We start from the raw sequence: 119,150 nt of genomic DNA, 5'->3' as shown, positions 1-119,150 counted from the left end.
GCTGGAGGCTTTGGGTCCCCCTAAGGGGTGACAGGCAGCACCTCGCCTCATCCTGCGCTGCTGCCATGCAGGTGGCTGTGGGATGCCCCGTGGGGCACTGGCCACTGTCCTGCCACCCCTTGGGCCACACTGTGGTTGCAGCTGGGACAAATGAGGACCACCAGCCATAGGACAGCCTGTGTGCAGGTAAACCTCATGAATAAACCATCCATCCATCCTTCCCACTGCCCAGAAACACCCGCACGCCCCATAGGTGCCCTGGTTTCATAGGGGACCCCACCACTCGGCACCCGTGCCACCCTGCAGCCTGGCTCTGCTCTCCAGGGCAAAACCGGACCCTGGCACAGCCCACATCCATACCTGGACAGGATTTTTGGTGCCTGGTGGGCAGGTGAGCCTCCTCATGGCAAGCGCGTCAGGGTGCCCTGTGGTGGGGCAGGGGAGCGGTGCAGCCCCGGCTGCCGCTGCGCTGCGCCCGCCGCTGTGCCAGAGCTCAGCCCTGCGCTTGGGGCCGAGCACGGGGTGCTGGACCATCCCACCGAGGGTAAGTAATCACTTCCCTCCGTCACACCCGGCATCTCAGCGCCGGCGGAGGCACTGGTGTGGGGTTGGCGCTGGTGCGGGGGAGTTCAGAGCCCCCCTGAGCCAAGGACGCCTGCCAGCTGTGACGGAGGAGCGCGCCCCGGGATGCTTGCTGAAGGCGCCTATCGCTGCATCAGTGGGTCGTGACCGAAGGCCAAACTCACGGGGGAGTTTATGTCTACCCTAACAGAGCTCAGCACAAGTTTCAGCACTTAATGCCCTGCCTGGGTCGGGCAACCTGGACCGCAGGTGGAGGGGAGGGCTTTTGGTGGCCTTATGATCAGTCCCAGCCTGTCTCTGGGGAGGGGGTGGCAGCTCGCCAGGTCAAGCTTCACCCCACGCGAGCACCGCAGCACTCCTCTGCAGCACTCCTCCCCGGGCCGGGCTGCGTGGAGGTGCCAGAGATGCTCTGAGAACGGGCAGCCATGAGTAGGCGGTGTGGCCTGGGCTACGGGCGAGCCGGGGGCCGGGGGGTGAGAGGAGCACATCCCGGTGTACGCGCGTGCCGAGGGGGACGTGCACTGTCAGGGTGAGCGCAGCGGAGGGCAGACAGCGCTTCTGCTGCCAGTCCTGCCCTGGGCACCCTCCTGCTTTCGGGAGCTGTGCTGGACGGTGCTGGAGCAGCCTTCAGCACCAAGTGGAGCACTTAACCCCATCTCACCCAGTTCTGCCAAGGTGGTGGCTGCTTCCCAAGACGCCGGAGCCAGCTCCGGAGGAGCAGCATGGACGGAAGGACATGGCAGACATATTTTCCTTGCACAGGAGATGCGGAGACGGCAGAGACCTGCAGGTTTTCTCCAAGCACTCTGCCAATGGGATCCCCTACGCACCCAGGAACTCAGCTTCCCGCAGAGCCGTCCCTGCCCGTCCTGCATCCCCCAGGCTGCTGCTCCTGCAGCGCCCTGTTAGCCCCTGCCTTCCCGGCCCTCGGGTGGGTGCTCCCAGGAGCATCTGCCAAGGGCCAGGGAAGGCAAAGGGCGTTGGAGAGGAGGCATCAGAGGCTGTTGGTAGAGAGGAAGAGCTGGGACCAGCAGAGACAAGCATGCAAGGGATGCGGATGCCTACATAAGCTGCAATAACCAACGTAGGGGTGAGCCAGGAGGGGTTTCAGCTAAGACTGATTAACTTCAAATTCCCCAGGGAAGGCTTGGCTGCCGCTTTGTAAAGTGCTTTCCCAGCGTGGCGCCAGTCTCACAGGGCACGGGGTGCTTGGCTTGGAGCAAACAAGCTATTGGAGCCCTGAATTTCAGTGGTACCAACTTAAATTGAACTTGAAAATATTCAAATGCTGTGGTTTGTTCAAGTGGTTCTAGAAAGAGGCAGAGTCAGTGAACCTGCCAAGTCATTAGAAAATAAATGATGCTTCAAAGATTTTGTGGTTCGAGGCACTTTCTGTTTCAGTGCTTTGATTTGCCTCTGGGTAGGCTTATGCATTGCTGCAAAGGCTGAAACTAGCCAAAAAAATCACTGAAATTTTCTGTGCAAAGCATATAGTTGAAGCCGATGCCATCTGTTGTGGGTGGCCAGTTTCTGAGAATTTCTCAGACATTGATGGGGTGTTGGTCCCATTTTAGGGGAGGACAATAAAGGGCAACAACATTCAGCTCAAAAGTCCAGCTCCTCTCCTTGGAGGGAGGCATGGAGGAGGACTGATGCTGTGCTGAATGTACCAGGCACATCTCTGGCGTGTGGCCTCAGCAGAAGCAGGGGCAGGTGAGGGGTTGCTGGTCCCGGGGAGGCACTGGGAACATTACACGACTGCTGTGTCCCGGCTGCCGGTGCTGAGCGGGGGAGGCCACGCCAGGCACTCTCCACTCTTGCAACACGGCTTGCCCAATCATGCCGGGAGGCAAACGAGAAGGGAAAGGGTAGGATGTGCCGAGCAGCCGTGCAGCACACACCATCCTGAAATGGCCCTGGCATGGCTTGTGAAAACATCTACCCACAGAAACCATTATGGGCTAAAATCAGCACTGACTGGGGGGAGAAAGTGCCCAGTGCCGGGGGCTCCTGGTGCAGCTGGACCGAGAGGAGGGCAGGGAGGGACCCGGTCCTGGGTGACAGCCAGGGAGAACAGAGGACTTTGGATCGGCAGTGTGGGGCAGGAACAGGGTTGCTGGGGGTTATCCTCTCACCAAACAACAGGGGAAGAGCACAGACCCGGGGCTCTAAGGGACATCTGAGCTGGGATACCAGGCACATCCACCTGCAGCACAGGGCAGCAAAGGACAGGGCCATGGGGGGGAGCTGCCCCACCATCAAACAGGGTGAGCAGAGAACCCTTACTTGCTCCTGCAACAGTGGGAGGTTTTTGTACCACTTCCCCATTGCTCCGCATCACTGTGGCAGCAGTACTGCTGCTGTCGTAGCTACCACAGTAATAGACAGCCTCGTCCTCGGCTTGGACCCCAGTGATGGTTAACGTGGCCGTGGAGCCAGACTTGGATCCGGAAAATCGCGGAGGGATGCCCGAGGGTCTGTTGTTGCTACCATAGATCACAGTGACAGGGGCAGTGCCAGGAACCTTCTGCTGGAACCAGCCATAGTTGTAGCTGCTCCCGGAGCAGGTGATCTGGACGGTTTCTCCTGCATTTCTCGACACCGAGGGCGGCTGAGTCAGCGCTGCCTGGACCAGGGAACCTGCAGAGGGAGAGGAGAGAGCAGAGAAGACCCAGGTCAGCCAGTGCCCCACGAGCACAGCCCTCCCCGGCCAGTGGGACGGGGCCCCTGTGCCCAAAGGCCCCGTCCGGTTGCAGCGAGTCCGGCCAGAGCACCTGAGCCATGGGCGAGCACCGCGAGGAGGAGAGGGACCCAGGCCATGGCGCGATCCCACCAGCTACGTGTCCCCACGCCGATGGAGCTGTCTCACTGACCCTGACTCCCTTTTAAACCCCTGCCCGCCCGGAGCACGGCCCCTCCATGCAAATCTGAGCCCGCGCTCAGGGTCAGATCCTGCCCACACCTCCCTCCCCACCCAGCCCCACCACCCCAGATGCAGTGGGGCTTGTCCCTGGGGACAGAGCGGAGACAGAGAGACGTGTCCCAGCGCAGAGCCCGAAACGTGCCAGCACAGCCCCCCCCCCCCCCACCCCGCACCATCCCTAGCCCGGTCCAAGCAGCTGCAGGGCCAAAGGATGCGGGAGAGCTAAGTGCTGGGGCAGGGGATGGAAGGCAGCACCTGCAGCTCCCAGTGATGGGGCTGGGATGATGCCAACCCCCAGCACCCCCACCCCACTTTCAGCATCTTCCCCTCCTATGGGTGCCCCGTGCCCCACACAGACCTTGGCCGTTCCTGCCCTTCCCGACATACCTGGGGCTCTGCAGCACTGCCCTTGCCCCTTCTCTTGCAACAGCCATGCAGCGCCCTACCCCTGCGCGGGGACAACCCCTGCCCGGGCACACTGGGGCTGAGCTGCTGGAAGTTCTGTGGCAGAAAAGGCCCCGAGGGGCTGGGGGGACACCAAGTTGCACTGGGGCCAGCAAAGCATCCATGAGTTGCGTTAGCAGGACCGTTGCCAGCAGCCACGGAGAGGATCCTTCCCCTGGGCTCAGCACCCTGAGGCACAGCCCAGCACTGTGTCAGCTCTGGGGACTCCAGCCGAGGACCGGGACAGATGGGAGCGAGGCCACGGAAGGGCCCTGAGCATGATGAAGGGCTCAAAGCGCCCCTTATATGGAGAGAGAACGCACAAGCTGGGATGGTGGAGCTGAAGGCGGATAGCCTCAGGGGGCATCTTACCAACATTATAAATATCTCCCATGGGCAGGAAAGAAGATGGAGCCAGGCTCCGCTCAGAGGTGTCCACTGACGACGCGAGAGGCAAGGGGCACAGGCTGAAACACAGGAAAATCTGCCTAAACCTAGCAAAACCTTTTTTCTGCTGCAAGGACGGTCAAACGCTGGAACGGGTTTTGCAGAGGGCTGTGAAGTCTCCACCCTGGGAAATATTCAAAACCCGCCTGGACAGGCTGTGGCCAACCTGCAGCAGCCAACCCAGCTCTGAGCAGGGGGTGGGACAAGATGATCTCCAGAGGTGCCTCCAGCCCCAGCGATTCTGGGGCTTTCCCCAGCACCTGCAGTACCCTCTTGCTTTGCTGCTTTTCTGCCCTGGCTCTTCACCTGCCAGCCCAGGCCTAGTCTCCCAAGACCTTTGCTCTTCCCAGTTCTCCACTCCCCAGCACAACGGGAGCTGCCCAGTACTAAGCCCCAGGGCTCCAGCAATGCCTCTCCATGAGCTGATCAAGAGCCCAATGGGCTGGCACTGGGCAAACTCTGCCGGAGCCGGGGCAGCCCAGGAGCTCTGCTCGTGACTATCAGGGCAGACCCCAGCCAGCCCTGCTCTGGCACAGGGATGGTGGCCACCTTCGGCGGCCTCATGCCCAGCCCTAGAGCAGTTGAACCCATGGGAAATGCCCACACCGTCACAACCCCTCCCGATCCCCAACTGTGCCCTCCCCAGGGTGCTCAGGCCACAGAGGCACAACGGGCATGGGCAGGGCTGCAGGGCGACTGTCTCCCTGCGGGCAGCACAGAGGGGACCTGCTGGAGCAGTCCCATGGCAGGAGCCACCTCACAGGCACGCGTGCTGCTCCACCACCATGTGGACACGTAGGAGCAGTAGTAGGAGCAGGAGCAGTTGGCACCCGAGGGGCCCTGGGGCAACAGGTTGAGGGAGGTCATCCTTCCCCTCTACTCTACCCTGGTGAGGCTGCATCTGGAGTACTGTGTCCAGTTCTGGTCTCCCCGGTTCAAGAAGGACAGGGAACTGCTGGAGAGGGTCCAGCAAAGGGCTACAACAATGATTAGGGGACAGGAGCATCTTTCTTACAAGGAAAGGCTGGGGGATTTGGGTCTTTTTAATCTAGAGAAAAGAAGACTGAGGGGGGATCTTATAAATACTTAAAGGGATGGTGCCCGGTAGATGGGAACAGTCTTTTTTCAGTGGTGCCCAGTGATAGAACAAGAGGTAACGGGCACAAACTTGAACATAGGAAGTTTCATCTAAACATGAGGAAGAACTTCCTTCCTTTGAGGGTGGCAGAGCACTAGAACAGGCTGCCCACAGAGGTTGTAGAGTCTTCCACACTAGGGACATTCAAAACCAGCCTGGACGCTGTCCTGTGCAACCTGCTGTAGGTGACGCTGCTCTGGCAGGGGGGTTGGACTAGATGATCTCCAGAGGTCCCTTCTAACCCTGACCAGTCTGTGATTCTGTGTCTCATTGCCCCACTGCTGGGAGTCACCATGACCCTCATCAGCACCGGTGTCCCAGCAAGCACAGTAAAAGACAGCTTCTGCCTCATCTTGGACCTCAGGGATGGCTAAAATTACCATGGAGAACGGCGTGCTGCCAAGTGCTGTACACACATGACAGGGGACGAGCACAGACCTGGGGCTCTAAGGGACATCTGAGCCGGGACACCAGGCACAGCCACATGCAGCACTGGTCAGCAAGGACAGAGCCATGGTGGCAAGCTGCCCCACCATCAAACGGGGACAGCAGAGACTCGTAACTTGCCCCTGCAATGGCGGGGTTTTTTGTATCACTTCCCCATTGCTCCATGTCACCGTGGGATCAGTGCTGCTGTCGTAACCACCACAGTAATAGACAGCCTCATCCTCGGCTTGGACCCCAGTGATGGTTAACGTGGCCGTGGAGCCAGACATAGCACCAGAGAATCACGAAGGAATGTCCGAGGGTCTCTGGTTGTCCTTGTAGATCACGGTGACAGGGGCAGTGCCAGGAACCTTCTGCTGGTACCAGCCAGCATAATTGTTGCTGTCAAGCCCAGAGCAGGTGATCTGGACAGTTTCTCCTGCATTTTTCGACACTGAGGGCAGCTGAGTCACAGCTGCCTGGACCAGGGAACCTGCAGAGGGAGAGGAAAGAGGGAAGAAGACAGATGCAGTGGGGCTGGTCCCTGGGGACAGAGCGGAGACACAGAGACATGTCCCATCTCAGAGCCTGAAACATGCCAGCACATTCCCCTCCCCATCCCGGTCCAAGTGGCTGCAGGGCCAAAGGACGTGGGAGAGCCGAGCGCTGGGGCAAGGGGATGGTAGGAGGAGGTAGGCAGCATCTGCAGCTCCAACATCCCCACCATGGGTTGAGGGGAGCAGATGAGATAGTGTCTGTGCTGGGCACACAAGGACAATCCCTTGCCCAGACTATTGCCGCTGGGGTGGATTTTTGGGCTCTAGATGGGCCCAACTAGGTTGTCTCACGGGAAAAGTGCCAGGAAAAGTCAGGAGCAAAGTCTCCTTTCCATCCATCCAATCTCCTCAGCTGAATGTCACCTGCAACCGATAAGCCCCTGGGACCTTAACGTGGAGCAGGTGAGTGGAGCGGGGCTCATCAGAGAGTGCAGAGTGGCCTTTGCCCTTGAGCACCGCAGGGTGCTCAGTGCCGCCCTGCCCGTGCACTCCTGGCCCCAGCCCACGGTGCTTCACCCTCCCCCAAACACCACAGTCCCTGGCACAGAGCTGCTGGACGAGGCCACCTGGCACCCTGCTGCCCACATGGCAGCTCCTGACACCACAAACGCAGCCCCCATGGGACCAGTACCCCTGCCCACAGCCTGGCCCTACCGCACACCCTCACCACCAGCCCATGTCACCTGCCCTGTCGCATTTGTGGGGATGCAGGAAACATCAAAGCTGCGCCCCATGACACAGCACCCCATGACACGGAGGAGCTGGCACCTTTGTCCCCAGCAGTAGCCCATCCCAGGGTCCCGCAGCAGGACAGGGATGGGGTCAGGGTGCAGGGCAGCCCCTTGCAGTTGTGGGGCCGTGGTGGGACATTGTCCAGGGCCAGGGGTGTCCCAGGGATCAGACATGTTCGGGGGCTCCTGAATAGGCTGAGCATAAGCCCGAAGGGCTGGCACAGGGCAAACACAGCCACTCTGGAGAAGCCCAAGGGCTCCTCTTGCAGCACACCAGAGCAGCTCCTGGCCAGCCCTGCTCTGCCCCAACAGCATCACGCACAGCCCTGGAGCTGCTGCACCCACCAGAAATGTCCCTTCCCAGGGCTTGAAGGCAAAGCTTTTGCCCAGCTCCCCAGCCCTGAGCACGTCCCCCCTCTTGGCCCTGGAGCCACGGTTTCAGCAGAGCTGTACCCCCCAGGGGTGATGCACCGGGGGCTCCTGGTGCTGCTGGGCTGGGAGGAGGGCACAGGGGGATACCAGGTAGGGCCCTGGGTGCCAGCTGGAAAATGCAGGAGACCTCGGCCCTGCAGCATGGGACAGGGAAAGGGCTGCTGGGGGTCAGCCAGCATTTCTTTACCGAGAGGGTGGTCAAATGCTGGAATAGGCTTCCTAGAGAGGTGTTCCATGCCCCAAGCCTGTCAGTGTTAATGAGGCATTTGGACAACACCATTAATAAGAGACTTTAACTTTTGATCAGCCCTGACGTCGTCAGGCAGTTCGACTAGATCACTGTTGGAGGTTCCTTCGCACAAAAATATCCTATCCTGTCCTATTCTGTCCCATCCCATCCCATCCCATCCCATCCCATCTCGTCCTCAAATGACAGGCGACAGTCACAGAACTGGGGCTCTAAGGGACATCTGAGCTGGGACATTGGGCACAGCCACATGCAGCACTGGTCAGCAAGGACAGAGCCATCATGGGGAGCTGCCCCACCATCAAACAGGGTCAGTAGAGACTCCTAACTCCCTGAAATGGTGGAATTTTTTTATATCACTTCCCCATTGCTCTGTGTCACTGTGGGATTACTGCTGCCGTCGTAACCACCACAGTAATAGACAGCCTCGTCCTCGGCTTGGACCCCAGTGATGATTAACGTGGCCGTGGAGCCAGATGCGGATCCGGAGAATCGCGGAGGGATGCCCGAGGGTCTGTTGCTGTTATCGTAGATCACAGTGACAGGGCCAGTGCCAGGAACCTTCTGCTGGTACCAGCCAACTTCATTGCTGCTGCTGCTGCTCAACCCAGAGCAGGTGATCTGGATGGTTTGGCCCATGTTCACTGACACCGAAGATGGCAGCACTGCCTGGACGAGGGAACCTGGAGAGAGAAGGAGAGAGAGGGGACAAGGTGGAGATCAGCCAGTGCCCCAAACGACAGGCCTCCCCGGGCATCGTGATGGGGAATGCCAGAGTCTGAGGACAAATCCAGCCACAGTTACAGGCAAATTTGAGTGACTCAGTCCAGCCCAACCTATCCCAGCTCAGAAGCAGCTCTGGCATCAGCAGGAGGACATCATCATGAGTAGCAAGATACAGTGGGGTGGCAGACAAGGCAAAACTGTGAATTTTGTAGGGACAGGGACAATGGTTCCCGGTCACGGAGTCACCTTCAGTGCTCTGGGACATGAAAGGGAGGACATTCACAGTGATCGTTGTGCAGAGGGGACAGGAATGTGCCTCAGCCCCACAGCCACAACTGTGCTCAGCCAAGAGGGAGAAGGGCTGAAAACCTTCCTCTGATTTTCGCGCCAGTGTCTCACTTCCTATTTCTCATTGTCTCCAGATACCATAGCTGCTGCCGCCATCATCACTACCACAGTAATAGACAGCCTCGTCCTCGGTTTGGACCCCAGTGGTGGTTAACGTGCCTGTAGAGCTGAACAAGGATCTGAAGAATCGTGAAGGCATGTCTGAGGCTCTCTGGCAGCTCTTGTAGATTACAGTGACAGGGGCACTGCCAAGTTCCTTTTGCTGGAACCAGCTGACAGCATAGCTGCTGTTGCTGTAAAGCCTGGAGCAGGTGATCTGGACGGTCATTGATGGCCCTATATTCACGTGACAGGAGAATGTATTGATCCCAACAGGGATCACTGGTGCCTGTGGCCCCTGGTACACCACCACCTGCAAAACCACACCTGTAATCTGCACTGCCCCAACCTTACTCATCCCTCAACAACAGCATCCCACAGCCACCAACTGCCACCCTGCAGGGTACATCAACCCTGACCAGCACTGCTGTCCCAGTTACCACAGTAATAGACAGCCTCGTCCTCGGCTTGGACCCCAGTGATGGTTAACGTGGCTGTGGAGCCAGATGTGGAGCCAGAGAATCGTGAAGGGATGCCCGAGGGTGTCTGGTTGCTCTTGTAGATCACAGTGACAGGGCCAGTGCCAGGAACCTTCTGCTGGTACCAGCCAACAGCATTGCTGCTGTTGCTAAGCCTAGAGCAGGTGATCTGGATGGTTTCTCCCAGGTTTTTTGACGCTGAGGGCAGCTGAGTCAGCACTGCCTGGGTCAGGGAACCTGGAGAGGGAGAGGAGAGAGGGGAGAAGATGGGGGTCAGCCAGTGCCCCATGAGCACAGTCTTCCCTAGGCAGTGGGACAAAGAGGGTCTGATGCCACAGAGGAGGGACACACAGCCCCACAGGCAGAGCTGAAGACTCGAGACCCAAGGCCCTGCAAGAAGAGCTGGCAGCAGCAGGGAAATGGAACACCATCCTCTGAGGGAAAGGGACCTGGTCATGGCTACAGAAACTTTGGGGGAGCAGACCCCAGCATGGCCCAGAGCAACCCAGCAGAGGCAGGAGCAGCAGCAGCAGCAGGACGGGGCTGCCAGCAGCAAAATGCAGCAGGGCTGGGAATGAGGCAATGCCATTCCTATTTTGGGCACAGGGAAAAGGAAACCCCAGCCCCAGGGTCACCTCCTGTGCCTCTGGGCATGGAAGTGAGGACATTCCCATTCATGTCCTTGGACACAGGACAGGAATTTGCCACAGCTACAACTCTACTTGGCCATGAGGGAAAAGGGCAGAAAACCTTCCTCTTCAACGCTGAGGTCTTTGTCTCACTTCCCCATTACTCAGTGCCTCCATACCCCGGTCAGCACTGCTGCCGTCGTAGCTACCACAGTAATAGACAGCCTCGTCCTCGGCTTGGACCCCAGTAATGGTTAACGTGGCTGTGGAGCCAGATTTGGATCCGGAAAATCGCGAAGGGATGTCCGAGGGTCTCTTGTCGTTGTAGTAGATCACAGTGACAGGGGCAGTGCCAGGAACCTTCTGCTGGTACCAGCCATAGCTGCCGCTAGCACCGGAGCAGGTGATCTGGACAGTTTCTCCTGCGTTTTTCGACACCGAGGGCGGCTGAGTCAGTGCTGCCTGGACCAGGGAACCTGCAGAGGGAGAGGAGAGAGGGGAGAAGACAGGGGTCAGCCAGTGCCCCAGAAGCACAGCCCTCCCTGGGCAGCACAATGAGACCCATGAGCCCAGAGTCCCCAGATGGGCGCGTCGTGTCTGGCCAGGGCTGCTGAGATGTGAGCGAGCACTGCAAGGAGGAGAGGGGCCCAGGCCACGGCACCATCCCACCAGCTCTGCTTCCCCACGCTGATGGGCCTGTGACATGGACACAAGTCCATCTTTAAGACCCTGCCTGCTCAGGCACTGTCCCTCCACGAACATACTGCTCCCAGTGTTCACCGGTACCTCCTGTCCCAGTGCTCCCCTGCCCACTGCAGGCACAGCTCTGGCTCGCAAAAGCTGCCAAGATCATCTGGGCTGCCTGCTCCCCGGGTACCTGCTCCTTCCCAGCACGGATGCTGAGCTCTCAGCTCAGCCAGGACCCACCAGGTGCCAGTCCCTGCCCAGGAGGACCGTGGCCTCGCTGCACCAGGAACTCCCGTGCCCAGGGCCCCCAACCCCGCTTGGCGCTTGCTGGTCCCTGGGCGGCTGTGCTAGCCACACTCCGCTCAGCAGCACTGGCAGAGGAGCTGGCAAAACCAGGTCCTGCTTCAAACGAGGGGGCCACAGCTGAGCCTCTGTCAAGTGCCCCAAGAGAACTGCAGAGCAGAGAACTGGGCTCTGGAAGGGGACTGGAAGCACACGGCCACCGGGAGCTTCGAGGCTGCCCAACAGGAAGGAGACAAAAGCCCCCAGTTCCTGCAACTACAGGGTGAGCTGGGGGCCTCCAGCGGCCTCACGGCAACCACGCATGGACTCGGGCTGGAGTTGGTACCAATCAACCGCACGTTCCATCAGCCCACACTTGCCCGGCCAGGGGCAGCCCCTCTTCCTCCCGCCGACAGCGCGGCCACAGCAGCCTCCCAAGGGTTGTGCTGGGACTGCCCCGCACCGGCGTGTTCCAGGCTGCACCCGCCTCCCCCCGGGCCCGGTGCCTCCGGGCTGCCCCATGAACCTCCGCACTGCGGTGCGGGGCCACACTGACACCGTGTGGGGACGAGAAGGACCTCAGGGAGAGCGCCCGAGGAACTGAGAGCAGAGCCCGGCACAGGACTCTGCCCACGCTGCCCCCAAGACCTACCACAGATAACACCAAGTCAAGAGACACCTCCAGCCCCTGCCACAACCTTCATGGTATCTGCATGGGACCCTACACAGGGCACCCCGAGCACACCTGGGACAGCCTCTCGCATGGACACGGGGCCCTTTGGCACTGTTACTGTCACTGGAGGAGGGTGGGCACCAGCCGTGAACTGGCAGGGAGCCCAGAGTGGGACACACAGACATGATGATGGGATTTCTCCCAGCTTCTCTGGGCCAGAGGACCAGCCACAGGATGAGACATTTTGAGGGCAGGAACATCCAGCCATACCACAGATCCGCATTACCTGAGCTGTGTCATTTCCACTCTGCTGAGCCAAGAGGGAGAAGGGCTGAAAACCTTCCTCTGACTTTCCAGTGTGTGTCTGTTACTCCTTGTCACCAGACACCATAGGTGCCGCTGCTGCTGTCCCAGCCACCACAGTAATAGACAGCCTCGTCCTCGGCTTGGACCCCAGTGATGGTTAACGTAGCCGTGGAGCCTGACAAGGATCCAGAAAATTGCAAAGGGTGTTCTGAGGGTCTGTTGGTGTTAGTATGGATCACAGTGACGGGGCAGTGCCAAGTACCTTCTGCTGGAACCAGCCATAGTAGTTGTTAATCCTGGAGCAGGAGGTCCAGGTTTTTACTCTTGGGGACACATACATTGAGGGTGGCAGAGAAGGCCGTGCTTGGAGACACAGAGAGGGAAAGGTGAGAGGGGAGAAGATGGGGCTCAGCAAGTGCCCCAGGAGAATGTTCCTCCTGGGGCAGCAGGACGGTGAAGGGACTCCTCTGCCCTCAGGCACATGGATGGGACACCCTGGGTGCAGCCCCAGGCCCAGGCACTCCCTGAGGAGTGGCTGTAGCCACAGCCTGGACCCTCTCCCTGCCCGCTGCCCCTCAGGGCACACCTCATCCCTGTCCCTGACACTGGGCAGCCCAGGGGCATGGCCTGCTGTGGGCACCCAGCATTTGTGGCAGTCTGGAGACATCCCTGCACATGCCCAAAATGGGCCCAGGTCCAGTCCAGCAGCCAGGGTCTGCAGGGCAGGGGGTCCCCAGTCACTGAGAAGCTGCGTGGGGAGACAATGTGTGACAGAGGGGATGGGGGCAGCTCCAGCACAGCATGGGCACCGGAAGGAAGGTGGCATCAGGAGAGATCTGCAGAAAACAACGCTGCAAAGGCAGAGAGCCAGAACAGGCAGAAGTGAAAAAGGGAACCATCTGCCTACCCTGTGCATCTCTTCTCCACACAGGGGAAGGTGTAGCAAAGAATAGGAGGGAAAAAAACTAATCTCAGCATCACCATGACCCGGAACCAGCATTGCTGCTGTCGTCGTCGCTACCACAGTAATAGACAGCCTCGTCCTCGGCTTGGACCCCAGTGATGGTTAACGTGGCCGTGGAGCCAGATGTGGATCCGGAGAATCGCGGAGGGATGCCCGAGGGTCTGTTGTTGTTGTTGTAGATCACAGTGACAGGGCCAGTGCCAGGAACCTTCTGCTGGTACCAGCCAGTATAAGCATAGCCGCTGCTACTCCCGGAGCAGGTGATCTGGACGGTTTCTCCCAAGTTTTTCGACACTGAGGGTGGCTGAGTCAGCGCTGCCTGGACCAGGGAACCTGCAGAGGCAGAGGAGAGAGGGGAGAAGAGGGGGGTCAGCCAGTGCCCCATGAGCACAGCCCTCCCCTGATAGGCAATGGTGAGACAGCAGAGACTCCTACCTGGTCCCTGTGATAGCAGGAGGTTTCTGTATTGCTACCCCATAGCTCTGTGTCACCGTCAGATATAACTGCTGTTGCTCTCCCAGGCACCACAGTAATAGACAGCCTCGTCCTCGGCTTGGACCCCAGTGATGGTTAACATGCCCGTGGAGCCAGATGTGGATCCGGAGAATCGTGAAGGGACGTCTTAGGGTCTCATGCTGTTCTCATAGATCACAGGGTCACTGCCAGGTGTGTCCTGCTGGAACCAGCCATAAGCACGGTTGGTCCTCGCCCAGCAGATCAGGGTGGTTTGCCCCACGGACACGGACACTGAGGGCAGCTCAGCCAGACAGTGTGAGTGCAGGGGGCTGAGGCAGAAGCTCTCCCTGCCCACCTGCAGTGCCACAGGCTCCTGTGGGGTGGCAAACGCCCACGCACCCAGCCCCGCACACCCAGCCCCGCACACCCAGCCCCGCACACCCACGGGGCTGCAACGCCACGGGGCCCCGGGCAACACTCAGCTTAGGGAGCAGAAGCATGGCAAAGCTTTTCCCAGACAGCTCCACAGGATCCAGCTCCTAACACTGCCTCAGGCTCCTCTGCCCCTCACAGGATATTGGGCAGCGGGGACAAGCCCAGCTCACGACTCTCCAGCACCAGGGCTGCATCACTGGGACACAGTCACAGCCCTGAGATATGGGGCACGTGGGGAAGGGCACCGGGAGGGAAACAGGAAAACCCCAAAGCTGGTGAGAGGGTCCTGCCGGGCTGAGAAAGAAAACTGACCCCTGTGACACTCAAGATCTCACTTGCCTGTGGCTCGGTGTCACCATGAGATCAGCACTGCTGCTCTCCACACTGCCACAGTAATAGACAGCCTCGGCCTCGGCTTGGACCCCAGTGATGGTTAACGTGGCTGTGGTGCCAGATGCAGATCCAGAGAATCGCGAAGGGATGTCCGAGGGTCTTTTGTTGTTTAAGTAGATCACAGTGACAGGGCCAGTGCCAGGAACCTTCTGCTGGTACCAGCCTACACCATAGCCGCTGCTAATCCCGGAGCAGGTGATCTGGACGGTTTCTCCTGTGTTTTTTGACACTGAGGGTGGCTGTGTCACTGCTGCCTGGACGAGGGAAGCTGGAGAGGGAGAGGAGAGAGGGGAGAAGACGGGGGTCAGCCAGTGCCCCACGAGCATAGCCCTCCACAGGCAGCGTGATAGGGACAGGGCCCCTGTTCCATTAGGACCTAATGCCACACAGGGACCCAAAGTAACACACACCAAGCACTGGAGCCCTGCGAGGAGAGCTGGCCAAAGCAGGGACAAGGAAGGCCAGTGTTGAAGTGCCCCACTTGGGGTATGGGCACGTTATGGGGGAACAGAGCCCTTCCCAGGCCAGAGCATCCCAGCACAGAGGCAGCTCCCACAGCAAGAGGAGGATGGGGCTGCCAGGAGCAAGAGGCGGTGGGGCTGGTGACAAGGCAACACCATGTCTTCTGTAGGGACAGACACAAAACGTGCCCAGCCCCAGTGTCACCTCCCAAATGGCATGGTACAGTTGGGATACCAATAACAGTCACATCCTTGGACAGGAATAGGAGCTTGCCTCAGCCCCCCAGCCCTGGTCAGCCATGAGAGAGAAGGGCAGAAACCCCTGTTTTTAACTCCTCTGTACCTCACTTCCACATCTCTGTATCACTACAGCAGCATCGCTGCTGCTGTCTCTCTTACGAAAAGCCTCACCCTTGGTGTGAACCCCAGTGATGGTTAACGTGCTCGTGGAGCCGGATGCAGAACCAGAGAATTGTAAAGGGATGTTCGAGGGTCTCCTGCTGCTCTCATAGATCACAGTGACAGGGCTTGTGACAGGTTTCGGCTAGTACCAACCAACATAACCATAGCCGCTGCTGCTAAGCCCAGAGCAGGTGATCTGGACGGTTTCTCCTGGCTTTTTCGACACCGAGTACGGCTGAGTCAGCGCTGCCTGGACCAGGGAACCTGCAGAGGGAGAGGAGAGAGCAGAGAAGACCCAGGTCAGCCAGTGCCCCACGAGCACAGCCCTCCCCGGGCAGTGGGATGGGGCCCCTGTGCCCAAAGGCCCCGTCCAGTTGCAGCGAGTCTGGCCAGAGCACCTGAGCCATGGGCGAGCACCGCGAGGAGGAGAGGGACCCAGGCCATGGCGCGATCCCACCAGCTATGTGTCCCCACGCTTCAAGCACTGTGCTGTGGACCCCAACTACCTCTTAAACCCCCATCCACCTGCGGATGCCTCCCCCATGGAAACATGCCCCACATTGGTCACTGGCTGCTCCTGTCCCAGTGCCCCCGTCTCAGTGCCCCCAGGTCTCATGGCGGGCACATCTCTGGCCCACCAAAGGCACCAAGAGCACTCTGGGCTGCCTGCTCCTTGTGCCACTCAGCTGGGAAACACTGATCCTGCTTCACACCAGGGCACCGCCACCGGGTTTCTCTCAGGAGCCACAAGGCTGTGACCAGCGGGGTCGAGGTGTTCAGGCAAACACTCCTCTACTCCGGTTTTGGTAGATACGAGCTTAGCCGAGACACCTGCAAAGGGTGGCAGGAGCGCTTTTCTACCCTGCCTGGCTGAAGCACCCTCTGCCAACCTCTGGAGCATCCCTCTGCGGCAGCACAGCTCCTCCAGCCACAGTCCCCTTCCCCTCCGGCCCGGGTGCTTCTCCACAGGGCTCTGCACCCGCAGCTGGTCTGGCACAACCTGCCACGCTTTGCCCGCACTCCCCACAGGCTGCTGCCCCCAGACCGCCCAGGCCAGGGCTGTGGCAGCATAGATGCTCCCACTTCTCAGCACCGCTGCGGGGACAAGGAGGAGCGCCCCGGCCACTGCCTTACACCCTGGCTGTGCACCAAGACTAACCCTTCGGCTGATTTTAAGGCTACTACACTTTGTCACCGAGGGCTGCAGCGACCCGTGAAACTCTGCGATTTGCAGGCACTGACAGGAGCGTCTCTGGCAGAGCTGCACTTGGCCTAGAACAGCCCTCCAGGCTTCTCAACAGCCTCAGTCGGGTCAGGCTCAGACACTGAGGCTGGCAGCACCTCCAGAAGTCTGATTGCCTAGAAAATACTTGCAGGCAGCTTCTGGGAAGACACCGGAAAGCAAAATGGAAAAGCTCTCTCCGGAAGGCAGCGAGCTGGTCTTCTGGCCTGAAGGTGGCCCAACAGTAAATAAACACAGAGACCAGCACCACATTTAAGGGCAGGAGCATCCAGCTACCCCACAGGTCTGCATTACCGGCAGCTGTGTCACTTCCACATCTTCCAGCAGCACTGTCAGGATTGCTGCCTCCAGGGAACAGCAGACAGCAATGGTCAACCGATAGCACCCACCCATGGCCACACTGTGGGGCTGATCAGCACTGCCGTCCCAGGCACCACAGTAATAGACAGCCTCGTCCTCGGCTTGGACCCCAGTGATGGTTAACGTGCCCGTGGAGCCAGAGGAGGATCCGGAGAATCGTGGAGGGATGCCCGAGGGTCTCTGGTTGCTACCATAGATCACAGTGACAGGGGCAGTGCCAGGAACCTTCTGCTGGAACCAGGCATAGCTGCTGCTACCCCCAGAGCAGGTGATCTGGATGGTTTCTCCCAGGTTTTTCGACACTGAGGGCAGCTGAGTCAGCGCTGCGTGGACCAGGGAACCTGCAGAGGAGAGAGGGGAGAAGATGGGGGTCAGTCAGTGCCCCACAAGCACAGCCCTCCACGAGCTGCAGGACAGGGCCCCTGTACCCAAAGGTCATGATACCACCAAGAAGACCCGTACACAGAGTCCAAGGCCAGAGCCCTGGGGCCCTGCAAGGAGAACGGGCAGCACCAGCAGGATGAAGCTGCCAGGAGCAAGAGGCAGTGGGGCTGGGGACAAAGCAATGTGATGCCTTCTGTAGGGACAGCACAAGGTGCGCTCTTCCCCGGCACCATGAGGCACAATTGGGTGGACATTTACAGCCAGGGACAGAGAGAGGGGACACAAATGTGCACAAGCCCCACAGCCCTGTTCAGCCATGAAGGAGGACAGAGCCCCTCCTCCCCCCCTTTTTAACTCCTCTGTAGCTCACTTCCACGTGTCTCTGTATCTCTACAACAGCATCACCACTGCTGTCAAAGCTACCACAGTAATAGACAGCCTCATCCTCGGCTTGGACCCCAGTGATGGTTAACATGCCCGTGGAGCCAGACCTGGATCCAGAGAATCGCGGAGGGATGCCCGAGGGTCTGTTGTTGTTGTTGTAGATCACAGTGACAGGGGCAGTGCCAGGAACCTTCTGCTGGATCCAGCCATACTGGTTGCTACTCCCAAAGCATGTAATTCATATGTTTCGTGCCACACTCGCTGACACCGAGGGCAGCTGTGTCACTGCTGCCTGGGCCAGGGAACCTGGAGAGGGAGAGGAGAGAGGGGAGAAGACGGGGGTCAGCCAGTGCTGCAGGAACTCAGCCCTCCCCGGGCAGTGGGACGGGGACCCTGAGACATGGGCGAGCACCGCAAGGAGGAGAGGGACCCAGGCCGTGGCGCGATCCCACCAGCTACATGTCCCCACACTGATGGGAGTCTCTCGCTGGATCCTGCCTGGACCACCCAGAGCCCAGAGGGGCCGGGGCGGCACCAGCTGCAGACAGCTCTGGGCACGTGGCACAGGGCAGCAGCAACGCCTTTCTGCCCCCAGCCCCAGACATTGGGTCACATCCCCCCATTCCCACCCTCCTTCCATCAGGTCCAGCTGCAGCCTTTCCCCCTACCCAGCCCTCCTCCTGCCTGGCCTGCCTTGGGCAAGCAGAGGAGCCGCTGCCCAGCCCCACACCTTCAAGCTCTGCCCCACAGCCCAGCGCTCTGCGGAAGGGCTCAGGCCTCTCACGGGCGACCCCCAGGGCACATCGCAGTGCCTGTGGGGCAGCCCTTGTGGACAGGGTCCCTTGGGCATGGAGCCACAAGCTCCCCTGGCCTGCAGCCCTTGGTAGACTGTCATCTGCCCGGGCTTCCCACCAACAGGGCTTTGCTCCCCCAAAGGCCTCAGCCCAGGGTTTGAAGGTGAAGCTCTGTCCTGGCCCCACAGCTGGCAGCACGGTCCTGCCTCTGCGTGATGGGGCTGAGGTTTCAGGAGGCTGAAGAGCCCCACGGTGATGCCCAGGAGCAGGGCACAGACCCTACTGCAGGCAGGTCCTGCCCGAGCACAGCCATGTGCCTCTCACCTGCAGCCCCCCATCCTGCGCCCAGCCACACCGGCCACCCCGCACCCATGGCACCACCTGTGGCTCTTCAGCCCGCACCTGCCCCGACCCTGAACATGCCGCAGCACTGGGGGCTCTGCAACAGCCCAGCGGTGCCACACTGCCTCCCCGCTGCACGGCTCCAGCCAGAGCCCGTTGGCTGCAGCAGCCGTCGGGCATTGCCGTGCCGCTGTGGTGCTCGCACAGAGCCGAGCCAGTAGGACGCCTCCCGGGCAGGGAGAAGCCCTCCAGCAGCGAAATCGCCTCACAGCAGCTCCAGGGGGAGGTGAGAAGATGGGGGGAGCTGGTGCCAGTGGTGAGGGGGGTTCTGGGACAGTGAGGGACAAGGGCAGCAGCAGGGCTGCTGGGGGTCATTCCCTCTCCAAATGACAGGGGATGTGCACAGACCTGGGCTTGGGACACCAGGCACAGCCACCGGCAGCACAGGCAGCAAGGGCAGAGCCATGGCAGGGAACAGAGCCACCATCAAACAGGGACGGCAGAGACTCCTAATTGGCTCCTGCACTAGCAGAATGTTTTTGTATCACTTCCCCTTTGCTCCATGTCACCATTATAGCTGCCGTCGTCGCTACCACAGTAATAGACAGCCTCATCCTTGGCTTGGACCCCAGTTAAGGTGCCCGTGGTGCCAGACAAGGATCCGGAGAATCGCGAAGGGATGCCCGAGGGTCTCTTGTCATTCCAGTAGATCACAGTGACAGGGCCAGTGCCAGGAACCTTCTGCTGGAACCAGCCATAGTGGCTGCCACTACTACCGGAGCAGGTGATCTGGACGGTTTTTCCAAGGTTTTCGACACTGAGGGCGGCTGAGTCAGCGCTGCCTGGACCAGGGAACCTGCAGAGGCAGAGGAGAGAGGGGAGAAGAGGGGGTCAGCCAGTGCCCCATGAGCACAGCCCTCCCCGAGCAGCGGGATGGGGAGCAGACCCCTGTGCCCAAAGGACCCAGCCGAGTGCAGGAACTCTGCCCAGGGCGCCCGAGCCATGGGCGAGCACCGCGAGAAGGGTCCAGCCCAGGCCTCAATCCCACCAGCACCGTGTCCCCAAGCCGATGGGCCTGTGACATGGACCTAACTTTGGGCCAGCTCCCCAGCCCAAGGCACGTCCCCACCTCTTGGCTCTGGGGCTGCAGTTTCAGCAGAGCTGTACCCCCGGGGATGATGTGTCAGGGTCTCCTGGCACTGCTGGACTGGGAGGAGGGCAGGGAGACACCCGGCAGGGCCCTGGGTGCCAGCCAGGGAGCGCAGGGGACCTTGGTCCTGCAGCACAGGACAGGGACAGGGCTGCTGGGGGTCATCATGGCATTTACTTTTACTTAGAGGGTGGACAAGCACTGTAATAGGGTTTCTAGTGAGGTGGTGGTTGTCCCAAGCCTGTCAGTGTTAATGAGGGATTTGGACAATGCCATTAATAAGAGGCTTTAACTTTTGATCAGCCCTGAAGTGGTCAGGCAGTTTGACCTGATCACTCTTGGAGGTCCCTTCACACACAAATATCCTATCCTGTCCTGTCCTATCCTATCGTGTTCTGGCATCCCATCCCATCCCTTCTCCTCCTCAAATGACAGGCAATGGGCACAGAACTGGGGCATGAAGGCACAGCTGAGCCGGGACACCAGGCACAACCACCTGCAGCAAAGGCAGGGCCATGGCAGGGACCTGGCCCGCTATCAGACAGGGGCAGCAGAGACTCCTAACCAGCCCCTACACTGGTGGGAGGCTTTTGTATCACTTTCCCATTACTCCACGTCACTGTGGAACCAACATAGCTGCTGCTGTCGTAGCTACCACAGTAATAGACAGCCTCGTCCTCGGCTTGGACCCCAGTGATGGTTAACGTGCCCGTGGAGCCAGACTTGGATCCGGAAAAGCGCGGAGGGATGCCCGAGGGTCTGTTGCTGTTATCGTAGATCACAGTGACAGGGGCAGTGCCAGGAACCTTCTGCTGGAACCAGCCATAGTTGCTACCACTCCCGGAGCAGGTGATCTGGACAGTTTCTCCTGCGTTTTTCGACACCGAGGGCGGCTGAGTCAGCGCTGCCTGGACCAGGGAACCTGGAGAGGGAGAAGAGAGAGGGCAGACGACCCGGGTCAGCCAGTGCCCCACGAGCACAGCCCTCCCCGAGCAGCGTGATAGGAATGTCACGGTCAGAGGAAAACAGACATTGACATGGTGATAGGTAAATCTGGGGAGCAGAGCCCAGCCCAACGCACTCCACCATGGAGGCAGCTCTGGCAGCAGCAGAAGCACATGGTCATCAGTAGCAAGACATAGAGGGGTGCGTGATAAGGCCACACGCTGAATTTTTTAGGAACAGGGACAACAGTGCAAAGCCACAAAGCCAGATTCAGTTCTCTGGGACACGAGAGGGAGAACATGTGCGGGGCCACACTGACACCGTGTGGGGACAAGAAGGACCTCAGGGAGAGCGCCCGAGGAACTGAGAGCAGAGCCCGGCACAGGACTCTGCCCACGCTGCCCCCAAGACCTACCACAGGTAACACCAAGTCAAGAGACACCTCCAGCCCCTGCCACAACCTTTATGGTATCTGCATGGGACCCTACACAGGGCACCCCGTGCACACCTGGGACAGCCTCTCGCACGGACACGGGGCCCTTTGGCACTGTTACTGTCACTGGAGGAGGGTGGGCACCAGCCGTGAACTGGCAGGGAGCCCAGAGTAGGACACGCAGATGTGATGACGGGGTTTCTCCCAGATTCTCTGGGCCAGAGGACCAGCCACAGGATGAGACATTTTGAGGGCAGGAACATCCAGCCATACCACAGATCTGCATTACTGGCAGCTGTGTCATTTCCACATCCTCCAGCAGCACTGTCAGGATTGCTGCCATCACGGAACAGCAGACAGTAACAGTCAACCCAGAGCACCCACCCATGGCCACACTGTGGGGCTCCTGGATGCTGATCAGCGCTGCCATCCTGGGCACCACAGTAATAGACAGCCTTGTCCTCAGCTTGGACCCCAGTGATGGTTAAGGTACCCATGGAGCCAGAGGAGGATCCAGAGAATAGCGGAGGGATGCCCGAGGGTCTCTTGGTGTTCTCATAGATCACAGTGACAGGGGCAGTGCCAGGAACCTTCTGCTGGTACCAGCCATAGCCATAGCTGCTGCTACCCCCAGAGCAGGTGATCTGGACGGTTTCTCCTACATTTTTCGACACCGAGGGTGGCTGAGTCAGCGCTGCCTGGACCAGGGAACCTGCAGAGGGAGAGGAGAGAGGGAAGAAGACCCGGTCAGCCAGGTCTCTACGAGCACAGCCCTCCCCGGGCAGTGGGATGGGGAAGGCCACAGTTGGAAGAGAACTGACCTGAAATGGTGATAGGGAAATCCGGGGAGCAGACCCCAGACCTACACATCACAGCACAGAGACACATCTGGCATCAGCAGGAGGACATAGTCAGCAGTTTTACGAGGCAGTGAGGTAGCAGACAAGGCCACACTGTGAATATTGTATGGAAAGGACAATGGCCACCAGCCACGGAGTCACCTGCAGTGATCTACAACACAAAAGGGAGGACATACACAGACATGGCTGTGAATAGGGAAGACTAATCTCCCTGGACCAGGGAACCTGGAGAAGGAGAGGAGAGAGGGGAGAAGACGGGGGTCAGCCAGTGCCCCAGAAGCACAGCCCTCCCTGGGCAGCAGAATGGGGACGGGGCCCCTGTTCCATAAGGTCCCAATGCCATACAGTGACCCAGAGCAACACACACCGAGCACAGGGCCAGAGCATTGGCGTCCCACGTGGGCCAGACCATCCCCACACTGAAGCAAAGGCAGCAGCAAGAGCAGGATGAGGCTACCAGGAGCAAGGCATGGTACAGTCAGAATAACATTCACCGCCACATTCTTGGACAGGAACAGGAGCATGCCCCAGCCCCCACAGACCTGCTCAGCCATGAGTCAAAAGGGCAGAACACCTCTGTATTCCTCTCCACTGTTCCTCACTTCCATATTTCTCTGTATCACCACACCAGCATCACTGCTGCTGTCCTGGCTACCACAGTAATAGACAGCCTCGTCCTCGGCTTGGACCCCAGTGATGGTTAACGTGCCCGTGGAGCCAGACTTGGATCCGGAGAATCGCGAAGGGATGCCCGAGGGTCTCTTGTTGTTCTGGTAGATCACAGTGACGGGGCCAGTGCCAGAAACTACTGGTACCAGCCATAGTTGCTGCTGCTACCCCCAGAGCAGGTGATCTGGACGGTTTCTCCTGCATTGGCTGTGAATAGGGAAGACTAATCCCAGCAGGAAGAACCGGGGGGAAATCAGAGAAATCTCAGGGGAGAAACTCATCTCAGCATCACCAAGACCCTGACCACCACTGCTGCTGTCCAAGCTACACCATTAATAGACAGCCTCGTCCTTGGCTTGGACCCCAGGGATGGTTAACATGCCGTGGAGCTGGACCAGGATACAGGGAATCACAAAGGGGTGTCCAAGGGTCTCTGATTGCTGCTATAGCCATACCAGCTGCTGCTACCACTGGAAGCAGGTGACCTGGATGGTTTCTTCCATGTTCACTGACATGGAGGGCGGCTGAGTCATGGCTGCCTGGACCAGGGAACCTGGAGAGGGAGAGGAGAGAGGGCAGAAGACCCAGGTCAGCCAGTGCCCCACGAGCACAGCCCTCCCCGGGCAGCAGGATGGTGATCGGGCCCCTCTGTCCAAAGTCCCCAGCTGGGCGCAGCGTGTCTGGCTAGGGCACCTGAGCTTGGGTGAGCACCACGAGGAGGAGAGGGACAAGGCCAGACGGGCACCAGCTGCCCAGATGGCAGCTCCCGACACAGGACAGGGACAAGGTCAGGGTGCAGGGCAGCCCCTTGCTGTTGTGGGACCGTGGTGGGACATTGCCCAGGGCCAGGGGCTTCCCAGGGGGCAGAGCAGCTCAGTGTTTCCCACACCGGCTGAGCACGAGCCCTGTGTGGTGGCACTGGGCAAACATGGCCAATAATGAAGTATCCCACAGGGCTCCTCTTGCAGCACAAGAGAGCAGCTCCAGGTCAGCCCTGCTCTCCTCCAGCAGCCTTACACACAGACAGCCCTGGAGCTGCTATGCCCACGAGAAACGTCCCTTCCCAGGGCTTGAAAGCAAAGCTTTTTCCCGGCTCCCCAACCCTTGGCACGTCCCCACCCCTTGGCTCTGGGGCTGCAGTTTCAGCAGAGCTGTACCCCTGGGGGTGATGCGCTGGGAGCTCCTGGTGCTGCTGGGCTGGGAGGGGAGCAGGGAGACACCCAGCAGGGCCCTGGGTGCCAGACAGGCAGCGCAGGAGACCTTGGTCCTGCAGCACAGGACAGGGACAGGGTGCTGGGCATCATTCCCTCCCCAAATGAGAGGGCACACGCACAGACCTGGAGCTGTAAGTAGGGCTGAGCTGGGACACCAGGCACAGCCACCAGCAGCACAGGCAGCAAAGGCAGGGCCATGGCAGGGACCTGCCCTGCTATCAGACAGGGGCAGCAGAGACTCCTAACCGGCCCCTACACTGGTGCGAGGCTTTTGTATCACTTTCCCATTACTCCATGTCACCGTGGAACCAACATTGCTGCTGCTGTCGTAGCTACCACAGTAATAGACAGCCTCGTCCTCGGCTTGGACCCCAGTGATGGTTAACGTGCCCGTGGAGCCAGACTTGGATCCGGAGAATCGCGGAGGGATGCCCGAGGGTCTCTTGTCATTAGCATAGATCACAGTGACAGGGCCAGTGCCAGGAACCTTCTGCTGGAACCAGGCATAGCCATAGCTGCTACCACTCCCGGAGCATATGATCTGGACGGTTTCTCCCAGGTTTTTCGATACTGAGGGCGGCTGAGTCAGCGCTGCCTGGATCAGGGAACCTGAAGAGGGAGAGGAGAAAAGGGAGAAGATGGGGGTCAGCCAGAGCCCCACGAGCACAGCCCTCCCCGAGCAGCGTGATAGGAATGTCACGGTCAGAGGAAATCAGACATTGACATGGTGATAGGCAAATCTGGGAAGCAGAGCCCAGCCCAACGCACTCCACCATGGAGGCAGCTCTGGCAGCAGCAGAAGCACATGGTCATCAGTAGCAAGATGTAGAGGGGTGCGTGATAAGGCCACACGCTGAATTTTTTAGGAACAGGGACAACAGTGCAAAGCCACAAAGCCAGATTCAGTTCTCTGGGACATGAGACGGAGGACATTCATAACCATGGTTGTACAGAGGGGACAGAAACCTGCCCAAGCTCCACATCCACACCTCTGCTTGGCCACGAGGGAGAAGGACAGAAAACATCTGCTGTTAACTCCTCTGTACCTCACTTCCAAGACTCTTTGTGTCACTACACCAGCACTACTGCTGCTGTCCCAGCTACCACAGTAATAGACAGCCTCGTCCTCGGCTTGGACCCCAGTGATGGTTAACGTGCCCGTGGAGCCAGACTTGGATCCGGAGAATCGCGGAGGGATGCCCGAGGGTCTCTTGTCATTAGCATAGATCACAGTGACAGGGCCAGTGCCAGGAACCTTCTGCTGGAACCAGGCATAGCCATAGCTGCTACCACTCCCGGAGCATATGATCTGGACGGTTTCTCCCAGGTTTTTCGATACTGAGGGCGGCTGAGTCAGCGCTGCCTGGATCAGGGAACCTGAAGAGGGAGAGGAGAAAAGGGAGAAGATGGGGGTCAGCCAGAGCCCCACGAGCACAGCCCTCCCCGAGCAGCGTGATAGGAATGTCACGGTCAGAGGAAATCAGACATTGACATGGTGATAGGCAAATCTGGGAAGCAGAGCCCAGCCCAACGCACTCCACCATGGAGGCAGCTCTGGCAGCAGCAGAAGCACATGGTCATCAGTAGCAAGATGTAGAGGGGTGCGTGATAAGGCCACACGCTGAATTTTTTAGGAACAGGGACAACAGTGCAAAGCCACAAAGCCAGATTCAGTTCTCTGGGACATGAGACGGAGGACATTCATAACCATGGTTGTACAGAGGGGACAGAAACCTGCCCAAGCTCCACATCCACACCTCTGCTTGGCCACGAGGGAGAAGGACAGAAAACATCTGCTGTTAACTCCTCTGTACCTCACTTCCAAGACTCTTTGTGTCACTACACCAGCACTACTGCTGCTGTCCCAGCTACCACAGTAATAGACAGCCTCGTCCTCGGCTTGGACCCCAGTGATGGTTAACGTGCCCGTGGAGCCAGACTTGGATCCGGAGAATCGCGGAGGGATGCCCGAGGGTCTCTTGTCATTAGCATAGATCACAGTGACAGGGGCAGTGCCAGGAACCTTCTGCTGGAACCAGCCATAGCTGTTGCTACTCCCGGAGCAGGTGATCTGGACAGTTTCTCCTGTGTTTTTCAATACGAGGGCGGCTGAGTCAGCGCTGCCTGGACCAGGGAACCTGGAGAAGGAGAGGAGAGAGGGGAGAAGACAGGGGTCAGCCAGTGCCCCAGAAGCACAGCCCTCCCTGGGCAGCAGAATGGGGACGGGGCCCCTGTTCCATAAGGTCCCAATGCCATACAGTGACCCAGAGCAACACACACCGAGCACAGGGCCAGAGCATTGGCGTCCCACGTGGGCCAGACCATCCCCACACTGAAGCAAAGGCAGCAGCAAGAGCAGGATGAGGCTACCAGGAGCAAGGCATGGTACAGTCAGAATAACATTCACCGCCACATTCTTGGACAGGAACAGGAGCATGCCCCAGCCCCCACAGACCTGCTCAGCCATGAGTCAAAAGGGCAGAACACCTCTGTATTCCTCTCCACTGTTCCTCACTTCCATATTTCTCTGTATCACCACACCAGCATCACTGCTGCTGTCCCGGCTACCACAGTAATAGACAGCCTCGTCCTCGGCTTGGACCCCAGTGATGGTTAACGTGCCCGTGGAGCCAGACTTGGATCCGGAGAATCGCGAAGGGATGCCCGAGGGTCTCTTGTTGTTCTGGTAGATCACAGTGACGGGGCCAGTGCCAGAAACTACTGGTACCAGCCATAGTTGCTGCTGCTACCCCCAGAGCAGGTGATCTGGACGGTTTCTCCTGCATTGGCTGTGAATAGGGAAGACTAATCCCAGCAGGAAGAACTGGGGGGAAATCAGAGAAATCTCAGGGGAGAAACTCATCTCAGCATCACCAAGACCCTGACCACCACTGCTGCTGTCCAAGCTACCCCATTAATAGACAGCCTCGTCCTTGGCTTGGACCCCAGGGATGGTTAACATGCCGTGGAGCTGGACCAGGATACAGGGAATCACAAAGGGGTGTCCAAGGGTCTCTGATTGCTGCTATAGATCACAGTGACAGGAGCAGTGCCAGGAGCCTTCTGCTGGTACCAGCCATACCAGCTGCTGCTACCACTGGAAGCAGGTGACCTGGATGGTTTCTTCCATGTTCACTGACATGGAGGGCGGCTGAGTCATGGCTGCCTGGACCAGGGAACCTGGAGAGGGAGAGGAGAGAGGGCAGAAGACCCAGGTCAGCCAGTGCCCCATGAGCACAGCCCTCCCCGGGCAGCAGGATGGTGATCGGGCCCCTCTGTCCAAAGTCCCCAGCTGGGTGCAGCGTGTCTGGCTAGGGCACCTGAGCTTGGGTGAGCACCACGAGGAGGAGAGGGACAAGGCCAGACGGGCACCAGCTGCCCAGATGGCAGCTCCCGACACAGGACAGGGACAAGGTCAGGGTGCAGGGCAGCCCCTTGCTGTTGTGGGACCGTGGTGGGACATTGCCCAGGGCCAGGGGCTTCCCAGGGGGCAGAGCAGCTCAGTGTTTCCCACACCAGCTGAGCACGAGCCCTGTGTGGTGGCACTGGGCAAACATGGCCAATAATGAAGTATCCCACAGGGCTCCTCTTGCAGCACAAGAGAGCAGCTCCAGGTCAGCCCTGCTCTCCTCCAGCAGCCTTACACACAGACAGCCCTGGAGCTGCTATGCCCACGAGAAACGTCCCTTCCCAGGGCTTGAAAGCAAAGCTTTTTCCCAGCTCCCCAACCCTTGGCACGTCCCCACCCCTTGGCTCTGGGGCTGCAGTTTCAGCAGAGCTGTACCCCTGGGGGTGATGCGCTGGGAGCTCCTGGTGCTGCTGGGCTGGGAGGGGAGCAGGGAGACACCCAGCAGGGCCCTGGGTGCCAGACAGGCAGCGCAGGAGACCTTGGTCCTGCAGCACAGGACAGGGACAGGGTGCTGGGCATCATTCCCTCCCCAAATGAGAGGGCACACGCACAGACCTGGAGCTGTAAGTAGGGCTGAGCTGGGACACCAGGCACAGCCACCAGCAGCACAGGCAGCAAAGGCAGGGCCATGGCAGGGAACAGAGGCACCATCAAACAGGGACAGCAGAGACTGTGAACTGGGCCCTGCTCTGGCTGGGGTTTTTTGTACCACTTCCCCATTGCTCCGTGTCACTGTGGCTGCACTACTGCTGCTGTCGTAGCTACCACAGTAATAGACAGCCTCGTCCTCGGCTTGGACCCCAGTGATGGTTAACGTGCCCGTGGAGCCAGAGGAGGATCCGGAGAATCGCGGAGGGATGCCCGAGGGTCTCTTGTTGCTACCATAGATCACAGTGACAGGGGCAGTGCCAGGAACCTTCTGCTGGTACCAGCCATAGTAGCTGCCACCACCAGAGCAGGTGATCTGGACGGTTTCTCCTGCATTTTTCGACACCGAGGGCGGCTGAGTCAGCGCTGCCTGGACCAGGGAACCTGCAGAGGGAGAGGAGAAAAGGGAGAAGACCCAGGTCAGCCAGTGCCCCACGAGCACAGACCTCCCCGGGCAGCAGAAGGATGGGGAATGCCACAGTGAAAGGCAAACAGACCCGGCCACTGTCAAAGGCAAATTTGGGGGGTCTGACCCCAGCCCAACCCATCCCAGCACAAAGGCAGTTCTGGCAGCAGCAGGAGGACATGGTCATCAGTACCGAGAGACAGTGGGGTGGGCAAGAAGGACAAGCTGTGCATTTGGTAGGGACAAGGATAATGGTCCCCAACCACAGAGTCACCTTCAGCGCTCCGGGACATGAAAGGGAGGACATTCAGAGAAATGGTTATGCAGACGGGACAGGAACATGACGCACCCCCACAGCCACAACTCTGCTGGGCCAGGAGGGAGGAAGGCTGGAAACCACCCTCTGACTGTCGAGCATGTGTCTCACTTCCTATTATTTATCCTCTCCAGACACCATAGCTGTTGCTGCTGTCGGAGCCACCACAGTAATAGACAGCCTCGTCCTCGGCTTGGACCCCAGTGATGGTTAACGTGGCTGTGGAGCCAGATGCGGATCCGGAGAATCGCGGAGGGATGCCCGAGGGTCTGTTGCTGTCAGCATAGATCACAGTGACAGGGGCAGAGCCAGGAACTTTCTGCTGGAACCAGCCAGCATAAGCATAGCTGCTGTCAACCCCAGAGCAGGTGATCTGGACGGTTTCTCCCAGGTTTTTCGACACCGAGGGCGGCTGAGTCAGCGCTGCCTGGACCAGGGAACCTGCAGAGGGAGAGGAGAGAGCAGAGAAGACCCAGGTCAGCCAGTGCCCCACGAGCACAGCCCTCCCCAGCCAGTGGGACAGGGCCCCTGTGCCCAAAGGCCCCATCCGGTTGCAGCAAGTCCGGCCAGAGCACCTGAGCCATGGGCGAGCACCGCGAGGAGGAGAGGGACCCAGGCCATGGCGCGATCCCACCAGCTACGTGTCCCCACGCCGATGGAGCTGTCTCACTGACCCCGACTCCTTTTAAGCCCCCGCTTGCCCGGAGCACGGCCCCTCCATGCAAATCGGACTTGGAGCCAGAGAATTGTGAAGGGATGCCCGAGGGTCTCTTGTTGTCATTGTAGATCACAGTGACAGGGGCAGTGCCAGGTTCCTTCTGCTGGTACCAGCCAGCATATTTGCTGCTGTCAAGCCCAGAGCAGGTGATCTGGATGGTTTCTCCCAGGTTTTTCGACACCGAGGGCAGCTGAGTCACGGCTGCCTGGACCAGGTAACCTGGAGAGGGAGAGGAGAGAGGGGAGAAGACCCAGGTCAGCCAGTGCCCCACTGCCTGGGGAGGGCTGTGCTCGTGGGATGGGGAATGCCACAGCTGGAGGAGAATGGAAGCAACCACAGTCACAGGTGAATTTGGGGAGCGGAGCCCAGCACAACAGGTCTCAGCACAGAGACAGCTCTAGCAGCAGCACAAGAACATGGTCATTAATAGCAAGAGGCAGGAGGATGTGTGAAAAGGCCAAACTGGGAATTTTGTAAGGACAGGAACAATGGTCACCATCCTCAAAGTCGCATCTATTGCTTTAGGACACAAATGGAGGACATTCACAGCCATGGCCATGCAGAAGGCACAGGAACCTGCCTCATCCCCACAGCCACAAATCTGCTCAGCAAAGAGGGAGAAGGGCTAAAAACCTTCCTCTGATTTTCCAGTCTGTGTCTCACTTCCTATTGCTTATTGTCACCAGACACCACATGTGCCGCTGCTGCTGTCCCAGACACCACAGTAATAGACGGCTGCGTCCTCAGCTCGGACCCCAGTGAGGGTTAACGTGCCTGTAGATCTGGACAAGGATCTGGAGAACCACAAAGGGATGTCCAAGGGTCTCTTGTTGTTTCAATATATCACCATGCAGGGGCACTGACAGGTACCTTCTGCTGGAATCAGCCATAGTAGTTGTTAATCCTGGAGCAGGAGGTCCAGGTTTTTACTCTTGGGGACACATACTTTGAGGGCTGCTGAGTAGGCCCTTCCTGGAGATACCAAGAGGGAGAGGAGAGAGGGGAGAAGATGGGGTTCAGCAAGTGCCCTAGGAGAATGTTCCTCCCGGGGCAGCGGGATGGTGAAGTGACTCCTCTGCCCTCAGGCACATGGATGGGACACCCTGGGTGCAGCCCCAGGCCCAGGCACTCCCTGAGGAGTGGCTGTAGCCACAGCCTGGACCCTCTCCCTGCCCGCTGCCCCTCAGGGCACACCTCATCCCTGTCCCTGACACTGGGCAGCCCAGGGGCATGGCCTGCTGTGGGCACCCAGCATTTGTGGCAGTCTGGAGACATCCCTGCACATGCCCAAAATGGGCCCAGGTCCAGTCCAGCAGCCAGGGTCTGCAGGGCAGGGGGTCCCCAGTCAGTGAGAAGCTGTGTGGGGAGACAATGTCACTACCACAGAGACCAGAGACAGGAGGCTGTCTGGGCAAGGGGCATGAGATCCACTGGGGCCTTTCCAAGATCAAATGTTCCCCAGGGAACAGCTTCTCCCCATACACCCTCTGCCCCCATGGCAGCATGAAGCACCCAGGGCACCTGGGCTCTAGCTCCTGGGCTCCTCTGCACCCCTTGGGTTGATTTAGGAACATCCTCAAATGCAGCCAAGGCCCAGAGTGCTCGCAAGTGAATAGAAAGATAGGACGTAGTGCCTGGCAGCTTACAGCATAGCCCCAAAACGGACAGCCCTTCCCAGAGCCAATGGGTCCCTACCCAGCCCAGGGATCCCCCCAAACCCCACCTCTGCTCATCTCCATGGAAAGGCTCTCAGACACAAGAAGGACAGAAACTCCCCATGCAGCAGCACGGTGCTACTTCCCCACAGAAGCCATCACTTGCAGGCCCCTTGTGGCAAAGGAGGAGAGTCTCAGCACCACACACCAACACCGCAGTGGCAGTACCAGAAGGGAGGTGGCATCAGGACAGAGATGCAGACAAAACACTGCAAAAGTAGAGCCGCAAAAGGACACCAACTATCCACCCTCCCCAACTCTTCCCCACACAGGGAAAAGCATAATACCAAACAGGAGAGAAAGAACTAATCTCAGTATCACAATCAGCCTGACCAGCACTGCTGCCGTCGTCGCTACCACAGTAATAGACAGCCTCGTCCTCGGCTTAGACCCCAGTGATGGTTAACGTGGCTGTGGTGCCAGAGTTGGATCCAGAATCACGAAGGGATGCCCGAGGGCCTCCTGTCAGTGTAGTAGATCACAGTGACAGGGGCAATGCCAGGAACCTTCTGCTGGAACCAGCCAGCATAAGCATAGCTGCTGTCAACCCCAGAGCAGGTGATCTGGACGGTTTCTCCCAGGTTTTTCGACACCGAGGGCGGCTGAGTCAGCGCTGCCTGGACCAGGGAACCTGCAGAGGGAGAGGAGAGAGGGGAGAAGACCCAGGTCAGCCAGTGCCCCACAAGCACAGCCCTCCCCAGCCAGTGGGACAGGGTCCCTGTGCCCAAAGGCCACGTCCAGTTGCAGTGAGTCTGGCCAGAGCACCTGAGCCATGGGCGAGCACCACGAGGAAGAGAGGGACCCAGGCCATGGCGCGATCCCACCAACTACGTGTCCCCACGCTTCAGGCACTGTGCTGTGGACCCCAACTACCTCTTAAACCCCCATCCACCTGCAGATGCCTCCCCCATGGAAACATGCCCCACATTGGTCACTGGCTGCTCCTGTCCCAGTGCCCTCAGCTCCCGTGGCAGGCACATCTCTGGCCCACCAAAAGCACCAAGAGCACTCGGGCTGCCTGCTCCCTGCACCACTCAGCTGGGAAACACTGATCCTGCTTCACACCAGGGCACCGCCACCGGGTTTCTCTCAGGAGCCACAAGGCTGTGACCAGCGGGGTTGAGGTGTTCGGGCAAACGCTCCTCTACTCCGGTTTTGGTAGATACGAGCTTAGCTGAGACACCTGCAAAGGGTGGCAGGAGCGCTTTTCTACCCTGCCTGGCTGAAGCACCCTCTGCCACCACCACAGCCCGGCCTGTGACTCTCAGAGCATCCCTCTGCAGCAGCACAGCTCTTCCAGCCACACTCCCCTTCCGCTCCACCCTGGGTGCTTCTCCACGGGGCTCCACACCCACAGATAGTACAGCACAACCCACCATGCCATGCCCTCACCCCCACTGTGGGCTGCTGCCCTCAGACTACCCAAGCTGAGGCCAGGGCCCAGGGCAGCACAGACACTTCCCACTTCTCAGCGCTGCCACAGGGATGAGAAGCACCCTGGCATCTGCTCACTCTGGCTCATGAGGGCAAGCTCCCAGCCTGCCCAGTTCCACCACACTGCCCTTACCAGACCTGCCTCCACATCTCCATGCTGCCCTTAAGTAAGAGGTGGGATGAGTCCGCTCAAGCTGAGTCATTGGGCATCTCTGACAGAGAAAGGTTTCAAACCTGCTCCAAACAGCAGCTTCCTTTCAGCCCTCAGAGCCGCCTCACACCAAGTTTTAGCACCCCTTCACCTTTAAGAAGCATAATAAATAGGACCTGGACACATGAAGACAGGGATTTATTATTTTGTGTTCATTCTACAGAAGAGCTCCAATGCTGAGCTACCACCACGCTTTGTGACTCCCTTAGGCCAGGAACACAACAGCTCCTCCTTAGACACAGGATATTTTCCATAGGCCTCTTTCTGTTAATCAGCAGTTTCTTCCACTTCAAGTTCTGGTTGGGAACCAAGACTAACTTTTTTTTTTTTTTTTTTTTATTACAAGTTCACAAGCAGTAAAGCGTTGTGGCCACTTTACAGTTGCACAGCACAGGAGCAGCACCCCCCCGTGGCCTTTCTCCACTTCGACTGAACTGGAAAGAGCAGGAACGAAAGGCGGCGAGAAGTCAAGAGGCAGGTTTGAACGTGATTCAGTACTTCTTGAACTCGATTCTTTCTACTTTCACATCATCCTCAATTAGTTGGTATACATAAGTCACAACTGTGGAAGCCTGGATATCCATCAGTACAAATGAAGGGATGACATTCCTGGAAAGAAAACACACTTTGTTGGTCTTCCCAATCAGTTTACACTCCTTGCTGTTAACATACCTTATGCTTATGTATTCTAATACGCTCAGTTGCCAGGGGCTGCAGTGATCTGGGAAACTGCAGTTTGCAGGCACTGACAGGAGCATCTCTGGCAGAGCTGCACTTAGCCTAGAACAGCCCTCCAGGCTTCTCAACAGCCTCAGTCGCACTGGCAGCGCCTCCAGAAGTCTGATTGCCTAGAAAATACTTGCAGGCACCTTCTGGGAAGACACCAGAAAGCAAAACAATTTCAAGGAGCTGATGCAACTCCCCACCTCTCAGGGCGCTGGAAGCAGCCCCAGGCACACCAGTCCTGGGCTGTCATGCCCAACACATGGGCCAAGTAAAACCCTGGTAGCAGGGGAGCCCCACTGCATTCCCCAGAAAGAAGAGAGCTGGTCTCCTGCTCCTCACAGCACCTCACCAGTGCTCTGCAGCACAGTGGCCAGACACTCACAGGTGAACAGACATTTCAGGTAACACCTATGGGCTCTGCTGCACTGGGCAGCTCAGGGCCCCCCTCACTCACGTTTCCAAAGCACTGTAGGCTCCTGTAGCTGATCCCGGGTTGATGTAGAATTTTTTTTCATGTTCAAATGCTTCAAATCTGTGTGTGTGTCCCGAGATGAGAATGTCCACATCCAGTTGCCTCTGCAGCAGTGCCAGGCTGGCCACATCACCCCAGGGAATAACTTGATGGCCATGAATCAACCCAATTCTGAACTGCCCGACAGTTACAACCTTCTCCTCAGGATAATTCATGCTCTGAGGAGAAAGGCACAACATATAAATCAGCTGAAGACCCCTCACCCATGCAGTGCAGGTTCCTACATTCCAAGACACGAACCCTCTTTTCGCTATTCAAGTGTACAAGGTCACTTTCAATGTGCAGACCCTGGATGCCTGTTCCACACCCCAGCAAGAGCAACTGCAGAGCAAACAGTGGGGAATTTGCAGAGAAGTCAGGCTACCCAACAGTAAATAAGCACACAAACAAGCCCCCAATTCCTGCAACTACGCAGCCAGCTGGAGAATTCCAGCAGCCTCACAGCAATCACAGAGAGACTTGTGCCAGAGTTCATATCAATCAAGTGCACCTCACACCCACTAGCCCCTGCCACAACTGCAACAAGAAGAGTCTAGAAAATAATTTTGTTTTCAGTCTTACTCATCCCTACTTTCTATTGCTGGTGAATTACAGTTCAGGAATTGCTAGTGCTGAAGCACTCCCCAGGTTTCATTGAGACAACCACCGCACGCAGGCAGAGGAATTAGCAGCAGCAAGAACATTACCTCAGAGTCCCCCCTAACAACATGGATGTCCCCAGCTAGAGTCCTGAGGTAGTCATAGCTCTCCTTGGTGCAGAGGTTTCCTGTACATAAGATGTGCTGAATCTTTCCTGGAACCAGCAGCTTCTTGAACTTCACCGGTAGACCACTGGACCGGTGTGGGATGTGAAGGTCCCCTAATACTAACACCAACTTTGCACACAGCAGGACGAAAGAGAGAGTTTTAACTCAGGTTACTTAACAGAACAGCACAAAACCTTTTTGCCACTCCAGGGCGTTTGCAGAGCCTGGCAAGCCACACCAGGCCCAGCAGGGATTTCTTTCCGATTCCGCTCTGAGGAAACAATCCCTCCGCATGCCCGAGCTGCCCCGCGCAGACAGCCCAGCCAGCTCCCACCCGGGGAGCGCCAGGCGCTCTCACTCCCGCACGTAGCCAGAGGTGAGGGAATGCGCTGCCCGGGGCGGACCAAGGCGCCGGGCCGGGCCGGGGCGGGCCAAGTAGCTACCCCGCGCTGAGCCCGCGGGCCGGGCGGCGAGGCGGTGCAGGGAAGCGGCCCCGGGCCCCCTCGGCCGCTGCTCACCATCCCGCTCCTCCGCACAGCTCCAGCCACCCCGTTACTCTGACGCGCACTGAGGTAACCAGGAAGTGACGCAACTCCTTTTCCGCCTTCCTCGAACCAATGGCAGCGCCAGCATCTCCCCACGTGACGTCGGTGCCTGTGGAAGGGCCCTAACGCCCGCCCCCGTGGGTGCCCGCAATGCTGAGCATGCGCAGTGCGGCGGCGCGGCCGTTGCTGGTGCTGGGGCGGGGAAACGCCTTGGCCCGATAGACCCACTCCCCGGTGTTTTTAGTGACATCTGTGTGGTTTTTGTGGAAAAATGCATTCGCTTTCTGTGTGAAAATGTTCACAGAAAGTGCCCACAAGCGCCCGTATGCTGAAATGCGCCCTCCTCCCCTCGGATGCTGCGGGGGGCGCTGGGGCTGTGCGGGCTGTGGGCGAGGGGAGATGGCGGCGAGGGGAGGCGGGGGCCGAAGGGAGGCGTTGGGGGCCGAAGGGAGGCGTTAGGGGTGCTGTGTAAGGCAGAGGACGGAGCTCCCCGCAGGCAGGGTGCCGCAGGTTGGGATCTCCGGGGATGGTGGGCTGGGCCAGGGGTGGGTGACCCAGCTCCATCCCGGCCCAACTGGCCGCCAGAGTGCCGTAGGCTCACCCTCCAAACTGTGGTGCCCCGGGGCATGGCGCCATCCCCGCATGGGGACACCCAAGGGGCTCCCCTGGACACCACAGACATGACAAGCCGCATAGCAAAGGATTAACCTTTATTGTCAGGTGAGCCAAACCACGCAGAAGCCCAAGCTGGGATCAAGCCCGTGTCGTGCCAAGTGCTGGAAGAGCCCGGCACAGCCTGGCCTCGGCAGAGCCCTCTGTCCTCCCACCACAGCAGCAGGTCTCCGGTGTGTTCCTGGGCTGTGCCCTGGCTGGTCTCGCTGCGTGTCGGGCTGTCTGATGCTCCATGGGGGACGTTGGGGGCAGAAGAGGAGGTTGCTGCACCTCACAGCACAACACAGCGCCGCTGGGCTCGCTCAAGTGTGCAAGAGGGGCTTTTTCCATTCCTCCTCGGGCTGCCCATCTCCCTGTTGAGGGCTCTGCGTCAGGGTTGCAAGGGAAAATGCAGAGAGCTTTTGTTCCCCGTTTCTAAAACCAGTTGAAGGCACGTAACAGAGAGCAGTAATAGTTGCCATTGTCTTCATGGCGGGCGGATGCGATGATGAGGATGCAGGCATTGCTGGCGAGGTCTTTGGTAGCAGAGAAGCGGTCGGGAATCTTGGCAGGCTTGTGCTTGTCTTGCTCGGAGTTGTAATAGAGCAGATACCTCAGGGAGTGCCCCGGGCGCTGCTGGTACCAAGAGATGCCGAACTCACTGATATTGTACTGGGGGCTCAGGGTGCAGGACAGCCGAGCAGTCTGCCCGGGCAGCACCGACACAGAGGATGGCTGGGTCAGCACGGGCTGAGCCCTGGAAGCTGCACACACCAAGGATGCAATTACTGATGGGCTGAGCCATGTCCCTCATCACCCTCAGCCCCAGAATGTCCCCCCGCTCCCTTGAGGCAACCCCGTTACCCAGCCTCCATCCTGCTCATCACACTACACACCCCTTCTCAGACTAACATCCCCCTTGTAGAGCCCAGTCCTGCCCACCACCCCGCACTGCCCCCTGCCAGACAGCAGCTAGCTCAGCTACACCACCCTTACCTGTCCCCACTGTCCCCACCAGGAGCAGGACCATGAAGCCCAGGGCCATGGCAGGAAGCAGAGAAAGGGAGGCTGTTTCGGAGAGGGTCTGCAGTGCTACATGAACCCGGGTTGCTGTGCCACTGGTGCTGGTGTGGTGTATGTAAATGACACAGGGGGTTTGGGGACTCCCGCTCCCCACGCTGCTCGCTTTGCTGCAGCTGGGCTTCAGGGAGCGGGCTCGAAGCAGTGGGGGGAGAGCTGAGCATTGTGACCCACCACCCACCTTCGCCCCAGGCTGGGCCATTTCCTCCAGCTGCACCAAAGCACACACAGCCCACCCCACCACCCTCTGCCCCAGGCACTGGGGTGCGGTGGGGAGGCATCACTGACCACCTCTCCTCTCTGATGGGGGGAGCAGAGAGGTTTCCCTGTGGTCTCACACTCACACCTTTTACCCTCTGTCACCAGGTGCGCAGGAGGCCAGGAGCTGGAGCTACACCATGCCAAGGATGACCTGCGGCAGCAGCAGGCTGGGGGCCGGCTGGCTCTGCTGTCACCAGGGAGAATGAAAGACAGGACACACCAGAGCCCCCGGCAGCTGTCTTGTTGCAGAAGCAATATAAGGAAAGTTACTGCTCCCTTCACTGTGCAACTCCATTGCTGTGACAAGAATGACTGCCCTGCAGCACGGGCTGGGAGCTCCCTATGGCACTGGGAATGCTGCCTCTTTGCCAGGGCCACCTCAGAAACAGCAGCCACAGGCAAATCTGCAGGGGTGGCTGCCGAAGTCACCTGCCAGAAGGCATTTCCCAAGGGAGCCGGTGCAGTGAGACATGGCTGCAGCACAGCTGGTGCCTTGTGTGGAAAGAGAACAGACCGTTGCAGTAAAAGGCTGCCAGACTCTCTGGGCGTAAAGCCCCTCCTGTCTGTAACCCATCACAGGGCCCAGAGACACCACATTACACAGCCAGACACAGTCAAGGGCTGGCCTCCCCCCAGCGTGTCTCTGCACCCTCCAGCCACCAGCCTGTGGCAGTCCTTCACAGCAGAGTGGTCTGCAGGCACTTCACAGTGTCCCATAACCAGTGGGTACCTCTTGCCCTCTGCAGGCAGGCTCAGCCCCCTCCCCTGATGCTACCGCATCACCATCCAGGGATGGCCCTTTCCCACCCCTCTGCAGCGCCTCGCCCTGCTCCCAAGGTGTCCCCAAGCCAAAGATGTTTGCAAGTGGTTTCTGATGTAACTGGGCCGTGTGTGCTCTGGGTTTGAGGGAAAACAGAGACCTGAGACAGAGCCCTGCCTCATTAGAACACCCCCACACCATGCCTATGACATAGGCAGATCCTGAAGAGGAAGCACCACCATCGTCCAAGGATGTGATGCAGCAAGCTGGACACTCGCTTTGTTGTGCCATGCTGCAGTGCTCTGAACAAGGGCTGGTGCACCCAACGGCTGGTGCGCCCAACGGCTTGTCTATTTTTTTCTGCATTCTCTATTAGTTGGTCTAAAAAAGGCAATTACCCACTCAACCTTGCCCAATTTACTGTGACACAGCCTCCCTTGGGAGCAGTGAGGGGAAAATGAGAGTGAAAGGCAATGACTGGGGCGATCAGAGCAGTGATAACACAGATGCCACGGAGCAGGGTCCGCACCTGCAGTGCCATGACATAGCAAGGTACCAGATAGACCTGATGGGACCATACACAGCTGGGCTGCAGGGGCTGCTGCAGCACAGGAGGGCAGCAACGGCTGTTGTACACCTGCCAGGGGAAGGTGGAACGTATAGATGCCACACAGCAGTCCCTGCACATGGGGTAGGGCCTGGCTGTGTCCCACCTGTGCAAACCTGCCTTATCAGACTTATTAGGGCCATCCCACAGCAGGCAGCAACAGCTGCATGAGGCCAGATCCAAAGCCCGTTCAAGGCTGGGGCTTTGACTTGATGTCTTCTGGCCTTGTGAAGTCCTACCACTGCAGCATATCAGCAGCTTGTGTTTTGTGCAGCCAGGCCCCCTACCCATGCAGGTATGAGAATGCTGCAGACACAGCTCCAGCTGTTGCCCACCAGCACTCCCCAAACTCTGAAAGATGGTGGCAGGGTAAACGTGAGTCACCCTGCACATGCATCTGTCATGGTTTAACCCCAGCCAACAACTAGGACCACTCAGCCACTTGCTCACCTACTCCCTGATGGGATGGGGGAGAGAATCAGAAGAATAAAAGTGAGAAAACTTGTGGGTTGAGATGAAGACAGTTTAATAAGTAAAGCAAAAGCCGCGCACGCAAGCAAAGCAAAACAAGGGATTCAATCACTGCTTCCCATCGGCAGGCAGGTGTTCAGCCATCTCCAGGAAAGCAGGGCTCCATCACACCTAATGGTTACTTGGGAAGACAAATGCCATAACTCTGAATGTTCTCCCCTTCCTTCTTTTTCCCCCAGATTTATACACTAAGCGTGACATCATATGGTATGGAATATCCCTTTGGTCAGTTGGGGCTGACCTGGCTGTGTCTCCTCCCAACTTCTTGTGCCATTGCTGGCGGGGCAGCGTGAGGAGCAGAAAAGGCCTTGAGTGCCTAGCAACAACCAAAAACATTAGTGCGCTATCAACAGTATTCCCATCCCAAAATGTAGCACTATACCAGCTGCTAGGAAGAAAGTCAGCTCCATCCCAGCTGAAATCATGACAGTGCCCTAGTTCCTTGCAGCACTGCCTGGGCTCAGCTAGGTGGGCAGATCTGGCACCATCGCAGCCCAGTCGAGCTGCAGGACAAACTGGGGGGCAGGAAACACCACGAGACTGCAAAAAGTGTGAAATTCAGAGCAGCTGGGCCCACACAGAGCAGGGAGCCTTCCCAACAGGCTGTCATTTAGCCCAGCCCCTGCTCTAACCCCCCTCTCCCAACTCTCCGGCTGCAGGAAGGCTGGAAATCTGCGGGGGCCATTCCCTGTTGCTGGGAAATCCGGCTACTGAAACCATGACAGCGTTGGCTGGAAACACAGCCCCTCCCCTGGGCTCTCCAGTAGCTAACACCATCGGGCATTTTGTCACCCCCGCTGCCTGCAGAACAGCACCCGGCACAAGCAGCCCCCAAATCACAGGCCTGGGCCCCCACCGGAGGAGAGCAGCTCTGGGAAGAAGCATACTAAGCACCATGTTCGTTACAGTGAGGTACGGAGGTATGTGGGGGAAGCACCAGCTTTGCCTCAGCTCTAGGGGACGGCTGGTCACCTAGACCATCTTCATCATGACCAGGTGGTGGCCCCATGAGGGGCAGGGAGGGATGTGACACCTTGATGCACAGCAATACCCAGTGATTAGGGAACAGGGCAGGACAGCTCTGCCAGGGCACATCAGCATCCTTTGCTTCATCTGTTTAAAAGGGAGACCTTTAACCCCTCCACCATGAATCACAGAGGAAGACCATCCCAGCAGAGCTACATTAATTGCAGGGAGGGAGGCCAGGGCCCAGGGCCCAGGATGAGTTCCCAGCCTTGCAGCCTGGGGAATCAGTCACTGGAGGCGATTCTGCTTATCTAGACACAACCAGAAGAGCGATGGGGAAGAAGTGACAGCTGCCAGCAGAGCTCCTCTGCTCCCAGCTGTGTGGGAAGGGTTCCCTGGCACAAATCCTGGCCATCAGCTTCAGAGAGCAGATATCTGCAGCTGGTGGCAGGGAACGAGCAGACCTTGTCCTGGCGCTGCCCAGTTGGCCAAGAGCCTTTGCCTGAATCCAGACACTGCTGAAGCTGCCAGATGCACGCGGTCCTAAGCCTTTGCTCCCTCTGCTATTTGAATTGGATCCCCAACTCCAACCGCTGACGTGTGTCAGCCCTGGGGATTTCTCAATCTTGACAAACTCGGTGAGAGTTCACAGCCAAGATGTCCCCTGGTGATTCAACCGCAGCCTCCAGCTCTTTCCCCTTGTGACCTGGACACGTTTATGGAAGGGGATTGGCAAGGGACAGGGCTTACTGTTTTTTCCTACTCATGTTTGATGAAACAAAGTTGAAGGACAGAGACGCTTCGTGAATCAGAACCATTTTCCCCAAATCAAAACATTCATCCCCACTCCTAACCTGGAGCATTCCCAGCACCAAACATCAGCAGACATGGCTGTAATACAGCAGCCCAAAGCCTTGCTGATGGCCACACGGGGATCCCACCTTTGCTAACTGCAACAGCAGGCAGGTTCTCAGCCCCCCACTGTACCTCCTGCTATGTCCATGGGGCCCCCAGATTCAGGGTGACCACACTCATCTCAGGTCTCATTCCCTGTCTGCAGCCAACTGCCAAGAAACAGTGAACCTGCAGTGCCGCATCCTGATCCTCACAGCTCACCTGAAGAGGAAGTGTCAGTGCAGGCCTGAAGGTATGAGCAGCAGTCACCAGAGGGACTGACACTCACCCGCAGGGAAGCGGCAGAGGGTAACAAACAGGTCACATGGGAGTCCCAGATCATCCCAAAACACGGGGAAAGGGGCAGCAAACCTCCTCCCCTCTAGACCTCAACAGATTATCTTCAAGGCATAACTTGTCAAGGAAAATACCTCTAAACCCCACAGACTCATGCTGGCCATACAGGGGCACACTGGACTTTCTGCACCACATCTCTCTCCCTCCAGACTGCATCGATCTTCTGGATGAAACGGGCACCCTGATGAACCTGAGCAAAGTGGAAAATCCTGCAACTGAATTCGCCAGTAAATACCTACAGGAAAGGAAGCGTTACATCCTCATCAGAGTCATCCGTAAGTTCCTCGGCAAGCGGGCACAGTTCAGCCTCTGCACCAAGAAGGGTCTGCTTTGGGGGGCTGGTGTCACACTCCATTTTGAGTAACTGTCCTGCACACCAGGAAAACCCTGTCAACTCTAGAAACACAGGTGCAGCTTTAGAGAGAGGGTCTATTTAGCAGTCACTTGGACATGGGACAGTAGCTCTGAGGAGGCAGCAGCCAGCTCAGATGAAGAGCTAGAGCTGAACTTTGTGTTTTAGGTGGCTGCTCTGGGGGAGGAGGAACTTTTACTGGGCAGAGGCACCTGCCCCAGTGAAAAGTCTTGACTTCAGTTTTCAGCCAGGAGAGAGATTAATCCATTTCTTCCTTTCTGCTGGCAGGAGGAGAAAGCTTTGAAGCCACCTGCTATGAATCCTTGCTAGAGAACCTGGGGAAACATTACCCTGACCTAGCAGGTAAGCTGGGGGTGCTGGCATGACTCCCCTCCCTGCCACTGCCCTTGTACAGCACCCGTGGGACTGTCCTCTGCATTCCACTGTGCCCCCCCGCAACACTGAGCTTGGCCTGGTTATGGCTGTGGGCAGCAAGAGAAGGGACAAGCAGAAGCCACAGCTCATTTGCAGAACCTCTCCTAGTTAGCATGACAGCAGGCACCTGCTGCCCTCCCACCCCACACCAGGTACAAGCTCCCCCATCTTGGAGGGGTCCAAAGCAAAGAGGGGACATTTTCTTGAGACAAACAGGGAGGAGAACAAGAGGGATCAGGAAACCCAGAAGTCCATCTCCCAGGCTGTAGTCTTATGAGTTGGCATAGCCCCCCTTAACACACGGAGGGGCAACTGACCAGAGAAGGAAAACACCTAACTACCAGGGGGATCACTCCACAGATCGGCTGCAGCAGCTCTCGGCAAACACCCAGATCAGAGACCAGTGGAGACGGGGCTCTTCGCAGCGGCGGGTTCAGCCCCTCACCAGCACCCCAGCCAGGCCCAGGCCCACCTCGCAGAGCAAGAAGAGCTCAGAGCTCAAGGGCACCCCTAGATGAGGAATAAACCTGATGGGAATGGGCCCTTTACTGGTCACAAATACAGCATGGCCACCACCAGGGCTCAACCACCATGCTGCACTGCCAGACCACTCACCCCCTGCTTAGCAAGAATCCTCCACTACTTAACTGCTCTTCCTGGGATCCTCCTGCTCCTCTGAGAGGTTCACACTACTGCATCCAAAGCCACACCTTGACAAGCCACACAAACATAGCACCACAGCCAGGCACAAGCAGCAGCCTCCCGCTTCAAGAGACATCCAGAGTCCTCAGCTCCAGAAGTAGCATTGCCAGCACATAGCCAAGATGGGTCAGAAGACAGCACACACCTACTGCAAGTGCTCCTGATGGTTCTCCTCAACAGCTTCTCCACCCTGACCAGCACACACCAACATCAGTCTAATATTTATTTCTTATAGGGAGTTAGTTAAAACTACTTCATTACAGTGGTTCCTCCCTGCTCGCTCTGGGGCAGCTCAGCACACAGAGCACTTGGGCTTTGAGTCTCTGGCATCTACTTTTTCCCTTGGCTGCCTCTCAGGAGAGCACAAGGCACCCCAGACAAGGCCAGGCACAGCTCAGGACATTATCTGCCACCAAGAATTTAGGTCTTGACATTTAGAAGGAGTAGGAGCTTTCAACACCAGCCTCTGGTATCTGCCACCAGCTTTCATCATCTAGACTTCCTCACAAATCCAGGTAAGGGGCTGGGAGCTTGCCCAATATTCAACAGCTAGAGGTCAGCAGTTAAGATTTATTCTGCCGTGAAAATTCAGCAGTTAAGCGTCTGAAAGTGTCACGGTTTCACTGTGTGCCACTAAAACACCAGCTGAAGCCTCAGAACTCTTTCACACCAACAGGAGCAGGGTCTCCTGCTGGAGGCAGCACTCATGAGACTGTGAGTGGAAAGCTTAATCTGATGCTGGTGACCTTGAGAACATCACATAACCTGCTAAGGCTTTTAAGATCAGCCGACTATATGCCAGTCACACAGCCAGACAGGTCATGTTTTCTTAGCTCCAGGGTCAGAACAGCTCTTCAGGAAGAAGATATCAATGGAAAGATAATTTGTTACCAAAAATACTGTAGGACACATCTCAGATGACCTCTCTCCAGCCCCTCCTGTGCCTGGAATGTGGCCAATCCAGCCTCAGCTCACCCCTGGATCTGCTTTTGCCAAGTCATGCAGGCACAGTCCTCGCTCAGCTGCGCCTCCTGTTTGCAGGAAACATGCAGTCGTGCCTCGTCCCTTAAGTAGCCGATACTGTTAACATTTTGGAAGCTTAATTTTAGCTTGGGGATCAAATAAAGAACATGCACAAGTGATAGGTCCAAATAAACTCCTTTATTTCTCTGTAATAAATACAGCACTATCTGGATTTCAGGTTCCCACAGGTCCACCCATTCTTTTCCTTCCCTCCTAGTACAGAAGTGAATTACCACTAGAAGACTCCTGTCTGGTCAGTCTGTTCCCTCCAGCTCATCCCCTGTCCATCCTTCGCTCCCTGCAGGCAGCAGGGCTCTACACCAGGCTCCTCTTCCCTACAAGGGGGCAGATGCTTCACAGGAGAGAAGAAACACCTACAGGGGAGAAAGCACAAGTTCAGCATTAGTTGCATGTTCCAGCAGCTGGAGATAATAAAAGCTCTCTTACATGAGGTGACAAGTTCAAGACATAACCACCAACATCTGCTTTGAACAGATGCAGCAGGAATTAGGGAATGAAGTAGAGAAAGCAGCAGGCTTCCCAGGGCAGCAACAGAGGAACCTCTAAGAGGGTACCTACAGCCCCCACACCTTCACAAGTATGGTCAGAACCATTTCTCCTGCCCTTTCCCGTTGCCCTTCTACATTCCAGGGCACAGGAAAGGCAGAACTGCTTCCTGTTTAAAGGCCTGAAGAGCACTATAACCTCAACAGATTGCTTCTGCAGCCTTTGAACCCTCCTCTCGGGTATTCTCTCAGCAGCAGTGCCCTCAGTGCCCCAGCCCTCCTGCGGGGATGGGACACAGACTCACCATTGCTGTACTTGCACTGCTTCAGAGCCTCGTTGAAGCCCTCGCACAGGGTCAGGTCTCTCTGGTTGGTAGCACATTCCAGGAACTGCTTCATCTCATAGTGGCAGGGTCCATAGGGCGACTGCTGGTACACGGGCTGCTGCCTGGGCTCCTGCCGGCGAGGACCAGGTTAGGGGAGGAGGTCTGGGGCAGAGCCGCCCCCTGCAGCGACCTCAGCGGCTCCTCGTCACCCCTCAGCGGGAACAGCGCTGTCACCTTGGGCTGCCCCGCGCCTGTCCTTCACCGCACGGCCCAGCGGCCCTCACCAGCGCCGACGGCACCCGGCTCCGCCCGCCCAGCCCCCGCCGCCCCCCCCGCCCCGGCCCGCCGGCCCCGGCCCCGCCGCGCAAGGGCAGGACAAGGACGCCGGTCCGGGGAGCCCCGCCGCCAGCCCGGCCCCGCTCGCACCTGGGCGGGAGCCGCCGCCTTGGCCGGTTCGGAGGATCCGCCGCTGAAGGCGCCGGTGATGGCGCTGCCCACGACGTGTCCCACGGCGGAGCCTACGGCCACGCCGGCCGCCGTGCTCGCCATCTGCGCCATCAGCCCGGGCTGCGCCGGCTGCGCCGCCGGCACCGGGGCCACTGGGGCCGGGCTGCGGAGAGGAGCGAGTCGAGTCAGAGCGGAGGGTGGGGGGGGCGGCGGGCAGAGACCGACCGACCGACCCCCACCCCCCCCCCCAGTACCTGGCCGGGGCCGGTGCCGCCGCCGGTCGCCCCACGCTCCTGCTGCCGCGCGCCATCGCCTCACCACTCCCCGACACGCCCCGCGCACCGCTTTAAGAGGCGGCGCCGCCGCCACGTGACATCGGGCGCATGCTCAGTTGTGGCGGCCGAAGCCGTCCGCCCCGCCCCTCTGAGAGCAGGCGGGGCCTTCCGCCCGGCGCGTGCGCGGAGGGTGGACCCCAGGCACCGCCCACCGCCCCCTCGCGCCGCGTCGGTGCCCCCGCCCTGCGCCTCCCGCCGCCGCCAGGGGGCGCGCCCGCCCCGGGGCCGGTGTCTGTCCGAAGCGGGACCGCGGCGCGGCGCCAGCGAGGCAGCCCCGCCCCCCCCGCCCGGCTTGCACGCTCTCGGTGCCCGGGCTCTCGCCCGCAGCGTCCCCCCGAAGGAACCGGCAGCGAGCGTCTTCTCCGGCCCGCGGAGGCGCCGACCGGGTGCCCCGGGAAGGGTCAGCGGGGGTCTGACCCGCCTGGCCCTGTGCGGCCAGGCCTGAGCCCCCGCCGGTGTTTGACGGCCCCGTTAGGAAAGGCCACTGGAGGGGCCGTTCACCCCCCCCAGGTAACGGGGGGGAATGAGTTATACCCGTCCGATGCCTTTCGCCTGCGCAGGAGACCCTGAGCACTGCTCTGCCCTCTCCACAGTCGGGTTTGGCTTTGCGCTCCGTGTCCCACGGCGCTGCGGTCCGGCCGGGACAACCGAGAGGCTTCGGCGAGTGAGCCGGCACCTCGCTGTGCCCAAGTTCAGCGCCGCCAGTGAAGCAACGCACCAACCCTGGAGTCACGGGCCCACACGTGGCTTGGCTCATTTTGGGGCTCCCACCACTGGGTGAGGACCGTGTTCTGCTGAGTGCTGTAGAGCCACAGAGCCCACGCGGAGGGAGGAAGCTCCGTGGAGTGCAGGCAGGAGTGAGGGGACAGCAGCTGGGCGCAGGCAGGGCAGGCAGCGGGAGGGCGCACGGAGCCACTGCCAGCAGGCAGCGGGCAGCGCCCGACAGCTCTGCTGTGAAGGCTTCTGCAGACGTCTCATGACAAAGAAGAGCTGTGAGGAGGGCGATGCGGTGGCTTCGCCAATGCTCAGAGGCTGCTTCTCCCAAGTGTAGAGCAGAGCAGGAGAGAGCATGAAGGGGCTTGTTGGAAATGGGCGATGGAGACGGCCTCTGTTGCACAGGAGATGAAGGGTGGAGGAGAGGTGGATAATGAAGGGCTGGGAGAGGGAAGACGAACAGTCCGCAATTGGGGCAGAGGAAAGAAGGTGCCAGGGAGGAGTGTGGGGAGGAATGATGTGGTCTAAGCCATTGGCCAGCACAACAATTTCTGCAGCAGCCCTCTGGATACAAACCAGCACATCAAGGAAACCTTTGCAAGGCGTGGACATTGTTGGGAAGTAGGAATCCATGGAGTGATGATGATGAGCCCTCAAATCACGAACAGACAGGCTGGACGACGCCAGTTTTACCTTCAAACCAATTTCTTGACAATCATCTACCTCTTCCCTGGCACCCCAGCTGGTCTCCAGGGCCCCTGTGGGTCCGTGTCTGCTTGATGTCTCCCTGGGATGGGCCTGGTTGCCCACTCCACCTTTGGATGCTCCTTATGCCCTGTGGAGTGAAAGAAATTTTCAAAATTGAGAAGGGTCCAGAAGTTGTTCAGGAAAAAAAAAAAAAAATCCCAGCTATGTTATGTCTCCAGGGCTGTGTTCATACATTCAGCAAGTTATGAAAACCAGCTCTTTGGGCTGGTTCATTGACTGGAAGGAATTAGAGAGCTAAGTCACTGCAGGGTTGGCAATTAGCTGCTGTGTAAGTGTTTTTGTAGAATCAAATTTCCAGCACAAGGGGAAGAGAAAAGCGTTTGTAAAGCAAGCCGCCCCCTCGGCGCAGGAGCTGGGCGGGCAGGGGGCGAGTGGCAGCTCCTGCGCTTCTGAGGACGGGAATTGTGCCTCAAACAAAAACAACTTTGGTCTCCCGAGGGGTAACACCCCCAAATCCTTCCTCCTGCAGTGCCAGGGAGCTCGCCTGCCCCGGGAGCTCTGCTGTGTAGTTCTGCTTATAGCTGGAGCAGCAGCATTTTACATTCAGCATTTGCCCATCTTTTGCCCACTAAAAAAGCGGAGAAGGGGACAAGGAGTTGTAAAACCAGAATAATGTAACTGGAAAGGCCCTGCATCAGCAGCACCTGCATTTTTTTCCTTTTCCCAGCCTTGTGTCCAGGGGGAGCAGCGTTCCCTTTCCCGTGCAGCTGGTCTGTCCCTCCCTGGCAGCCCCATCCTGCTGAGCTGAGCCATGAGCACCTGTGGGGAAACAGGTCTTAAAGATGTGAGGAGGAAAAAAGGCAGGCAGGAAGAAAAGGGTGACCTCAAGGAGCCCTTCACTGCAAGGAAACCCCCGGGGTGAGAGCTCAGCTCCTTGCCACCAGCATGTGGGCACAGTCAAGCCCATCAGCGCGTGGGGCTGGGGGTCCGCACTGTGGGCTCCTCTTCCCTCCTCAGTTGTCCCTGGCTGTGAGAAGAAGGTGGGCATGTGCCGGGGGGAGGAGAGGACAGAGTTGCAGGGGGTGTAGGGAAGGCCATACGTCCAGCCATAGAAAACTGAGGTTCATTAGTTCCACTAAGTGCAGAACAACTTGCTGAAGGAGCCTGGGTTTCAAGCTGAGAGCGTCCCTTTAAGCTGCGTCTGGGGGACCCTTTGATTTGGTTAATTAGACACAAAGTTTTTCTGTGCTGTGGGAGGCCCGGTATGTGCTGAGGAGCACAGCTACCCTGGGTTTACTAATGAGATAATTTATTGTGGCTGTCTGAGACGGCTGAGTGTACACAACTCCGCCCGCACACACACCACCCACTCCAAGCCCTCTGCTCCCAGCTGGAGTCCTCAGCACCGGAGGTGGAAGTACGGTGTCAGGTCTCCCTGCACAGAGCCCTGCCGAGGAGCCATCCTCCCCTCAGGGGACTTGTGCAGCACAGCCCTGTTTGCCCCTAAATATCCCCACAACAGTTTTCATTCCTTCCCTGGCCAAACTTCCTAATTCCCCTATTTTTCGGCCGAAATTTGATCTTTGATTCAATCGAGTAGCTTCGTCTCTGCCTGCTTCCCCTGCTCCAGATCCCCTCCTTACATAGTTCAAGTGTGAGGGCTTGCCTGCACTTGAAGGTTCATTCTGGATTAGGGGACTTATAAATCTGAAAGACAGTAGCTAATTCCTGAATAGTGCTGGAAAGATTTACTCAAAACCAGTCATTTCTGCATAACTCAGTGCACTGCCCAGCCTGTACGTTCCCTCCTGTTAGCAGCAGGATCAGCTAAGACAAGGTTTGTAAAAAGCAGGTCTGTTTCTTCCAACTGCTTTCTCCTTGTTGCTCTAAAAGCAGATAATAATCTCCCCCTTCAGAATTTGCCTCACTTAAATCCTCGTGCTGTCACAGCTGAAATGTGGCTACAAAGAGATCTAGGAATTCCCCAAGCGTTTGGATTGCAAGGGGTTATTTCACAGGTAAAGAATGCAATACCCGACCTCCCTGGGTCTCCTACCAGACTCTGCCCCTCCATTAGGTGACAGAGCGCCGGTCTGTCTTTACCAGGCTGCGGTTTCACAGGGTGTTTGCTAAGGGGAAAGGTGCCACCCGCAAGTGGCATGTTTCCACAGAAGCCTCCTCCATGCAGTCGTGCCACGCTGCGGTGCATCCCTGCCCTGTCCCTGCCATGGGCCACCGCCAGCAGGTAGCCATCTGGAGATGCTGACGGAGCCTGCTGCCTCCCGAGCTGCAGGTTTGTGCTTGGAGCACCCTAATTACTGCATGCAGGGGCAGATCTGGGCAGTGCTCTGGGTGTACCTGAATTTAAGTTATTTAGGTTAACAGCAAATTGCACAGGATGGTTGCTCGGGGATCTGGGCAAACTATTCAAAGCAGAAGAAAGTGTCTGATGAATTAGCCAATGTTTTTGTTTGTGGACAATCGCCCCCCCCTTCCCCCCCCCCCCCAAAAAAAGAAACAAAACCTCCATTTCTTACCAATGTGTTTGCTACTCAAAATTACTCCATGAATCATTTATGACTGAATGTATTGCAGTCAGTGGGTTTCTCATGTCCTGCTTTTATTTTCATCTTTGAGCTATAGCTAGTCCTAATTTTGCTTGTGCCAAGTGGCTGATTTCAGTCTCCCAAGTCCATACAGTGCTTTCAGGTCAGATAGAAATATGCAAGCACTACTTTTTTATCCTATAAAGTGTTTTGCAAGCAGAAGTTGCAACTGACAAATAATAACAAAACAAAAAAAAATACGCAAGTTGCTACCACTAAAAGGAATTCACAGATTTTTCATGAGCAAAGGGGCATGTTTCCCACAGTGCCGCCTCACCGCCGTTCCCCCAAGGGGTAACAAAGTGGTAGCGTCAGAGATAGGTGATACTCAATGGCATCACCACTGCAGGATGGCACATAGGCCTATCACAGACTGGATGCCACGGGCTTCAAGCACTCTCCCCACACAGACCTCTTGCTGTCTGCATCCTTCTTCAATCTCTTTTTAACCAAAATACGATGCTGTGAAATGAAGTGACTGTACTGCAAGAGTCAGAGATAAGAAAAGGGAGGAAGAACAAAACACGGCGTCTAACTGCAGGAGCTGCAGATGGCAAAACGTGACTGCAAGGGAAGGGAAGGGAAAGGAAGGGAAGGCAGCACTACAGAGTGCTGTTTCAGCTTTCAAGTCTTGTGCTCCCAGGATCTACATGCCATTTCTTGGATGTGGTTTGCCCTGAGGGCAATCTCAACAGCTGTGAAGTTTCAGCAGATGAACAATGTAGTTTTCAATAAATTTCACAAAGCAAACGAAAGGATTTTAACTCATTCATGCTAGCCCACTTCTGGTCTGAAGGCTCTTCCGGACCTGAATCCATTCACATCACGAGTATTTCCCATTTGAACTCCAGAGCCTGACTGCTGGAGCACACCTGAGCTAGACTGCTCTGCTCTGGGTTTCCAGAGAGCATCTTCCCCATCAGAAGAATCTTCTCTCAGCCGTGCCCTGGGTCCTGGGAGCTGTAGGTACATCTCTGCATTTACCTGTTCCACTTAAACCCACCCTGGTGAGGTGGAAGAAGTTATCAAATGTGGATGCCCTCATCCCCTGGTGGGGAAAGAGGAGGTGGTAGAAAGAGAAGTTCCCCAGATCTCCTCTTCCCCAGTGGCAGCTGCATCTCAGCGGTTCAATCACCATTGTATCCACACATACAAGAAGCAGGATTTGCACACTTGGAGGCATGTTCTGATCCCAGCTGAAGGCAGATGCCATTAGTTGTAACTTAAAAAAGGGCTTTTGTGTCCCAAAAAGCCCTTGTCGAGAAATTATCTCTTCCAAAACACCTCCGATGTACCCTCAGATCACGAGCACAAGAATTACTGTAAGCTCTGTGCATTCACCTGCTAAGTAATGGGCAAGATGGCAAACCTGAGCCTGGAGATTTTGCTTTGTTTTCTCCACATCCGCAGAGTGCCCCGTAGGCAGTGCAGCTAAAAAGCCAGCACAGGTTTATTCAGTGTGTGTCTGGAGGACCTGAGCAATGAGACAGTGCCTTTTGCTGCCTCTCCTCTGGCTGGAATCTTGCAGGCAGTTTCAGGGAACCCCAAGCAGCAAGCTCGCACCCCATGCAGGACAGAACAGTTCTGCATGGGCCCTGGAGGGATCCCCCACAGGCTCCCTGCTTTACCTGCGCTGTCCCAGTCGATGGGCTTGGAGCTTGGCATTTCCTCCTCACCTAAATGCCTACCCAGAGGCTGTGTCCCCCCACTCTTGCACAGCTGCTCCCTGGCTGGTCTGCTTTCCCCCCCTCTCTGGTGCAGACACACAGCAAACATCTCCAGAGGGCTGTGCTTGGTAGCTCCCCAAGCACAACTCTGGCAGGGGGGAGCTGATGTCTCAGAGGCATCTGTACTAAAACAACACGTGAGCAAATACGGAAGCAAGAATGGGGTCTGTGTGTAAGGCAGAGGCACCTGTGACCTTTTAGGGGCTTGTTAGCACCAACCCATGAACAGCTACTGCTTTGAACTAGATTATTACAGTAACTACGCCCCCATCTCCCCCTTCTCAGGCAAAGACATAGACCATAATAGCAGCCAAAGAGACCTTGTGTGATGCCACAGCCTTTACACACTTTACACAAACAGTTCACAGCCACCTGTGATGTGGGGTCCTCTGTCTCAGCTCTCCAAAACGCCTCATGAGTTTTAATCGCCGCATTGCTCTCCCTGCCTTACTGAGGCTGTCCAGACATCAGCTTCCATTGTCTCTTCTCAGCCAGAAACTAAATACCGAAGCCCATCTTTTCTTTCCTCTGTAGAAGCAGCCACTGGTATCTCCTCTTCCTTTTGCTTCCCCTGCAAATGTGCATGGAAGCCCGGTCGTGCAGTCTGGTTTGTCAAGTTTTCTGCTGAAATGCTCTTCTTTCAGCTGCAACCTCCACCATAGAGTGCTGAGCTCAACGCAGAGACCATCCACAGGTTCCTCCATAGGAACAGTGCAGTCTTTTTGTCTGGCCTTCGCAAAATCGGTGGCCTGAGCAAACACTGCAGCTCTCTGCAAAGGCTGGGCACTGTGTACGATCTGCTGGATTCATTCCCAGACATGTGCAAGCTCTCGTGGTGCTCCTTTTAGACTGTTCTGAGTCTTCAAGTTTGGTCTCTGGGTGCTTCCCTGGATCTGAGGCTTCTACACTGAGTTTGTGATAACTCAGTCTCAGAGTTCAGCAATTGCTGTCCAAGAGAAAGGGGAAAAACATCTTGGGAACCGAGCTCTGCCACAGCCTGGCAGACAATTTATTGCAGTGACATTTGTTAATGGTAACGCAGTGTGGGTCACAGACATGTCCTTCCCCATAGCATTTAGGGTAGCATGAGCTCCGAACTGCAGAGCACTGCACCACTGCTGCATAAACTAACAGCTGTAAGAGCATCCCAACAGGAGCCAAGAGAGGACTCAGCAACCAAACCCCACACCTATATGATCTCTCTTCCTGGTTATCTCCTCTGGACCAAGTTTACTTGCTCTCTTGTCATTTTTCCCTTCTGGCTCATATCCTTACTTCTTTCACATGGCTTCCTTCAGTCAGAGCCCACAGCACTGCCCTGCTGCTGGGCAGCCGCCCTGTGGATGCCTGGTTCTGCTCACCCAGCACCAACCAGCCCAGCTGCTTCCCTGCCACCCCTGGGTCCTACCGAGATGTGGGAGCACTCTCTCCTTGCTACTGCTGGCCCTGGCTTTCCTGCCATCCCAGCTGGCCTGCGCATCCCAGGGATGGACACTTTCCACTCTTCACAGGAAAAGCACACCCCGGGATGATGCCTGAGCAATGCAGAGGGGCAGGAGGGTCCCAGCAGAGAGGCTGAGCCGAGCGGGGCTGGGGGAGTGGTACCTGTTCCAGGGAGGTGCTGAGGAGGGGGGAGAGGGAGGGAGGTGAAGGGTTTGGCTGCTCTGAGCAGAAATGTGCGTGAAGAAAAGCCTCGACCCACACCCTGAATTCCACAGCTTGGCTCTGGGGACAGGGGGAGGGAGAGAGGACAGGACAGGACGTTTCCAGCAGACCCACGACTTGTTCATAAAAGCCTCATCTCACCAGCCCTGCCTGCCTCCTCCCCCATCGCCTCCACATCTCACGCTGCATTTTATTAACGCAGTCCCCCTTAGGCTAGAGGGAATCACATCCCAGGAGACATTCCAGTCTCAGCTCAGCTTCGGAGGGGATCAGAGGGAGCCAAGGGTGGGGGGCGTTTCACCAGGACGTTTCATTTGCACAGAGCTGGCAGGTCGGGAGTGCTGCAAGACAGCACTAGCAGCCTCCTTATCAGACACCAAGCAGCCGCAGGCTGGAGCTGAGTCTCTGCTCGGCTCTGTATCTCCCAGTCGTTGCTGCTTTGTCCAGGCTGCTGGCTGGAAGCTCTTACCCTGAGCTCTGACAGATGCTGCATGCACGGCCGGGCACAGGGAGTCTGGGCAGGGAGTCCTGCCCTTTTGCTCAGGTCATGAACACAACTGCTGGTGATGTGCAGCCAGGTCCAACGCTGCCGCAGGGACTCAGCCCCAGGGTCAGCACCCTTCCCCATGCACCAACAGGACCTCAACCACCAGCTCTTTGCAGCCGTCGCACTCTGCACTAGTCGGGGCTGACACTTCTTGCCAGGAATGGGAGCTGGCTCCCTGGCGTCTGGCTCTTCAGGTGAATTGTGGTGTGCCCTGAGCCTACGCCAGGAAAATGCCAGCAGACGAAACTCCATCTCAGGCCAAGAGACATGAAGATGGATGTGTTTTCCTTGCCTGGCTTATCTCGTAGGCAGTGCTTCTCACCGGAGCCTGGCAGTGTTTGTGCGCGCTCGGATCCTGGCACAGGGGCAGAAGATGATTAGACAACAAAAACTGTGGCATACCTCTGCCGGGGCTGCAGCCTGCCCCTGCCCTGCCGAGACCACAGCCCAGCAGGGAGTTGCTTCCCAGGCACGAATCCCAGGGCTGGCTGCAGCTGCACCAGGGCCGCAGGGGGACAAGAGGAAGGAAGAGCTGCACAACCCCACAGCTGCTCGGGCACCACGCGAGCTGCAGCGCGAGCTACACGGGGGATGGGTTTGCCTTAGCTGCTCCTCCAGGGACCCATTCCTGGACTGGACCCCTGCTGTGAAAGCCGTGTTGGCAGCGCAGAGTCAGTGCAGCTCTGTAAGGCGAGGGGCAGGACAGTCCCGCTACCATCTTCCTTGTACCTGGATTGGAGGAGGCAGCGGTGCCAGCCCAGCAGCCCTGCGGGGAGTCATGCACTCAGCCCAGGTGCTCTGCTCCACTTGTGCCCCTTGGTTTCGTAAGGGCAGTACACCAGCCAGATCCCAACCTCAGCAAACTCTGCACCTCTGGGTTCAACCCAGAATTAAGGTCAAGGAAGGGTGTTTTTTTTTTAAAGGCAAAACTAAATAAATGCAAAATAAGTAGTAGTGGATGAAGCAAAACTTTCTGGAAATTCATAGTGAGACTGTTGCATTGGCCTAGTTAAGCTGAAGTCTGGCAAAAATATCAAAGATCTTGGCATTTTCAAGGTGCACAGTTTGGATCCAGGACAGCCTGCACAATTCCAGCCATTTTCATTTAAAAGATATTGAAAAGCTAAAAAGAGCTTTGAAGCAAAGCATTTTGCTGACCAACAGAAACTGTATCTATTACTTTGCTTTGTATTTTACTTTACCTTTTCACTTGTGCGTCCAGGCCCAAGGGTCAAATTTCCCCTAACTCCACATCCTCTTCTTGCTCTGTCCCCATGCCCATGCTTTGGGCTGCCAGCTGAGGAGGAGAAACAGATAATTCAAGGCCTCTTCAAGAAATACTCCTGATCACTGCTGTTTGCAAGGGCAGTTCACTGCTCATGACCCCCAGACTTGTTTGCACCTACCACCACCTGTACAAACACCCACTTTGGCTGCCCAGGAGAAAAAAAAAGATGCCAGGGCCAAAGAAAAGGGGTATCCCAAAAGTGAGAGGATGAGAACAGAGACTTGCCTAATGGGGATGCGTCCTCATTTGTCATCCACCGAGCAGTGATGCTGGAGACATCAATTCATGAGGCTATCACCTACAGAGAGAAGATGAAGGACATTAGAGAAGAGAAATCAAAGGGGTTTCTCTGTCCTGGGGATTTGGCTCCTGCACCCTCTTCCAGCTCCTCAGGGAGATGCCCAGAAGGTGTAAAGCTCCATGCTGATTTTGCAGGGAACCTAAAACCAGGTCTTCAGCCACACAGAACACAGCTGTGAAAGTCACACCAGGGAGGTGGCAGGAAACAAAGGACTTTGGACAGACAGGCTTAATCCATTTAAATTCTTATTCTCTCCTTCTTCCCTCCCCTTTCCCCTTTGCTCTCATCAGAGACCTCTTCCCCCACCTCCTCTCAGTTCAAAGTGCCTTACAGCAGTTTCACACCCAAGTGGCCCATGGACTGAAAGAGTTATTCCACCTCTTTGTTGCTCACAACAGAGCAGAATTAGACCCGCTGTTCCCTTCCTCCCTCTTGCACAGTCTCTTTCCACCAAACACCTGCTGGGTAGGGGGCTGCTGAGAGAGGTTATCCCCAGTTGGTGGTTCCTGTTGAGACTCATGTTACAACGCCACTTCGCCTGCCCAGGCGTTCACAAGGTCCCTCCTTGCTGGAAAGCCTTAGGGGAGTGGGAGAAGAGCTAACACTTGTGGCTAGAAGAACTTGGAAAACCCATGACAGCTCTGCTGCTTGCTGGAAAGCACTGAAGCAGATGCTGAGCAAGAAGAGCTATGTGTGGGAATGCTGTAACAGCAACATCAGTGACTGTTGGTTCCTCCCAATCATGAAGGCTTCCACTGAGCTCCTGCAGCCATCATGAGATCCCTGAACCCCAAATTTGGCTCCAGCCTGGCAGGAGCTGCAGGAAAGCAAGCAGACAGTGCCTGCACTGAGAGATGTCAGGCTGTCGGCGCTCTGGGGCTGGGGTGGGAACCCTGTGCTCATCTGCCAGCAGCATCTGTACATTCAGCAAGCTGCAAACTGAGGTAGGGATGAGGGCTGCATGGACACACAGTGGCTGAGAGAGCTCCCAGAACAGGAGCTCCAGCAAAAAGGACTTCTGCAAGCTGCTCATAGGGCCCTCTGCAGAAGATGAGCACACAAGACCCCAAAACACCCAATGGGTCATTTTCCCGCTGCTAAACATCTACTAGCTTGACTGGGACATATTTGTAATCCCAAACACACTTTCTTTTGTGTTAAGAGCCTTGGCAGGAGCCAGCAGTTCTCACACACGGTCCCATCTCTGCAAGGACCGTGTTTCCCAGAACACCTCCTTCAAAAGTCTCCCTTTATTAAGAAGAGCCAAACTGCCTGTTGCTGCCTCACAAGCTGCTCCCACGCCTCTCCCCGCTTCCCCAGGGCACCAACAGGCTCCACTGCCATGGGCTGGAAAGCACTGATCTCCCAGAGACACCAGCATTCAAATAAAAGGCGCAAGAAAAGACAGACAAAGGCAGGAAAGCTTTTCTTGCTGGGACCCAGCTGTCTGGCTCAGAGCAAGGCAAGAAAGTAGGATCTGCTCTTCATTCCCAGGGCACAGCCAGATTAGCAGGAGAAGGGTATATTCCAAGTGTAAAGTCTGAGTGCCATCAACACCAGGTCCTTTCTTCTTCCCTATTGCTTTTTCCCTCCTTCCCTTTCCCCTCTTACAAGTAAGGCCTTGGGGATACACCAAACATTGCTCTGGTGCAGGGACATCCTGCTAACAGTCTGCTAGCTAAGCACAACAGCACCTTCCAAACACAGCCACGACCAGGCTCTTTCTTCTCGCATCTGCTTACCGTACCCAGTATTTACATCCTCGGTATGGTTCCCATAAAACAAAACATGAACAACTGATCACAGACAAATAAAGCAGTAATACAGCCCGGGATGTCAGGAAGCCTTACCCACTCCCTGCACACCAGCCCAGGCAGCTGGAGATCAAAGTTTTCTTATTTGACTACAGTTCTTGAAACAATTTGCAGCTAAACTCAGTCTACTGAGGGGATGCTGACACAGTCCAGGGCTTCTCCCATAGAAACAGGAACCAAGAAACCAGATCTGTGCAGTGCTGCCTCCATCTCCAGGTGGCTGAGCGGATGGAGGCTTTGGCATCTCCAAAATGAGGGGTGTTCCCTCCCTTCCCCTTCCTCAGCCTCCCGCACAAGGAAAGCTTTCTTGCAAACAGTAAGTGAAGGGCTAGGTGCACACAGACGGCTTCGGCAGAGCCCTGCTCAGGCAAAGCAGGAGTGCAGACACATTATGCGCATTAAACCCAGAGATGAATGGGGACTGAGATGTCTCGGCAGGCACTAAGAGGACTGTGGTACCCCTAGGCAGGAGAGCTGAAAGACACCTTTAAACCCACCCGTGTAAAGCCATCCCAGAAAACAGTTGCAGGACTGGAAGCCCCGTTTTGGGTCGTAGGGTAACTCCAGCCGCTGCTCCCTCGCCTGCGGATGCAAAAACCCGGCGGTGAGGCAGAGTATCATCCCCGGGGAGCAATTCACGGCCCCAGGGACCTCCACAGAGTGCTCCGGGATGCGGGGGGGGACCCTGTTGCATAGAGGCCAGGGACCGGGCAGGCGCGGAAGGGGGGTCCCCCCCGTCCCGCCCCGCTCCGCCCCACCGCCCCCGGCGGCGGGGCGGAGCGGGGCGGGGCGGGGGGGACCCCCCTCCCGCGATGCCGCCGGGCCGTGTCCCCCCGGCCCGTACAGCCGCTGCTCGGGGAGAACAAAAGGCAGGAGCGGGAGGAGGCGCGGGGAGGAGGGCAGGCGGCCACGGTGGGGGGGGGGATAAAAGGCTCAGCGGGGACCCCCCCCTCCTCCCCTCCGCCCCGTGTCCGAACCCGCTCCGCCGCCCGGCATGGTCCGTCCGCCGCTGCCCCCCCCCTCCGCCGCCGCCGCCGCCTTCTTGCTGGCTGCCGCCTTGCTGCACTGCGCGCCCGCCGCCCCCGCCCGCCGCCACAAGCCGGTGAGTCCGGTGATCCCTCTCTCAGCCGCCCCTCGCCCCGCGGCTCTCCGGTGCGGCGTCGAGGGGAGCATCTCCCCGGCAGACCCTCCGCTGAGCCGCCCCTCTCCCCCTTCTCCATCTCCCCCCGCCCCGAGCCGCCCTCGGGGTACCGGCACGGGCAGCGATGCGGTGCCGGGAGTTACCGGCTGCCCCCTGCCCGGGCACCCCCGCTCCGCGGGCTCCTCTTGGCACGTTCGGGGAGTTTTCACAGCCGTGCTGCCTTCTGCGGAGCGGGCAAAGGAAAAACAGGGAGCGGGACAAGGAGGGTTTACGAGAGGACACGGGATCCCCCCCTTCCTTTAAAGGCAGCGGAGCACTCGCTGCCTGCTAATAACACTCCCCCCCTCGCACGCTGTGCTGGCAATCCCGAGAAGTGTTAGGGGGAGACGGGACTAAAGGGGTGAATCAAAGGCGCAGGCAGGAGGGGAGCAGCAGGGCTCTTTCTTCCCGCACATGCCTGCCAGATCCCAGCACCTGGGATGGAACTGCGAGCAGCGGGGACGGCTGCTGCCAGAGAAGAGCTGCGGCGTGCGAGGGATTCGGGGGACGGGAGAAGACAGAGAGCTCCTTGTGCTGGGAATGTGTGCGTGCGTAATTGGGTTATTATATACATGCACTTCGCTGGTGTGCCATAAAATAATGACAGAGCAAATGCCCGGTAGCAGCCCAAGGGGATTAGTTCAGGTTCTGCCGATGGTTTTATTATCAGCTCTGTCATCTGAGTACTTTCTAACTTGGCTGCTAAATATGCTGTGGGCTGGGACTTGGCACAGAGCAGCCTTGGCCCCCAAAGTGCTTGTATTATTCCAAACAAAATGTCACAGCGCTTGGCTCTGTTCTGCCTCGGTGTCACAGCGCTTGGCTCCGCTCTGCCTCGGAGGAAGGTGAGGCCAAGCGCTCAGGCAGTGGCATCCTGTACACCAGTTGTGACACCACTCTGCAGATTTCATCCCCATCTGAATGCAGCAAGTGGTGAGCTGGGAGGGACCTGCCTAAAGCTGGAGATCGCTCGTTTCTGCGGGGACATTGGCTGGGCTGGTGGGTGCCTCACACTCTGCCGTGTGCAAGCTGAGAAGTTGCTGCTTCTGGAAGGACTTGGACAGCCTCTGGTCCTGGTCTTGCTGCTAGCAAGGACCTGTGCGGAATCCCCAGGGAAGGGAGAGCCAGCCTGGGTTTCACACCATCTGAACTTGGGTCTGGTCCAGCTGCGATGTGCACTGTTCCTCTCCTTTTGCCGGTGCTCCCAGCTGCTGACTGACTGCAGAGGTTGCTGGGGCTCATCTGCCTCGGCCAGTACCCCTTGAGCAGGGGGAATACACCAAACTGCTGGATACGCACGGAGTTAATGCAGGTGTCCAGGTCTGCTCAGGCTTCTGGTCCATCTAATCCACAATCAGACCCTTGAAGCAGGTCCCCCCAGTTACCAGTCTTCTGCCCAGAGTCGGTTTCTTCCTCATCCCAGCTTAATGCTCTGCATCGTGAGTGCTAATACTTTCCTCTTGGCTGGAGCAACGCCAGGTGATGCTCCTACAGCTATGTTTTGTTCAGGAACACCTTGGGCTTGCGTGTTTGACAAGCCACATGGAGCCACAGGGTTTCAGATCAATGTATTTCACTCAGTCTTTGCAGAGGCGGTGGCTGCATTGGTTTGGGGTTGTAAAGGGACAGGTGCTTCCCTATCCTTTGAAACAGCAGTTCTCTCATCCCAAATAGCTGCCCTTTGGGTACCTTATCTGGTGTCATGGCTTTTGAAGGTTATTGTACTGCCTCTCATGTAAAGCCAGCATCATGGTGGTTGCTCTCGCATACAACGTAAGTTGCAGCAGTGCACCCTATTCCTCTCCCGGCTGGGGTACGCATGTCAGTGCAGAATGACTGAAGTGGGATTGCTGGGCTGACAGTGGCCTGTGCATGCATTTCTACCCTCTGTTACTAGAGAGCTCTGCCACACCATTGCATGTTCACTTCTCTCGCTACTTCGAGTCTCTCCACACAAAGAGAAGTTTCCCTAAGTCTAACAGCAGCTAACTTCCTGCCGGGGCACCTTTTGCTGTCGGGTGATGGATGAGGACAGAGACACACTCCTACAAGACAAACGATGGTGACTTCCTCGAGATGTGCCAGTAGATGGGGTGGGCAAGGACTGTGCTAGGCGCCGCAGGATGCTGCACCATGACTGTTCAGTGCTCTAGTAACAAGTCACAACAGCAGTAACTGAGGGGGGAGGGAATCAAGGGCTTAGATTAATTTTAAAGCCAGGCTACACAGGGCAAGTCGCAGAAGGAGCTGTGTTCTTTTTAGCAAACCTTGTAGATCTCCTTCATTTTTATATTAGCACCTAAAGAAAGAAAGAGAAAACTGAGAGCAGAATACAGGCTGTGTCCGGTGTCCACTGTAAAACTTGAGAACAAAAGATCTGCAGTCCTCAGGGCAGTGCACACGCAGACACTGAATTCCTGCATTGCTTTCGGCTCCCCTGGGAAATCAAAGTCAGTCCATTTGCTGGGAAACTATCTGTCTATGGAGAAGTGGTGGGCACCCTCCCAGCTGCCAGTGTAATCCCTCGGGAGCCGTATCCTGCAGCTCTTGCCCCGAACTCAGCGGGTTCCCCCCTGGAAGCACGGTGCTGCTTTCCCTGCAGCCCAGGAGCCAGGGAGGCCGCCTGCCTCGCTTAGGGCTCAGGCAGCTCCCGCAGGAAGGGTTTGATTTGCACTGTTTTGTTTGGCTATTTAAATACTGCAATGAGTGTTGGGGTAATTTTAGACATGTTTATCCTCTGCTGTGAGAGACTCAAGACACATGTAAGCAGTTACTCTCCAGCATGTTTGTTGTGTTTGTGCTTTCACATGCAACACACATGCACACTCTGCAGTGTGGCAAGACTCGAGGTGTGCAGCTGGCAAAGCAGACCGGGGAGGGAGAAGAGAGCAGGGAGTGAAGCACTTTGGGGAGGATCCCCCCACTCCAGCTCACACTGCACTGTGCTTGCTTCTCCCATGTGTACCCTGCCCTGGCACCAACTCAGGGGGCTCAGCAGAGGCAGGGTGCACTGTGTAGGTCTTGTTTGAAAAAGGATCTTCCACAGAAAAATTGTACCGCAGAGACTTTTCACACTAGAGACTCTGTCAGCTCATTCCTACTAATCCCAAATATGCAGACAGGTAAATGAAGGGTTCCTGGATATTCTTACACGAGGGTCAGCTCAGCCTGTAACGTGAATGGAAGGACTGCTGAGTCTGCACACAGCTGTCCAGCAAAATGAAAACTGGAGCACTTCAGGGGTTCACTGAGGACCACAGCTGTGTTTTTAGAGGTTCGCTGAGATCCTGGTGCAGAGGAGACCCACAAGAAGAGACAGGTGACCAGACAGCCTCCTCTTAGTGGGATTTGGGCAGGAAAGAGGCATCACTATCTCACAAAAGTGGCTCTGTGAAAATTAGTGGAGGGGGAAATCCTCCAAGACACCTCCAGGAGATTGGGCAGGGGGACAGTGGTTGTCTTGGAGGTTTGGAGATCCCAGCTTGCACATCTGAGCAGCATGCACTCCCTGAGGGCAGAACATCCCCCCACAGCTCTGAAGAGGGCTGCACTGTGCCAGGTGGCCATACCCAGCAGGAGATGTCCTGGCTGGTGTCCTTGGGCTGGGCACCGATAACTCATTGCTCACCTTAACTTGGATGTAATTGCACAATGAACAATCTCAACCCCCTTCCTCTTTGGCCTGGAGTATGCTGCATCCTAGAGCAATTTCTTGGTTTCAAGGGGATTTCTAGGTCATCAGATTAAGGGCTCTTGAAACCTTTTGCTATCCTGGCATCCTGGGTCTTGTTTGCTTTGTGAGTACTCCTGTTTCTGGCAAACTGTTGCTTGGGTGACACCAGCAGCTTGGTTGCAGTGTTGTTGATGGACTAGACTCACAAACTGTCACATAATTAAAGTGTCAGATAATAAAAATAGTCCTGTAGTGTTTATTCATTTGCTTTCTCTTGTTACATCAGAGCCTGCATCTCCTCATTCTGTCTGTGGGCATAAACATTTGCAGTCCGTAATGTTTCGTGTTCCATGTTGCTTAGGAAAAATAAACATTTTCCTTTTTTTGTTGCCAACAACAACTACCACTAAATAATCCGGAAACAAACTGTCAGGCCCCAGGAGGTAGTGCTTGATGGTGCCACAGAGTATGGGAAGTGAGTGGAGAGGAACCTCCAACTGTGTATGCAGAGCCAGGCACTGTGGCACCTCCCGTTTGGCCAACGCTTGGCCTCAGACCTTGTGTTACCCCTGGATCTGTCTGCAGCAGGACCGGGCTGCAGCCCAGCATGAAGGAGCCAGTCCTGTAGCAGAAGTATTTTGTTTAAGCAAAGAATTTATAGTTAGAGAGGTTGAGAGACTCTGCCTTGTTCTGGGGGAGGTAGGATCAATAAACCTGGTGGCTTTGCTTAGGCATTGTTTCCACTGAGTTTCCGTTGTTTCCACTAACAGTACCTTGACCGAGAGCATGCTTAGCTCAGGGTCTGAGCAGACCACAAATCTAATCTGTTTCTGCCATGAATTTTTGACTGCAGCATTAGTACCTGCCAAGCCCAGTCGTCTTCTGGGACACAACCTGACCACAGTGGAGCTGGCTCCAGTTTTACCACTAACCATCAGCTGTAGCTGCACTTTCAAATCAAACCACTGCAAATCCATGCTGGGCAGAGGGGCAGGCTGGCCAAAAAGCTGTCTGTAGCCCTCTATACATCAGGACAACAGTGCTGATGTCAGGAAGGAATATTGCTGTGGCCTATTAAGGGGGTGCAGAGCCCCTGGGGGCCACAGCCACCCAACAGTGCACAGAAATGGGGTGAGAGAACTGTCTTACATGAGAACCGCAGGAGAAAGCATCTCTGCTCTCCTTCCCCATGTGTTGAACTAAGGCCAGGAGTGTTCTGAGATGCAGGCTCATAGGTGGGAGGAGGATAATGCTACTAGCCAAAGAGGCAGCAAACACCAGGGCCTCACCAAACACTCTGAGTAACAGAAGGAGAAAGCAGGGAGAAATGGAAAAGCAGCAGCAGAAGGGACAGGGAGGTGGGGAGAAAACCCATGAGCTTATCCCCTAGCAGAAGAGGAAACAGCCCCCAGTGACAGGGGAAGTATCCAAGACTGATGGGATTCATGTTGTAACTTGTCCAGTCACTCCTGTCTGACGGGGAGGGGGGTCCCTTTTCGTGTCCATGCTGCAGGAGCAGCAGGAGCCCAGGTAATTAGGTACATGACAGAGGAGACAAGTTTGAGTTCAGGGCAGGCAGCAGAAGATGTACCAGGCAGAGGACAGCACTGGGTTTGTTGGTACCAGGCACTGGCCTCACTCTTGAGGGTTTTTATACATAGCATTGCTGATACTCCACAGTAGCTGTGCTGCTCTGGCTGCTTCTCCTCCCAGGAGGCTCTGGAGGGTGAGTGCTGCCCAACACAATGAGGTTAAAGATGCTCTCGGCTCCTCAGGATGGCTGGGAAACTTCCTGGGAAGCCTGGCTGGCGTTCATCTGGCCCCAGCAGACCCAGAAGTGATGGCTGTTGTGTCGCAGCATTTAAGGGACGATAAATCTGTGAGGAACTGAGTAGGCAGTCTGTACCTCCGCTGTGGTTTCTGCTCTCCCATGGGATCTGTCCTTTCCTTCCTGTTCCCTCTCAGCCTTTTGGTCACAAGGCTGCTAGTGAGAGGCACTTTCTTTGTGAGGAGCTGTGGCCAGCCTGCAGCACAGCCCTCTGTGCATAGCTTTGCTCCTCTGCTGTCCTCACTTCCCTCGGCCCTTAGTTTCAGGTCTGGCAGCCTCTCTGTGCTCATGTTGTGCAGACGTTTTGCTGCTCACTCTCTATTGCAAAGCCCTGGACTCTTCCTGTGGCTAAAAGCTGTCTGTTCCCATGCACAGCAGACACCCCAACTGTGGGTTATACTGGGAAGGGCAGTGCAAGTGGCAAGCGGCGAGTGGCTGTGTGCAGCCGGAGGCTCAGATTTGGCTCTGGTCTGAACACCTGCCCTGCATTGCAGGGACTTTCCTTTGCTTTTGATCTTTGGTAATCTTTTCCCCGCTGGTGATAGGATGGGAGGAGTGGGGATACCTTGATAGTTACCCAGCAGCCAGTGCCCTCCCCATCCTCTCTTCACAGGTTTGCACTAGCTTCAGCAGCAGCAGAGCTCTAAGCAAACCCCTAAGCTTACACTTTGGGGCATTATGCCACTGCTCAGGAGAACAAAGCAGGATCTCCCCAAAAGAGGGTGGCTTCAGCGCTGGGTGGGAAGGATGCAACCTTAAGCAAGAGGACATGTTATTTAAGCCTTGGGAAGTGCTTGCAGTGAGGTGTGTCCAGCCAAGGAGACCAAAATCTCCAGCGTGACGCGTCTCCTGAGCATTGTTTGGCAAGTGGTTTCTGCCTGTCACATTTCCCCTTGCTGGCTGCGCCTGCAGTGGCATTTTCCAGCCCTTTCCTGCCATGATGCTAATGTCAGTGCAGTGACGGCAGGGAAAGGCTTGCTGTTTGTTTAGGGGCACAGCGAGCACACGAGGCAGCAGGGCAGGTCTCCCCTCCTGCCTCCACCCAGAGCCGTTTGAAGGGTCATTCTGTGTCCCTTCCCAGGGCCCAGTCACAGGAGAGGGCAGGCAGTCAGGAGCAGGGAAGATCCTGCCTAAGGCAAGGTGGGGTTTGGATGGCTGGAAGATGGGATTCATGCCAGTGGCCTTGAGCTAACCAAAGAGGAGAGAGAAAACCTAACTCTGGTCTGCCTCTGAACAAGGGATCCCTCAGGGTGAGAATGAAAAGTACCTCCTCTCTCTGCTCCTGCTTGGAGGACAGTGATAATCTTCAGGTTATGTCAATGTCCCCAGCCAGGAAGGAAATGACCAGCCTTCCTGGGAGACTGGGTGGAATGAGCTTAGCATAGCCAAGACAAAAAAAAAAGCAGTAGGCCCATCTGTGTCAGCCTCAGCCAGCTCACTTACCTGGGCAACTCCTGAGGGTTTCCCAGTGCTCCCAGTTCCACAGTGAGGGGTCTACCCAGGGTCCATCTCCACTCTCCCCGTGTGCCTTGAAGCAGCTGTCCTGCACCTCCTGGTCCTAGGAAACAAGACACATTCATCACCCCATGTCCTTGGGCAGCAGGACCTGCCTCTGGCAGCAGTGGGTGCTCGTGGGCACACTCAGGAGCAAGGAGCCAAGCTGCTCCCCCCAGGCTGGGCTTTGGTGACACAGATGTCATTATGTGCTTGGCAGAGGGTCTCATTGGGGCTGGGAGCAAGTCGTTGACCAGGACATGAACCTTATCAGCTCCCCCTGCCAGCTGTCCTTTGCAGGCACTAGCTGCCAGCCCAGGCAGGGTGCCAAGCAGCTCCTAGAGAGCTCCTCTTAGAGAGACAGGTACCTATGACCCGGCAGGGCTCCAGCATTTAGCTGGAGCAGCCTGGTGCAGACTCCCGTGAGACAGGCCAGCCTGTACACCTTCCTTCCACCAAAGCACTAGCTGGATTCTCAGTGCCGTGGCTGGTGGCTTGGGTAGGCTTTGCTGATCAGGATGTAAAATGGCTTTCTCTCTTTGCATGTTTCACTGGTGCAGTTCCCGTGCTGTGTGAAAGTGCACTGGGACACCAGGATTCATAGAATCATAGAATGGTTTAGGTTGGAAAGGACCTTGAAGATCATTGAGTTCCAACCCCCCTGCCATAGACAGGGACACCTCCCACTAGACCAGGTTGCCCAAGGCCACGTCCACCCTGGCCTTGAACACCTTCAGGGATGGGGCCTCAACAACCTTCCTGGGCAACCTGTTTCAGTGCCTTACCACCCTCAAAGTGAAAAACTTCTTCCTAATGTTTAATCTGAACGTGCCCTCTTCCAGTTTAAAGACATTCTCCCTTGTCCTATCACTACATGCCCTTCCCCATGTAGTAAAAAGTCCTTCCCCAGCTCTCCTGTAGGCCCCCTTTAGGTACTGGAAGGCCGCAATAAGATCTCCCCGGAGCTTTCTCTTCTCCAGGCTGAACAGCCCCAACTCTTTCAGCCTCTCCTCATAGGAGAGGTGCTCCAGCCCTCAGGTCATTCTCGTGGCTCTCCTCTGGACATGCTCCACCAGGTCCATGTCCTTCTTATGTTGTGGATGTAGTACTAGATGCAGTATTCCAGGTGGGGGTCTCACGAGAGTGGAGTAGAGGAGGCAGAATCACCTAGAAACCATTACAGAATCACGGAATCACAGAGTTTCAGAGTTGGAAGGGACCTCTAGAGATCATCTAGTCCAACTCCCCTGCTAAAGCAAGATTGCCTAGAGCACATTACTCAGGACTGCATCCAGGCGGGTCTTGAAAACCTCCAGAGAAGAGGACTCCACAACCTCCCTGGGCAGCCTGTGCCAGTGCCGTCACCCTCACCGTAAAGAATTTTTTCCGTGTATTTGAACGGAACTTCCTATGTTCTAACTTGTGCCCATTGCCCCTCATCCTGTCACTGCGAACCATTGAAAAGAGCCTGGCTCCATCCTCCTTCAACCCACCCTTTAGATACTTGTACGCCATAATAAGGTCTCCCCTCAGCCTTCTCTTCTCCAAGCTAAAGAGTCCCAGCTCTCTCAGCCTTTCCTCATAAGGGAAATCTTAATCATCTTAGCTGCCCTTCGCTGGACTCGCTCCAGCAGTTCCCTGTCCCTCTTGAACTGGGGAGCCCAAAAATGGACACAGTATTCCAGTTGTGGCCTCACCAGTGCAGAGTAGAGGGGGAGAATGACCTCCTTCGACCTACTGGCCACACTCTTCCCTATGCAGCCCAGGATTCCATCGGCCTTTTTGGCAACAAGGGCACATTGCTTGCTCATGGATAATTTACTGTCTACATTGGGTCAATGGTTTCTAAGGCAGAGGTTAGCAGGTGCCAAACCACCAAGGGTGTCTTGTCTGGCTGGAGAGGATGAGCCAGCTAACTGGAGTGCTAACAGACAAAGAGCTGGACACCTAAATTGCACCTTGTGTGACCTCCCTGGCTCCTGTGTCCATCCATGCATCACTCGGTGGCACAAGGCCACTACAGAGTTGGGAGCTCAGTAGCGGAATTAATGCCAAAGGCTTCACACTTCATTCCAGCCCGCATGAATGGGCTCATTGTAGGGAACAGAGCGGCGGCAGCATGTGGATTACACGACATCATGGCAGCCCTGGCATCGTGCCCACCTGATCTTCATGTCCCCAGCAGGGCAGCCAGGAGAGCTGCCCTGGAAGAAGGCAGCTCTTTGCAGGGAAAGGAAGGGGACCTCTAAACCCCAGGTCCTCACTCTGGAGCCTGCCTCAACAAGTAAAGATGCATCACTGCTGCATTTCAGCTCCTCCTGCTGCTCAAACACCTTTAAATTTGCCTGCACAGACTCAGGCAAAATAATCTGCATTTCGACCTCTGGCTTATACAGCATGGTGAGGCAGGGATCAAGTGCCTCTCACCCCACATGCCTTACGGCAGGCTGGGGATTGTGCTTGGGTCATGTTTCATGGTGGTCCCATAGTCCTGCTGTCAGGTGGGAAACCAATGGAAGTCAGCTAATTAGCACTAACTAATGTTGCCAGGAGGAACCATGCTTTTCCAACTATTGGTGGAAGAGCCCAGGTGACCTTATCAGGCGCAAGGGGGTATGGTCCTGTGCCTTCCTCTGCAGAATCGGTGACCTCAGGCAATGATAGGGGCTGTGGGGACAGTCACTGCTGCTCTCTGTCCCATGGGGTGGGCTGAGTCACCCTCCAGACCCATGTGTCCTGCTCTCCAGCTTGTGCTGTCCTCCAGCCATGCTGAGAGCCTGCTCACCATGCCAGGACAGCAAGGAGACACCACAGGAATGACAATGAGGACCACAACTCTGTGTTGGGGACTAAAGGCTTTGTCCCATTAATATCACCTCTACCCAGGGCCGGGAGGGAATAAAGGGTGTGGGGCAAAGGGGGAGAATGTAGTCCCTAGTGATTTGTTTCATTCTTGGAGGGTCTGGTTCTCATCCACAGCTTGCAAAAGCATTTCCTGCCAGCCTGCTGCCAAGGAAAAGTGGGCCAAAAATAGCCCAGTGCTTCAGGGGTGCCATGGCATGACACATTGCCTCCCAGGTGTGATCTGGCCTGGCAGCAGCAGAGCCCAGGGAATGCAGGATGTTTGTGGGAGCAGTTTGTGCCCTAGCAGTGGGGGAACAGCCCCAGGCGAAGGTGGAACTCACCGCTGCAGGGCTGCTGTGGGGAGTCATCCACCACTCTGCACCAGGACCTCTCTTCCCAGACACTGAATTCATGGCTTTGCTTTTCTCTTTTAGGACGTGTCTCAAAAGCATCACACCTGGAAAGAGCAGAGTCCCTGGCTGTCTTCCTTGGTGAATGCTGTGGGGACTGGCGTGCCCGCCAAGGGCTTCCCTGTGGGTGCAGATGAGCAGGCAGCACACTGGAACCCACCCCGGTGTGGCGTGCCAGATCTCCCGGTGTTGCCAGATGGCCAGAACGGTCGGAACCGGCAGAAGCGGTTTGTTCTCTCTGGTGGACGCTGGGACAAGACTGATCTCACCTACAAGTAAGAGAGGCCCAAAACAGGAGTCAGGATGGTTTGCTTCTCCCTCCCCAAACCTCTCAGTCTGATGTTCCCTGGCGCATGGCGGGCTGTGATGTGACCATAAGAGCTGGAGGGCAGCCCTGAAACTGGGTATGGCCAGCTGGGGAGCAGGGGAGCCACATGCTGAACCACCAGCAGGGTTGTACCCAGCACCTCCACATCCCCTCACACACTTTGCGTGTGCTCCCATAAACACAGCTGCCCACCCACCCTTGCCCAAACATATTCTGCACAGCCCTCGATCAGTCCCACACCAACACCCTCATGTGCATACGTTCACTTCCCTGCATCAAATCCCTGACATGTGCCAAGCCTTGCCTCCACCATCGGTCCTCTCCTGCTGTGCCTTTGCTCCCCCCAGCCACCCTACTGTGGGCTCATTTCACAGTTTATTTTAAAAAGACCTTTTTATTCAGCTGTTATTGATGTTCCCATAAACATGCCTTCAGTGTAAAGTTTTGCCCAAATCACCCTACACATTCTCAGTTTCAAATCTGCTCAACAGGCTTGTGGGAGGGTTGTGCTGCCTCCCCAGTTGCCCACAGAGGCATGAGTGGAGAGGTGAGTACACTCATATGGACTGGATCACGTAAATGATCTTTTGTTTAATTAAGTGCAGGAGACAGTTCCTCATAGCGTTAGAAGGCTATAGATAACAAAAAGGCTCCTTCCCTTTTTTTTGGTCAACAGTGTTAAAGAAAGAAACACAGCAGAGGCAAACACACACCAACACTGTTAATGGATGGGAAAGAAAGTTCCCTCTGTGGCAGAACTTACAGTCTGCTTATCTTATAGGAGGGCAGATGAGGCAGCAGCCTCCCTGAGTGAGCCCAGGTTTCCAGGGGCAAAAACTGCAGAGATTGAGGAGAAGAAATCACATCACACCACTCCCAGGCACTTCTGTGGGGTTGGATTCATGGGGGACAGACCTGGCAAATGCTGCATCACTTCACTCCAGAAAAACACATATCTGCAAATCTCTCCAGAGAGCTCACCTCTGGGCCTACCAGCCAGAGGGTTTCAACACTGATGGGATTTATCTGCTACATGTGTTGCTTGGAAGAGGGTGCTGGAGCAGGGCTTCTATGGATTGGAGATGTTCTGGTGCTGAGAAAGGGTGGCAGCCCTAGTAACATTGATCCTACAGCTAGTGTCTTCATGACAGTAGTGTCCATGGGACAGTGGCTGATGCTCTCCTCATCCAGTGTCTGTTGCCTTTCAGAATTATCAGGTTCCCGTGGCAACTTGTAAAAGCTAAAGTGAGGAGGACCATTGAGGAAGCTTTGAAAGTCTGGAGTGATGTGACCCCCCTGACCTTCACCGAAGTGCAGGAGGGCCGGGCTGACATCGTCATCGACTTCACAAGGTGAGCAAGGTGGGCTGCAGTGCCCTTCTCCCAGACAGAGCAGCAGCCTTGCAGGCAAGACCCCAAGCCTCTAACCAGAGCAGAGAGCTGCCAGCACACAATTTAGGCACTTAAGTGGAGGCTCATATTTCTGCTTTCAGACACTGGGATTTTTTTGAGTTGTTTTGTTTTGTTGTTTTTTTTTTGTCAGTTGTGGGCTGCTCGGTGTAAGTGCAGCTGTTCCATGTTGGCTGTGCACAGTACCGTTACTGATCGTTCATTAATTTTCCTGGTACATTTACATTTCTCTGCCCACAGGCTGTTTTCCTAAGCATTTGTTTTGACTTTCCATCTTCAGGTCCTCCATCCTGTCCCTTGACTGACGACGTAACTGTCTGCCCAAAGACAAATATAGTTTCTTGGTTAAATGAATCTTGGCTCCTGGCCTAAAACTCACTTTTTGCAAAATACGCAATGGGGCAAAGTCTTCCCTCTGCTGCATGTTTGCACAAAACTAATAAAGGCAGTGGAGACTGTCCAAGCAGTGATGCGATTTGCATGCTGTGCCTGTGCCTCCCTCAGCTCTCTAAAGTGGCCACATCTCTCATGGGTTTCCTTCAGTAGTCAACAGAGGGTTTGGCTGGATTCGCTGCTGGCTGTCCCTCTGTATCCCCCCACCACTCAGCTATGTTGACTTAACCTTCACTCAGGCAGTCACCTCCTTAATTCTTTAGGCTCCATGGTCAGCTTTGGACTGGAAGCTGAATGGGGGGAGGAGAGAAACATCCCTGAGAAAACATACAGACTCCCCAGGGCTTGGTGTCACTGAGTTCTGCTTCCTCAGTGCAGATGCAGAACTGAGTTTGTGGCAATCCAAAGGGTTTGAAACAATTGATCTGGACTGGTGGGATGGACTTGGGATGGGAGTGAGAGCTGCTGTCCCCTCGCAGTGGCTCCCCACCTTTGCCCATATGATGCTGTTCACTGGAGGCACACGGCCATTTGTCTGAGGTACAGTGTGTCTTCCCTCCAGGTACTGGCATGGAGATAATTTGCCTTTCGATGGGCCTGGAGGGATCCTGGCACATGCGTTCTTCCCCAAGACACACCGGGAGGGAGATGTCCATTTTGACTATGATGAGACCTGGACGATTGGGAACAACTTGGGTATGGTACTGTTTCAGGGGGAGCTGTGGATGCTTCAGGATGCTTATCAGGGCACTTGGAAATGATTCAGTTGTGGTGTGAACAGGGACCCTGTGAAACTGAAAGGCAGAAATTATTTTTGTGGTGTGCATTGTCATCTCCTACCACTTACAACCCTACTGGTAGTATTCAGGTCTTTTCTTGTTGCCCTTCAGCCACAGCAAAGTCTGTGTCCAACACCAGGACCCTGGTTTCCTGGTGGGCTCCCCCTGTGCCCAGGGAGCAAGAGAGATATCTGAGAGAGGGCTCCTCTGCCCAGCCACACACCCTGTCACTTAGGAATTGCACCCAGCATCAGCAGGAGCCGTTAGAAATAAAGCAGGGAAGGCATGAAGGAAAACTGAGGCTCAAGCACTGGCTGACACTGTTGTCTTCCAAAGGACAGCCTCAGCCCTAGTCCCTGCACACACTCTTCACCGCCTGCCCGCAAAGTATTTTCTCTTTGAACAAGTCCATAAAGGGAAACCACCCAGGCTCCAGCTCTGCCCCTGTGGCCTGGGAATGCTCTGACCATAAACAACACCACATCAAGTCAAGACTCTTTTTTCCTTTTCTTTTTATTTTTTTTTTTTCAGCTAATAATAGAGCCAAGCTGGTAGCTCTTTGCTCGGGCACTCAAGGTCTGGTGTCACAGTATCTCATGAGATACTGCAGTACTGCACTGGATCAGTGCCCAAAGCATCAGTTTCTGCAAGACCCACCAAAATTAACCCAGGTCAGCCCGTCCTCCTTTCCAGTTTTTCTACAGAGACAAAGACACAATCACAAAGCCCAAGTTAAACCCCTGCCTCTCTGGGGTTTCCCAATCATTTTGTTCATGTCGATGTTCAGGGCTCAGATCGGCTCCCCCAAAGTCCCTGTCATTGCCAGTTGTATGCTAACTTGAGCATCTGCGTGGGGCACAGGACCACTATGTCTCCAACCCTGTTCATGCTGACCCCAAACAAGAACCACAGAGCACCAGATCTTTCTGCAGAAGTGTTTCTGCTCCTTAGAGAAGGGTGGGCCCTGCCATTTTTCACCCTTTGTTGGGGCTGCCTGTGTTGTTGAAGAATTTCCTACATTCTCCCACAAAGGCAGTGTTGGAAGCAAACCAGGAACTGAAAGTGGATGCCAGTTCCTATCAGAATCCAGCCCTTATTCTATGGCCTTTCCCTCCATCCTACATCTTCCATAAATAAATGTTGTAAAAGCTCTTTGAAGCTAATTGCCATTTAATATGCTGAAAAGAGCTTTACGATATAAACATGGATAAATCCTTGTCTCAGCCCTCAGTGAAACGGGGAAATCCTTGGCCTCATTTTACAGATGGCAGAGCAGAAGCACAAGGGGGGGCAAGGTGTGCCCTGGGGTCACCCCAGAGCTGTGCAGGAAGCAGGACTCCATGCGGAGGACCTTCTGCAAGGGACACGGTGATGGCCCCCCGCACAGCTCCTTCAGGCACGCTGTTGTTCACCTCCCCCGGAGAATCTGACAATAGCACAGTTGATCTGCCAACACTGGAAAGCATTGAGTGAGGAGCCTGCCAAACTAAATACAAGTGTCTGAAAGTTTGTAATAAATCACTGACATAGAAATCCCACTTTCTCAGCTGACCTAGATTTAATTGGGGCTGTGCTGTGCAAATTCATCACTGCAATGTAAAGCTGACCAGCAGAGGAAGACAGGGGCTCACCTTCCCCTCCGCCCTTCCCAGGCGTTCCTGCCAGTTGTATCCCCTCTGTCCCATCCCGTCCTGGTGCTGAGAAGTGACCTGCTCCCCTGGATCCAGCAGGGAAATCCTGCTTGGAACAGCGAGGCTGGCTGACTCATATCTCTGCCTTTCTCATCACTTGGGCTGCAGCTCAGAGGATTTCTGGCTGAAGTCAAGTGAATGAATACGCTGAGACTTGTCAACAAACAGCCCCACTCACAAGCTTCGCTGCTTAATATGCTGCTCTTCCAGGTTCCTCTGAAATTTATCAACTTCAAAAAGGATCCATTGGAAGCTAAACAACACCCACCAAATGACACATTTTTGCATACTGATACTCACTTTTCCCCCTCTCCTTTTCTAGATGCTCCAAGGTCGTGTATTCCTAAAACATGATCTCCCATAAATCTACTTGCGTCTGGTGAAGAATGCCCAGGCCTTGACACTGGATATTTTTTTATGGATTTATATCTAAATGTCACCTTCTTGCTACAGTCAACACACAAGCAATAAATGAGCTCCCTCTGCTGTCTGTGTGACAATGGCCATTAGCAAGTTTTAAAATCCTCACTGATGCAGGTATCTTCCACAGTGGACATGATCTAAATGGGACCTGATATGCTACAGCCATAGCCAACAACTGCTGCATGGCTGGGTGGACAAAAACCAACATTACCACCCCAACACCTATTTCTATGGGCCAGATTTCTTTCTCGTGCAAATTTCTTCTTTCCAAAAGCACACAAAAATCCCTTTTCTTCCTGATAGCTAATGGGGTACATAAACCCCTGGCAACAGAATTACAAATTACTCACATGCCCAGACTAGTACCTGAGTGTATCAATTCACTCACAGTGCACCAGGAAAACCCTGGGAACAACAACCTGCAAGCACTGTAGTCGAGGTAGATTTCTCTTTCCTCATATTTGGCTCCTACAACATGCCTCGGTGCATTGTCAGTGACTGATAACTGGTAGAAGCGAGCCTAGGAGGCAGATGTCCCCCACACAAGCAATCAAAAGCACCTCACATCTTTTCCCTTTGCAGGCACTGACCTCCTCCAAGTGGCTGCTCATGAGTTTGGCCACGTCCTCGGCCTGCAGCACACGGCTGTCTCCAAGTCACTGATGTCTCCTTTCTACATCTTCCGCTACCCGCTAAGTCTGAGTGAGGATGACAAGCAAGGTATCCAGTACCTCTATGGGAAACCCAAACTAGATCCCAACCCAACCCCAACTCAGCCAGCAGAGCTGCCCCAGCCAGACCTTGAAACAAATGAGATCACCAACGTGGAGGTGAGTCAACAGCCAGTCCCTGTCCTTCTCTAACACCACAACTTGTTCCCAGCTGTGGGGACTGTCCTCACCGTGAGGCCACCAGCAGGCTTACACATGGTTTGGTGTCTGTGTCTTCCACCCATGCTGCTGAGCCCAGGTCTGGACCCCACGGCCGGCACTGCCACCCAGCCTGGGATGTGTGGGGAGGGGATCTTTGGGCAGCACGTGCCCACTCAAAACTGGCTGAGAGCAGGAGAGTTGCCTGGACACAGGGACTTCCCATCCATTGAACCCAGCCTGGGCAAGGGGAGCTCCCTCAAGTCCAAGCACCTGACCAGCTGTGCTTTGGCAGTCTGTGCAGCCCAACGCCTGTGACACAGCTTTCGACGCCGCTTCCACCATCCGAGGGGAGCTGTTCTTCTTCAAGTCCCGCTATGTGTGGCGGCTCCGAGCGGGAAAGCTGCAGGACGGCTACCCAGCTCTGGCCTCCCGCCACTGGCAAGGGATCCCCAGCTCTGTTGATGCCACCTTCGAGGACCCTCTGGGCAATATCTGGTTTTTCCAAGGTAAGAGCTGGACTGGGATCAGACGGCTTGGAAATGCATCTTCTTTACTGAGGGCTATTCACGACCCAACAAGTTCCTGGGAGAAAAAACCTTCTGGGCATCCTCAGCAATCCAGTGATCCTTGTTATTTCTTTCCTTCTCTATTTAGTTTAAACTTTTTAGCAGGAGGAAGAGAGAAGGAGGTGTCACTTTTATTTTAGACATAGCCATGATATCCCATTCTCCTCTGGAACACAAACATTTGTTTTGAGCCTCTGCCCTTGGCAATGCTACTGGCTGAGGAGGAAGAAGGAAACACTTGCTCCATCTCCCCAGCTGTCCTTGGAAGCACTGTGCCAGAAGAGAGCCCCAGACACTTTCACAGGTTGTGAAACTCCTGCACCTGTAGCCCCAAGGCCCTGCTCAGGAGATGGACATCATCTCTGCTCCTCAGAGCCCTGGATGCAGAGCTTCTGTAGTACCCCCAGGGAGCCTATGTGCAGAACCAGGCAACTTCCTGCCACCACAGGGATTAAAAACCAATCATCCACAGGGGGTCAAACCTGCTCCTGGCCATCTCTGGAGTTCAAGACCAGCAACAGTCCCTGTTTCAGCTCCACTGTTTTCTTTCATGTTCTTTCCAAGTGTAAATATAATAGCAGGGACGCAGAATGACGTAGGTACTCAGCTGCCCTGGGTGTGCAATGCCCTGTCTGCGCACAGAGAAACCAAGTACCAGAAAGCACACCACGCGGCTCTGCAGGCAGTGTTCCTGCATAAACAGATTACTTAGCACCTGACCTGCACACAAGGACTTACAGTGCTAAAATTGGCAGGTTCCTACCATGAGTTAAAATGAGATAAGGGGAAAGTATTACATGCCCTAGGCTAATTACAGAGATTCCCATTTTAATCTAATCTGGAAATATTCTTCCAGTCTCTATTTCAGCTTGGCAACTTCTTCCTGGTTTCTGTAGCTTGCTCCTGCACAGCCGCATGCCCCCTTTATGCCTGTGCATGCCCACATATGTTCTCCTCTAAGCGCTGTTTGCAGGGTAGAGGCTTGGTCCTGCCAGCCAAGTCTTTTATTATAACTTCCACAAACAGAGAAAAAAAATGCTGCTAAAATGGTCCTCCTCGTCCCACCACTGACAGCCTCCAGGTTGGACCGAGGTGAGAAGTCGACTCCTTACACTGATGGCACTTTTGGCACCTGTCAGTGACTTTGTCCGTGACACTGGTGGGGTTTTTGCCTCTCATACATAGCTTTCCCTGGGAGCTCTGCCAAGGCACCAGCTCCAGTTGCACAGCAGACTGCCGAATTATCAGATGCCAAAGAACTTCTGAACCCTTGTCTCCCTTTTCTGTTTCCTTGCCAGATTCTCAGTACTGGATTTATGATGGAGAGAGACGGGTATCTGGTCCCACCCCGATTGTGGAGCTGGGCCTCCCTGCATCCCCTGTGCAGGCAGCTCTGGTGTGGGGGGCTGAGAAGAACAAGATCTACATCTTCAGTGGAAGCAACTACTGGCGCTTCAACCCTCACACCCGCCAGGTGGACAACATCTACCCCCGAACCATGGCCGACTGGCGTGGTGTCCCTCAGGAGATTGACGCAGCTTTTCAGGATGAGTTTGGTCAGTGCAGCGGGGACATGGCCTGCTCTGGGGTGGGCACTCAGGTTGACACCACTGACCAGCTGGAATAGACTTAGACATTTGGTAGTAGTGGATGCTTCCCAGCCATAGCACATGCCATATAGTGTAGAGAGGGGCAGCTCCTTCCAGGGGGTAGGGAACTGAGGCTTCTCCCACAAAAGTGAGAAGTTTTGTCATTATTAATTGCAACAATCAACAGTTACGTGTTTGATAGAGAGAATTCAAATTTCTGACCAAGAAATGGTCACAGAGTCCTACCCAGCTGTGACCGCTCACAACAAAGCAAGCCATGAGAAAACAGCAGAAACACTGCCCACACTTCAGCCTAGGCAGCTGTTCTGAATGAAAAGGCTGCTTTTGGTATTGCCTAGTCCTCCCAGATGTGCTCCATGAAGCTGATGTCAGCATGGCAGTGCCACAGGACAGCCAGGGAGGGTACTTGGGATGACAGTTTTGGTAACTGCTTCTCTCCTCCCAAAGGATGCTGTGGAACAATCCCCCACTGCTTCCAGAGCCTAAACCCCAGGTCAGCTTCCCTGCAGTAACAGATGCTCCGCAGAGGGTCTTCACAAGCTCCCTGTCATAGGCCCTGTTCAGGTCCTAGATGTCCTCTGCCCTCTCAGGGCCAGGCCACTACCTGGCTACAGCATATTTAAAACCACAAGGAATGTAAAATAACATCCTGCTTACTCTCCCACTGAAGCTAAAACAGTGTATGCTGCAAACCTGGGTTCAAGTGAAATGAACCTAGCAGCATTTCCTGCTTCTTCCAAGGCTCTCTTTCAGTGCTGCACATGCTGCAGAGTGTCGACAAGAAAAAATGCTAGGAGAGAGCTGAGAGCTGTGCCAGCCCTGTCTCTCCTAACCCTTACTCTCTCACCCACAGGTTTTGCCTATTTCCTGAGAGGCCGAGATTACTGGAAGTTCGATCCAGTCCAGGTGAAAGTTCTGGAGGGCTACCCACGCCAGATCAACCAGGACTTCTTCAGCTGTACACCTTCCTCCAACTCCTTCAGATGATGGGGGTGCTTGTGTCCTCCATGCTCCTCTTTCATCACCCTTACCTCCAGCAGCCACACAGAGGGTTCCCTCTGCCATTCCTGGCTTCTTTTCAGGCTCAGCATCTGACACACCACGTGTCTGTCACAACAAGTGACAAAGTTTGCTCCTCTCAAGTTCCAGCAGCCCCAGCTTCAGTTGCTATCAATATAAAAGCATCTGCCACGTACTTTGCAGGCAAGAGCAGCCACTAAACCCTTAATGTGGCCCCACTCTTCCAGCAATAGCATCCCCAAAAGCCATCAAGCCAGCCTGGAATGGGATCACGTTCTCCTAATTAACCTGGACCCCATCACCTAGAACTGATCCGATGGCATTTCCTATGTTTACATAGCTCACAACAGCGGCCCTTTGATGCTCCAGACATGGGCCTGGGAGGAGGAGGGCTTCCACCAGGGCACCTCAGCCTTAGCCAGGGGCTGTGGACACTGACCGCCTGCAGAGGAACTCAGAGGTGCGGCTGCTGCCAGGGTCACTTCACCAGGGCTGCAGCAGTGGCTGCCAGGACCCTGCCATAGCCCTACTCCCGGTTTTATGTTGTATCACTAGTCTGCATTAGGATTTTATACCGATTTGTGTATAGACAAGGGGGCCACTTCCTCCCACGGTGCTGGGTGCCAGTGCTGGACACTGCCCCGTCGCTCCCTGTGCTCATACCGGGCTCGGTTCCCCATCCTGGGTTGCTCACGGCTGCACTGACCAGTCCCGTACCACTGCTCCCGGTCCACCCAGACACCAGACTGGGGGTGGACACCCCACAGCCCCACGCCAGCTCTTTGCACACCCCTTCCTGCTACATAACCTTACACCAAAAAAAAAAAAAAAAATAACCAACCAACAACCCAACCCAACCCCCAAAGGGGCTGCGGCCGGTTTCTTTCCTTTTCACCTTCCAACCCACCCGTGCCCCGGGTGACCGGTACCCCAGCCCCGGGAGGGGCTCCTCACGACCGCAGCTGTAAATGTCTATACAACCCCTGTCCGTTCCCGTCCGTGAGCGCAGTCTGTGTATTTATGTACAGCCCCGCACCAATAAACCGCATCTTTTCTAAGCGCCGCCCTCCCGCGCCGCCCTTCCCGCCAGTCGAGGGCCGCCTCTCAGGCGGGCCCCCGCCCTCCGCGCGCGCCGGGCGGTCACCGGGGGTGGGAGGGGCGCGCCGGCACATGCGCGGAGCGGCGGCTGGACTAGGCCGCGGCGCCGCCTGTCGTCGTTCTCCTCCTCGCCGCCGCCGCCGCCGGCTCCCCGGGCCCCCTCTCAGGACGCTGGGCGCCCCCGCCGCCCCCCTCCCGCCGCCACGATGATGATGATGGCGCTGAGCAAGACCTTCGGGCAGAAGCCCGTCAAGTTCCAGCTGGAGGAGGACGGCGAGTTCTACATGATCGGCTCTGAGGTGCGGCCCCCCGGCGGGAACCGGGCCCGGGGGAGGCTGCGGGGGCAGCGGGGCGCCGGGCCGGGCCGGGGGAGCGGTCGGGGGGCGCTGGGGAAGGGAGACCCCGTGGGAGGGGAGCCCTGCCGTGGGGGGCAGCGGCCTGCCGGCCCCGGCGCCTCCCCCTAGCCCGCTGGCGGGGGCCCGATCGCTGCGGGGGGGGGCGGGCGGTGGGCTCTGCCCGAGAGTCTCCGCCGTGCTGGGACCAATGGTCCCAGTAAGGGCGGCTCTTGGAGACAGGCACGAGTACACGGAGACCGGTTCCTAGCCTGATGGCAGCCTGAGGCCCCGCTCCCCGCTACTCCACTTGGGAGCTCTGGTAGCACACTTATCCAGAATTTTGGATTATTTGACATGCCGTGAGGTAATTAAGCCCGCAGCCGGGCCTTTGTGTTTACTAGCAACGCCAGAATCAGCCAGCGCGGCTCCTCCAGCCCTGTGCAAACAAGTCTTGCCAGCAAACGCTGGAGTGCAGCGCTGTAGGCCCCCGTGTCTGCGCTGACACTGTATTCTCTGGTGCCGAGAGGCTGCCCTGCCTCCCTCAACACCAGCCTTATTGCAGCAGGAAACATCGGTGCTTCGGTGCTAGGGAAATGATCACACTTGGAAACAGGAAAAAAAATGTTTTAGCACCCCCCCCTCCTCCCCCTTCATGCAAAAAAGGAAATACTGGATTTGGATAAGTTAAACCGCCAGTGGTGTAGGTTGAGCAGGGGTTAAAGGCCCCTCACGCTTCTATGTGAAATGTAAAATTTGAAAGAACTGTAGCTGCACTCAGCTAATCTGTGAGATTTGCCATACCAGACACGTGGAAGGGGAAAAGGATTGTCTTTTTTATCTACCATTAATTTCTGTCTGTTGGTGATCACCGTAGAGCAACAGATATGATTAAAAATTTCCTCAAAATAGATGTTAAGATCAAAATGAATCTTGTCAAACAAGGAATAAAAACCTTATTGTGTGGCAGTCTGCCAGTGTACTACCAGTCTAAAAATTTGATTTCAGAGTCTAGAAATAGTTCTGTTGTTCAGCAAGTCTTGCTGTAGCCTTCAGCACAGGTGAGGATCTTGTGCCAGGAAGAACAGAACTGCTTTACAGATGGTAAGTAAATTTGAAACAGGATTATTGGCAGCAATCACATTTTAAATGTTCAAAGGATTTAAAACAAAGTACAAGTCTCTGGGCATTTGCTATATTCAAGCAATGTCTGGATGGCACAAAGGTTCAAACTAAAAATGGTAACTGTCAGAGAGCTGGGTATCTCATTTGGTTTAATTCCTACTGAGCATTGTGCATGGCAACAGAAATTGAAGTAAAGAAAGGTTAGGTTGTTCAAAAATACATGAAAACGAATGTTTTTTTTTTCCTATTAAAGGGACTATTGTCAACAGATGGGAGTCTTTTCATATCAGACTAGTAAAACAAAGTGCCAATAAAAATTTGGTTTTCTGTATTACCACAAAAATTGCGTTGCTATATGATGCCAAACTCAGGGCAGTCAGTCTTGTCACAAAAAGAACCCCAAACCCAAAAACCTTAAGAGGTTACTCTTACTGTTACAAAGAGCTGAATTTGTTTCAGCTTATGCTAAAAATTTCTTACATGGAATACCAGGCCATTCTGGAACACTAGGCCACGTCTCCACTTTTCTTCTTGTAGGTGGGGAACTACTTGCGTATGTTTCGGGGTTCCCTGTACAAGAGATATCCCTCGCTCTGGAGGCGACTAGCCACAGTGGAAGAAAGGAAGAAGATAGTGGCCTCTTCACATGGTGAGAAGATGAGTAAATATTCCCAGTAATGTTTATCTGAAATCTGAAGTTTTGCCTTGAAAAACTGTCCCTGGTGATTCAGAAGCTTGTGTACCTTTAGGGCTGCGCGAATCACGTCAGTGCCCCAGTGGTGGAGCACTCTGCAGCAGTGGCACTGTTAGCTCCTGGTTCAGCCTAGCAACAAACATCAATGGATCAAATCTGTTCTAAAATTGAAACATCCATCATGGCTTTCCTGGGGTTGGCTGCATTCACCACAAAGCAAGAGCCATGTATCAAAATCAATACCATAGTCCAGAAGAGACTTTTATAGACAAAGAGGCTCATTTTTGTCTCTTTTGGTCAAATAGTGTCGTGGCAGGAATGTTGCAAGGCTGCCACATTGAAAATTTGCTTAACTTTGCTTCTTGCAGAGACTGAATGCTTTTGCCTCCCAGAATTTCTTGTGGTGTGTTGCTACTGATGTGACTGCCACAGTGAGAATATAGCTACCTTGGTATTATTTTTGGTGGGAGACTAATAACAAGCAGTTAAATTTCTTAGCAATATGACTTGTTGTACACTCTTTAGACTAAAGCATAATAAAAATAAACGGTTCATTCTGGACTTAAGTCTCATTCTGCCAAGTATTCTGCTGACCTGTTGCTTTCTTTTTTTTTCTTTTTCCCAACAGAAAATCAGCGCTCTCACAGTCCCAGAAGATGTAAGTCTTATCTGCGTGTTATTCTTAGCTGTGCTAGAGGCTAGAGGAGGAATCTCCACTGTGACCTTTGGTGCTATTACAATATATATTAATTTCTAATCCTCTTCCTCTGATCTCTCCCTGTGGTCGCCCTAATTGTGCATCCTGATCACATGCTTAACTCTTCTTTCTCAGAACCTTAGTGGGATGGTCTCTGTAATTCAGCAAGAGCAGTCCTGAGGCTTCTCCCCTTTTCCCAGGTCTTATCAGCTTTCTATTGAACGTTGCCTTTCTGTTTCCAACCTTTAAGTCCACTGAGGATTTATTGTTTTCTGGGCTTTTCCTCCCAGAAGGCTGTGGAAGAGATTTTACATCACTTTGGCAGATGTAAGTGTCCAGAGCTAAACCATGTGATTACAAAGGGTAGGAAAGGATTGTTTTTCTCTTCTTCTCCTTAAGTAAAAGCACATTAGACATTTAAACTTTATCTAATAATTATGAAGATTTAAGGACATTTTTTCTGAAACTTTGTTTTCGATCTTAAGTAAATTTCACAACAGAAACGACCAGAGTCTATAAATAAGTTTCACCCTGGAAGAATGAGGTTCATCCAGTGGTAGTACCTAAGCGAAGCTATGTAATTCTAACCCTCTCTGTGTCTTGACTTTTAGTCCAAATGAAAGATGTTTTGAATAGAGTATGAACAGAATAGCTGTACAAGGTAAAGAGATACTGATGCCTTTTGCAAATCTTCGCTCTATCACTATGCAGCCATTCCAAGGTGTCCTACTGCTTTTGCCTTTTGAAATGCATTTCTTCTCTAGGCTTTATGGTGGGAATTGCCATGTATTAACTAAGACATTCCACCCCTGTTCCCAAGAAAGTCACGTTTATTCCTGCTGTTTAGATGGATGTCAAAACCCAATTATATTTCTTTAGTGCCAGGCACTGTGCCTGGGCTTCTGGTTGCTCCAGTGCAAGTAATCTACTCCAGCAGCAGAGCATCCTGGTGCGTGAGGGAGAGTGGAGGCTTCTGGCAACTCAGAAATGACAGTGGAAAGCTTTGTCATCTTCATTTATCCCATGTGTACAAAACACCATGTCAAAAATTAAATGTCTAAGAGGCAATAAATGAAGCCCAGAGGACTTTTGGGGCACACACTCGTACCACTTGGTAACCTATTTTAGTCCCTCCTGCAGAATCAGGGAGAGCTTTTCACTATGCAGCCTATTAATGCTACATTGCTATGTAGTACTTTTCCATGTTAATTATTGGCATCTTTCCTGATAATAGATCATGGCTATACAACATTAGCCACTAGTGTGACGCTGTTAAAGGCCTCTGAAGTGGAAGAGATCTTGGATGGAAATGATGAGAAGTATAAGGCAGTGTCTATCAGCACAGAACCTCCTACCTACCTCAGGTAACCAGTGTCAGTGAGGGCCTAGATCAGAATGGAAGATATCAGCTTGGGCATGAAGTGTGAGAAATTGCATAAACCCAGGCCATTGTGCAGGGGGGGTGCTTGCCAGTCTGAGCTAACAGTCGTTTGCAGTGTTGGGCAAATGAAGATCTCCAGGCCGTAAGGATTGGGTTACTACCCACGTACAACAGGAAGAAAAACATAAGTGTTTGATGATACAGCTCTTTTTGCAATTACTGCGTTCCAGCTGTAACAGATGTTTTGCAGAACACATTATCTGCACGTACTGCCTTCTGCGAGACCTCCCATTTCTCAGCAGTCTTTTTATAAAGTATAGACAGAAAATCCAAATATGAACCTGCTATTTATAAATGTGCCTGGATTCGTATCTGATGAGTGTGAGCTGGACAATGGGCTTCCCAGAGGCTAGTGTGGAACAATATTGTTGTGGGTTCCAGAATAAATAGCAGGAACTCATAATAGGAGTTAAAGTTTAAAATTCTGCTACTCCTTAAGTAGTAGCCATGGTGCTCAGGGTCTGCAGTTTAACATACAGTTGTCTTCTTCAGAGAACAGAAGGCAAAGAGGAACAACCAGTGGGTGCCGACCCTGCCCAACAGCTCTCATCACCTGGATGCAGTGCCATGCTCAACAACAATTAACAGAAATCGCATGGGCAGGGATAAGAAGAGGACATTCCCTCTGTGGTAAGACAGCTTCCTGCTTCCGAAAAGTGGAAACAGTTACCAAAATGACACACTGCCAGGGTAGTTCTGATGAGTTAATGTAATGTTGTGATTCATCTCTAACTGACAAAAGACCTACGGGTCACTAATTTGGAGGTTTTTGGTTAAACTGTATATTTTGAGGCTCTTCCTTACAGCGGCCAGCCATGGCTCAGGGAGGAGGCTTTCCTTTTGTCAGGAAAGTGGTTCATTCTTTTCCTGATGAGTTCCTTCTACTTTCTGCTGATTTGCTGAGCAGTTGGCATTCGAGGAGCCTGCAAACCCTCTCTGTGGAGGACAGGCTTCCTCTCGCTGACATATTCCAGTAACTTTGATGTAATTTATTCAATGGAAAATGCTGCTGTGGCTCATGATTTTTATTTTTCATTATAAAAGTAGAGGAAACCAAGATAAAATGCAATCCTGGAAAGCTTCCTTGTTTTATTTGCAGGAATGTATTATGATAGATGTAATAAAAGGTGATAAATTGGTATTGATTGCCATAGCCGTGTAAGCTTGCATTGAAGAGTCAGTCTAAAGACTGATTGAGTTAGTTGGAGTGTGGGGATTGCTTCCAACAAGCATTGTTTTCCCTCTATGGATGCCAGATGTGTCATGTGTTAGTTGCATATACCGTGTTGTTCCTCTTTGTATTAGCTTTGATGACCATGACCCAGCAGTGATCCATGAGAATGCATCCCAGCCGGAGGTTCTGGTTCCAATCAGGCTTGATATGGAAATTGATGGGCAGAAACTCAGAGATGCGTTTACGTGGAACATGAACGGTATGTAGGAAGAGTTTCCTGAGGCTGGAGAGATATAGTTGTATTCATCACCAAATATGAAAAGACAACAAGCCTGAAAGCATGAGTGTGCATGTCCTTGCCCTGTATAGATAGAGCTTTAAAGCTCTCCCACTTTGGACTGTATTGAGCTCTCGTGTCTCTTAGCAAGTGCTCTGCCAGTTCCATAGGTTGCAGTCATTTCTGGACACATGTAATCTCAAGAGTTTAACTGGCATATTCTCCTCAGCGGTTTGAGACTATTCTGTTAGCTGAGGTACCTTGAACACAAAACAGTGTGTATGGCTTCTTTATGTATGTGGATTATTAGACCATAGCTATGTTGTCTCCATGGAGCAAGTAAAGGCAGCTTTAAATCCCTGGGTCAATGTGTATGTCCTTACAAACCTGTAACAAACCACCTTTTTAAAAGCAAAAGGTGATGCCTTTGGGATTCCCTTTGACACGCTGTGGGATTAATTTTGTGTATTCTGTAAGTGGCAGACATTGATTTCTAAGAAAGTTAACAGTGTCTCTTCATTCTTGTTCTGTATCAGAAAAGTTAATGACCCCAGAAATGTTCTCTGAGATTCTTTGCGATGACCTGGATTTGAATCCTCTGACCTTTGTCCCTGCTATTGCATCTGCCATCCGACAACAGATCGAGTCATACCCAACTGACAGCATCCTAGAAGATCAGTCAGACCAACGAGTTATTATTAAGGTAATACAGGAAGGCAATAGAATGAGAGCTGAACCATGTGGGTTTCTCTGGGTATGTTATGGGGGAGTAAGAGTACAAAGGCTTCCCTTGGAGCAAAGGAGCTCTTAATTCCAGTCCTGTGTCCAGATTGCATTTTGTCCTTTGTATTGAGAACAGAACCAAGGTGGCAGATTACTAAACACTCATGTGCCAGCCCTTGGGTAGTTCAGTGAAAGCAGTGTCAAGTCCTTTTGGAAGAACTGAAACCTGGCGAGCAAAGCTGAATTGTCTTCATACTACTGGAATTAAGAATTTGGTTTAGGAGCTCTGCAGATGCAGTGAACTAGGAGTTACCTCTCTGCTTCTCTTCTCCGGCCTCCTCAAGTTAAATTACCTCTGACAAACTATTGTGAGAATGGAAACAAATGACCTGTTTCTTCCCTTGTTTCCAGCTAAACATCCACGTAGGGAACATCTCCCTTGTAGACCAGTTTGAATGGGACATGTCAGAGAAGGAGAATTCACCAGAGAAGTTTGCCTTGAAGCTGTGCTCAGAGCTTGGCCTGGGTGGGGAGTTTGTCACTACTATTGCCTACAGCATCCGGGGACAGCTCAGTTGGCACCAGAAGACGTATGCCTTCAGGTATAGAACTGTCATCTTCCTAGTACGGGGACATGTGTATGTTTGTACTTCATGGGTGTTTGCATCAGTGAATCTTACAACAGCTGACCTGATGCAGAAAGTTTCATTTGAAATTGGTCCTTACGGCTTGCACCTATTCTATTCTCCTTATGATTACTTGTGCTTGTACTCCAGTATTTTTTTTCTTTTGGGTGTAATACATTCCAGGACCAAATATTGATGAAATGTCAGCTTTTGCCACAGAATGAAAGGCTGTTGTAATTAACAGTGACTGAATATATTGTGTCTGCCTCTTCTAATGTATGCTAACGATGAGCTCCGGATACATTCTATTTCGTTGTTTTTGCCTGACTTGGGCCATACACTGTCTCAAGCTCTGGTGTTTTGAAGTAAGACTGATTGAAACTGTAACTCTCTACCCTGGCTGACTTTAAGGTTGGCTTGATCATAGGCCCTTCTCACAGCTGGAACGCAGCAGTGTCAGGTTTGATTAGTCAGCTTTGTAACTTGTCTCCTAATGATAATTGTTTCCAGTTGTTCTGTGCAGTGTTCTGTGGTGAGTTACTGTGCTGATGTTATCCTCAGCATGTTGCTGAGTCTGTAAGTATCCCTCAGTGTGCGCTGGGAGGTTTTTTGACCTCAGGTCATGGTGACAGTCAAGGAAGTTTGAGAGTTCAGCAGATGATGTATTTGCAGAGGTGAGGGAATAGTATTGTTGACAGCAGTTTTGTAGAGGTCAGTTCAGGGAAGCAGGATGACCTGCCTGGGCAGCAAAGGGAAACATGCCCAGCTCTGTCCTACCTCAGGGAGAGCAGCAATGAGTTGTTGTGGGGTTAAGCAAGGAGGAGCTGGAGGCTGTGGGGCAGCTGCTGCTGCTATGAGCTCTGCTTCTTCCTCTTCCTCTGTCCAGAAGTTTCCTGTCCACTCAGCCTTCTGTGAAAAAGGGGCACTGATCTGCTCTGGACCAGTTGCTCTTCCAGTAGTCTCGCTCTGCTTCCTCTGGAGGTTATTTTTGTCCTGAAAATATTCCACAGCAACCACTTGGCTCTATAATGAACCCCGGAGTGGTTCATATTAGAAAATGGAAAGGGACTCTACCACATGGGAATTAAACTCTTCTACTGAAACTGTTAGATTGTGTGTCCAACCTGCTGATGTACCTTCTCATGGAGGTGGGGAGGTGACTTCTACCTTTCTGTCCACGACAGCTGACTGATATTTGCAGATCCATCACGGGATCACATCCAGCTGTAACAACAGAACAGTGAATGTGCATTCCTGAGAAACAATGGGAACTTGGAGAGTGGTAGATAGGAGTCTGATACCTGTAGTACTGCCTCTCCTTCCCTGCTGCGGGGTGCATTATAACCATGAGAGAAGTGAGCTTAGCAGTGTCTGTATTGTGGCCTGCAGTAGCAGAGAATGACTGCTGGTAAATGCAGTCCTTGGAGCCAGCGTGAAGTAGACTTTAGTCTGTGCCTCTAGCTATGGCAGGGAGGGAGTTCATTTCCAGAAGGTTTAGTAGGACTCTTTGTTGCCTGAGCATTCCTGGGAGTTTGCGCTTTCTTCTTCATACCCTCCTTTAAGTAGAGAGGTGGCCCTGCTCACACCATGCTGGCCAGGAAGCCCTCTTTTCTACTCACAATTTATTTACTTTCCCAGTTAATTTACTTTGACAATTTTTTGGCGTACTACCTCTCAGCCTACAGGGCATTTGTTCCTAATTCTTGTCACTTGGTGTCTCAGAGGCAGGCTTTGAATGTGTACACTAAATGTTCTCCCTCCATGTATTGCAGATATCAGAGTTAACATGTACACAGATTTATTTCTTAAGTGTTGCAAGGGGGGTTAATTTTTGCCTTTGCTTTCTCTCAGTCTTTGTAATTCAGAGCAAGTAAGGTTTGAGTCAGTGCTGCCCAAGCTCTCGCAGATATATCAGATTAATGCCAACTTCACACTATTCTCTCTAAAAACATGTATCTAGCCATAGTTACTAAAGAGTGGTTCCTTTTAGGGGTAGTTCAAATGGGTAGATTTCAGGCCTTCTTTAGACTGTTGCAGTATTGCAAGGAGGAGAACAAAAAACTAGGAAGGGAACCCCAACAGAACAAAGTACATAGACATGAGCTTTCAGGGAGGAAAACCCATCTAATTTAAACTTTGTTTTGTGTCATAGTACAAACATGCCCTCCTCTTCCCTTTTTTCTTCCAACAAAGGAAGAAACCTTACAGTGATTAATGATATTTGGGTTCTGTGGTTGGTTAGTTCCTGAATTCCCAAACCACAGGAGTGGTAGCTGCTCCAAAGTCATTCCACTGATGTAAGGAAAGGGTCTGCTTTAGATGTATCAAAAGAACCTTAATATCTCAAGGGACTCGGGGTTTGAGAACTCATGTGCCTCTTAATCATCTGAGGGAGAGGTGAAACTGTCTTCTAGTTGATGAAAGCCAGGGCAGTTCTTCCAAGTGGGTTGCTGTGTGCAAAACAAGGAGAGCCTGGAAGCCCAGTGGAAGGGGCAGGACTGGAAGCAGACAGGTAACTGATGCTTATGGGATTTTCAGGGGGACGGTGTGCTACGATGTTTCACATCTCAGTATTAAGCGTTTCTAGTGGCAGCACACAGTACTTCATAGCCAGAGTTTTGCCTTCGAGACCTGATGGCACAGGTTTTCTCACACATCAAACCCACGTGCCTGAGGAGTTACTCTCTCCAGAAGATGACGTTTCCCTGCCCTGTTGGCATGCCCAGGACACTACTGCCAGAGGCCTGGGCCCTAGCAGAGGGACTGTCTTGCTCTACTGGGAATCTTGCAGCTGGCAGTGCATTTCATGTCGTCCTGATCAAAAAATGACAGGGGAGGGGGAGCTGTCTTACTTTGGAGGTTGAGAGCTAAGTGAGGATTTTTTTGGTTTATCTTTGATTCTGTGCTATAGAAGTGTGGTATCTGAATTGGCTTGCAACTAAGTTATGCACATGAGGCTGGCTTTCCAACCCTCATTTAACTCTATCGGGGGCTCAGTGTTAAGCATAGTAAATGAGGTAGCATTTAGTCTGGAATGTGTAGCAATTTGGCACTAAGATAAAATTCCTGGTTTTGAGTGTTGCTTAGTGGATGTCAGCAGAACTGGAAGTAGATTTGACTGAAGCTTCCTCCCAGGATCAGATACCAAAGGCTCTGGATTAATTTTTCATTGTAGCATTACTTTGAAGACTTGTTATTCTAGATTAATAGCTTTGATGCAGACATTGTCTGTTCCCATGGCAATTAGCACTTGAGTTCCTTCCTGGGGGACGGAGAGGGCTGCCCTGTGAGTGCTCAAGTCCTGTCCAGGGAGGCATGTCCCTGGGGAGGGCGCCGGATATGTGCGCACACCTGCCGGAGTGCTCCTCTCACACACACACACACTTTGTGCAGCTCAGGCTGAGCCACTTCCTAGAATTCAAAGCAAACATTTACATTGTGAGGCTCCTCTGTATTTATGCTGGGCTTCCGCCTCCACTGTCAATATTTGGGAAGCTACTCCTGGTCAGTTCCTGTTGACTTTTACTGAAAAGTGGCTAGTGAAGCAGTAAATATTTTTGTGCATGCAATAATACAGCTGGTCAGGGCAGCCAGGTCTCTTGAGGTGCAAATCTTGTGATCTGGTACAGAGCCTGGTGTTCCATTGCTTGTGTAGGGAGTAGCCACAGCCTCTGGTTGCAATAGCAGGTCCTAAAAGACTGCCCTTTCCATGGCAATTGGGAGAACAATGCTTGTTCCGCTATCAGGCTCCCAGAAAGACAGACTTTTGCCAGGAAAGAGCTGTCAGAGATAAGTTACAGCTAGGAAGTCAGAGTTGCAGAACAGCAAAGCTAGACAAAGAGCCCTGTTAACAGTCCCTGCTCAGCTGCTGTTCTGGGAGAAGTACTTCCAGCACTAATAAACTGGTATGAACTTTGCCTGTGCTTTTTGGGTTTGAATGCTGTCAGCCAGTTACATCATGGCCTTTGTGGGAGAGAACTGCGTCAGCCGCAGTTGCTTTGACAAATCTCTCTCCGGTGATGAAAGGAGATGGTCATAGTTGGTCTCCCAGAAACTTCAGGCTCCACAAGATTGTAGCCATCAGTCCCCGGTGTATTTCCGGGAACTAGACTGTACTAAGCGGGGCTAAGAATGAATGCTTAAGCCTGAAACACTGTAAATGACACTCTCTTGTCTTGTGTCTGGGCTGGTAACCCAGAGGAGTGCTCTGGGACTACTGATGGATGTTGCTTTGTTGCCTTCTGCCCTGACATGCAGTGAGAACCCTTTGCCGACTGTGGAAATTGCTATTCGCAACACGGGTGATGCTGACCAGTGGTGCCCTCTTCTGGAAACCCTCACAGATGCCGAGATGGAGAAGAAGATCAGAGACCAGGACAGAAATACAAGGTGCCGCCACTCGTTCAGACAGTTCTCCTTCTGGCCTGTCTCTAAGACAGAATTTAAAAGCTTTGATGTTTGTCTTTCTCTACTGAGAGCCAACTGGCAGGATTTCAAACTTGTACACCACAACAGAAACTCATTTTGCTTCAGGATATTAAACTGTTATCGCCTTGCTCCACAAACATTTAAATCTCTACTTTAACCATCTCCTGCTGAAGCAAAGTTTCCTTTTTTCCCCCCTTTTTATTTTTCCCTGGGCTCTCTGCTTGTGCAAGGGGATTTGTTCTACAGGAAGGCATTCATCAAAAATACTGGAATTTCATGCACTGTCATGCTACCTAGAATCCTGCCACAAGGCTTCCTTTTATGCAGGGTAAAGTGCTGCTTGATAGAGGAATGGGCAAGCTCCCAGCTCTGGCCTGACTGATGCCGACCTGTTTGCCACCATGGAAGCACAGTTGTGATTCCCAGAGGAGCTCTGCCTGCCAGAGAGACCCACTGAGCAGTGTTCGACAAGCAGTCGAGAGCACTTGCTCCTATTTGGTGAAATTGCTCCTCGCAGATATAAATGAACTGCTAGAATTTCTCCCAAGAGATACATAGTGGGAACAGTAAATATACAGGCTCAGCTCTTTTACAGGATTTTTTTACTGCTGATTAGCAGTGTAATTGTTTTGCTTAGCTATGGCCGAATGAATAGTTTTCAGTAGTGATTGGTTCAATCCAAGTTAATGAGCAAAAGTGCCCTAAAAGCTGTTACCGAGAATAGTATCTTAACCTTATCAATGGGGGCATTCTCAGGTGACCAAGGAAGCCTGTCTAGGCAATAAACCTGTCTACAGAGTTCACAAAACTGTGGCAGCCTCCCCAAAAGTATTGGTTGTAGTAAGACTTCACATGACTGTAACACAGCACTTACTGTACCCCTCTCTCTCTCTCTCTCTCTCCTAGGCGCATGAGACGTTTGGCCAATACTGCTCCAGCCTGGTAATCTTCCTGTTGTGACACTGGTGCTCTTCCTACAGACTTTATCCCTACTCCTTTCCCCAAATGGATTTAGGATTGGCAGGGGTTTTTCTGTCCCTGATGGGGACTTACATTCCACTTGCCAAGAGTTCCCAGTACTGCTGACTTCTGCCCCCACCCCCTCCACCTAAATGCCACGTACCAAGAATGCTGCATTAGCACGTGATCTAGCAGAGACCTGTGGCAGCTGTTGGAGCCCTTATATACCTGTGTGTGGACAGTGTAAAGATTCTTTTGTATAGGTGCAACATGCACTATTAGGGCAACTTTTTAAATAAAAGGAATGCATACTACTTAGGTTGAGATCAGTATGTTTGAACAAATAGTGAATCTTGCCATGTTTCATGGTGTTCTGGTTAACTGAGCAGTGCCGGGGCCTAATATTGATGCTTTTGGATGTAACGCTGGACACTCGCATGCATTCTGTTTTCCTGAAGCATGGTGGAAACAGAGTGCTTTACTTCAACAGATAAAACAGCCCAAAACCTTTTGCTGCAGGGGAAAGTGAGAATGAGACTTTAAACTAGAAGCAACAAACAACTCTCTAAAGGACTGGTCTGTTACCACACTTGGTGCAGTCTGTAATGAAGTCAGTGAGGAGTGCAGCTGGCTTACTTGACAAGGGTAGAGCAATTTAACTGAAGTCACAAACTTAACATTCATTTCTGTCAGATGTCAACCTGGTGTGGGGAGAGCCCCTTTTTTTTTCTGTGAAGTCTGCCATCTGGAAAACAATGAAGTCTCTGAACTGGTGCAAAAGTTGAAGCCTGCAATCACTAAGACTGCAGCTTCTCTTCAGCTAGTGGCTTTGCTGGGGTCATTGTCAGCCCCTGTAGCTGCCAGTTACAGTGTGCAGCGCACCCAAAGTAAAGTGGGTGTCTTAAATATCCTTAGCACTGCAGTGTCAGGATTTTGCAACCCTAGAAACAACCTGTCTTTCTTTGTGGAGTTTAAAAACAGAAAATCCATTGAAGTGAGATTAAAAAAAAAATCAAGCTTGCTTAAAAAACTAATTAGAATCTACCTTGCTGTTGAGGTACACCAGCTCTTTGATAGAGTGCCTACCATTCGCTGCCAGAACTGACGAGCGTTGCAAGCAGGCAGATTTTGCTGGCAGCCTGATAGTTATGTTTAGGCCTTTATGATAAAGCAAATAGGTTTTATTATCCTTGCTGATCCACCCACATTGCTAACAGTCAAAAAAACACTTTCTGGCTTTAATTTATCATGTTTAGACTTGAGTAACAGCAGAGCTGGTTCTGATTCCTGGGTGGGAGGGAACTTTTTCTAGATGTTAGTCTGCAGAAGCCAAAAACTTGCAATTTAGCAACAATATTATTGCAGCCTTATCCTAGGCTGCTGTGCCAGAGTGGTACTCCTTATTAGAGAGGCTGAAAGGTTATTTCAGCAAGTAAGACAAAACCTGGGACTCCTGCAGCATCTTAGCCTCCCATGTAGAACATATTTTGCCATGTGGACATAAAAACTCCAACTTTTCCTGAGAACACTTCAGCCTCTTTGTTATGGTCACATACTTCTGCAAGCAACTTCTTCAGGGAATTTGACCAAAACAAGTGTGAAAACTGCTGTAGCCTTAAACTAGCATCTGTGGTACAATTTTTGAATTGCTGCAAAGCTTGTGGTTACTTAACCCTGAAGTTCACTATGAGGTATGGACACACAAGGACTGCAGTGGGTTTACAAGTACCTCCCTCTGCTTCTCAAGCCCCAGAGAGTCTGTAGGAATTGTCCCTCCAAGCAGCCAGGGGCAAGGTAGGGCAGTCCAGGGGGCCAAGTCCCAGAAAGATGAGAACTACTGTATTAGCACTACTAGGGAGCTTTCTTGCTCTGTAATCACAACTCCTTAGCTTAATCTAGTACCCTAGCTAAAAGCATAGCCCAGCTTTTGTATTTCAAAGTCCCATCTCAGAAGCAATTCAAAACAGAACACCAGCAGACTTCAAAAACAAACTCCAGGGACTGAAACACCAGTTCTGTGTTATTCGATCACGAGCATAGCACAGGGCGAGTACCTGTTGAGTCTGAGGCTGCTTAGCCCTTAGTACTCCTGTATCTTCTAGAACAGGATCACCCTCTGTACCATTCTTTCATCCTCTTCCTAGAGAGGAACATAAGTGGAGCAAAATAGCTTGTTCAAGTGAAGTCTGATTTTTCATAAAAGGTGTTTTCATGGGAAGCCCACAGCAGGGGAAGGGGCTGTGGTTCAATCTTCCTTTGCCACAAGGCTTCTCTATCATTCTTCTTAAGTGGATGCTGGTTACTCACATTTCTTAGTAGTTTTAGTGGTGGTTCACAAGCTTGTCTAGCTGAGCAGACAGCAACACTGCCAAATGAGCTATCCTAAAATACGTTTGCACATTCCCTCCAAAGGCTTTGAGGTCTGGTACAAGCACATGGTGTACTGCATTAGCAAGAATGAGCAAATCCATTTAGTACAGCTGTTCATGGTAGGGACTAGTTTGTTTAGTTTTCCTCTAAAATTCACATGTTTGAGTTTCAGAATTAAAAAATTCAACAAGAGTGGAATTACACTGCATGTGCAGACAGCCTTTATTACTAGTGTCAAGTGCCACTTCCAGTCGCTGCCTGGATCAAGTGTACAGCTCTGTCCCCTGTCCTTTCCTAGGCATCTCTTTTTCCAACTAGACACCCCCCCACCTCTTCTCATGCTTTGCAGTCCTGCTGACAGAAGAGTGGTAGGACATCTTCCAGCTAGCCTGAACTTCACTCTGCCCACCAATAAAAAGCCCAAGCAAGCAGCCTGACAATTTTAAGCAAAGTCCTGATGAGTACTGGCAAATTGCTGCCTCAGCCCCTGGCAGAAACAGACACACAACTGAAAAATAAAGACTTTAATGTAAAGACTCTTTGGAAACAATCACCAAAAAAAAGGAGGGGGGGGGGCACTTGGAGGAAAGGAAGAGGCTGAGCTGCATTATATCATGGTAGAGTAGGGAGTACTAGTTAATTGAAAGCCCACAAAGAGGTCTCACAACAGTGAGAGCTGAGAGTGTTGGTCTTTGTACAGAGGGCAAGAGTGATCTGACACACAGCAAGTCATTAAGAGCAAGAGGAGTAACTGGTTTAACAGCCCGTTTGATACTTATTCACCACTGGTCAACTGAGGAGCCATCACAACTTCCAGCCCCTGCCTGGAGAACACCTCTGTAAGTATTCATCAGTTCTTATGTGCAAACCTCTGTGGAACCACTGGGTACAAGGGGAAGATGAGTTACCCATACAAACAGTGAAACATCACACATCAGAATGGCAACTGGTGTTATTCCAGTAGGATCTCTGGGCCACAGCGTAAGTCCAGCCGGAAGAAAGGAATCTGGCCACACGGAGAAGTCCTCTGTGTTACTGTGGTTGCTGCTGCTGGTTCTGGTCTTGGTCTCTAGGTTGGTTTTCTGGACGATCCTCAGGGAGAGGGTTATAGTTGGGATCCTCTTCAGGTGTGTCAAATACCATCTTCCTGGCAAAGGGACATACCCATCCCACCAAGCAGGCAGGTTAGGAAAGTGAGCTGAGGACAAGTAAAACCCCCAGCCCTTCTAGGAACATCCTAGCTCTTCCCAGGGCTTGGCTGCAGGCCACAGCCAGCCACCTACTGCACCAGCACTAACTGTTCTGCTCAGCTCAATGTCTAACAGTGGCAGTACCTGCTTCCTTGATCTCTCGGTCAGCTTTGATCCTTAGCATGAAGTGGAACATATTCTGCTTTATTAAACTACAGAAATACATCAGAAAAAATCCTACCAGCATCTAGCATTTCCACAAGCAGCAAGAATGCTCCAGTTCAACTAGCAAAGCTTAAGGTACCAGCTGTTGCTTTGTGGACCCTGTGCGTGTATATAATATGCACAGTGCCAGTGCTTTCTGCAGCAGAGGCATAAACTGTTGAGCTGTGGCATGGTCAGCATGCAACTGCATCCTACAGTCACCCCACTGTCACAGACCACAGTTTGCTATGAAAGTGACCCAAGCTGGGAAGCAACATAGCAAAGCCCAGAAAGAATCAGCTTTACTTACAGGAAGCCAGGGGTTAACAGCAACTTCTTTCCTCCAGGCTGGTTGGGGAAAACATCTTCTAAGAAATAATAGATGTGACCCACTGCAATCCCTGGGGAGAGATGTCACCAAGGTCAGGCCCAGCTGTGACTTCTTTGCCAGGAACCAGAGCTACTGGGAGCTTAAGTAGGATAAAGCTCCAAGAATCCCTCAGCTGCATACCCACACCCCAGCTCCCACCAGAGCCACAGGGCCAGGCTGTTTGCTGTGATTGGCACAGAAGCAGGCAGGGAGCCTGTCAGCCTGAAGGCAGCACTAGGCACAGCACAAGTGTCAGGCAGAGCTCACCATACCCAACTTCTGCCCTTGGGGAGGATACAGCAAAAGGCAGGTCACAAGCAAGAGTTCAGCCACGAGGTTGGCCACCCAGCTGACTTTAGAAAACCCATCACCTTAAATAAGATGAAACCAAGACAACGCGATAGTGCTCCAATAGCATCTATGAGAATAGAGAGCACTGTGGCTGCAAAGTGCTCTTGTTCCCAGCACCCACCAGCTTTGACTTACCCAGTAAGTCGATGATGATAGAGTTGCCCAGGAGCAGAGAGAATCCCATCAGGACCCAAGGCAAGAAAGGGGCCTGGAAGTTAAGAAGCCCAAAAAAGTTCATGCGGATATAAGGGTTCCTGCGACTCCACACATACACCAGCATGATGGTGAAAGCCTGGCCCAGGAAAAACAGGCTGGCAAAGAGTCCAAATAGCTAGGAACTACCGAGTCAAGGAAAAACCTACCCACCCTGCACACTACCTCCAGGCAGCACAGGGTGCCTTGTGACTAGGAAACCCCGAAGTACACAGTGCAAGACATTGCCCATGCCACCAAACCTTTTCTGGGCTGGCTGAGATATACCGATCCCCACCCACACACCGTATTTCCCTCCCTGCCACCCCCAAACACACCACTCTGGAGTGGCACATACAGATCACTCGCTCTTTAAGCTACTTTCTACAGCCAAAGACCACAAAGCTCATATAGTCACCTCCACAAAGAGACCATGAAAAGCGACCTTTGGAGAAGGCCCTTCACATTGTTATAGCACTTATGAGCTAGTTTTTAATATGTACCACACATCCCATCCAGTATTTGCCTTCTATAGAAGAATTTCAGCAGCGAGATGGCTCTTGCCATTCACAGCCCTCTTCTCCAGGACCCAAGGAGGAAGCTGGAGGCAAAAAATTCCCCTGCCCTTGTTGCCAAACACCCAAGGATGGTCAAGAGCCACGAGAGTTCACACAGCTTCATGCAGAGCACTATGGGGAGAGCAGTGCTCTGAGCCATCTACATAAGAGAACGAGACATTCAGAAGAGGTTTTATGCTTGGGAGGGAGATATTTCTCCTCATTCAGGCTATTTTGTCCTACAATAAAATAACTTCTTAAGAAGTGTGACAGTATCTCCAGCCACTGACAGGTTGCAAGGATGAAGTGCTGGGCTCACACTGCCTGGTGTGCTGACAGACAGTACCTGGGCACTCCTCTCCATGGACTCCATGTTCTTCCTTTCAGCTGCAGTTGTGGCCCAGAGGGGAGCCAGCCTCATGCCAATTGTAGCCGTGCTGCCCACCAGAGCTCAGACATCATTGTCCTGCTGCAGCACAACAGTTTCCCAGAGCATAACAAGGGGCCTCCTTTCAGGCTGAGCTTCTCCAGCACACTGCCAGACTTCCTCTTCTGGGATCAGGCAGTCTGTCCCCTTGCCAGGTGCATCAACACTTCCAGAGACACACTTCCTGCACAAGTACAGGCAGCTTTTCCTGCATTTTCCTTCTACTCTAGGTATCCTGGGTGAAGCACAGGTCAGGGGACAGGGGTGGGCAAGACAAGAAGCATAAGTTGTGCCATACAGCCAGAAGTTGCTCTTCCATGACCAAAGAACCCTACATGGTCAGCAGAGCCCTGCCAGGTCTCAGGCCATGAGCCTGGCAGGCCTGGGGCACAACAAGGCTCTCTGCCCCATGGCACCAAGAAGGTACACAAACCAGCTGTCCCTGCTGCTCAGGAGGCAGATACCTGTTACAGACCTCACAATACAGCCGGGATACAGAGAGCTAGCAAACAAGCCCCAAACTACCCACAGCACCTCAGAAGACACCAAAAGAGCCTCAGCCGACTCAAAAGGATACTGTCATGAGAAACCCTCCAAAGAGGAACATGAAGACAAAGTCAGCCGTCCTTCCACGGAAGGAACCTTCTTCTAGCATGCGGCAGTACCTGTACCTGAGAGCAGGAGAGAAGGGAGGGATTGCAGTATAGGAAATTAACAGCTGGCCACCCTGTGTCCCCATAGCATGACTTTACATGGAATAAGCCAGCTGCAAGCTATTTCATCACACAAAGCTGTCAGCCAGGTGTCCAAGCCCCAGAGCAGAACAGTGCAAACTTCACCTCATACCACTGACGCCAGGGAAAGAAGCATCTGCTGTGCTCCAGCCAGAGCTCACCCCAGGAATGGGCACTGCTCTCCAGCATGAGCCACAGCAGCACTGCCAGCTTCTTCAGCCTTTTGGCAGAGACTGCCCTGCAGCAAGCAGAGATGGAGGAGCAGGAGGTGGCCACAGTTGTCTGGGGAATGCCTTCAATTCAGATCAAGAGAGCCAAGGGAAGAATGCACAGCCCTAGACTACTGCCAAGACAAGTCTGCCTGAGGAGGAAGATGGACAGGACGGAGTTGCATCTAAGCCAAAAAGTGAGCAGAGAGCTCCACTAAGACCAAAGGATACAGAAATATCATGTTGAAAAAGAAACTGAATCCCAGGGGCCCAAAAAAGAGGAAGTTGGTGATCAGCCTCCATATCTGAAAGAGAAGAGAGAGGAGAGAAAAGGAGGTGGACAGACAGATCTCTCCCCATGATCTCTCCCCATCACATGTACAGCCCATCACCCAGTGTGGGGTGGGGACACCCACTCATGCACCCATGTGCTTAGAACTACCCCAGGACACCAGACAGCTGCACATGGGACCTCCCTCCATTGCCCACACAGTCTTGCTCCTCCAGGTGGGGGGGAAGATTCCCCTACTTTTCTCAAGGGGCCAAACAGCCACAATTCAGCACCCAGTGCCAAAACCAATCACTGTTCATGTCTCTCTACAATAAAGCCTTCCCCACCCAGCCTCAGATTGGCTAGCCAAGCATCTCACTCAGTGTCAGGGAGGGGGAAATGACAGGTTTTGAGTAAAGGAAAAAAGGAAATGCCAGGATTGTATATGGCAGGGAAAGGCTGGAAGAAGCGATCTCTATCCAGGCATCTGTGATAAGAGGGAACACCATAGTAGCAACACAGCTCCCGCCAACTAGAGAAAGTTGGAGTAGTGTGAAAGAAGCCCCTGGGGAACATACAGCACTCCCTGACCCCCCTAGGGAGCAGGACACCCACCCCTCTTTGGGAAGGGGCAAGAGGGGCCCCAAAGTCTGGGCAAGGCCTCACCTGGAACTTCCTGAAGATGAGGTCAGGGTTGAAGTACAGCTGGAAAGGGGTGATGAACTCGAGCTGCTGTGAGAAACAGGCAGAGCAGCTGCCACCCACTGCCAGGCACCCACTACCCTCAGCCAGCCTCCCAGCTCCCCCACCACGGCACCCCCTCAGGGACCCCAACCTCCCCACCACAGCCTCCCCCTACAGGGACCCCTCGTGCCCTCACCACGGCGGCGGTGGTGAGGACGCAGGCGGTGGTGTAGGCCCGCGTCACGGCCGGCATGCCCAGGTACTCCTGCGCGAAGCCCTGGTAGGCCATAGTGCCCAGCGACAGTGCCCAGCTGCGCCGCGGGCCCTTTAACACCCCCCCCCCGACGCGCCGACGCAGCCACGCTCCCACGAGCCGCGCCTGGCCAATCCCGACGCGACAGGCGGCTCGAGTTGACCAATCGAAGCGCGGCTCATGGCCTCAGCCTCCACCCGCCGCCAACCCGGACTGGACCCGCTGCAGCAGGTGACGGGCCGGGAGGGGTGAGCCCCGGGGGTGCCGCCTTCTGGGGGCGGGGCGAGCCTCCGCAGCCAATGGCAGCGGGCATCCCCGGTGAGCGGCAGCTGAGGGTCGCTAGGAGAGGCCGAGAGGCGGGGCGGCTTCAGCCGGGAATGGGCGTTCGGGGAGTGGCGGCGGCGGCGGCGGCGGCGGCTGCTGCTGCTGCTGCTGCTGCTGCGTTCGGCTTTGGGGGGAAGAGGGGGGAGGCTCTGCTTCCCCCCAACTGTGTCAAACGTATGAGAAAACACCGTGAAAGGGTGATGTGACAAAGGTCTGCGTAAGGCTGACATCCCCTACACTGGTGCTGACTCCAGAGCTGCCGGGCCTGGCTTCTGGTTTCCCAGGGAGGAGTGGGCCCGGTGCCGGGTGTGTGCAGGGGAAGGCTGAGCTGTCAGCAGACCCTCAGTGAGCCCCGAGACTCCGCTTTAAACCCTCAGTTAATGGCAGGTGAACTCGGCCGGCGGGGATCTGGGGGGGAATCTTCGTGTTTTCCACCACCTCGGCCCTGACTGACTGCCCTGTGATGGAGAAGAAAACCCAGCTGGGCGATGAGGGGGCGGGAGGTTAAAACAACGTACGGGGGGAGAAAACAGGAGGCAGGTGGGCACCCGCGGGACCAGGGGACGGTTCCTGAGTGCCGCGGGGCTGAGAGCCAGCTCTGATCTGGCTGCTCTGGGGGGAAGGAGAAACCGCTCCGAGCCAGAGCTGCCTCGGGGATTCTGGAGCCGGGGGGGGGAGCTCGGACCTTGAACTGCAGCAGCGTCAATAAGCCATGGCTGTGTTGTTACAGGCTTTTGGTGGGAGCTGGGGTGGGAGCTGAGCTTACAAGGAAACAGACAGTTCCTCACCAGGGCCAGGAGTGCTGCAAAGGGCTGCCCATCTTCATGTGGCCATTTCAGCCCAAATGCCCTGCTCCTGCAGCTCAGCCCTTCAGCGTGCTGCAGGGCTGGCAGCCCCAGCAGAAGGGGCAACTGAGTCAAAGAACTGAGAGTGAAGAAATGAATAGTGAATGATGTAAATGAATAAATATCCTGCTCCTTTGGATGGGGAATTAGAGGTTTCCTATCTGCTCTCGCTGCCTGCAGGCAGTGCTAGCCAGAAGCTGAATTCAAGCACTGTGATTCCTGCCCCTTGTTTGAACCAAGGCTGGGGTTGAACATTGAGAGCCTCTCTGCTGGAAGGGTGTCATCATCCTGGAGCTCAGTCCCTCTAGCTAGAGAGATGAGAATCCACATGATCAATCCCACTTACTCTCTGTGGAGGACTATTGCAAATCAGACATTGCATGAAATCTTAAAAAAAGTCATCAGATTCTCATTTTTCTTTTTTTTCCCTTGTTTGCCAGCCAAAACTGGAGAACTCTTACTTGTCCAGGCTTCTATTTAAGGCCTTCTTTTCTAAGATTCATGGGGGAAAGGGGGAAAAGCGATGAAATGCATTGGGAAGCTCACTCTCGTACGGGAAGAAGCCAAACAAATCTTGGTGACACCACCAGTTCCCAGGCTGCTTTCTGCCCATGACCTCACTCCCTTCGGAGCTCAGCCAAGCTGACTTCATGCACTACAGTATGCCCAGGGGCAGCTTTAGTCTTTATTACAATCCTTGTCACATTTTATGGGTTTTGGGAATTATATCCTTCCGCAACTTCACATCAGCCTAGCTGCATAGCCAAGTTCACATAATATACCTTTGTAGTGATGCCTACATGCCACCTTCTATCAAATCATGGAATCTAACTAAAAGCTCGGAAAAAAGCAAACCCAAACTCTTTGTCTCAGCTGCAAGAAGGTATGAGGGCCTGCCCGAACAGAAACACTGCTCAAGAGTTTCTTTGCTGATTTCCTCCTGCCTTGTCCTATTGTCCTCCCCCTGCCCAGGGACCCAAACCAGATGTAAGCACAGGTCTGAGCAGCAATGACGCACTGTTGCTGCCTGCCATCTTCTGGGTTCCCCTTCCTTTTGGAAGCAGTTGAATTCATGTCAATGTGCAGCATCAGTTTCAAAACCCAAGACAGCAGAAACTCAGAGTTTCCATAAAAATATGTCTGATGCCCAGACTTCAGTCCATTTTGCATGGACTTTGAAAAAGGTCTCTGTCTGGGGGCTCTTGAAGCTGACCAAGGAACTAACTGGAAGAACTCCCATCTGTAACCTTTGCTCAAGTCACTTACAGGAAGAGCTGAAACATGATGGTATCACAGGCAGCACTCTTCTCCAGACAGTATTTACAGATTCTGCATCTACCTAGTGATAGTACCTGTTGTACTGTAAACCTTTACAATTCACAAACTCACTCACAAGAAAATATTCCTGGAAAAGAAGAACTAGTGTGTGTTGCACACTCACCACTGTGGATTCATTTCGCCTTTGATTTAAAAATATGGTTTTGAATGGTTTTGAACATACACAGTGACAGACCACTACTGGACCCTCCTGTTACTTCTGTCTTTGTTTTCCCCAATTCTGAGACGACTTTAAGGAACATGCAAGCTTTTGCCTGGGATTGCAGGTAAGCTTAACCCTGCAACAGAAACTCCACAGCTTGCTGTCTCAGTTTCTGCAAACCAAAGTAGCAAAGAGTTAGAAAACAAAGAAAAAAGCTATTAACTCTCCCCATGAGTTAAACAGCACATAAACCTCAAGAAGGCACATGAGCAAAGATAAATGGGCTGTTGCAGTGTTCATCTCTTTTGTTTGTAGTAAATTATTGCGTGTAATTCATGTTTCCTGTCCATAAATGCCAGAGGAACTTGAAGACATGGAATCCATTCTAATTTAGTAAAGACAAAAACAACTCCTTTTGAGCCCATCTGGAACTTGTTTTTATCATAATTGTTTTGGGCTCTGTAACGAGTTTAAGATCTAACTGCCCTCACTAATTGTTTCAAGAATAAACAGATGCTTTGTTTAAAGGCAGCAGCCCCCATTTTGCCCAGCACAGCACTCCCTGGGGTCGCAGGATGAAAGGAAATGTGTGCCATGTCAGCACAGGCCTTAACGAGCATTGGCGCCCAGGCCAGGGGTGCTCACCCCTGTCAGCATCTGATGGGGCAGGAAACCAGCCCCCAGCCACGCACTTGATGAGTGTCCAGATGGTGACATGTGTCCTCTGCTTTTTAACATCACTGGCATCTTGTTTGTAAATTCATCTGATGACCTTTTGCAACGTGCCCTACTGTGACAAGTCATACCTGGCCTGATGACACATAGGCATCTCTTCCAGCTGGGCTACAGGGCACACAATGGAGAGAGTTCATTCCCTAGCCACCTAACCCCAAGCCCCTTGGCTCCATCCCCCTGCAGTGGAGCCTCAATTCTTTTCTTGATTTGAACGCAAGGATACCCCACCCACCCACCCACTCATCCCCCACCAGGATATGAGACTATGCAAGTTCTGTACAAGGTCTCACCCACCCTAGCGCTCCCCAGGACATGCCAACACCTGAGATCCCTGTTAGCCCCGGTGTAGAAGAGGTCGCTGCATGACTGATGCACTAGGAACAGATTCAGAAAGAGCAGCACTGAGCTCACCTACCAGTGAGCCACAACAGCCAGGGGGACCTTACTGGAAAGTTATTTCCGCTCTCAGACTCAGTCGTTGGTGGCATGGACAACAGGTGCCAAGATCTGTCACAGAGTAGTCACTAAGAGTTTCTGCTCCAATTTTGGAAACAAGGCTCCGTGAACTCGCTCTGCATAGGTAAGCTGTGCAATCATAACTGCCCAAGGCACTTGAAATGTTTACTTTCCAATGTTTAATGGCAATATATAAATTCTTTCTCCCTCATTGAAGGATTTCCTGTCCCAAATCAGCTAACTCTACATTGTGATGGCTAAAGTCAGGAGAAAGTGAATCATACAAAGTTGGATTGTTTTTTTTTATTTGTTTGTTTGTCAGAAAGATACTAAAGATAGCACTTAGAGCTCAGCCCTCCAAGGGCATGTGGTTTGCACAGGGTTTGCTGTAAATCAAAGTTTATATTATTTTTATTTCCTATGTTTTTTAGTTCAAAAATAAAGCTTTGCATCTGGCATATCATGAGAAAAATCTCACCTAAATCTCCTTGAGCAGAGCCTGATCACATATCCAAATAAAACACCTCTTCCAAAACAGCTTCTGATCATGAGTTGAAGACATCAAGCAAGAAAACATCTGTCTCTTTGCCCAGTTATTTTTTTCCAGTGCTTAATCATTCTTTTAAAATTCTTCTGCCTTGTGATCTGTCCTCTACACCATAGGTCACCTCCCACAGCTGTCAGAGGGGAATATCCTTCAAGGGCCTTCATTTTGTAACATCCATTTCATAAGCACTGTGGCCAAATCAACAAGAGAACTGAAAAACAATGCTTGTTTCTTATAAAAAGAGGTCTATGTTCCCCTCACAACAGCAGCACATACAACTGAGCATGCTGTCAGCTGTTGAAGACCCCTACAAGGAGCCAGAAACGGTATTTGTACTTTGGTTTTCACCAGAGGCAGGACTATGTGTCCTGGTCCGGGTGCCTCTCAATAAGCCAGGGGACAGCTCTAATAAAACGCTCTATCTGAAGTGAGTCTTAAATACGAAATCAGGATAAGTCTGAGACTTGGACACTGCTGCACATATTTTCTTCTCCTCTGACGGGAACATTCAGGGACATTTACTGACATTTGGCAAAGTCTAAACACTCTTCTCTTGCATGCAGGATCAGAGATTTTGTTCAGCCAAGCAGTTTGTTCTCTCTGGCCTTCAGGTCACCCAGTTTCAACTAACTGCCTGCATCAGTGTCTGATACAAAGAAGGAAGGAAAGGGAATAGTTCAGCCACAGCATGACCTACAGCTCACAATGGACTGAGAAAAGGGTATTTCAATTATTTTTAGTGTTTTGGGCTTTCTCAGTTTTCCCAGAGAAGCTCTATGGCTTATCAGGAGGATGAAAATGCAGACTGCTGATACAACGCACAGAACATAGAGCTGTTCTTCTGACGTCCAAAAATCCTAGCTGGCAAGGAACAGCAGCTAGTTCCCTTGGGTGTATCAGCTCTTGTGTCCTCAGAGGACTCAGCTCCCATGTATCTCCGCTGGTCTGGAAAGCATTCCAGTGACTCTGTGTGGTAGCAGAAGCTCTGTCAGCATTGGGTCCCTGCCCTGAGAAACCTCTGCAATGAAGCCCATTTCCTGAAGTTCTTATACAGTGTCTTGAACTTACATAAATTGTGGCTTTTTTCTAAGGAACATTAGTGAACTGCTGGAACTGAGAATAATGGTGTCACAGCAGGGCACTCATTTCCTACAAAGAAAATCCATTTTAACAGCTAAGATCCATAAACATTGCTTTCACCACGAAAACAGCAGACCTGCTGGATGATTCTTGAGAAAGCTGCTTGTTTGTAGATTATGTTATTTGTCTGCTGTATCTGAGCAAGTCCTGCAAGAGTCAGGACAAGCAGCCAGAGGTATTTCATATGTCACTGTGATGGTCCTTACAGGAAAGAGAGAAGGGTTTACAGAAATAGCCAGGCTAGAGCTTGGGAAATAGCCAACAACCATCCAGGGAGCAGCTCCAAATCTCTTCTGCAATTTACAGTGTGGCATTTGTAGGGAGAATTCATTCTGTATGTCCAAGCTTCACAGATGAAAATGGGGCCCCTTTTCTCCTCTTGCAATGTAATTGCAGTTGGTCCAGACGATCTTGGGGTAAAAACACTCCAAAATATAGGAATGTCTCAGTGCATGGCAGATCAAAGAGCATGTGTTGATGGTCTTTCCTAATGGCAGGATTACTACTTATTCCTGCAGTCAGATGATTACAGGCAGAGACTGCCATCACATTCTCCAAATAACTACTCTTCCATGCTCATGTCATCATATTTCACCTTGATTATGACAGGTTCAAGTACAGTGAAAAAGTTTTTGAGGGAAAGAGGGTTGTAGGTCCCCGTAGTGGTGCTGGAAACCTGCTGGGTTTATGTGAAGGCTTCCAAAGCCAGGCCTTTGAGTAACTGCAGTGCGGTGGTTATACCCTGGTGACAGACCCCAAAACTGGAGATTTCTTATCTACAGCAACTGCAACTCTGAAATTCTGAGAACTCATCCTAAGGACTGAACATTGAGAAAGCTGTTTTTTTGAAGGTGCAGCAGGAAGCCAGTTAGAAACACAACTGATGTGAACACCTGTCAGCACCAAAGCATAAGTCATATAAATGCTATGTAGAAGAAAAAAATCTATCCATCCACTCCTCATCAAGGTGGTTGTTACTAGAAAAGACAGAGCACAACCTCCAGGAACTTCCACTTCCAGCTATCCAGCTGCACACACAGATCTAGCCACAGCAACAGACAATTTATGCCGCTTCTGGAACAAAGAGTCTTGTCAACAGCCTGTGCCACAGTCCAATAGCACCTCATGGCCTACCCGCAGGACTTCACTTGTCTCTTGGAGCTGTCATAAGCTCACCTGCTACTTCCCTTCTCTGACCCAAGACTGCCATAGGCAGTTGCTTCTCTTAATTGCACAGCTTGCAAACTCTCTGGTTTAACCCCCACCTAAAAGCACCAGGAATGGGTTTTGACGAGAGAAGGTAACTGCACAGTTCAGGGAAGGTGGTGTAGTTTAAACCCAGCTGGCAACTAGGACCACACAGCCATTTACTCACTCCCCCCCTGCGCCCCTCCCCAGTAGCATATGCAGAAGAGGGAGAAAAAGGAAATAAAAATAAACCCTCATGGGTTGAGGTAAAGACAGTTTAATAGACCAGTAATGGAAGAGAGAGTAATAATACTAATGGTAAAAGAATATACAAAAAATGTGATGCAACACAATTGCTCACCACCCAATGATCAGTTGCACAGCCCGTCCATCCGGAGCAGTGATTGTGGATCCTTGCCTCTGGGACAGCCCCCATTTATATACTGAGCATGATGTCTACAGTATGGAATACTCCTTTGGCCAGCTTGTCCTGTCTATGTTCCCTCTCAGCTTCTACGGGAAGCTGAAAAAGTTCTTGACTTAATATAAGGATCACTTAACAACAGCTAAACCAATATTTGTTATCAATATTATTCTCATACTAAATCCGAAACAGAGCAGCTACTAGGAAGAAAATTAACTCTATCCCAGCTGAAACCAGGACAGAAGGTAGAGGTGAAATAAGGAGACACTTGAGGAAAGCCGTTGGGAGGCGCAGCAGAAGATGCAACCACATCCCCTGACAGCACCTGCCCTTGTGCATTGGTGTCCAGTGCCTCTAGGATTTCCTTTGGATTGTGATGAATACTGCCTTAATCTTCTCTTAAATAGAAGAATGTGCACGTATTTGCCTTGGAAAAATAAGACAATGCATTGGTCTAAGCAGGCAGTCCTTGACCAGGTCATTGTAGAAAGATATATTTCTGTGTTTGACTGCAACAGAAATGAGACAGATGGATCAGATTCGTGGTATTCAGGCCCAGGGAACGGATGGAGACCAGACTGCCTGGGTAAGCTGCATTCCTTCGCCTCTTATCCAACTAGAGACATGCTTTGACATGTTGGCCTCTGTTTAAGGAGCTAGAAATGGAATAATCCCTTAAAGGTTCCTATGACACATCTTAGTGACTAGAACAACCAGGTACACTCATAGCTGCAAGGCTGAAACTCCTGTATGCCATCACCTGAGGGGACAAAGACTTGCACTAGGTGGTTCCTGCTTATAAGATGCTAAGAAAAAGGAGAAAGCTCTTGCCTAGTACAGAATATGTGTTTTTCTTCCTGGAAGAGATCTCCCCAAGCCTGGTCTTGTTCAGAATAGACAGCAGGAATAAACTAGAGCTCTCCTTTTTGAATGTATTAATCTTCTTGATACATGCTGCCTAAAATATACATCAATCGCTGTTAACTTGTACAGTTACATACAGTTAATATCTATTTCCTCAGTGAACAAGTTATAGTTTAGGAAGCTGTTAGAAGTAGTCCTCTGATCCCTGCCACATGCCAGAGGCAGCCAACTGCTGGCATATTGGATTGAGAGCCTAATACAGGAAATTTTGTACTTCTCCTGCCACTTAGTGGCTGCAGCTGATGCAGCACCACATCCCTACTTAACACATTTGTAAGAGAATACTTCTGCGATGTGGAACAGGTTTATATTTCCATTCAAGTGTGGTAAACCTGAGTAGGGACAAAGGAATTTAAAAAGAAAGTTTCACTTATTTTGAATACTTTGAAATCTGTCAGGCCACTCACAAATTGCACTCTGCAACATGAAAGGATGTTAAAATACCATGATTACTCCTAAAGGCCAGATATTTTGTGAAACAGCAGCTTTGCTATTATTGCTGGCAATCCAATATGCCTCCATCTCCACTGGGCCCCATCTCCAGGATTCATAAGTAGACACCATTTTTTGCTGCCAGGGGATGCCTTTCTGTTTTACAGAAGGAAGCAAGCCTGTCATTGCTGTTACTGCTGTCTTACTGTCTTCTGCAGCTTACATGGAAAAGGGAACCATTTCTGGAAGAATAAGCACCTACCACTTGAGCCAAACCCATTACACAAGGCCTGTCAGCTACTCTGTCCTGATTAAATGATGCATAGTTAACAAGGGAAGAGTATAAAACCGACATGCTAGTGAAAGATAAGCCAAAAGACAAAGATGAAAAGTCACTAAGAACGCACTATTACAGTGGGATGAAACCTTTTTGACTCATTAGAATTTAGCTGGAGCCTCTCAAGGGTAGAGGAGGGGCTTCTACTGCATAGAGTCATTTAATTTTTAACCAAGATATTAAAAAATAACTGAGTTTCAATTTTGTACTCCCAGGGTGTGACATAAATCCATTGTATGAAGGCTCTTCCACCATGCCTCTGTGAACAACTATGGTGAAACTCAGTTGATTCCTTAATCAATATCTCCCAAGCACGAAACCAGTTATAGTCCTTGGTTTAATCAGCCGCTGTTACCCTCGGAAGGGCTCTTCCCTTCACCCTCTGAGGGGGAGAGCAAGGCTTAAAGAACAGCAGGGTAATGCTGTGTGAGAGGATGTGACAACTCAAAATGAGCTGAGAACATTTTGATCAGATACTCATTATTCCCCCAGCAGCCTCCTCTCCCACACCCACCTCAGCACTGGGTTTACCTGCAATGCTACATATTATGTAGATATATTACATATTATGTAATATGCAGTTTAATATCATAGAATCATAGAATGGTTTGGGTTGGAAGGGACCTTAAAGATCATCTAGTTCTAACCATAATATATAATCTAATACATATTATGTATTATGCACTTTAGAAGCAAAAAAGTCACATGGTATATATAAAAGCAAAGCCCTCTGCCTCCTGTGAAATGAGAGCCAGAGACGGTTGTTTGGTGACAAAATTGAGTGCTGTAAGTGTTGCTGTTTCCTCTGGGCCAGCCTATGGAGAGGGAACAAGGCTGTAGCATTCTGTGTGTCAGTGTACAGTCCCTTGTCAGCAACAGCTGGATTGCCTGTATGTCACCAGGACATAGACAGGAACACAGCAAAAGGGCTTGGCATAAAAAGGGATTTGAAAGGTTTGGGCTTTGTTCATTTCTGTCACTGACAGGACCAAGGGAAACAGTCTGGTTTGTCTTTCAGGTTCTAGATTGGGTTTCAGAACAAATACAGTCAGAAAAAAAGCTGCTTTAATCACACGTAATCAGACAAGTGCTACTGGGCAACTGTGCCAGACGCTTTGAGAGGTAATTTGTGCTGTAAACCATACTGGCCTTCAAGAGGCTTTAGACAGCTCTGGATCTTGCAGAATCATTTCCCCAAACTGTCATGTACTTTCAACAAAATTAATTGAACTGTCTTGCTAATGAACATGCAGCCCCCTTTTGAGAATGTAAATCAGCTGGCAAAACACCTGCCAAGTCAAGTGTCTTATCCTAATGTAATGGGTGACTAAATACACATTCCTATGCTGGAGATTTAAATAATCCTTTAGAGCACTGCTGAGAGTACCAGAGGCTTTGGCAGACAGAGGAAAACCTACCAAAGAGGATGAACAAGCTGCAGAGACTGGTAAAAAACATCTATTTTACTATTATTGTTGACAGATTGATTTTTTTAATTTTAATTTTTATAAGGCTGTGTAAATACTATCAGATTCTTGTAGAATTATTTGTCCAACTCATCACAGTCCTTGGGATAAAGCTGACAGACTAATGGCTCTCCTGGCAGCTGCATGCCACCACAGTGGCTGAGACAGTAGTGCAGAAACCGGGTGTTAAGGAAAGTTTGGGAACGTCAGCCTGTAAATTCAGCTCAGCTCTGAGCACAGAATTGTTTGGTGGCTCCTGAAGGGAGGAGCAAACCATTTTGCCTGAGCCCATGGCCACAAAAGAGCTCTGTGATACAGGACCTGATAGGGGATATACTCTATAATGAAAGCAGGGAAATGAGCAGGAGGGGTGTTACATCCCTAGGTGTTGTGAATAAAAAACAAGAAATGTGCTATTGTAGGGAGAGGAAAACTCTCTCACTGGGAGAATTGCAATAGCTGGAAAGAGCAGAGATACCAGGTGCACAATCCTTAGCTCAGGTCTCAGTAACAAGACAGGGAAGTGGTGTAGCCAAGGAAAGTGCAAGCAAGTGAAACGTACCCACTTCTAACTGGGAGAGATCAGCCTCTTCTTGCTGGAGGGTTGGAACAGTCTGGCTTAATTTCTGTCCTGGGAGAACGTCCTGTCTCGGGCTGCTGTGGAAGTTATTTACAAGAAAAGGCTTTGAGGAAAGGAAAAATATAAGATCATTTGAATTTGTGGTTTTAGAGCTATTGGGAGACTCGACAAAGCTTTCCTTTGGTAAATGGCTCTGTAAGAAGAAAATGAGCAGGTAGAGCTGAAAGAGCTCCTCAGCATTGGCTTATCTAAGTTCTTCTCAGGGTCAATGTGGTCATATTCACGTAGCAAAACAAAACATAGCCCGAGGTGCCCTGGACTAACTGGTGAACAGCCAAGCTGTTCTTCGTGTCACCTGCTGAGCTGTCCCACTGGGAGGGATTTGCAAGCAGGGCGCTGGGAAAGGCAATCCTGGCCCTGGGCCACCCAGGACATTGTGCAGGAGGTGTCAGGCTAAAGGCCACGGGCCCCCAGCAAGCTCAGAGTGGTCTTGAGACATGGGACAGTGCTCCCAGTCCAAGGGCACTGTCAGGGCACAGCTTGCCGTCACAGAATCTCACACACAGATGGGGAAACCAAAGGCACAGGCACAAAATAGTTGTGAACTGACAAGGATGGGGGGGTGACGGAGAGAGAGACCAACCAACAGGGTGGGGTGGCTGCAACAAGGAAGGGATGTTCACTGATGGTGAGTTGAACATGGAGACATGGTGCTGCTCATGCTCAGCTGTCCTCTACAGAAGCTGTAGGTGAATTTGAAGGCAGAATCACACAGGAAAGTGTCCAGGCAATAGTGGCAAGAATGACCTGAGGCTTACAAACATTACAGAGGAGGAAAGATCAACAAAACTGTTTAGACAATTTCTACACACTGTCCCTGGCTCTCCACAGTTAGCCCCAGAGTTGTTCTGATGTATGACGCCCATTTATACTATAACATTCATCCTAATGCAAGGGGAAAAAAGGTGCATGTCTTTTGCTCACAAGCCTGCCAGAGAGCTCTCAGTTGCTGTACTGTGTCAGCCAGGACAGCTTGTTCTACATGTTCCAGAAAGGCAAGAGACCTCACTTTTATACCAACACCCCAATCTCGTGATGCTGCATGAAACAGCCCCATTCACCTGCCTGTGCTTTGGAAGGCATTGCAGCAGTTTTAGATGGCAATATAAGCAATGGGCAATACTGATGAAGAAATGACCTCAAGGAGACCAGAACATGGCATAGGACACACTGTCTGCCACATATTTCACCTGTATTATAATACTGAAGATGTAGAAAGCATTCTGGCTGAATATGCAAAGTAGACTGCTAAATGCAAGAACATGTAAGAACAACTGTGTAATGAGAAAGTTCAGCAGAGAGATATTGCTCTGTATAACATGCGAAGCAGCATTGGAAAGGCACTCTATTTGTAAACTAAAATACATGTCATTACCATGAAAAGGTAGAAGAAATAGCATACCAGTGAATCAGAAATGAACTGGATATAAATGTCCAGGAGAAAATCTCCCATATCACAATGAAGCTCCGTCCAATAGAGCTTAGCTAGAAATGAGGCAGGAATCATTAAACTTTGGCAATGCTCCTTGAATAATTCATCATGCAAGTACAGGTTTTTGTAATGAATCAAATTAATTGAAGCTATAACACCAGTTTCTACCAGTATTTACTGGTTTTGCACTGACTTTTTGTAAGCATACACATTAAATATTAAACCAAAGACATTTGTGGGCCTTTGCCCCAAAGCGGTCCCAAATTCTTTGTGAATGGCAATGAATTATTAATACTATTCTGCAGTAGAGGGAGATAGTTTAAAAATCAGAGGGGAGGGGGTTCTGCCTTTGGCACCTCCCATTTTACGACAACATTCGTAGCCTATTCTAATCTTTACTTTACATTACTGAAAGTGTGAATGGGCCAAATGTCTGTTGAGCCATTGTGTTCTGTGCAATTAAGCCATGCATTTTCTATCCATCTTCTTCAGCTTCAGAGCAAGATCCTGATCCTGACAATATGTGCTGCTGGGATTGGAGGCACTTTCCAATATGGTTACAACATCTCCATCATCAATGCTCCAACTTCAGTAAGTACTGCTAGTCTGAGAGCCTCCTCCTGAAACAGACACTTCCCAGGTGTCCTCAGTCTGGCTATAAACAGTGGCTAAGGAAAGTAGGCAGTCTGCTAATACGGAGGGTTAGAACAGAAGGATGTGTTTTTCCCTTTGTATAATTCACATCTGAGGTACAGGGCTTTGTTGTCAAAAGCCACCCTTGAGCAGGACCTATTGTCACAAGAATTTATTCAAAAGCCTTAATTCAACTGCTTTAGCAAATCTAATTCTAAAATTTTCCAATCTGCATCCTTTAAAATCAACTTTTGCCCTTAAAGTTGGACCCATTAAATACATTTTTAAATTATCCAAGATAGCTACATACAGATATAAACTGATTACAACAGCTACAGTTTTACACTCTTAACCCTCTGTTAAAAATACATCTAAGAACTGGAGACCATTTTCAACCAAAGCTTTGGAGGCATGAACACAGAATAAACAGATATATTAATAAGGAAGCGTTCACATTTCTCAGTGTCTTTCATCTCTATGTCATGGTTATGCAGCGCTGTCCTTCCCTCTCAGTACATCCAGATGTTCATGAACGAAACCTGGCTGGAGCGCACAGGCGTTCCCCTTGAGAGCAACATGATACTGCTGCTGTGGTCTTTCACTGTCTCTGCATACCCTCTGGGAGGACTCACTGGAGCTGTTGTTGCTGGTCCTATGGCCATCATGTTGGGAAGGTAAGAGGGTACTGGATTTTAGTTTAAGCTTTGCAGCTTCCATTAGTCCAAGAGGAATTATGAGCCCTGCAGCACTATACCCACTGTAGTTAAAAAACATGAAAACATGTTTTATATCACAGATCAGTCTGCCATTACCATTTTGAGCTGGCAGGGAGAAACTACCAGATATGGAAGTATTTCATGTCTCAAAACCCAACAGGGAACAGTTCTTTTCCCCATATTACCGTCTCATCATATTTTGAGCGCCACAAGGATTTCAGCTCAGCTCCATATCACAGTAACCACCTACATAATCACCATCATTTTTCTGTCCAGTTTTCTGCCATCCTTTTAAATGGGAAATCATGATGGAACAGAGCAAGGATTTTTCTTCAAAATTAAATGTGGCAATCGATAGGAATGACACAGAAAAAACAGAGGGTGTTTGCAAAGAGCAGTTGTTGCATCCCAGGTCCTGACGTCTCACAGGTGTATCCACCTTTTTGACTGAAATGTTTCAGGAGGTATTTGTTAGATCATCACAGTTGCTTTTTTTGCCCTCTGCTCGAGTGTCTGAAAAATGCCTGTCTCTCCTCACGTATCTTTCATACACAGCTCTATCCCCAGTTCTCTTCAGAAAAAAACAGTTAGCATTACTAACATAAACAAATAGGAAGTTAGATTTTGCCTCCTTCTCTCTTGACCCCAAAATTTTCCTTGATGTGCTATCACTTTGGTTTGTTCCTCTTATATAATGAAGCAGACATCATTATGGTTTGGGGTGGGACTGGAAGACTGTCTCCTATGGCTCACTTGGTTCATTGTTGTGAAGATCTGGAAAGGATATGGCTTCCTTATCCAATGAAAAGTTTAGAGATTTCACCTTGTAATGCCTTAGAATAAAGTCATATCCCATCATGAATAAGAGAAAAGAAGACTGACTTCTGAAAAGTGGGTAGGGCAGCAAGTTGGGACTAAAGATAATTACTGGCTATTATGGGTCAATAGATCTCTCTTTTTTGTTTCCTGGTTTTGGACAGAAATTCCTCCTGGGACACATGAAAACTTTCTGACAAAAGTTTCATAAAGATCGTACTATTACGTGAAAAATGCCTGTTTGAACAAATTAGCATTTTCAGACCAAAACACACACGACTTACTGAATACTCCTCTCCATTTAAATGGGAAACTGTGAGTGAGTGCGAGTCATGAGTCTGGGTGAGGACCTCAAGGTACTTTCAGTGTGTCTAAAGTCAGCACTGCAGGGACACCCTGTGGTCATGCTGGCAGTTGGAGATGACCCTAACTGTATCAGCCATGCAGATTACTTGTCAATGCTGATTCCTGCTTTCAGAACAAGACATCAAAGCTGCTGATCTGCCATCTCAACACAGACACCTCATGTAGGGATTTGAGTAACCAGGATGTTCTGTGGTGGAGCTGAGCAGCCCACCTTGAGCTTCCAGGCATGGCAGGTTGGATCTGCCATGTGAAATGTTTTATCTGATAATTAAATCTGACACACGTGCTCACAACTGTGTCTTTTCTCTCTGAAGGAAGATGTCCCTGCTGCTGAACAATGTCTTCGTGATCATAGCTGCAGTCTTGTCAGGATTCAGCCGAATGGCAAAATCCTTTGAAATGATTATGCTCAGCAGATTTTTTACTGGCGTGAATGCAGGTACAGCAACATGAGAAAAATAATGGGGCAAGCACATTTCAATTAGAAATAGAAGATATTTAAGTAGGAATGATCTAAGACATTAAAGCAATTAATCTTCTAGTCTGACCACACATGTGTACATGAATGAGGAAGTTGTATATATAGATTTTCTATTTTGCTTCTAAGGGCTCTTAGGTCAGTTTTTTTTTGTGTAATATACATGAGAGTATCTGTGTGCACTCTGCACACAGGGAGGGGAGCCCTTGGAGAAACTGAGGTGAAAATCAATCCCTATCTGCTTGTAAGAATGTTATCAGTCACTCACCAGCATGAGCACCAACATTAAAGCTTTTATAGAAGTTCATCCAAGGAAATAATGATTGATACAAGTGACTTAAAATATGATCTTTCCCCCAAAATGGGGGACTAGAGGGAAGCATCACAGCTTTGAATTTGGTGCTTTGGACTGAGGCCCCAGCAGGTTTCAGTTTCATTATCCAAAACTACTTATGAGTATGAAAATGTATGTTTATTAACTTATACAATGAATAAGAGTGAAATTGAAGATATAGGTAAATAATAAGCACTGGTAGATCAGTCATCACATGGCCTGCAACAGAAGAGTCCAGCTGGCAACCTCAAGAGGTGGCTGACTGCATTTGTCCTCATCTGCTCTGTCTACAAACTGAGGTCAGCATTTGTCTGCCTTGCCCAGGTGTAAGCATGAACATTCAGCCCATGTATCTGGCGGAAAGTGCCCCAAAGAAGCTCAGAGGAGCTGTGGCCTTGACCTCTGCCTCGTTTACAGCCCTGGGGTTGGTGCTGGGGCAGGTTGTTGGACTCAGGTAATGTAGAGCAAGAAGCCCAGTTTATACTTATTAACTCTTTCTTCTCCTTTTTTTTTCCTTTTTTTTTTTTTCCTTTACTACCCCTCTCTTTTCTTTCTTTTCCAGAGCCCACATGCAGCAGAGGATGCTGGGCTCTTGCCATGTTGTAAAATGTACTGAGCAAATTATGTTTTGATTTTTTTCTCTAGGGAGCTACTAGGAGGGGAGGAGAGCTGGCCTTTCCTTTTAGCTAGCAATGTGGTGCCTGCCCTGATCCAGCTCATAGCTCTGCCTTGGTTCCCTGAAAGTCCCAGATACCTCTTGATTGACCGTGGAGATAAAGAATCCTGCATCTCTGGTGAGTTTAGGGTGACTGTCTGCCTCTTACTGAGCATGTGAGATCTACTGACTGGGAAGATAAACAGAGAGAAGGTTGATGTATATTCTTAACGTACAGTCCAGCGTGTTCAGTCCAAAGCAGACTTCTTTGCAACACAAATATTCTGTTTGGTGACTCTGTCAGCTTCCTTAGATGAACATAAAAGCTTTAAGCCCAATACTGTGGCTGTGTCACTAGTGCCATGGATAATGATTTTCTAAACCAGAGGGCCACATTTGGTCTGTACAAAATATGTGGTGCCATCCATGTTTGTAACTGCATTAGCTGCTGCACCCTTAAACAGTGCCCAGGCGGTGGCTGGATATGTATTTGTATGAACAACCACAGTAATTCTGAACACAGATGAATGTACACTTTTTGCATCCTGCTTTTGTGCACAGGCTTGGGCCCTGACCTTTTGAGAATGGTGCCACAACTTTTACATGTAGGAAGTGTTATATCAAGTTCCAAATATGATCACTTTTTCCTTCCAAACTAAAGAACATTCTATAATCTTAAATATTTTTTATCTATTGAGGTAATTGAAAGACATCTTCCTACAAAAGACTTTTTTGCGACAATGGTAGGGTCAAAAAGTGGGACTTGTGTTCACAACGGCGAATATGTTTTGTAACTATGAAGTGAAACAAATTCTGGTTGAAGAGCTCATGACCGAATCTGAAGCCAATTCATATTAAGGGATTTGCTTAGATTTGTAGCATACAAATCCCTGTATACAGAGCGGCTGGAATTAGTTTCTGGGAAATATGTACTGTGTACCCAGAACATCTTAATTGCCTGCATTTCCCAGGGAAGTCACTTGAGATCTGAGTCAGAAGTATGGCTGCTGAAATGGCACGGGTTGGAAATACTCTCTTGCCAAACAATGGTGAGGGATTTGCGCTCCCTTTCCCCCAAATCCTTCAAGGGGCTGCACCACAACTGGCCATCTCTGTGAAGGTAGCACCATGATCACAGAGTCTGTCCTACAGCTTTCTGCAGCCATCACTTGCTGCTCAGTCCTTCACCCTGAAGAGCAGGCAAACTGAAGGTAAAGTTCAGGGGATAAGAGGTTCCCTTGTCCTTGCAGCACTGCGGAAGCTCAGAGGCAACAGTGACCTTAGTGCAGAGCTGGATGAGATGCTGGCTGAACAAGCTGCTGTTAAAGGTCAGAGAGCGAAGAACCCTTGGGAGCTCTTCAAAAATCCAGCTTTGAGGTGGCAGCTGATGAGTATCATTGTGCTGAGCAGCGCCATGCAGCTCTGCGGGAATGATTCGGTAAGCAGCCTGGCAGCCAGAGCAATCGGCAGCAGTGCTGTGTCGCGAGACACGGGTGCAAGATCTCAGGTTTAACATTCCTGCTGCAGAGAAGAGGTCTGCTCTGCCTGTGGAGATCTTCAAACCTCAGATGCCTGGTTCCCAAATTATGCCTATGCATTATGGCAAGATTTAGAGGCATGCTGTCAAAACAGGCTGTATGACAGCACATTAGCCATTCTCTGTGTGGTCCTCTAGGAAAAACAATGGGATGTATTTTCAGATGTTTTCCCTTACTGCTTTCTCCTCTCTTCTCTCCCCAGATGTATTTTTATGCAGCTTATGTGTTCCAAGAGGCTGGAATTCCTCAGGACAAAATCCCATATGTTGTAATTGGCACGGGGAGCTGTGAACTGATCACGTCTGTCACCTGTGTGAGACTCTTAATGCACTCTGCTAACATGCAGACTGTAGACAGTGAGGAGGCTGTTAATTACAAATTTGGGATTTACGTTGCCTTTTGTGCCAAGGAACCCCTTTATGCCCAGCAGCCGGGCAGTCTCTCAGCACTCGTGTCCAGACAGGTTTAATGCAGAAGTATTTTGTCAGACACTGCATAGTCATCACTGTCTGAAAACTCTAAAACGGGTAACTCTCTTGCTTCGTGTCAGTATGGATAATGGCAAGGTTTAGGCTGCAGCTGGGACATTCTCATCTCCCCTGAGCATGCTTCTTGCCTGACTTCTGCCACCAGACCCTTTCCTTTGAATTACTTTCCTTTTTTTTTTTTTTGCTAAGAAGAGGACAACATTCTTAAAGTAGCTGTAGAGTGAGTTAGGCACAGAGTATTGAAATGGGAAGAGGGAGCAGGTGGGAAGTATAAACACAAGTTAAAGATCTTGCTTTATTTCAATGTGTTACCTTGTGCAGAACATGATTATAGACTACGCTGGTCGAAGGCCACTGCTCCTGGGGGGATATATCTTCATGGCAGGATGGGCCATTGTCTTCATGGTTGCTCTGAGCCAGCAGGTAACAAGTTTTATTTGATTATTTAAGCAGAATGGAGTTGGGCTTTGCCTTTTATAAGACTGGGTTGTTTAGTGGTGGCAAATAAGTGTAAGGGCCCTCACTGTTTTTCCATTGCTCTTTGCGACTGTAGACTCAGATTAGCTGGATGCCTTATCTCAGCATGGCCTGCATTTTTGCCTATATCCTGAGCTTTGGAATCGGACCAGGTCAGTTCCCTGAGTGTTTTCACTGCAACTTTTGGGTACTGCAGGGGTTTGGAGATACGTGCAAACAGCTTATGGAAACTCTCAGACCCTCTTTAGCCACAGCACACTCAAAGCAATGAAGCAATTTCTGCCAGCAATTTCCAGCTGTTTCATGGGGGCTTGCATGCCCCTGGTAAGTCTGTGTTGTGCAGGGACAGTCTGTGCCATTCTCTGTGTAGCTTCTCCTTACAACCATCTTGTGATAGCACTTGGAGGTGATTCTTGTCTTAAATGGACAACAAGGTTTTCATTTGCTGCCCAATCCATTAGGGCTGTACACCAGCATTTCTAATGCTTCACTTTAATACTATAGATTGATGGCTATGCCATCTGATTATTTACTTGCAGATACTTGGAAGCACAATTTTCATATCTACTTGTTAGCTTACTGACATGCATTTTCTTGGCAGAACCCATTAGTTTCTGTGGTTGCAGGAGGGGGTACACAGGCTGTGTGTGTGCAGATGTTGGTTGGTGTGTGAGTAGATGTGAGGCTCTGTTTGCTTACGTGAGTTTGAAGGAATGCAGGGAAGAAGAGAACCAAGCTGCCAGTGTCACATGCCACATGAGTTGACAGTAATTTCTTGTCCCAGTCCCTACAGTGTCATAGGGTTGAATTAATAATAAGCCATTCTCACAGTCAGATCCTTGCAAGAGTAATGTGGATTACCAAACCTTTCCCAGCAGTTCATTCTAAGATGAGAGAGTTTGAATAATTAGCCGGTCCTTAATATTTAACATAAAACTCCCCCAGTGCAGTTAATCTCTATTACCACTTGTTCTGGCATTATTGTCTAGTGAGAATAATTTACTGAATACTAATTTACTCTTCTCTTATACTTCATGTTGGTTTTGCTTGTTAGTATGTGTTCTCTTGTTTTTAATATAGTATCAACAGTATTATTAACTTTCTTACAATTTCTTTTTGCAGCTGGTGTAACAGGAGTTCTGCCCACAGAGGTTTTTGATCAAATGTCCCGGCCAGCTGCTTACATGATCTGTGGCTCTCTGCTCTGGTTCAACCTATTTCTGGTCGGAACAGCCTTTCCATTCATTGTGGTGGGTTCCCAAGGCAAAGCAATCACCTGCACCTCTTCAGTGCAAGAAAGAGGCTCTGACAGTGACCA

At 52.6% G+C, this 119,150-nt stretch overlaps 9 protein-coding genes across 9 annotated transcripts in view; 4 read left to right on the top strand and 5 right to left on the bottom strand.

Moving 5' to 3' along the window:
- The window catches only part of LOC309678683 (immunoglobulin lambda-1 light chain-like), a 6,153-nt gene extending 2,727 nt beyond the window's left edge, over positions 1 to 3,426 (bottom strand). Inside the window, exons 1-2 of the mRNA XM_082491805.1 lie at positions 3,357 to 3,426; positions 2,931 to 3,222 (exon numbers count right to left, since the gene is read on the bottom strand). Coding sequence (XP_082347931.1) covers positions 2,931 to 3,222; positions 3,357 to 3,402 — 338 coding nt within the window. The 5' untranslated portion in view covers positions 3,403 to 3,426. The remainder of the gene's footprint in view (positions 1 to 2,930; positions 3,223 to 3,356) is intronic.
- Positions 3,427 to 33,023: 29,597 nt separating this feature from the next.
- On the bottom strand, positions 33,024 to 35,452 carry LOC309678646 (vacuolar protein sorting-associated protein 29-like). The gene is made up of 4 exons (XM_082491753.1): positions 35,425 to 35,452; positions 34,847 to 35,035; positions 34,083 to 34,318; positions 33,024 to 33,511 (listed from the first exon to the last, which is right to left on the bottom strand). Exons 1-4 carry the CDS (start codon positions 35,425 to 35,427, stop codon positions 33,394 to 33,396), a joined length of 546 nt encoding a protein of 181 aa, XP_082347879.1. The 5' UTR covers positions 35,428 to 35,452; the 3' UTR covers positions 33,024 to 33,393.
- A 1,085-nt stretch (positions 35,453 to 36,537) lies between these two features.
- Positions 36,538 to 37,147, bottom strand: VPREB3 (V-set pre-B cell surrogate light chain 3; the record flags this gene model as incomplete). Its single annotated transcript, XM_082491724.1, has 2 exons — positions 36,538 to 36,866; positions 37,099 to 37,147. 2 exons carry the CDS (start codon positions 37,145 to 37,147, stop codon positions 36,538 to 36,540), a joined length of 378 nt encoding a protein of 125 aa, XP_082347850.1.
- Positions 37,148 to 40,036: 2,889 nt separating this feature from the next.
- Positions 40,037 to 42,863, top strand: LOC309678769 (uncharacterized protein C22orf15; the record flags this gene model as incomplete). Its single annotated transcript, XM_082491919.1, has 5 exons — positions 40,037 to 40,261; positions 41,368 to 41,454; positions 41,708 to 41,833; positions 42,199 to 42,273; positions 42,706 to 42,863. The coding sequence occupies exons 1-5, from the start codon at positions 40,060 to 40,062 to the stop codon at positions 42,861 to 42,863; spliced, it is 648 nt and encodes a 215-aa protein (XP_082348045.1). The 5' UTR covers positions 40,037 to 40,059.
- Positions 42,864 to 44,189: 1,326 nt separating this feature from the next.
- On the bottom strand, positions 44,190 to 45,707 carry CHCHD10 (coiled-coil-helix-coiled-coil-helix domain containing 10). The gene is made up of 4 exons (XM_082491567.1): positions 45,604 to 45,707; positions 45,329 to 45,512; positions 44,882 to 45,032; positions 44,190 to 44,444 (listed from the first exon to the last, which is right to left on the bottom strand). The coding sequence occupies exons 1-4, from the start codon at positions 45,657 to 45,659 to the stop codon at positions 44,425 to 44,427; spliced, it is 411 nt and encodes a 136-aa protein (XP_082347693.1). The 5' UTR covers positions 45,660 to 45,707; the 3' UTR covers positions 44,190 to 44,424.
- A 12,297-nt stretch (positions 45,708 to 58,004) lies between these two features.
- On the top strand, positions 58,005 to 77,951 carry MMP11 (matrix metallopeptidase 11). The gene is made up of 8 exons (XM_082491409.1): positions 58,005 to 58,156; positions 68,508 to 68,758; positions 70,020 to 70,163; positions 71,176 to 71,309; positions 74,089 to 74,336; positions 74,671 to 74,884; positions 76,243 to 76,500; positions 77,408 to 77,951. The coding sequence occupies exons 1-8, from the start codon at positions 58,049 to 58,051 to the stop codon at positions 77,539 to 77,541; spliced, it is 1,491 nt and encodes a 496-aa protein (XP_082347535.1). The 5' UTR covers positions 58,005 to 58,048; the 3' UTR covers positions 77,542 to 77,951.
- An 823-nt stretch (positions 77,952 to 78,774) lies between these two features.
- On the top strand, positions 78,775 to 91,463 carry SMARCB1 (SWI/SNF related BAF chromatin remodeling complex subunit B1). The gene is made up of 10 exons (XM_082491739.1): positions 78,775 to 78,971; positions 80,667 to 80,778; positions 81,452 to 81,481; positions 82,755 to 82,884; positions 83,454 to 83,591; positions 84,267 to 84,394; positions 84,949 to 85,115; positions 85,547 to 85,737; positions 90,019 to 90,150; positions 91,096 to 91,463. The coding sequence occupies exons 1-10, from the start codon at positions 78,879 to 78,881 to the stop codon at positions 91,133 to 91,135; spliced, it is 1,161 nt and encodes a 386-aa protein (XP_082347865.1). The 5' UTR covers positions 78,775 to 78,878; the 3' UTR covers positions 91,136 to 91,463.
- A 2,301-nt stretch (positions 91,464 to 93,764) lies between these two features.
- On the bottom strand, positions 93,765 to 98,997 carry DERL3 (derlin 3; the record flags this gene model as incomplete). Its single annotated transcript, XM_082491804.1, has 7 exons — positions 93,765 to 94,666; positions 95,224 to 95,314; positions 95,770 to 95,965; positions 97,388 to 97,481; positions 97,985 to 98,058; positions 98,691 to 98,756; positions 98,905 to 98,997. 7 exons carry the CDS (start codon positions 98,995 to 98,997, stop codon positions 94,552 to 94,554), a joined length of 729 nt encoding a protein of 242 aa, XP_082347930.1. The 3' UTR covers positions 93,765 to 94,551.
- A 10,222-nt stretch (positions 98,998 to 109,219) lies between these two features.
- Positions 109,220 to 119,150, top strand: part of SLC2A11 (solute carrier family 2 member 11) — a gene marked incomplete at both ends in the record, with an annotated part of 10,713 nt that continues 782 nt past the window's right edge. The window contains 11 exons of the mRNA XM_082491824.1: positions 109,220 to 109,240; positions 111,824 to 111,922; positions 112,478 to 112,638; positions 114,177 to 114,301; positions 114,999 to 115,128; positions 115,320 to 115,468; positions 116,580 to 116,767; positions 117,070 to 117,180; positions 117,677 to 117,778; positions 117,909 to 117,984; positions 118,955 to 119,082. Coding sequence (XP_082347950.1) covers positions 109,220 to 109,240; positions 111,824 to 111,922; positions 112,478 to 112,638; positions 114,177 to 114,301; positions 114,999 to 115,128; positions 115,320 to 115,468; positions 116,580 to 116,767; positions 117,070 to 117,180; positions 117,677 to 117,778; positions 117,909 to 117,984; positions 118,955 to 119,082 — 1,290 coding nt within the window. The remainder of the gene's footprint in view (positions 109,241 to 111,823; positions 111,923 to 112,477; positions 112,639 to 114,176; positions 114,302 to 114,998; positions 115,129 to 115,319; positions 115,469 to 116,579; positions 116,768 to 117,069; positions 117,181 to 117,676; positions 117,779 to 117,908; positions 117,985 to 118,954; positions 119,083 to 119,150) is intronic.

Source organism: Vanellus vanellus, assembly GCF_965231255.1.
Source record: "Vanellus vanellus genome assembly, chromosome: 16".
In the NCBI taxonomy this organism is placed as follows: Eukaryota; Metazoa; Chordata; class Aves; order Charadriiformes; family Charadriidae; genus Vanellus; species Vanellus vanellus.
Note: the sequence above shows the minus strand (reverse complement) of the source record. Positions and strands in the feature narration are given on the sequence as shown.

Coding starts and splice junctions, on each gene's coding strand:
- MMP11 (XM_082491409.1), top strand. CDS start 58,049: ATGGTCCGTCCGCCGCTGCCCCCCCCCTCCGCCGCCGCCGCCGCCTTC. Junction 58,157..68,507: donor CCGCCCGCCGCCACAAGCCG/GTGAGTCCGGTG, acceptor TTTCTCTTTTAG/GACGTGTCTCAAAAGCATCA. Junction 76,501..77,407: donor AGCTTTTCAGGATGAGTTTG/GTCAGTGCAGCG, acceptor TCTCACCCACAG/GTTTTGCCTATTTCCTGAGA.
- LOC309678646 (XM_082491753.1), bottom strand. Junction 34,319..34,846: donor TTGTTAGGGGGGACTCTGAG/GTAATGTTCTTG, acceptor CTTTCTCCTCAG/AGCATGAATTATCCTGAGGA. Junction 33,512..34,082: donor GCCTACAGTGCTTTGGAAAC/GTGAGTGAGGGG, acceptor TTTTCTTTCCAG/GAATGTCATCCCTTCATTTG.
- SMARCB1 (XM_082491739.1), top strand. CDS start 78,879: ATGATGATGATGGCGCTGAGCAAGACCTTCGGGCAGAAGCCCGTCAAG. Junction 82,885..83,453: donor GAACCTCCTACCTACCTCAG/GTAACCAGTGTC, acceptor TGTCTTCTTCAG/AGAACAGAAGGCAAAGAGGA. Junction 83,592..84,266: donor AAGAGGACATTCCCTCTGTG/GTAAGACAGCTT, acceptor TCTTTGTATTAG/CTTTGATGACCATGACCCAG.
- CHCHD10 (XM_082491567.1), bottom strand. CDS start 45,659: ATGGCGCGCGGCAGCAGGAGCGTGGGGCGACCGGCGGCGGCACCGGCC. Junction 45,033..45,328: donor AGGCGGCGGCTCCCGCCCAG/GTGCGAGCGGGG, acceptor CCTCGCCGGCAG/GAGCCCAGGCAGCAGCCCGT. Junction 44,445..44,881: donor GCAGTGCAAGTACAGCAATG/GTGAGTCTGTGT, acceptor TCTCCCCTGTAG/GTGTTTCTTCTCTCCTGTGA.